General features: G+C 45.0%; 2 protein-coding genes and 1 non-coding gene across 6 annotated transcripts in view; 1 reads left to right on the top strand and 2 right to left on the bottom strand.

Annotated features, from left to right (window-relative positions):
* LOC102401726 (nuclear envelope pore membrane protein POM 121) overlaps nucleotides 1–3,933 on the bottom strand; it is a 12,031-nt gene extending 8,098 nt beyond the window's left edge. The window contains exon 1 of the mRNA XM_006080746.4: nucleotides 2,544–3,933. Within this exon, the coding sequence (XP_006080808.1) occupies nucleotides 2,544–3,754 (1,211 nt within the window). The 5' untranslated portion in view covers nucleotides 3,755–3,933. The remainder of the gene's footprint in view (nucleotides 1–2,543) is intronic.
* Nucleotides 3,934–78,542: 74,609 nt separating this feature from the next.
* LOC112587135 lies at nucleotides 78,543–78,661 on the bottom strand. The gene has a single exon (XR_003111669.2). It is a non-coding gene; the product is annotated as a 5S ribosomal RNA (ribosomal RNA).
* Nucleotides 78,662–95,038: 16,377 nt separating this feature from the next.
* Nucleotides 95,039–136,649, top strand: FLT4 (fms related receptor tyrosine kinase 4). Of its 4 annotated transcripts, none has more exons than XM_025293984.3 (30): nucleotides 95,039–95,171; nucleotides 108,998–109,094; nucleotides 109,781–110,025; nucleotides 110,227–110,339; nucleotides 110,464–110,626; nucleotides 110,819–110,958; nucleotides 111,231–111,399; nucleotides 111,694–111,811; nucleotides 114,462–114,616; nucleotides 114,704–114,866; nucleotides 116,350–116,476; nucleotides 117,635–117,743; nucleotides 118,733–119,095; nucleotides 119,377–119,523; nucleotides 119,622–119,753; nucleotides 119,929–120,035; nucleotides 120,313–120,448; nucleotides 120,922–121,026; nucleotides 121,579–121,692; nucleotides 121,853–121,941; nucleotides 122,062–122,212; nucleotides 122,792–122,886; nucleotides 123,259–123,381; nucleotides 124,620–124,731; nucleotides 125,896–125,995; nucleotides 126,352–126,457; nucleotides 127,058–127,206; nucleotides 128,235–128,355; nucleotides 129,431–129,516; nucleotides 134,739–136,649. In XM_025293984.3, the coding sequence occupies exons 1-30, from the start codon at nucleotides 95,105–95,107 to the stop codon at nucleotides 134,929–134,931; spliced, it is 4,095 nt and encodes a 1,364-aa protein (XP_025149769.2). In that variant the 5' UTR covers nucleotides 95,039–95,104; the 3' UTR covers nucleotides 134,932–136,649. The 4 variants fall into 4 exon arrangements, with proteins under 4 accessions (XP_025149769.2, XP_025149768.2, XP_044804452.1 ...); XM_025293983.3 differs by having other exon boundaries at nucleotides 116,347–116,476; XM_044948517.2 differs by having other exon boundaries at nucleotides 111,231–111,441.
* The last annotated feature ends 7,530 nt before the right edge of the window (nucleotides 136,650–144,179 follow it).

Below are 144,179 nucleotides of genomic sequence, written 5' to 3'. Positions count from 1 at the left end.
GGGGAAAGTGGGGAGGGAGATGCAGGCATTTTAAAAGACTCAGGAGCTAATCTGAAAGAACTCATAATGATCAAATCTGGAACAATTTGAGCAATAAAATTAACAGTGATCATATTAGACATAGCCCAAATAATAAAAAGAAATATTGATGAGACCATACAGATATAAGTGACTGAATATATAAATGCAGAGAACTCTGCCTTGGAGAATAATTCTAATCAAATGTAGAACAAGAAAGATATAAAATCACCATAGAACACCACAATGATAATTGCTACAGGCAAGATCCACTGATGATGGCAAAATTAGTGGTGAAAGTTTAAGGATAAACAGGATTTTTGTGTCACATCAACATAAGACCCTCTTAAATATGTACTAGAGAGAAATAGTAACTATTCAGAGGAGAACCCTGGCCAGACACCACTTTAATTGTGATCAAGATTAACATTTCCCATATGCTGAGGATGACACATCACAAGTGTGTTATTTTTTCTTAAAAATTCAAAATCTCAATGTACTCATGATAAAATAGCATACAAATCCAAATTGAGGAAAATTCTACAAAATACTTAACTGGTACTCTACAAATGTATCAAGGTCACAGAAGACATTAAGATAGAGCAATGGTCAGAGTTTGGAGGAAACTAAGGAGACATGGCAACTAAATGAAATGTGGGATTATACTGGCACAGGAAGAAAATTTTACTGGAAAATGGGAAAATATGTTTAAAGTCTGAAGTTTAGCTAATAGCATTGCAACAATGTTAATTTCCTGGTTTCAATAACTGTTCTGTAAGATATTAACATTAGGAGAAGCTCAGTGAAGACTAGTTTGGGATTCTCTCTACTATTCTTGTAAGTCTAAAATTATATCAAATTCAATTCTTTTTTAAAGACTAAAGTTGTCACAAGTCATTTCTTAACATACAGTAGGCATGATCCAACCCATAGTGAAGTCAAGTGGGCAGATGACAAGCAGAGAGAAAAAAGGCAAGTGCATTTTTTCTAGACTCAACATTTAGAGACGTAAAGTGGTTCCAGCTTTTCTGACTGGGACACAGAAAACCTAGAGTTAAAAGTCTGGCCACTCATACTAGTCACTTCTTTCTTCACTGTGAATTCAAAAAGCAGAGGCAGGAACACTCGATAAATTAGCAAAGGTCATATATATATTCAATACATATTATTATATGTAATGTAGTTCACATTATATATTCTATACATAATGTACTAAACACATACATATATGTTAAAAACACATATGTATTGTACATGGCTATATTAATATATATTACATGTGACTATGTAACATTACATACATTAAATATTGATTACTATGAATATAATCATATACTAATATTATACATACATATATACATATATGGAGAAGGAAATGGCAACCCACTCCAGTGTTCTTGCCTGGAAAATCCCATGGACAGATTGAGCCTGGCAGCCTACCATTTGTGGTGTCGTGAAAGAGTTGGACAGGACAGATTGGCTAAACAATATACATATATATTATACATATCTAATATATGATGTATATGAACTATGTATTCTCATAAGTTATATATAATATATACATATACACATAATGCAGGCTTCCCTTGTGGCTCAGCTGCTAAAGAATCTGCCTGCAATGCAGGAGACCTGGGTTTGATCCCTGGGTTGGGAAGATCCCCTGGAGAAGTGAAAGGCTACCCACTCCAGTGTTCTGGCCTGAGAATTTCACAGACTCTATAGTCCATGGGGTTGCAAAGAGTTGAACATGACTGACTTTCACTTCACATACACATAATATATATTATATGACTATATTAATATATAAATGACATGTATAAATATATGTGACTATATGTATGCAACATATATGACTTTGTTCATCAACTAAGTATTTATGTGGTACCAAATGTTCAGAGAGAGAATATAGAGATTTTAAGAAAGATGAACCAGGTCCCAGTTAAGAAAATGGGGAAGGCAGGAAAAGGCAATGATTGCAGCAGTGGGTGTCCCGCTTGCTCCTGCCTGGAGGGAAACTGGTCCAAAGCTTCCCTCTTCTGCTGCAAGGATGCTGACCACTGGGTCAGGCCAGACTAACAACCTCCAGCTGCCCAAGTTCCAGGTGCACTTCTTACAGGAAGATGATAAGAATGTTATGTTTTCTTTCTGGAGAGAACTGACTTGGTAGGGGAATGGGCTCACAGGAGCAGCACTCTGGGTTCCCTCAAGAGCAAAGCTGGACTCTGATGGTCTTGCACTGCTTCTCCAAGGAACCACTGAGGGGCAAGCAGCAAAGTACTGGGGAACAGGCCCTAGTGGGCCAGGAAAAAGGAACCAATTTTTTAAGCTAAGTGGAGCAAGACAAACAGGGAAAACCAAGACAAAATACCTCACAGAGATGGCTACTCCAACCAACTACAAGAAGGCCACCAGGCCTGGGGAGCTCTACATCTTCCAGAAGCTCCTCCACTGTGAATTAGAGCTAGGAGCTGGCAGAATAGAAGGCTGAGAGGTTCTGCAGACTGAGATGGTTCCAGTCTTACCCTTCCAAGATGTTGTTAATCCACTGGATCGCAGCTCTCTTCTCTAGGTCAAGGTCTTCAGCAGTGACTGGATAACCTATCTGGAGGGGTGGGGGCAGGATCAGTGGACCGTTTCGCCTGGTGGGCAGCAGCAGAGGAATCTTGCGTTTGCGGGGCCTGGAACTGTCAGATGACTGTGAGCAGTTTAAGTTTTGTTTCTTCCTTAAGTGGTCATCTGCAATTTTTTCATCTTCGATCTTCCTCTGCGGTTCCATTGAGACTGAAGGGTTAGGCCGATGGCATTCCTCTCTGGTTTTATCTGAGACCTCATGAAGATGTGATGACTCTGGGCCCAGGAGCCCGGCTGCGCCTGGACCCATCCTCTGGAGCTGTAGGAAACCTCTTGTGGAGCTGTATGAACTGGTGATGGCATTTCGTTTGCTGCATGAACTCAAAAAGTAGGTCTGGGATTTCCTAATCAGGATATCTTCCGAGCTCTTGGAACAGAGAACCAGAGGCCCAGGCCTGGGCACAAAGGAAGAGAGGACCCCATTGATTATGAGGCGTCTAAACGCAGACTGCGCATTTCCTCCTGGATTCGAGCCCCTTCTCTGTTTATCCTGACTCTCCTGGGCTGATTGCCCTTTCTTTTGCTTTGCTAGCCCCTTTCTGCTCTCAGCCAAGGCTGTCAGGTCCTTCTCTTCCTTTCCTCTCAGTTGACCACTCTCTTCTAGGGCCCTCACCAGAATTTCCTTTACACAAAGGTTTGGGAGGTGAACAGAAAATGAAGACCACGTACAGATGACTGTCTGCTTCAGAGGCAAACGGAGCGTCAGTTTGCCCTTTGCGGATGCCATCCTCAGGATTACTGAGGTGTGGAACATCTTGGAACTGCAAGCAGACGGCAATGGCTTCTGACGGCCACTCCGGGGCACAGAGGGAAAAAAACCCCAAAATAAACACCGGGCTTGCTGGATTGAATATTGCCGCCGATGGACTAGGACAAACCCCCGACGGTGCAGACGACGACGGGGTGAAGCCATGAGACCCTCATAGGACAGCCTGCGAGCCAGGTCCAGAGTTGGGGCCCCCGAGTGAACCCGGCAAGCTGGGGGAACACGGCTGGCAGTGTGCGCGGGCCCGAGGCACTCGGTGCTCTCTGGCTGGTCCCCGCCCCGCAGAGCAGGTGACCACGACTGGCGAGGGCGAGGCCGGCTCAGGCAACCGCCCATGAGGCGCAATTCTGCACTGTCGGGACCTTCAAATGGAGTCTAGTGGCTCAGAGAGATTTCCGTTAGCTGCCTAAGGGGTGCCAGGCAAAGCGCTTACTGTTGGGAGGCGCCTGTGACGCGTCGTTGGAACGCGTGAGCGAAGAAAGGGGACGCTAGGCCTGCACGAGGGAGTGTTAAGCGCTCCCCGGTGCTTCCTGCCGGATGCGGCGTAGGTGTCGGCGGGGCGCAGGTGTCGGTGGAACGCAGGTGTCTCGGGGCTCCGGTGTCGGCGGGGCGCAGGTGTCTCCGGGGCGCCGGTGTCGGCGGGGCGCAGGTGTTGGCGCCTGGAGTACCGGCCCCCTGGGCGCAGTCGCACTTCCCGCAACCAGGCTCCAGCTGCGTCACTGGAAGGTGACTGGCAGTGTTCCCCAAACCTAATGGCTCCGGGCTCAGCAGCGCCCACTGTATGCTGCAGCTCCAGGGTCAGCACCGGATACCCCAGGGGAAAGCCGTTCTGACCCCGTGCCACCGAGATCCTGGGGGCATAGCCACCCAGGTGTCCAAGACTGCAGGAGGAAACCAGCTGGATGCGGGAAGCCAGAGTGGATGCTCCCCGTCCTTTTTCCTTTCCGATGAATCTTATTTTTCTGATACCGCACCCCCTTCTCCTTCCCTGGAAAGTAAGGTTTCCAAAACAGTTTACAATGACCAGAAGTAGAGAATTGGTATCTTTTTAGGCAGCTCTATATCCGGGAGCTGGAGAAGGAAATGGCAACCCACTCCAGTATTCTTGCTTGGAGAATTCCATGGACAGAGGAGTCCATGGGGTCGCGAAGAGTCAGACACGACTAGGCGACTAACACACACACAACACACATATCCAGGAGCAGTGTTATCTGGGACTTAAACTTGAATTTTGAAGGTCGTACTTTGCCATTACCCTAATCTTTGCTTTCTGCCCCTCAACAGATCCTGTAGGGCTTTGTGTCATTCCTTTTCAGTAAGTCTGTGTCTATGGATGGGAGAAGGGACCTGGAAATTCAAATTAGAACTCAGAATTTGGCTCTCTATAAGTATTCTGACTGTAGTTAGTATTAGTTGAAAGGTGAATACATTAGAATATTCAGACTATTTAAACATCTTTGATGTTTTCATAGCTACACTCACTTTGATTTGGTTGTTTTTTGTTTTGAAATCATTTTGCCTTATTTTGGATTATCATCATTTAGTGAATGATGCTTGACATTTTACTAGACCAGGTAGTTTTTCAAAGGAGTTATTCTAGTCAGTTCTGTGCTCAGCAAGCAGAGAAGGGAAGTATGATTTTGTGTAAGCAGCATCCAAAGGGCTGTACTTTAACTAAATATTCTAGTGGATTATAAAATTCAGGAGTTTGACTTTCATCTTTATGCAAAAAAAAAAAATTAACAATATTGACAACCTCCCAGTGTTTTTTATCTGTCTGCTATGCTTCAAAGTTCTTTTAGAAATGAAATAAGCCAGGACATGGAAGCAACCTAGATGTCCATCAGCAGATGAATGGATAAGAAAGCTGTGGTACATATACACAATGGAGTATTACTCAGCCATTAAAAAGAATACATTTGAATCAGTTCTAATGAGGTGGATGAAACTGGAGCCTATTATACAGAGTGAAGTAAGCCAGAAAGAAAAACACCAATACAGTATACTAATGCATATATATGGAATTTAGAAAGATGGTAACAATAACCCTGTATACGAGACAGCAAAAGAGACACTGATGTATAGAACAGTCTTTTGGACTCTGTGGGAGAGGGAAAGGGTGGGATGATTTGGGAGCATGGCATTGAAACATGTATAATATATATGAAACGAGTCGCCAGTCCAGGTTCAATGCACAATACTGGATGCTTGGGGCTGGTGCACTGGGATGACCCAGAGGGATGGTACGGGGAGGGATGAGGGAGGAGGGTTCAGGATGGGGAACACGTGTATACCTTTGGCAGATTCATGTTGATATATGGCAAAACCAATACAATATTGTAAAGTTAAAAAATAAAATAAAAATAAATAAATAATTAAATAAGAGAAAAATTCATGATGGATGGATATACTACCACAATATGAATGGAATTATTCCAGGTATTTGAAGGTAATCCATTCCTCAGTTAAGGAAATAAATCTTAATATAGACACATTAAAATTTGTTATCCAATAAAAATTTTCTAAAGGAATTTTTTAACCACTAATTTTTTTTAATTTTGTATTTTGTACTGGGGTGTAGCCGATTAACAAGGTTGTGATCATTTCAGATGAATAGCTAAGGGACTCAGCCATACGTATATATTCTCCCCAAACTCCCCTCCCATCCAGACTGCCACATAACATTGAGCAGAGAGTTCATATGCTATACACTAGGTCCTTGTTGGTTATCCATTTTAAATATAGCAGTGTGTAATGTTCATCCCAGTCTCTCTAATTATCCCTTCCTCCCAGCAACCATAAATTCGTTCTCTAAGTCTGTGAGTCTCTCTCTGTTTTGTAAGCTCATCTGTATCATGTCTTTTTAGATTTTTCATATAAAGGAAGTCATACAATATTTCTCCTTCTTTGACTTACTTCATTCAGTATGATATGCTCCAGGTCCATTCACATTGCTGCAAATGGCATTATTTCATTCTTTATAATGTCTGAGTAATATTCCATTGTGTGTATGTACAATGGAATCTTTATCCATTCCTTTATCCATTCCTCTGTCAATGGACATTTAGGTTGCTTCCATGTCTTGGCTATTGTAAACAGTGCTGCAATAAACATTGGGATGTATGCATCCTTTTGGATCATGTTTTTTCTCTGGATATATGTCCAAGAGTGGGATTTCAGGGTCATATGGTAGCTCTACTTTTAGCTTTATGAGGAACGTCCATACTGTTCTCCATAGTGGCTGTATCAATTTACATTCCCACCAACAGCACAGGAGAGTTACCTTCTCTCCAGCATTTATTCTTTGTGAGTTTTTTGTTGATAACCATTCTGGCTGGTATACGATGATATTTCATTGTAGTCTTGACTTTCGTTTCTCTAATACTTAGAGATGTTGAACATCTTTTCATGTGTCTATTGGCCTTCTGTATGTCTTCTTTGGAGGAAATATCTATTTAGGTCTTCTGCCCATTTTGTGAGTGGGTTGTTTATTTTGATGCCATTAAGCATCATGAGCTGTTTGTAAATTTTGGAGACTAATCCCTTATCAGTCACATCATTTGCAAATATTTTCTCCCAATCTCTAGGTGGTCTCTTCATTTTGTTTATTGTTTCTTTTGCTATGCAACAACTTTTAAATTTAAATAGGTCCCATTTGTTTATTTTTGTTTTAATCTCCAGTATTCTGGGAGACAGATAGAAAAAAAGATGCTGTGATTTATGTTAGAAAGTGTTCTGCCCATATTTTCCTTGACAACATTTATAGTATCTGGTCTCACTTTTTGGTCTTTAATCCATTTTGAGCTTATTTTTGTGTTTGGAGTTAAAGAATGATCTAATTTCATTTTTTTACATGTAGCTGTCCAGTTTTCCCAGCACTATTTGTTGAAGAGACTATCTTTCTAACATTGTGTAGTCTTGCCACCTTTGTCATTGGTGTCATAGATTAATTTGCCATAGGTGCATGGGCTTATTTCAGAGTATTTTATCCTGCAACATTGATCTATATTTCTATTTTTGTGCCAATACCATGCTGTTTTGATTACTGTAGCTTTGTAGTATAGTCTGAAACCAGGACGGCTGATTCCTTGAGCTCTATTTATTGCTTTGGCTATTCAGGGTCTTTTGTGTCTCCATACAAATTTTGAGATTTTTGTTCTAGTTCTGTGAAAAATACCATTATAATTTGACAGGGATTGCATTGAATCTCTAGACTGCCTTAGGTAGTATAGTCATTTTGACAATACTGATTCTTCCAATCCATGAACATGGTATATCTTTCCATTTGTTTATGTCTTCTTTGGTTTCTTTCATCAGCATCTTGTAGTTTTTGGAGTACAGGTCTTTTGTCTCCTGAGGTAGATTTATTACTAGGTATTTTATTCTTTATGATGGAATTTCTTTTTGAATTTCTCTTTCTGATCTTTCATTGTTAGTATATTGAAATGCAACAGATTTCTCTGTATTAATTTTGTAACCTGTGACTTTACCAAATTCACTAATGAGTTTCAGTAGTTTTCTGGTAGCATCTTTCAGATCTTCTATGTGCATGTACATGTTATATGCAAACAGTGACAGTTTAACTTCTTTTCCAATTTGTATTCCCTTTACTTCTTTTCCTTCTCTGATTTCTGTAGTTAGGACTTCCAAAACTACATTGAATAAAAGTATCAAGAGTAGATATCTTTGTCTTGTTCCTGATATTAAAGGGAACACTTTCAGCTTTTCACTGTTGATTATAGGTTTGTCATTGTTGTTGTTCAGTCACACTAAGTTATGTCTGACTATTTGTGACCCCATGGACTCCAGCACACCTGGCTTCCCTGTCCTTCACCATCTCATGGAGTTTGCTCAAACTCATGTCCATTGAGTTGGTGATACCATCTGACCATCTAATCCTCTGCTGCCCCCTTCTTCTCCTGCCCTCATTCTTTCTCAGTATCAGGGTCTTTTCCAATGAGTCAGCTCTTTGCATCAGGTGGCCTGATTAGAACTTCAACTTGGAGCTGAAGTTTCAGCATCAGTCCTTTGAGTGAATATTCAGTGTTGATTTCCTTTAGGATTGAGTAGTTTTATCTTCTTGCAGTCCAAGGGACTCTCAAGAGTTTTCTCCAGCATCGCAATTCAAAAGCATCAATTCTTTGGTGTTCAGCCTTCTTTATGGTCCAGTTCTCATATCCATACATGACCACTGGAAAAACCATAGCTTCGACTATATAGACTTTTGTCAGCAAAGTGATGGCTCTGCTTTTAAATACACTGTCCAAGTCTGTCATAGCTTTTCTTTGAAGGATCAAATGTCATTTAATTTCATGGCTGCAGTCACCATCCACAGTGATTTTGGAGCCCAAGAAAATAAAGTCTGTCACTATTTCCATTGTTTCCCCATCTATTTGCCTTGAAGTGATGGGACCGGATGCCATTATCTTAGTTTTTTGAATGTTGAGTTTTAAGCCACTTTTTCATTCACCTCTTTCACCCACATCAAGAGGCTCTTTAGTTCCTCTTTGCTTTCCACCATTAGGTGGTATCATCTGCATATCTGAGGCTGTTGATATTTCTCCCAATAACCTTAATTCAAGCTTGTACTTCATCCAGCCCAGCATTTTGCATGACATACTCTGTATGTAAGTTAAATAAGCAGGGTGACAATATACAGCCTTGACATACTCCTCTCCCAATTTTGAACCAGTCTGTTGTTCCATGTCCGGTTCTAACTGTTGCTTCTTCACCTGCATACAGATTTCTCAGGAGACAGGTAAGGTGGTCTGATATTCCCATCTCTTTAAGAATTTTCCTTTAAGACAAAGTGATTCTCTTCCTCCCCACAAACTGATAGAAAAATCATCTGAAATGGAACAACTTCTACAAAACAACTTCTGAATGCTAGTAGAAGACCCTGAAAGGTTTGCCAAAAGGCAATCCAATCTGCTTACAATGATGTAGGGCAAAAGATCAAGATTAAAAAAAAAGACATGATTTCAGAATGAGGACTGTGACCCAGGGAGGGAGTCATGAAGGAGGAAAAGTTTCCACACACTTGGAAACCTCCTCACAGGCCTGGCCAGGTGGAGCTTTGGAACCTCAGAGGGGAGTGCAATGATAGGTACTCAGAAGGCAAAACAGAGAACACACTATGGTGTTCTTTGCCAAGAAACACTTCCCAGCCGAGAAGTGGCTAGCATACCTCCATCCACAGCAGATTGTGGGGACTGGGTTTTGAGGCTCAGGTATAGGTTCAGACCACAGAGAGAGGAACAGGGTTGGCTGCTATGAAGATAATATGGGAGAGGTGGGGAGGGGCGGGCAGTGAAACAGCTGAAAGAGTAAAGGGCAGCATCACAGAGTAGCAAGAGGTCTTGTCACCTGGGATATACTAATTCTCCACATTCACAGTGCCTACTGGTAGTCTCCAAAACCCGCAAAACTGGTTGGACTCCCAGCAGGCAGAATTAGCCTCAATTACAGTTTACAATCCCAGAAGAGGAAACAAGCCACAACTATTGCCAAAGCCAGGGAAAGTGCCTGAAACAGTAGACAAAATGCCACAGATGTAGTCAAGACCCCAGAGGTAACAACTACCTCCAGGCTGTGAGCAGACACGGGTTACTGCCCATATCTTGCTTGGAGTCTAACCAGCTTCACTCTTCCTAGGGACCCACAACTGGAGCCAATTCCTCTGGGAGAGCACACACCCTGCCTCAGGCTGTAACAACAGCTAGCAGGTCTTTACTTGGTGCAGGCATTCTCCAGAATGTCCCAACTGTGGCAGTAATACCCCTCACTTTACCCAGCCCAACTGAGAACTAATAAGCCTCTGCCTTCACCAGCTCATGACTTGGCAGAGGACAATCACCAGAGGGTGATCTATAAGCACAGCAGGGCCCAAAACCAAAGCAGAACACCAGGAGCTGTGTGACCTAAGAATAGAAAGGGAATGGGCTCCAGCAGTCACAGGTGCATTGAATTAAATAGCTACATTTAGCCTGAGACTATAGACATAGTGGCAACTGTGGAATTTGGGAGCAAGTACAAGCTGGAGTAAGGCCAAATACAAGGCTGAGTGGAACCTATACTGCCCACTACAGTTATCCAGAGACCTTCCTAGAAATATTGGAGGACTTTGGTGTGTCTCTCTGGGTGTTCTGGACTGTTGAGTATTGCTTTCACTAATAGTCTTAGGGTTTTGTCTTCTGTGCTGCTTGGCTTGTGAAGTCTTGGTGCTACAGTAAGGAGTAAGGCCTGAACATGAAGTGGGAAACCCAAGCCCATGACTTTGAACCACAAGAGAACTCCTGACACCACTGACCATTAATTGATAAGAGCTCTCCCAAAGACCTCCATCTCAACACCAAGATTAAGCGACACACAAAGTTCAGCAGATTCCAGTGCTGGGTACCCCAAACCATACTTCAGCAAAACATAAACTAACCCTATGCATTAGCAGGCAGGCCATACCAAGCCCATAGACATCCCAAAACACACTACTGTGTACAGCACTTCCCTTCAGAGAGATGAGATCCAGCTCCATCCATCAGAACACAGGCATAAATCCCACCAAACAAGAAACTTTCACAAGGTACTGGCCCAACCCCACCTATGGGGGACAGACTCCACAATTAAGAGGAAATATCATCTTCCAGCCTGCAGAAATGAGATCCCAAACACAGTAAATTAAACAAAATAAAAAGACAGAGAAACATGCAGCAGATGAAGAAACATGGTAAAAAAAAAAAAAAAAAAAAAAAACAAATGAAGAGGAAATAGGCAGTCTACAATGAAAAAAATTCAGGATAGTAATAGTAAAGATGATCCAAAAACTTAAAAATAAAATGGAAGCACAGATAAATAGACTGGAGGCACAAATGAAGATACTAGAGATGTTTAACAAGGATCTAGAAGAATTAAAGAATAAACAATCATCAATGGAAAACAAAACATTAAAAATACACTAGAAGGAACCAATATCAGAGTAACTGAGACAGAAGAATGGGCAAGCAAGCAGCAACATAGAATGGTAGAAATAACAGAAGCAGAGCAGAATGTTTAAAAAGAATGAAAAGAAATGAGAACAGTCTCAGAGACCTCTGGGACAACATTAAGCATAACATGAGACTCATAGATGTCCCAGCAGAAAACAAAGGAAAGGGTATGAGGAAATATTTGAGTAGATTATAGTAAAAAACTTTCCTAACATTGGAAAGGAAAAGACACCCAAGTTCAAGAAGCCCAGAAAGTGCCATATAGGATAGACCCAAGGAGAAATACACCAAGACACATATTAAACAAACTAAGAAAGTTAAACATAACTAACAAATATTAAAAGAAAGAGTACAACAAGAAATAACATATAAGGGGATCCCAATAAGGTCAACAGCTGAACTTTCAACAGGAAATCTACAGGCCAGAATGGAGGGATAGAATATACTTAAAGTGATAAAAAGAAATAACCTAGAAATAACCTACATTACTCCATCCAGCAAGGATCCCAAATACATTCAAAAGAGAAATCAAGAGCTTTACAGACAAGAAAAAATTGAGAAAATTCAGCACCACCAAACCAGCTTTACAACAAATGCTAAATAAATTTCTCTAGACAGAAAACACAAGCAAGGAAAAGGCCTACAAAACAATAAATGGTAACAGGATTATACACACCAAAAGACACAGATTGGCTGAATGGACACAAAAACAAGATCCCTATATAAGGATCTTATACAAATTGTGTACAAAAAACCCACCTCAGACCTATGGATACACGCACTGAAAGTGAGGAGCTGGAAAAAGATATTCCATGCAAACAAAAATCAAAAGAAAGAATAATAGCAGTACTTATATCAGATGAAATAGACTTTAAAATTAAGGCAATTACAAGAGACAAGGAAAGACACTACATAATGATCAAGGGATCAATCCAAGAAGAAGATATAACAGATACAAACATTGATATATATCCCTCCAACATAGAAGCACCTTAATAGATAAAACAAATGATAACAACTATTAAAGGGAAAATAAACAGTAACACAAAAATAGTGGAAGCCTTTAATACCACATTCATACCAATCAAAAGACCATCCAGATAGAAAAGTAGTAAAGAAACACAAACTTTAAATGATACCCTGGACTACTTTGACTAATTAATATCTACAGGATATTTCATCCAAAGACTGGAGATTTCACTTTTTTCTCAAGTCCACATGGAACATTGTTGAGGATAGATTATATCTTGGGTCACAAATCAAGCATAGAGAAATTTTAAAAATCCGAAATCATTTCAAGTGTCTTTTCTGACCACAGCACTATACATTAGACATCAACTATCAATTTGTTCATATCTAAGAAATGAACAAATTCTTAGAAAAGTATAATTCAAAAACTGAATCAGAAAGAAATAGAAAGCATGAACAGACCAATCAGAAGCAGAGAAATCAAAACTGTAATTAAAAAATTCTTTCAACAAAGAAAGAAGCCAGGGCCAGATGGCTTCACAGGTGAATTCTACAAAAAGTTTAGAGGAGTTAACATCTATCCTGCCTAAACTCTTCCAGAAAATTGCAGAGTAAGGAAAACTCCTGAACTCATTCTATAAGACCACTATCAACCTGACACCAAAACTAGACAAATAAGCCACACAAAAAAAGGAAAGAAATAAAATTACAGCCCAACATCACTGATAAACATAGATGCAAAGATCCTCAACAGAATTCCAGCAAACAGAATCCAACAACACATTAAACATCAGGATCAAGTAGACTTTATGCCAGGAATGCAAGGATTCTTCAATATACACATAAAAATGTGATAACACCATATTAACAAATTGAAAGATAAAAACCATATGATCATCTCAACTGATGCCAATAAAACTTTTGACAAAATTCAACACCATTTATGATTTTTTTAAAAAAAGTCTCTAAAAAGTAGTCATAGAAGGATCCTACCTCAACATAATAACGGGCATATACAACAAATCCACAGGAAACATTATTCTCATGTAGAAAAACTAAAAGTATTTCCTCTAAGATCAGGAACAAGACAAGGTTGCCCACTCTCAGTATTATAACTCAACATAGTTACAGAAGTCCTAGTCACAGCAATCAGAGAATGAACAGAATTAAAGGAATCCAGATCGAAAAAGAAGAAGTAAGACTCTCACTGTTGCAGATGGCATGGTACTATACATTGAAAACCCTAGAGATGCTGCAAGAAAATTATTAGAGCTAATCAATTAATATAAAATTAATACACAGAAATTACTTGTATTTCTATACACTAACAATGCAAATCAGAAAGAGAAATTGGAGAAACAATTATATTCATCATTGCAACAAGAAGAATAAAATAATTAGGTATACAATTATCTAAAGAGACAAAAGACCTGTATGCAAAAAACTAGAAGTCACTGATGAAAGAAAACAAAATCAACATAAATAGTTGGAGAGATCTACCATGTTCTTGGGTTGGAAGAATCAATATTGTGAAAATGACTATAGTACCCAATGCAATCTACAGATTTAATGGAGTCCTTATCAAACTGCCAATGGTAATTTTGTACAGAACTAGAACAAAAAAATTCACAATTTTTAAGGCAACATAAAAAATCCGAATAATCAGAGCAATCTTGAGAAAGAAAAGAAGATCTGAAGGAATCAACCTTTCTGACAGACTATACTACAAAGCTACAGTCACGATGATAGTATGGTATTGGCACAAAAACAGAAATATAGACCAGTGGAACAAGTTAGAGAGCCCAGAGATAAACCCACACACCTATGGGTACTATACCTTTAACAAAGGAGGCAGGAAAATACAGTGAAACAAAAGATAACCTCTTCAATAAGCGGTACTGGGGAAATCGGACAGCTACATGTAAAAGAATGAAACTAGAACACTTCTTAACACCATACACAAACAAGAAACTCAGAATGGTTTAGAGACCGAAATGTAAGGCCAGAAACTCTACAGCTCTTAGAGGAACACATAGGCAGCATTCTCCTGACATAGATAAGAGCAAGATCCTCTGTGACCCACCTCATAGAGTAATGGAAATAAAAACAAAAATAAGCAAGTGGGATTTAATTAAACTTAAAAGGTTTTGCACAGCAAACTATAAGCAAAGTGAAAAGACAGCCCTTAGAATGGGAGAAAATAATAGCAAAGGAAACAACTGACAAAAGATTAATCTTCAAAATATACAATCAGCTCAGTTGGTGGCTCAGATAGTAAAGAATCTGCCTGCAATGTGGGAGACCTGGATTCAATCCCTGGGTTGGGAAGACCCTGGAGAAAGAAATGGCAACCCACTCCAGTAACCATGCCTGGAGAATCCCATGGACAGAGAAGCCTGGGGGCTACAGTCCATAGGGTCACACAGAGTCAGACACGACACAGCGACTACCACTTCACTTCGCTTCACTTCAGTTGCTTGGTCACGTCTGACTCTTTGTGACCCCATGGACTGCAGCACGCCAGGCTTCCCTATCTATCATCAACTCTCGGAGCTTGCTCAAACTCATGTCCATCAAGTCGGTAATGCCATCCAACCATCTCATCCTCTGTCGTCTGCTTCTCCTCTGGCCTCCAATCAGGGTCTTTTCCAATGAGTCAGTTCTTCACGAAGTATCCGAGTTTCAGCTTCAGCATCAGTCCTTCCAATGAATATTCAGGACTGATTTCCTTTAGGATTGACTGGTTGGGTCTTCTTGCAGTCCAAGGGACTGTCAAAAATCTTCTCCAACACCACAGTTCAAAAGCATCAATTCTTCAGTGCTCAGCTTTCTTCACAGTCCAACTCTCACATCCATACATGACTACTGGAAAAACCATAGCTTTGACTAGATGGACCTTTGTTGACAAAGTAATGTCTCTGCTTTTTAATATGCTGTCTACATTAGTAATAGTTTTTATTCCAAGGAGCAAGCATCTTTTCATTTCATGGCTGCAGTCACCATCTGCAGTGATTTTGGAACCCCCAAAAAATAAAGTCTAACACTGTTTCCACTGTTTCCCCATCTATTTGCCATGAAGTGATGGGGCTGGATACCATGATCTTAGTTTTCTGAATGTTGAGCTTTAAGCCAACTTTTTCACTCTCCTCTTTCACTTTCATCAAGAGGCTCTTTAGTCATCTGCATATCTGAGTTTATTGATATTTCTCCCAGAAATCTAGATTCTGGCTTGTGCTTTATCCAGCCTGGCATTTTGCATGATATACTCTGCGTATAAGTTAAATAAGCAGGATGACAATATACAACCTTGATGTACTCCTTTCTCTATTTGGAACCAGTCTGTTTTTCCATGTCCAGTTGTAACTGTTGTTTCTTGACCTGCATACAGATTTCTCAGGAGGCAGGTAAGGTGGTCTGGTATTCCCATATCTTTTTTTCCAGAGTTTGTTATGATCTATACAGTCAAAGGCTTTGGCATAGTCAATAAAGCAGAAGTAGATATTTTTATGGAAGTCTCTTGCTTTTTTGATGATCCAGCAGATGTTGGCAATTTGATATCTGGTTCCTCTGCTTTTTCTAAATCCAGCCTAAACATCTGGAAGTTCATGGTTCATGAACTGTTGAAGCCTGGCTTGGAGAACTTTGAGCATTACCTTGCTAGCCTGTGAGATGAGTGCAATTGTGTCATCGTTTGAACATTTTTTGGCATTGCATTTCTTTGGGATTAGAATGAAGCTGACCTTTTCCAGTCCTGTGACCACTGCTGAGTTTTCCAAGTTGTCCCAAAATGGTGGCATAGAAGGACATGCACTCATCTTCTCCTGTGAGAACTCCAAAATTACAACTTGCTGCTGAATAACCATCAACAGGAGAATGTTGGATCCCACCAAAAAAAGATACCCCACCATCCAAGGCAAAGGAGAAGCCCCTGGCAAGACAGTAGGAGGGGTGAAATAACGTTTAGAATCAAAACCCATACCTGCCAGAGGTACTCGGATGGCTCAAACAAAACCTGTGCTCACCAGGAGACTCCACAGAGACTGAGCCAGACCGGCCTTTGACTGTTTGAGTGTCTCCTGTGGAGGTACAGGTCAGCAGTGGCCTGCACAGGGGCAGCAGCTCTGGTGCAGTAGTCCTGGGTGTGGCATAAGCCCTCTTGGAGGAGGTCATCATTAACCCCACCACAGAGTCGCTAAGAAGACAAGCCACAAACTACAGAACAATTATACCAAATAAATTACCTCACTATTAAGATAGTTCTAGGACCCACAACAGATGTCCCAACCTGGGGATCTGGCAAAAGAACTGAGAACCCCCAGGGAATTTGACTTTGGAGGGCAGTGGGATTTGATTACAGAACTTAACACAGGACTGGGGAAACAGACTCTTGGAGCACACAAACAAAACATTATGCACACCAGAACCCAGGAAAAAGGAGCAGTGACCCCACAAGAGACTGACCCAGACTTGCCTGTGAGTGTCTAGGAATCTCCAGCATAGGTGTGGGTCAGCGATGGCCTGCTACAGGGTTGGAAGCACTGAGTGTGGTGCTACTTGCATGGGACCTTTTGAAGGAGGTCGCCATTATCTTCATTACCTCCCCCATAGTTTGGTCTCAGGTCAAACAACAGGGAGGGAACACAGCCCCGCCCATCAACAGAAAATTGGATTAAAGATTTACTGAGCATGGCCTGATGGTCCTGCCCATTAGAACAAGATCCAGTTTCCCCCTCAGTCAGTCTCTCCCACCAGGAAGCTTCCATAAGCTTCTTATCCTTACCCATCAGAGGGCAAACAGAATGAAAACCACACTCACAGAAAACTAACCAAACTGATCACATGGATCACAGCCTTGTCTAACTAAATGAAACTATGAGCCATGCCGTGTAGGGCAACCCAAGATGGATGGGTCATGGTAGAGAGTTCTGACAAAACGTGGTCCACTGGAGAAGGCAATAGAAAACCACTTCAGTATTTTTGCCTTGAGAACCCCATGAATGGTATGAAGCAGCTCATACAGCTCAATATAAAAAAAAAAGCAACCCAATCAAAAATTGGCCAGAAGACCTAAGCAAACATACAAAGAACACTTACAGATGGCTGATAAACACATGAAAAGATGCTCAACTTCACTTATTGTTAGAGAAATGTAAATCAAAATACAATAAGGTATCACCTCAGAGCAGCCAGAATGGAAATCATCAAAAAAATCTACAAACAATAAATGCTGGGGAGGGCTTAGAGAAAAGCAAACACTCCTGTATTGTTAGTGGGAATGCAATTGATACACCCACTATAGAGAACAGTATGGAGATTCCTTTAAAACATAGGAATAAAACTACCATTGTTGTTGTAAGATATGTCTGACTTTTTGTGACTCCATGGACTATAGCCCACCAGGCTCCTCTGTCCATGAGATTTCCCAGACAGAAATACTGGAATGGGTTGCCATTCTTTTCTTTAGGGTATCTTCCCAACCCAAGGATAAAACCTGTGTCTCCTGCATTGGTAGGCAAATTCTTTACCACTGAGCCACCTGGGAAGCTCCCAAACTGCCATAGGACCCAACAATCCCACTACTGGGCATATACCTTGAGGAAACCATAGTTGAAAAACACATGTACTCCAATGTTCATTGCAGCCCTATTTACAATAGCCAGGATATGGAAGCAACTTAGATGTCTATCAGCAGATGACTGGATAAAGAAGCTGTGGTACATATATACAATGGAATATTACTCAGCCATAGAAGGGAATGCATTTGAGTCAGTTTCAATGAGGGAGATGAAACTAGAGCCTATTATACAGAGTGACATATGTCAGAACAAAACAAATATTGGATATTACTGCACATATATGTAATCTAGAAAGATGGTATTAATGAACCTATTTGCAGGGCAGCAGTGCAGTTGCAGACAGAGAAGAGACTTGTGGACACAGTTGGGGAAGGAGAGGGTGGAACAAATAGAGAGTAGCATTGAAACATATATATTCAGTTCAGTTCAGTCACTCAGTTTTGTCCAACTCTTTGCGACCCCATGAACCACAGCACACCAGGGCTCTCTGTCCATCACCAGCTCCTGGAGTTTACCCACACTCATGTCCATTGAGTCAGTGATGCCATCCAACTATCTCATCCTCTGTCATCCCCTTCTCCTCCTGCCCTAAATCTTTCCCAGCATCAGGGTCTTTTCAAATGAGTCAGCTCTTTACGTCAGGTGGCTAAAGTATTGGAGTTTCAGCTTCAACATCAGTCCTTCCAATGAACTCCCATATGTAAAATAGATAGCTGGTGGGAATTTGCTGTATGATGCAGGGAGCTCAAACCCAGTGCTCTGTAACTACCTAGACGGGTGGATGGAGTGAGCAGTGGAGGGAGGTTCAAGGTGGAGAGGATATATGTATGGTTTTTGCTGTTCAGTCACTCAGTCATGTCTGACTCTTTATGACCCATGGACTGCAGCACACCAGGCTTCCCTGTCCATCACCAACACTCAGAGCTTGCTCAAACTCATGTCCATCAAGTTGGTAATGCCATCCAACCATCTCATCCTCTATCCTCCCCTTCTCCTCCTGCCTTCAATCTTTCCTAGCATCAGGGTCTTTTCTAATGAGTTGGCTCTTCGCATCAAGTGGCCAAAGTATTGGAGCTTCAGCATCAGTCCTTCCAATGAATATTCAGGATTGATTTCCTCTAGGATTGACTATCTCCTTGCAGTCCAAGGGACTCTCAAGAGTCTTCTCCAATACCACAGTTTGAAAGCATGAATTCTGTGACTCTCAGCCTTCTTTACAGTCTCTCACATCCATACACAACTGGAAAAACCATAGCTTTGACTATACAGACATTTACCAGCAAAGTAATGTCTCTGCTTCTTAATATACTGTCTAGGTATATTAAAGGTTGTGTGTCGTTTTGCTGAAGGATTGGCATAAGGCATACAGCAGTGGAACTTGCTGGCCTTTGGGTAGGTCTTGGTCTTAGTGTTGAAATGCAGACCTCTGGTAGAGCTCTCATCAATTAATATTCCATGTGGTTGGCAGTTTGCTGGTATTCCAAAGTCCTGGACTTATATCTCCCACCTCAGGGGTTTTGGCAGGACCACATACTGTAGCACCAAGACTTCACAGGCCACAGAGCACAAAAGACAAAATCCCAAGATTAATGGTGAAAGCAACACTCAACAGCCCAGAAAACCCAAAGAAGCTCACATATTTATAAATAGAATAGATGAGAAGAAAAAGACAAAAAACATAAATACCAAGTAAAAAAAAAAAAGAGCAATTATGCCAATTAACAAACCCATAAGTGGAAATGATCAGTGGAGAAATAACTCTATAAAGAATGAAGGGATGGAACAAAAGCAAAAACAGTACCCAGTTGTGGATGTGACTGGTGATAGAAGCAAGGTCCAATGCTGTAAAGAGCAATATTGCATAGGAACCTGGAATGTCAGGTCCATGAACCAGGGAAAATTGGAAGTGGTCAAACAGGAGATGGCAAGAGTGAACGTTGACATTCTAGGAATCAGCAAACTAAAATGGACTGGAATGCGTGAATTTAACTCAGATGACCATTATATCTACTACTGTGGGCAGGAATCCCTTAGAGAAATGGAGTAGCCATCATGGTCAACAAAAGAATCTGAAATGCAGTACTTGGATGCAATCTCAAAAACAACAGAATGGTCTCTGTTCATTTCCAAGGCAAACCATTCACTATCACATTAATCCAAGTCTATGCCCCAACCAGTAAAGGTGAAGAAGTTGAAGTTGAAAGGTCCTATGAAGACCTACAAGACCTTTTAGAACTAACACCCAAAAAAGATGTCCTTTTCATTATAGGGGACTGGAATGTAAAAGTAGGAAGTCAAGAAACACCTGGTGTAACAGGCAATTTTGGCCTTGGAGTACAGAATGAAGCAGGCAAAGGCTAATAGAGTTTTGCCAGGAGAACACACTGGTCATAGCAAACATCCTCTTCCAACAATACAAGAGAAGACTCTACACATGGACATCACCAGATGGTCAACACCAAAATCAGATTGATTCTATTTTTTGCAGCCAAAGATGGAGGAGCTCTATACAGTCAGCAAAAACAAGACTGGGAGCTGACTATAGCTCAGATCATGAATTCCTTATTACTAAATTCAGACTTAAACTGAAGAAAGTAGGGAAAACCACTAGACCATTCAGGTATGACCTAAATCAAATCCCTTATGATTATACAGTGGAAGTGAAAAATAGATTTAAGGTACTAGATCTGATAGAGTGCCTGATGAACTATGGATGGAGGTTTGTGACATTGTACAGGAGATCAAGATGGGATCAAGACCATCGCCATGGAAAAGAAATGCAAAAAGGCAAAATAGCTGTCTGAGGAGGCCTTACAAATAGCTGTGAAATGAAGAGAAGTGAAAAGCAAAGGAGAAAAGGAAAGATATACCCATTTGAATGTGGAGTTCCAAAGAATAGCAAGGAGATGAGAAAGCCTTCCTCAGCAATCAATGCAAAGAAAAAGAGGAAAACACAGAATGGGAAAGACTAGAGATCTCTTCAAGAAAATTAGAGATACCAAGGGAATATTTCATGCAAAGATGGGCTCAATAAAGGCCAGAAATGGTATGAGCCTAATAGAAGCAGAAGATATTAAGAAGAGGTGGCAAGAATACATAGGAGAACTGTACAAAAAAGATCTTCATGGCCCAGATAATCACGATGGTGTGATCACTCACCTACAGCCAGACATTCTGGAATGCGAAGTCAAGTGGGCCTTAGAAAGCATCACTACGAACAAAGCTAGTGGAGGTGATGGAATTCCAGTGGAGCTATTTCAAATCCTGAAAGATGATGCTGTGAAAGTGCTGCACTCAATATGCCAGGAAATTTGGAAAACTCATCAGTGGCCACAGGACTGGAAAAGGTCAGTTTTCATTCCAATCCCAAAGAAAGGCAATGCCAAAGAATGCTCAATCTACCACACAATTGCACTCATCTCACATGCTAGTAAAGTAATGCTCAAAATTCTCCAAGCCAGGCTTCAGCAATACATGAACCATGAAATTCCAGATGTTCAAGCTGGTGTTAGAAAAGGCAGAGGAACCAGAGATTAAATTCCCAACATCCACTGGATCATCAAAAAAGCAAGAGAGTTCCAGAAAAACATCTATTTCTGCTTTATTGACTATACCAAAGCCTTTGACTGTGTGGATCACAATACACTGTGGAAAATTCTGAAAGAGATGGGAATACCAGACCACCTGACCTGCCTCTTGAGAAAGCTATGTGCAGGTCAGGAAGCAACAGTTAGAACTGGACATGGAACAACAGACTGGTTCCAAATAGGAAAAGGAGTACGTCAAGGCTGTATCTTGTCACCTTGCTTTTTTAACTTATACGCAGAGTACTTCATGAGAAACACTGGGCTAGAAGAAGCACAAGCTGGAATTAAGATTGCCCAGAGAAATATCAGTAACCTCAGATATGCAGGTGACACCACCCTTATGGTAGAAAGTGAAGAGGAACTAAAAATCCTCTTGATGAGAGTGAAAGAGGAGAGTGAAAAAGTTGGCTTAAAGCTCAACATTCAGAAAACGAAGATCATGGCATCCAGTCCCATCACTTCATGGGAAATAGGTGGGGAAACAGTGGAAACAGTGTCAGACTTTATTTTGGGGGGCTCCAAAATCACGGCAGATGGTGATTGTAGCCATGAAATTAAAAGACACTTACTCCTTGGAAGGAAAGTTATGACCAACCGAGATAGCATATTGAAAAACAGAGACATTATTTTGCCAATAAAGGCCCGTCTAGTGGAGGCCATGGTTTTTCCTGTGGTCATGTATGGATGTGAGAGTTGGACTGTAGAGAAAGCTGAGTGCTGAAGAATTGATGCTTTTGAACTGTGGTGTTGGAGAAGACTCTTGAGAGTCCCTTGGACTGCAAGGAGGTCCAACCTAAAGGAGATCAGTCCTCGGTGTTCTTTGGAAGGACTGATGCTAAAGCTGAAACTCTGGTACTTTGGCCACCTCATGCAAAGAGTTGACTCACTGGAAAAGACTCTGATGCTGGGAGGGATTGGGGGCAGGAGGAGAAAGGGACAACAGAGGATGAGATGGCTGGATGGCATCACCAATTCAATGGACATGAGTTTGAGTGAACTCCGGGAGTTGGTGATGTACAGGGAGGCCTGGTGTGCTGGGATTCATGGGTTTGGAAAGAGTCAGACACGACTGAGTGACTGAAGTGGAAATGAATACTAAAAACTAGACTAGCAAAAATGCAAAATCAAAAGCATGAGGAAAATGCAATATAACTAAAATTTGTAAAAATAGGAAAATAAAATGAAATTAATTTATTTAAATTTAAGATGTTTTAAGAAAGGTAAAGGGGTTATTAAAAATAAAAATTAAAGGAATAATAAAGGAAAACAACAATAGAACAGTATACAAAAGAAAAAAATATGTATTTATAAAGAATGGTAGTAAGGAATGTCCTCACAACTCCTCTGTGTTCACCGCACACAGTATGTTCCAAATAATCTGCCTACTTAGAAAATCCTCCATTATTTCTAGGAAGGTCTTTGGACCTGTTGTGGGCAGTGTGGTGTCAGCTCAGGCTCAGATCTTGCCTTACTCCAGCTAGTACTTGCTCCGAAAGTCCACTGCTGTTGCTAAGTCGGTTCAGTTGTGTCCAACTCTGTGCGACCCCATAGACAGCAGCCCACCAGGCTCCCCCATCCCTGGGATTCTCTAGGCAGGAACACTGGAGTGGGTTGCCATTACCTTCTCCATTGTGTGAAAGTGAAAAGTGAAAGTGAAGTCGCTCAGTCACGGCCAACTCGTAGCCACCCCATGGACTACAGCCTACCAGGCTCCTCCATCTATGGGATTTTCCAGGCAAGAGTACTGGAGTAGGGTGCCATTGCCTTCTCTGCTGAAAGTCCACAGTTGCCCCTAAAGTCTGCAGTCTCAGACCGGTTGTGGGAATTTAATCTGTTGCACCTGTGGCTGCAGATGCGAATTCCCTTCCTCTTCTTCAGTCACATAGTCTCTTGTGCTCTGCTTTGATTTTGGCCCCACTTCTGCTCATAGGTCACCCTCTGCTGTCTGTTCCCTGCCCAGAGAAGAAGGCATGAAGAACGAGGCTTATTAGGACTCAAGTGTTCAGTTGGGCTGAGGATAGGGAGAAGAATAGCAGCCACAATTTGGATGTACTGGGGCCTGCATGGCAACCACCTCCAGTATTCTTGCCCGGAGAACCTCAATGGACAGAGAAGCATGGTGGGCTACAGTCCATGGTGTCACAATGAGCCAGACGTGACTGAGCAACTAAGCACATACCCACAGGGGCCTGCCTAAGCAGACAGAGACCTCCCAGATGTTACTGTCTGAGATGGGTCATGCACCCTCCAAAAGTATTGGCCCTGGATCTTGGGTCTCTAGGAAGAGCCAAGCTGCTTAGGCTGCCCTGAAGGTGAGGACATTAACCTGTGCCTGCTCACAATTTGGGGGCAGCTGACACCTATGGGTCAGCCTGCAGCCACGACATTGTGTCTGCTGCCTCGGGCATTCTCCACAACTTTGGCAATGGCTCACATTCCCTTCTCTGGGATCATCAACTGCAGTTACATCTAGTTCCACAGCTGGCACCCCTGCTGGCCTTTGCAGCAGCCACCAGGTGGCAACAATCTCTTGCCTCTCTCAGAGGCCCAGACTTTTCCCTGCTGCTGCTGCTGCTGCTGCTAAGTCACATCAGTCGTGTCCTACTCTGTGCGACCCCATAGACGGAAGCCCACCAGGCTCCTCTGTCCCTGGGATTCTCCAGGCAAGAACACTGGAGTGGGATGCCATTTCCTTCTCCAATGCATGAAAGTGAAAAGTGAAAGTGAAGTCGCTCAGTCGTGTCTGACTCTTAGCGGCCCCATGGACTGTAGCCTAGCAGGCTTCTCTGTCCATGGGATTTTCCAGGCGAGTACTGGAGTGGGGTGCCATTGCCTTCTCCGAGACTTTTCCCTGGACTCCCTTATCTCTGTCATACCAGCCCCCTCAAAATATCTTCATGGTAGTCAAACCCAGTACTCTCCCTGGGGTCCCACCCCACAAGCTTGAGCCTCAGTACCCAGCCCCCACTCTCTGAGGCAGGCATGGCCATGCAAGCTGTTTCTTGGCTGGGAAGTACTATTGAACAATGATCTCTGTGGTGCCTTCTCTCCGTTTTTCCCTCCAGGCACCTGTTGCTGCATTCCCTTCCGAGGTTCCAAAGCTCCCTCTTGTCCCTGAGTGTGAGTGTGCGGTAACTTTTCCTCCTTCACGACTCCCTTCCTGGGATGCAGGTCCCCATCCTGAAATCCTTTATCTTTTTTCATCTTTATCTTTTGCCCTGAGTTGATTGATTTGCCTTTTTGGAAGCCTGAGGTCTTCTGCCAATGTTCAGAATGTGTTCTGTAGGAGTTGTTCCATATGCAGATGAATTTTTGATGGAGTAATATTTGCTTTTCATTTTGTTCCCTTGAATTTGGTGAGACAGTTACCAGTTTCAGTCTTGAAGGGGTGTTCTTCTGTGGGAGAACCCCTATGCAGACTGTGTGAGACCAGTACCTTTCGTGGGAGGGCTGACTTTGACGTGGATGACTGTCACATCTTTCCGCAGGGTATGCTGACAACTATCTCCATTGTAGTGAGTGATACTGGAGATGGACTGGCTAGAGCTGGTATCCAATATGAGGCAGGACTTTCTCTCTGTTCAGTGACTATTAGCCCAGAGCCCAATTTGGGTCTGAGCCCAAGTTGCTGGAGCCCTAAGTGTCTGTCTTGAGCTGGCTCTTTTAAGTGTGTGTGTTTTTCCCTTTCCTTGCCCTGGAACTTTGGCCCAAGAGGAGGAAAGTGCTAAAGCAAGTTGGGCCTGGATAAGATAGGTTTAATGCACTGCCTATGTAGGTGTCTGCAGCTCTATTCAGACCCAGCCTCAGGTGCAAGTCCCTTTGTCTCTGTAGCTGAACACTGCACCCTGCCCCTTCCACCTTCTGTTCTGTTGTGAAGCCATTCTGCTGGGCTGGTAGGAACCTAAACAGATTCTCAGTGAGTTTCTAGAGTTGAGCTGTGGTAAAGTTGTTGCTGTCAGATTCTGAGCTGCACCTGATTAAACACCAACAAGAGCCACTGCTGTCCCACGCTGGCTCTGCCCCAGGATGAGGCCGCCTCTGTGCCCCATGGCTGAGTCTTTCCCCTGATCATGGCTGCCCCAGATCCACTGCCACATTGTGGCAGGGACTGAAGACCGTCAGCTCAGCTGGGGCCAGAGCACATGGAGAGGCAGCTGTGGGAAACCTGACTGCTGCTAGAGTAGGCCTCTCCTTGCCTTCCCTTGGGGGCCAGCCAGCATGCCTGCATTCTTCATGAGCAGAGTTAGGCTTGCTCAGCCCTTCTGTTTGTTGCAGTGGTCTTTCAACCAGCGAAGGGAACTTGTTTCCTCTATCTGCGGCCTCAGGACTGGGATACCCAGTCTGTGGCTTGATCTGCTCACTCCCCAGGTCAAACGTCCAATCCAATTGCTATTTTTTTTTTCCTTCCAACCCAATTACATGTGTATCTTCCTTACAGTTTGGTTGTGCAGATGTCCTTCTGCCAGTTTCTTGTTAAGTTTTCAGTGAGGACTCTTCCACACATACATGTATTTTTTATGTATTTGAGGCTGGGGTAGGGGAGGTGAGCTCTATGTCCTCTTAACACTGCCATCTTAATCTCCCCTCCAGTCTTTCATCAAAGATGATTTTAGCTGAGGTTTTGTAGATGCCCTTTGTCGTATCAAGGAAGTTCCCTTTTATTCCTAGTTTGTTGCCTGTTTTTGTTGTGAAAATTTCTTAGATTGTGTCAAATGCTTTCCCTTCATCTTGAAATGATCAACTAGTTTTCTTTCATTTTATTAATGTTTCATTACATGATTTTTGGATGCTGAACCACCCTTGCATTCCTAGGATAATTCCCACTTGGTTGTGACGTGTGATCCTTTTATTGTTGTTTAGTTGCTAAGTCATGTCCGATTCTTGTGTGACCTCATGGCTGTAGCCCCCCCAGGCTCCTCTGTCTCTGGAGTTTCCCAAGCAAGTATACTGGAGTGTTTTGCCATTTCCCTTTCCAGGGGATCTTCTCAACCCAGGGATCAAACCCATGTCTCTTGCAAGGCAAGTGAATTCTTTACCACTGAACCACCAGGGAAGCCCATAATCCTTTTATATGCTTCTGGATATGCTTTCTCAAAAGTTTGTAGAAGATTTAATCTATATTAATAAGGCATACTGTTTTATAGTTTTGTCTTGCAGTAGCTTTATCTGCTTATGCTATCAGGGTGATGCTGGCCTCATAGAATGAGTTAGGAAATCTTCTATTTTTTCAAAGAGATTGAGAATAATTAGTGTTAATTATTCTTTAAATGTTGGTCATTTTCATCATTGAAAATATTTGGTCCTGGTATTTATTATTGGGAAGTTTTTGATTACTGACTCAAACTCTTTGCTTTTTTAAATATCTGTTCAGATTTTGTATTTATTTCCTGAATCAAGTTAGGTAGTTTTTCTGTTTCTAGGAATTTCTCCATCTCATATGTGTATCTAAGGTGTTGGCATACAATTGTTCACATAATTGTACTGGAATCCTTTTCATTCATATATGTAAGATCATTTGAAATTTCCAATTTCACTTGTGACTGTAATAATTTGAGTCTTTTCTCTTTTTTCTTAGTCATTGAAATTAAAGATTTGTCAGTTTGTTGATTTTTAAGCAGAACCAACTTAGTTTTGGTGCATCTTTCTATCACTTTCTGTTCTCCTATATTTATGGCTGATCTAATTTTTATTGTTTACTCCCTTATGCTAGTTTTGGATTTAATTTGCTTTTATTTTCTACACCCTTAAGGTGCTGAGTTTGGAAATTCAAATATTTTTTCCGCTCTTTCTCTTTTATCCTTTTTGGACTCTAATTGTGCATATGTAGGTGTGCCAGTACTATCCCATGGATCACCAAAGATCTGTTAATTTTATTCATTTTTTTCTTACTCTTAAGACTAGATAATATCAGTTAACTTATTTTCAAATTTGCTAATTCTTTCTTGCTGCTGCTGCTGCTGCTAAGTCGCTTCAGTTGTGTCCGACTCTGTGCGACCCCATAGACGCCAGCCCACCAGACTCCCCCGTCCCTGGGATTCTCCAGGCAAGAATACTGGAGTGGGTTGCCATTGCCTTCTCCAATGCATGAAAGTGAAGTCTTCTGCCTAATCAAATAAGCTTTTGAACCTCTCTAGTAAAATTTTATTTGTTAATGGACTTTTCAGGTATAGATTCTTATTTGGTTCTTTTTAATAATTTCTATATCTTTAGTGATGTCTATTTGTCCTGACATCATTCTCCTTTTTCTTTTTTTGTTTTAATTCTTTGCCCATGATTTCCTTTGTTTTGGGAGGCACAGTTAAGACAGTCAGTTTTAATGACTCAGCTTCCTCAGGGACAATTTCTTATATGTCTTTTCCCCACCCAAGACCATACTTTCTTGTGTCTTCTTGTCAAACACTAAATGTTTTGCATCTTATAATGTCAACTCTGGAAATTAAATTCTCTTCCCTACTCAGAATTTATTGTTGACACTTGTTCTGTTTTGTTGTTTGATTAGTGACTTTTCTAAACAATTTTCAGAAAGTGTGCATTCTTCATTGTATGTGACCACTCGAGACTGTGTATCGTTAGCTTAGTGCTTAGCTCAGTGTTTGACAGAGATTTCCCTAAATGAATGAAGTAAAAAAATTCTCCTAGAATTTTTTTTTCTCCAGAAAGACTGATTTCATACTGGGGCACTCCTTCTTTGCTTAGCCAGGTCACTTACAACTCTACCTTAACCCTTCTTCCTGTTTGCACTACCCTGAAGGTCAGCCAGAGGTGAAATTTGGGGTCTTCACATGTCTTTACTGAGAATGCACATGGTCTTCTAGATTCTCCAATGCAGGCAGGAGCTTTTCAAAGATTTTAATCTCTTAAATATCTTTTTCCTAGGCTTTTTGCTCTATTGCTTGCCTAGAATGTTATCCCTTGCCCCCAGCAACTGCAGGAAATATATTTGTGGTGAATACATTTGCCTTTAAATGCTTCTGACACAAGTGTCATCAGGGAATCTGCTTCAGATGTGGAAGGCTCTGAAGTAGGTGAAACAAGTGTAATTCTTTCTGGGAGCCAACAGACAGGTCAGAATACACAAACAGAATAGGTCTGTATTGAACCCTCTAATACCAGCCACAAGCAGAAACCTGCTGCTGTCTTTTTGGATGCTTCCAAGCTGGAGATTGGGGGAAAGTAAGTGGGTAAGTTAAAATGCCATAGCACATTTACTAAAATTCGGCAGCTTTATTAAGCTTTCCTTATTATTCATTAAGGCTTCATTGATAAGCACTGTTGTTGTAAGCTTTTAAAAATTGTAAGCCTACCCAGTTGTTGTAAGCTTTTAAATTAGAATCTAGACTTCTTTAAAAAATTAATTCTGATGCTTTTGAAAGTCTGCTGCTTTTGTGGAGGAATGGGATATTAGAATTCCCTACTCTGCTATTTTTTTGTGACATCACAGTTCTCTCTAAAGCCCAGTACTATTCCATTGTGTTGAAGTATTATATCACAGTTTATTTGCCAGTTGACATATGTTTGTATTAGTCCCAGCTTCTGGTGATTATGAATAAAGCTGGTATAAACAAATTTGGTTAACATAAGCTTTCTCTGGGAGTAGAATTGATGAATAATAAGTGGATGTTTTACTTTATAAGAAACTGCAAAATTATATACAGTGTCTATACCATTTTGCATGCTCATGAGCAGTGTATGAGAGTTTTGGTTGTTCTGGAGCTTCACAGCACTTGCTGTTGTCTTTTTTTTTTTTTTTTTTTCAAGTTTTGCAATACTGGTGGGAATGTAGTGATATTTCATCATTTTTATTTGCATTTCCATAGTGCTAATGATGTTGAGTATCTTTTCTTGTGCTTATTTACCATCTTCATGACACTTATGATTCAGTTCAGTTCATTTCAGTTCAGTCGCTCAGTCATGTCTGACTCTTTGTGACCCCATGAATCGCAGCACGCCAGGCCTCCCTGTCCATCACCAACTCCCGGAGTTTACCCAACTCATGTCCATCGAGTCAGTGATGTCATCCAGCCAGCTCATCCTCTGTCGTCCCCTTCTCCTCCTGCCCCCAATCCCTCCCAGCATCAGGGTCTTTTCCAATGAGTCAACTCTTCGCATGAGGTGACCAAAGTACTGGAGTTTCAGCTTTAGCATCAGTTCTTCCAATGAACACCCAGGACTGATCTCCTTTAGGACTGGTTGGATCTCCTTGAAGTCCAAGTGACTCTCAAGAGTTTTCCCCAACACCACAGTTCAAAAGCATAAATGCTTCAGTGCTCAGCTTTCTTCACAGTCCAACTCTCACATCCATACATGAGTACTGGAAAAACCATAGCCTTGACTAGACTGACCTTTGTTGGCAAAGTAATGTCTCTGCTTTTTAATATGCTATCTAGGTTGTCATAACTTTCCTTCCAACCATTCAATATCATGGTAATCCAAGCCTATGCCCAACCAGTAACACTGAAGAAGCTGAAGTTGAATGGTTCTATGAAGACCTACAAGACCTCTCAGAACTAATACCCAAAAAAGATGTCCTTTTTATTATAGAGAACTGGAATGCAAAAGTAGGAAGTCAAGAAACACCTGGAGTAACAGGCAATTTTGGCCTTGGAGTACGGAATGAAGCAGACAAAGGCTAATAGAGTTTTTCCAAGAGAACACACTGGTCATAGCAAACATCCTCTTCCAATAACACAGGAGAAGACTACACATGGGCATCACCAGATGGTCAACACCGAAATCAGATTGATTGTGTTCTTTACAGCCAAAGATGGAGAAGCTCTATATAGTCAGCAAAAACAAGACTGGGAGCTGACTATGGCTCAGATCATGAACTCCTTATTGCCAAATTCAGACTTAAACTGAAGAAAGTAGGGAAAACCACTAGACCATTCAGGTATGACCTAAATCAAATGCCTTATGATAATACAGTGGAAGTAATAAACAGATTTAAGGGACTAGATCTGATAGACAGAGTGCCTGATGAACTATGGATGGAGGTTCATGACATTGTACAGGAGACAGGAATCAAGACCATCCCCATGGAAAAGAAATGCAAAAAAGCAAAATGGCTGTCTGGGGAGGCCTTAAAAATAGCTGTGAAAATAAGAGAAGTGAAAAGCAAAGGAGAAAAGGAAAGATATAAGCATCTGAATGCAGAGTTCCAAAGAATAGCAAGGAGAGATAAGAAAGCTTTCCTCAGCAATCAATGCAAAGAAATAGAGGAAAATAACAGAATGGGAAAGACTAGAGATCTCTTCAAGAAAATTAGAGATACCAAGGGACTATTTCATGCAAAGATGGGCACTTATGATTAAGTATATTCAAATTTTTGCCCATTTAAAAAATTTGGTTAATTTTTTAATTGTTGCATTTTAAGAGTTCTTCATATTCTATATATAATCTTTTATCTGATTTGCATTATTTATTCTCCCCATTTGTTGTTTTTCCTTTCAATCTCTTAACAATGTCTTTTGAAAAGTAAATATCTTAATGTTTGTAATTCCAACATCATTTTTTTTTTCTTTCATGTATTGTGATTTTTCTCTTTTATCTGAAAACTCCTTGTCAAACTTAAGGTCAAACAGATTTTTATGTTGTTATCTAGGTATTTTAAGTTGTACATTTTACATTTAGGTTTATGATCAATTTTGAGCTAATTTTGTATACAGTGTAAGTGTAACTTGAGTTTATTTTATTGCACTTGGATGTTCAATTGTTACAGCATCATTTGTTGAAAATACTCTTTCCTCTGTAATATTTTTACTGGCTTAAAACTGCCATAAAACTAATAAGTGTTTGGCTCCATTTTATATTATTTTTCCCAAGGATATGATTATTTTGTTTTTTTCAATTTCTCACTTGAAATATTTAATCGTGGGCTCATTTTCTATCTAAGTTGTAGATCTAACAATTATTTTTGCTCAATTGTTACACCATTTAGCATAAAATTCCATTCCACTTGATACATACTCCTTTTTAAAAGCTTACTTTACCCCCAACAAAAAGAACAATCACAGAAAAAAAAAAATCCATTATATCAATTCTGCTCTATTCTATTTTGGCACTCTATATTTCTGGGTTTTGTGCTAGTATCAATAATTTTAAGGTGTGTTTTTTGACAATGTGTTCTAGTCTACTCTAATCTGTGTGATCTTTTGGTTTTCATATGTATTAATTTTGTTTCAAAGGAATGTTAATATCATTCTGTTAAAATATCCTTTGATGAATTAGATTTTAACATCATTTGATTTGTTTTCATTAAAAATATATTTGTGTTTAACATGTTTCTCTTTGTACTTGATTTCCATCTATACTCCTAATAAAACCTTGAAGGGTTTTAATGTAAAATAATTGATTTTTTTTAATTGACTATATGTACAAATATGGATCTGTTTCTGGACTTCACAGATCTATTTATATATTTTAGCCCACTGACATTGACTTGAATCCTTTGGCTTTATAAAAAGTTTTGACAGACAGTGCAAGTCTTCCCACTTCATCCTTTTTCAAAGTTGTTTTGGCTATGTTAGGCCCTTTGCATTTCCACTTGAATGTTAGAAATAACACAAAACTTTGATTTGTTGGTATTTTAGCTTAGGTTGCATTGAATCTGTAAATCAGTTTATGAAGAACTGACTTATTAACAATACTGAGTCTTCTCATCCATGAACAGAGAATCTCTCATACAGAGTTGCTTCACGACTGAAGCAACTGAGAATGCATAACTGCTGTGTAGTGGGGAGAACCTGATATCCATAGTTTTTCCATTTGAATGTGAACTGATATTCTGAATATTAAGTTTTTCCCAAAAATATGGTATAGGAAGAGGCATGAAAGAAAGACTCATACTTAGGAAAAATAAGCGGATAGAAGTGGTCCATTATTGGGGGCTTCTCTTCTATTCTCAGCTATGAGTAAGGCCTCCTCAGACAATCTTTTTTGCCTTCTTGCATTTCCTTTTCTTTGGGACTGTTTTGGTCACTGCCTCCTGCTTACTCTTATAAACCTCTGTCCATAGATCTTCAGGCATCCTCTCTGTCAGATCTAAGCCCTTGAATCTATTTGTCATTTCCACTGTATAATCACAAAATGTTTAATCACTGTATAATCACTCAGTCGTGTCTGAGTCTTGGTGGGACTGTAGACCACAAGGCTCCTCTGTCTTTGGAATTCTGCAGGAAAGAATACTGAAGTGGGTTGCCATTCCCTTCTGCAGGGGATCTTCCCAACCCAGGGACAGAACCTGGGTCTCCTGCAGTACAGGCAGATTCTATACCATTTGAGCCACCAGGGACGCCTGTAAAATTATAAGGGATTTTATTTAGGTCATACGTGAATGGCCTAGTGGTTTTTCCCTACTTTCTTCAATTTAGTTCTGAATTTTGCAATAAAGTGCTCATGATATGAGCCACAGTCAGCTACAGTCTTGGTTTTGCTGACTGTTGACAGCTTCTCCATCTTTGGCTGCAAAGAATATAATCAATGTAATTTCAAAATTGACCATCTGGTGATATCCATGTGTAGAGTCATCTCTTGTGTTGTTGGAAGAGTGTGTTTGTTATTACTAGGTGCATGCTCTTGGCAAAACTCTATTAGCCTTGGCTTCAGTTCATGCTCCAAGGCCAAATTTGCCTGTTACTCTAAGTATCTCTTGAATTCCTACTTTTTTATTCCAATCCCTTATGATGAAAAGGACTTTTTTTGGTGTTAGTTCTAGAATGTCTTGTAGGTCTTCATAGAACCATTAGACTTCAGCCAAAACATTAGTGGCTGGGGCATAGACTTGGCTTACGGTGATATTGAATGATTTGCCCTGGAAATGGACAGAGATCATTCTGTTGGTTTTGAGATTCTACCCAAGTACTACATTTTGAACTCTTTTGTTGAATATGAGGACTACTCCATTTCTTGTAAGGTATTCTTGCCAACAATAGTAGCTATAATGGTCAATTTAATTAAATTCACCCATACCTATTCATGTTAGTTCACTGATTCCTAAAATGTCAATGTTCACTTCTGCCATCTCCTGTTAGACAAGATCCAACTTACCTAGGCAGAAAGTGAAGAAGAACTAAAGAGCCTCTTGATGAAAGTGAAAGAGGAAAGTGAAAAACTTGGCTTAAAACTCAACATTCAGAAAACGAAGATCATGGCATCCGGTCCCATCATTTGTGGTAAATAGATGAGGAAACAGTGGAAACAGTGAGAGACTTTATTTTTGGAGGCTCCAAAATCACTGTAGATGGTGACTGCAGCCATGAAATTAAAAGATGATTGCTTCTTGGAAAAAAAGCTATGACCAACCTAGACAGCATATTAAAAAGCAGACACATTACTTTGTCAACAAAGGTCCATCTAGTCAAAGCTATGGTTTTCCAGTAGTCATGTATGGATGTGAGAGTTGGACTATAAAGAAAGCTGAGTACCAAAGAATTGATACTTTTGAACTATTGTGTTGGAGAAGACTCTCGAGAGTCCCTTGGACTGCAAGGAGATCCAACCAGTCAATCCTAAAGGAAACCAGTCCTGAATATTCCTTGGAAGGACTGATGCTGAAGCTGAAACTCCAAAACTTTGGCCACATGATGCAAAGAACTGACTCATTGGAAAAGCCCCTGACGCTGGGAAAGACTGAAGGTGGTAGGAGAAGGGGACAACAGAGGATGTGATGGTTGGATGGCATCACTGACACAATCAACATGAGTTTGAGTAGGCTCTGGGAGTTGGTGATTGACAGGGAAGCCTGGGATGCAGCAGTACATGGGGTCACAAAGAGTTGGGCATGACTGAGCGATTGAACTGAACTGAACTGAATTTACCTTGATTCATAGACCTACCATTCCAGGTTCGTATGCAATATATCTCTTTATAGTGTCAAAATTTACTTTCACCAACAGACACATCCACAACTGGGTGTCCTTTCTGCTTTGGCTCAGCCTCTTCATTCTTCTTCCTCAAGCTATTTTTCCTCTCCTCACCAGTAGCCTTTTGGAAACCTACTGACCTGGGGCCTCATCTTGCAAGGTCATATCTTTTACCTTTTCATACTCTTCATGGGGTTTTCAAGGCAAAAATGCTGAAGTGGTTTCCCGTTCCTTTCTCCAATGGACCACATTTTGTCAGAACTCTCCATCTGTCTTGTATGGCCCTACATGGCATGGCTCATAGTTTCCTTGATTTACACATGATGTGATCCATGTGATTGTTTTCATTAATTTTCTGTAACTGTGGTTTTGATTCTGGAAGCCATGGTATTCCAGTTTTTGCTGCTTCTGTCTGCCCTTCAATGTATGAGAATAAGAAGCTTATGCAAGCTTCCTAAAAAAAAAGCTGGAGTAGCAATCCTCACATCAGACAAAATAGACCTTAAAATTAAGAAGATTACAAGACATTAGAAAGGACACTACATAATGATTAAGGGCTCAATCCAAGAGGAAGACAAAGCAATTGTAAATATCTATGCACCCAACATAGGAGCACCTCAATACATAAGACAAACACTAACAGACATAAAAGGAGAAATTGACAGTAACACAATAATAGTAGGAGACTTCAACACCCCACTCACACCAATGATCATCAAAACAGAAAATTAATAAGGAAACAAAAGTCTTAAATGATACATTAGATAAGATGGATCTCATTTGTATTTTCAGGACATTCCATCCAAAGGCAGAATACTCCTTCTCAAGTGCATATGGAACATTCTCCAGGATAGACCACATCTTGGGTCACAAATCAAACCTCAGTAAATTTTGAAAAATAGAAATTATATCAGTCATCTTCTCTGACCACAATGCTATGAGACTAGATATCAACTACAAGAAAAAAAAAAAAACTGTAAGAAACGCTAACACATGGAGATTAAACAGCATGTTTCTAAAAAACCAACAGGTTACTCAAGAAATCAAAGGGGGAATAAAAACTCTCTAGAAACAAATGACAATGAAAACATGACAACTCAAAACCTATGGGATGAAGCAAAAGCAGTCCTAAGAGGGAAGTTTATAACAACACAATCCTACCTCAAGAAACAAGAAACATCGAAGAGACAACCTAACTTTACACCTAAAACAACTGGAAAAAGAAGAACAAAAAAAATTAATAAAAGTAAAGAAATCATAAAATCCAAGTGGAAATAAATGAAAAAGAAATGAAAGAAACAATCAATTCAGTTCAGTCACTCAGTCGTATCCGACTCTTTGCAACCCCATGAATCGCAGCACTCCGGGCCTCCCTGTCCATCACCAACTCCCGGAGTTCACTCAAACTCACATACATCGAGTCGGTGATGCCATCCAGCCATCTCATCCTCTGTCGTCCCCTTCTCCTCCTGCCCCCAATCCCTCCCAGCATCAGAGTCTTTTCCAATGAATCAACTCTTCCCATCAGGTGGCCAAAGTACTGGAGTTTCAACTTTAACATCATTCCCTCCAAAGAACATCCAGGGCTGATCCTCTTTAGAATGGACTGGTTGGATCTCCTTGCAGTCCAAGGGACTCTCAAGAGTCTTCCCCAACACCACAGTTCAAAAGCATCAATTCTTTGGCACTCAGCTTTCTTCACAGTCCACCCCTCGCATCCATACATGACCACTGGAAAAACCATAGCCTTGACTAGACGGACCTTTGTTGGCAAAGTAATGTCTTTGCTTTTCAATATGCCATCTAGGTTGGTCATAACTTTTCTTCCAAGGAGCAAGCGTCTTTTAATTTCATGGCTGCAGTCACCATCTGCAGTGATTTTGGAGCCCTCAAAAATAAAGTCTGACACTGTTTCCACTGTTTCCCCATCTATTTGCCATGAAGTGATGGGACCAGATGCCATGATCTTCCTTTTCTGAATGTTGAGCTTTAAGCCAACTTTTTCACTCTCCTCTTTCACCTTCATCAAGAGGCTTTTGAGTTCCTCTTCACTTTCTGCCATAAGGGTGGTGGCATCTGCATATGTGAGATTATTGATATTTCTCCCAGCAATCTTGATTCCAGCTTGTGTTTCTTCCAGTCCAGCGTTTCTCATGATGTACTCAGCATATAAGTTAAATAAGTAGGGTGACAATATACAGCCTTGATGTACTCCTTTTCCTATTTGGAACCAGTCTGTTGTTCCATGTCCAGTTCTAACTGTTGCTTCCTGACCTGCATATAGGTTTCTCAAGAGGCAGGTCAGTGGTCTGGTATTCCCATCTCTTGAAGAATTTTCCACAGTGTATTGTGATCCACACAGTCAAAGGCTTTAGCATAGTCAATAAAGCAGAAATAGATGTTTTTCTGGAACTCTCTTGCTTTTTTGATGATCCAGCAGATTTTGGCAATTTGATCTCTGGTTCCTCTGCCTTTTCTAACACCAGCTTGAACATCTGGAAGTTTATGGTTCACATACTGCTGAAGCCTGGCTTGGAGAATTTTGAGCATTACTTTACTAGCATGTGAGATGAGTGCAATTGTGTGGTAGTTTGAGCATTCTTTGGCATTGCCTTTCTTTGGGATTGGAATGAAAACTGACCTTTTCCAGTCCTGTGGCCACTGCTGAGTTTTCCAAATTTGCTGACATATTGAGTGCAGCACTTTCACAGCATCATCTTTCAGGATTTGAAATAGCTTCACTGGAATTCCATCACCTCCACTAGCTTTGTTCGTAGTGATGCTTTTTTTTTTTTAACTTTACAATATTGTATTTGTTTTGCCATATATCAAAATAAATCCACCACAGGTATACATGTGTTCCCCATCCTGAACGCTCCTCCCTCCTCCCTCCCCATACCATCCCTCTGGGTCGTCCCAGTGCACCAGCCCCAAGCATCCAGTATCATGCATCGAACCCGGACTGGCGACTCGTTTTATATATGATGTTTTACGTGTGCTTTCTAAGGCCCACTTGACTTCACATTCCAGGATGTCTGGCTCTAGGTGAGTGATCATACCATCATGATTATCTTGGTCATGAAGATCTTTTTTGTACAATTCTTCTATGTATTCTTGCCACCTCTTCTTAATATCTTCTGCTTCTGTTAGGTAAAGAAACAATAGTAAAAATTAATAAAACTAAAAGCTGGTCCTTTGAGAGGATAAACAAAATTGACAAACCCTTAGCCAGACTCATCAAGAAAAAAAGAGAGAAGAATCAAATCAACAAAATTAGACATGAAAAGGGAGAGGTTACAACAGACAATGCAGAAATACAAAGGATTGTAAGAGACTATTATGAACAACTACATGGTGATAAAATAGATAACCTGGAAGAAATGGACAGATTCTTAGAAAAGTTCAATCTTCCAAGACTTAACCAGGAAGAAAGAAATTATGAACAACCCAAACACAAGCACTGGAATTGAAGCTGTGATCAAAAATCTCCCAAAAAACAAAAGCCCAGGACCAGATGGCTTCACAGGAGAATTTTATCAAACATTTAGAGAAGAGCTAATGCCTATCCATCTAACACTCTTTCTAAAAACTGCAAAGGAAGGAACACATCCAAATTCATTCAACGAGGCCACCATCACCCTGATATCAAAACCATTCAAAGACAACACAAAAAAAGAAAACTACAGGCCAATATGACTAATGAACATAGATGCAAAAATCCTCAACAAAATTTTAGCTAACAGAATTCAGCAACACATCAAAAAGCTCATATACCATGATCAAGTTGGGTTTATTCCCGGGATACAAGGATTCTTCAATATACAGAAATCAACCAATGTGATACACCATATTAACAAATTGAAAGATAGAAACCATATGATCATCTCAATAGATGCAGGAAAAAACCTTTGACAAAATTCAGCACCCATTTATGATTAAAATTCTTAAAATAATGGGTATAGAAGGAACCTACCTGAACATAGTAAAGGCCACATATGATAAGCCTATAGCAAACATTATTCTCAATGGTGAAAAATTGAAAGCATTTCCTCTAAGATCAGGAACAAGACAACAGTGTCCACTTTCCGCATTATTTTTCAACATAGTTCTGGAAGTCCTAGTTACAGCAATCAGAGAAGAAAAAGAAATAAAAGGAATCCAGGTCATAAAAGAAGAAGTACAGCTCTCACTGTTTGCAGATGACATGATACTGTATATTAGAAAACCCTAAAGAGAGTAGCAGAAAATTACTAGAGCTACTCAATGAATTTAGCAAAGTTGCAGGATACAAAATCAATACACAGAAATCACCTGCATTTCTATATACTAAGAATGAAAAATCAGAAATAGAAATCAAGGAATCAATCCCATTATCCATTACAACAAAAAGAACGAAATTTGTTCTAAATTAGTTCTAAACTAAAGAGCCTAAGGAGACAAAGGAATGGTACACAGAAAATTATAAGACACTAATGAAAGAAATCAAAGATGACATAAACACATGGAGAATATTCCATGTTCCTGAGTAGGAAGGATCAATATTGTGACAGTGACTATACTACCAAATGCAATCTACAGATTCAAGGAGATCCCTATCAAATTACCAATGGCATTTTTCACAAAACTAGAACAAAAAATTTCACAATTCATATGGAAACCCAAAAGACCCTGAATAGACAAAGCAGTCTTGAGAAAGAAAAATGGAGCTGGAGGAATCAGCCTTCCTTACTTCGGACTATACTACAAAGCTATAATTATCAAGACAGTATGGTACTGGCACAAAAGCAGAAATATAGACCAATGGAACAAGATAGAAAGCCCATAAATAAACCCATGCACCTCTGGGGACCTTATTCTTTACAAAGGAGGCAAGAATACACAATGGGGCAAAGACAGCCTCTTCAATAAATGGTACTGGGAAAACTGGACAGCTACATGTAAAAGAATGAAATTAGAACACTTCCTAATACTATACACAAAGATAAACTCAAAATGGATTAAAGACCTACAGGTAGGACCAGAAACTATAAAACTCTTAGAGGAAAACATTGGCAGAACACTCAAAGACATAAATCAAAGCAAGATCCTCTAGGCCCACCTCCTAGAGTAATGGAAATAAAAACAGAAGTAAACAATCAGGACCTGATTAAACTTAAAAGCTTTTGCACAGCAAAGGAAACTATAAGCAAGGTGAAAAGACAACCCTCAGAATGGGAGAAAATAATAGCAAATGAAACAACTGACAAAGGATTAATTTCCAAAATATACAAACAGCTCATACAACTCAATACCAGAAAAACAAGCTAGTCAAAAAGTGGGGAAAGACCTAACAGACATTTCTCCAAAGAAGACATACAGATAGATTGCTAACAAACACATGAAAAGATGTTCAACGTAGCTCATTATTAGAGAAATGCAAATCAAAACTGCAATGAGATATCACCTCACACCAGTCAGAATGGCACTCATCAAAAAGTCTACAAAACAATAAATGCTGGAGAGGCTGTGGAGAAAAGGGAATGCTCTTGCACTGTTGCTTGGAATGTAAATTGATACAGCCACTATGGAAGATGGTATGGAGATTCCTTAAAAAAAAAAACTAGGAATGAAATCACAATTTGACCCAGGAATCCCACTCCTAGGCATATACCCTGAGGAAACCAAAACTGAAAGAGACTCATGTATCCCGTTGTTCATTGCAGCACTATTTACAATAGCTAGAACATGGAAGCAACCTAGATGTCCATCGACAATGAATGGACAAAGCAGTTGTGGTACATATATACAATGGAATATTTCTCAGCCATAGAAATGAATGCATTTGAGTCAGTTCTAATGAAGTGGATGAACTTATAACCTACTATAAAGAGTGAAGTGAGTCAGAAAGGGAAAGATAAATACTGTAATCTAACGCATATATACAGAATCTAGAAAAATGTTACTGAAGAATTTATTTACAGGGCAACAATGGAGAAACAGACATAGAGAATAGACATATGGACATGGGGAGAGGGGAGGAGAGGGTGACATGTATGGAAAGAGTAATGTGGAAACTTGCATTACCATATGTAAGAATCTGCTGTATGGCTCAGGAAACTCAAGCAAGGGCTCTGTATCAACCTAGAGGGGTGGGATGGGGAGGGAAATGGGAGGGAGTTTTAAAAGGGAGGGGATATATGTATACCAATGGCCGATTCATGCTGAGGTTTGACAGAAAACACAAAATTCTGTCAAGCAACTATCCTTCAATAAAAAATAAATAAATAAAAATTTTTAAAGAACCTTATGCAAGCTTCCTGACAGGAGGGACTGGCTGTGAAGAAAACTGTGTCTTGCTCCGGTGGGCAGGATCATGCTTAGTAAATCTTTAATCCAATTTTCTGTTGATGGATGGGGCTGTGCTCCTTCCCTCTAGTTTGGCCTTGAGCAGCTCAGTCCTGGGGTCTGCAGTCTCTATGGGGCAGCAAATGGCTACCTCCTCAAAGAGGACTGATGCCAACAAGTCACGTTTCTCATTGACTGCTGCTGCCAGTGACCCTGACTCCGTGGCAGGCCAATATCAACCCAAACCTCCACAGGAGACTTCCAAGCACTCACAGGCATGTCTGGCTCAGTCTCTTTTGGGGTCACTTCTTTCACTGGGGCCCTAGTGCACCCAAGGTTTTATTGATCCCTTCCAAGAGTCTCTGTTTCCCCTAGTCCTGTGGAGGTTCTATGATCAAATCCTGCTGATCTTCAAACCTGGGGATTCCCATTCTCTTTACCAGATCCCCAGATAGGGAAATCTGATGTGGGGGCTAGAACCTTCACAGCAGTGTGAAAACTTCTTTGGTATAATTGTTCTCCAGTTTGTGGGGTCACCCACTCATCACCTCTATGGTCGAGCTCCAGGCTCTATGGTAGGGCTAATGGTGACCTCTTCAAGGAGGACTTATGCCAATATGCTGTGCCTCCCAAGACTGATGCTGCCAGTGCCCCTCTCCCCATGGCAGGCCACTGCTGACCCACCTCTCCACAGGAGACACTCAAACACTCACAGGCAAATCAGACTCAGTCTCTAGTGGGAATTACTCTTACTTTCCCTGGGTCCTGGTGCACACAAGTTGTTTTGTTTTGTTTTTGCCTTCCAAAAGTCTCTGGTGGGTATGGGGTTTGATTTTAACATGATTGCACCCCTATTGCAGCTTCTTCTTTGGACATGGGATATCTTTTTCTTGGTGGGTTCCAGCATCCTCCTGTTGATGGTTGTTCAGCAGCTAGTAGCAATTTTGGTGTCCTTGCAGAAGAAGATGAGTTCATGTCCTTCTAATCTGCCAGTGCAACCTTGTTTAACTCATTCAATTTCTACATAGAAGATCATGTAGTTTGTGAATAAAGAGAGATTTATTTCTTTTCCAACATGGATGACTTTCACTTCTTTATCCTGAGCTATTATGCTGGCAAGAACCATGAATGTAATATTGAATATAAGCTGTGTAATCAGACATTCTTGCCTGGTGATCCTAGGGAACAGCATTTTGTCTTTTACTGTAAACTATGACGAACAGTAACATCAGAGACTGCACATTACAGGGAAAACGGCATTCAAAGGCAAGTCACTTAACAAACAAAAAAAAAGCAAAAACAACAAACTCTGGAGGAATCAAACTTCAGAATTGCTACATATATTATCTAGAATGTCCAATACGCAAAAAAAAAAAAAAACTGTAAGACATACAAAGAAATAGGAAAATATAATCATGCAAAGATGGGCTCAATAAAAGACAGAAATGGTATGGACCTAACAGAAGCAGAAGATATTAAGAAGAGGTGGCAAGAATACACAGAAGAATTGTACAAAAAAGATCTTCACAGCCAAGATAATCACGATGGTATGATCACTCACCTAGAGCCAGACATCCTGGAATGTGAAGTCAAGTGGGCCTTAGAAAGCATCACTATGAACAAAGCTAGTGGAGGTGATGGAATTCCAGTGGAGCTATTTCCAATCCTGAAAGATGATGCTGTGAAAGTGCTGCACTCAATATGCCAGCAAATTTGGAAAACTCAGCAGTGGCCACAGGACTGGAAAAGGTCAGTTTTCATTCCAATTGCAAAGAAAGGCAATGCCAAAGAATGCTCAAACTACTGCACAATTGCACTCATCTCACATGCTAGTAAAGTAATGCTTAAAATTCTCCAAGCCAGGCTTCAGCAGTATGTGAACCATAAACTTCCAAATGTTCAAGCTGGTGTTAGAAAAGGCAGAGGAACCAGAGATCAAATTGCCAACATCTGCTGGATCATCAAAAAAGCAAGAGAGTTCCAGGAAAACATCTATTTCTGCTTTATTGACTATGCTAAAGCCTTTGACTGTGTGGATCACAATACACTGTGGAAAATTCTTCAAGAGATGGGAATACCAGACCACCTAACCTGTCTCTTGAGAAATCTGTATGCAGGTCAGGAAGCAAGAGTTAGAACTGGACATGGAACAACAGACTGGTTCCAAATTGGAAAAGGAGTACGTCAAGGCTGTATATTGTCACCCTGCTTATTTAACTTATATGCAGAGTACATCATGAGAAACGCTGGACTGGAAGAAACACAAGCTGGAATCAAGGTTGCCAGGAGAAATATCAATAACCTCAGATATGCAGATGACACCACCCTTATGGCAGAAAGTGAAGAGGAATTCAAAAGCCTCTTGATGAAAGTGAAAGAGGAGAGAGAAGAAGTTGGCTTAAACCTCAACAATCAGAAAACAAAGATCATGGCATCTGGTCCCATCACTTCATGGGAAATAGATGGGGAAACAGTGGAAACAGTGAGAGACTTTATTTTGGGGGGCTCCAAAATCACTGCAGATGGTGACTGCAGCCATGAAATTAAAAGACACTTGCTCCTTGGAAGAAAAGTTATGACCAACCTAGATGGCATATTGAAAAGCAAAGACATTACTTTGCCAACAAAGGTCCGTCTAGTCAAGGCTATGGTTTTTCCAGTGGTCATGTATGGATGCAAGAGTTGGACTGTGAAGAAAGCTGAGTGCCAAAGAATTGATGCTTTTGAACTGTTGTGTTGGAGAAGACTCCTGAGAGTCCCTTGGACTGCAAAGAGATCCAACCAGTCCATTCTGAAGGAGATCAGCCCTGGATGTTCTTTGGAGGGAATGATGCTAAAGCTGAAGCTCCAGTACTTTGGCCACCTGTTGGGAAGAATTGACTCATTGGAAAAGACCCTGATGCTGGGAGGGATTGGTGGCAAGAGGAAAAGGGGATGACAGAGGAGAGATGGCTGGATGGCATCACCGACTCAATGGACGTGTATTTGAGTGAACTCCGGGAGTTGGTGATGGACAGGGAGGCCTGGCATGCTGCGATTCATGGGGTCGCAAAGAGTCGGACACGACTGAGTGACTGAACTGAACTGAACTGAATCTACACATAGGAAAAAAGATAAGCAATAGAAACTACCTTTGGAAGCCCCAGGTGTTGATTTATCAAATGGACATCAGAAAAAGCTAGTATAAATACCTTGAAAGAACTGAAGAAAACCATGTTTAAACAAAGAAAATTATGATAGCAATGATTTATCTAATGGAGACTAAAGAGATAGAAATGATAAAACATAAAAGGACCAAATGGAAGTCCTGAAGTTGAAAAACAAAAATTTTCTAGAGGGGCTCAACAATAGATTTGAGCAGGCAGGGAAAAGAATTGGTGCATTTGAAGATGAACCAATAGAGATTATCCAATCTAAAAAATATATATATATTTTAATGCATAAAAATGAATAGAGCCTTGGAGTCTTCTGGGACACAGAAAAGCACAATCAACATAGGCATAATGGGAATGCAAGAAGAGGAGCAAAATTGACAGCAAAAGAAAAAAAAATGAAGGGACATTGGCCCCACACTTTCCAAATCTGATGGAAAAGCTGTCCATACATCTAATGACTTCCAAGCTAATGAATTCCAAATTGAATATACTCAATTTGGAATATACAAAGTCACCTACACTTATATCCATTATAGTCAAACTGCTCAATGTTGAAGACAGTGAGAATTTTTACTCACAACGAGATAAAATTGACTTATGTACAGGGTAACAACAGTGAGAACAATAGCTGACTTTTCAGAAAAAGTGGAAGACACATGTATAATAATTTACCCATGTGATAAAAGGAAAAAACCTGGAGAAGTAAATGGCAACCTACTCCAATATTCTTGCCTGGGAAATCCCAGGACAGAGGAGCCTGGCAGGCTACAGTCTAGGGTTGCAAAAGAGTTGGACATGACTTAATGACTAAACAACAAGAAGAGAGTCGATCTTAAAACATCTCATTAAAAAAAAATTTTTTTTAACAGGCTGAGAGACTTAAGAGAACAAACATAAGATTGCCATGGGGAAAGATTAGAAGAACGGACAGTTAGGGAGTTTGGGGTTGACATGTACATGCTGCTATATTTCAAATGGATAACCAAAAAAATAAATAAAAATAAAATGGATAACCAACAATGTCTTACTGTATAGCACAGAGAACTCTGCTCAATGTTATGTAGCAGACTGGATGGGATGGGAGTTTGGGGGAGAATGAATACATGTATATGTATGGCTGAGTCCCTTTGCTGTCCACCTGAAATTATCACAACATCGTCAATTAGCTCTACTCCAATAAAAAATAAAAAGTTGAAAAAGAAAAAAAAGCTCTCAACTAAGAATCCTATATCCAACAAAGCTATCGTTTAAAAACTGAAAGTAAGAGACAAGATGGCAGAGGAGTAGGTGGATGGGGAGTAGGAGTACATCTCTCTCCACAGATGCATCAGGAATATATCTTCAGGTGTAGAAAATCTCACAGAACACCAGGTGAGAGCTGGAAGAAGTCTCTGACAACTGGAAATGAATATATAGATCCATGTAATATTCAGTAAGATAAAGGAAGGAAGGAAGAAAGAGGAAGAGTGAGCAGGACTGGACCTGCAACCAGGGAGTAGGGGAACTGAAATGGGAGTGCAATCCCCAGATCAGGGCAATTGTTTGGGGCAGAGGGGAAGCATTTGAGCCCTTGGAGAGTGCAGCAGCTCATCTGGGACAGTCTGAATGGAGTGACAACCCACACAAACAATCCGTCCCACAGCCCAAATACCCCAGACAGGGACATAAGTACCCTGGAATGTGTGATGGCTGGGAGCTGGAACATAGGGGTTGGAGAGCAGTCCCAGGGAGAGGTCTGCTATTGACTGCAGGGAGACAGTCCAAGGGGATGTGAGGGAAGAGATTGCAGGAGGAAAGCTGGGAAGCCATGCAGATAAGGCAGTATTGCTGAATCATGTGCAGGGGATGGAGCCATCTCTGTAGCTTCTCTCTCAGATGTCAGTGCCAAGAGCTGACCAAAAGAGGAAGATCCCAGAGAGGGTGGCCCTTTGAGTGCCTCACATGCCAAGGAACAGAGGACCCCAACCAGGGAGGCCTTTGAATGCCAGCTGCAAAGGCTAGAAAAAGATTCTAATATCTGTGCTCCTGTGCCTGAGGCTGCTGGCATCCCTGCACACTTGGAGCCCCCAGGTCCCTGTGATCCAAGCAGCTGTGCCACCTCCATGCTTGATCCACACTGCGGCAGAGCCACCAGAGGCTAGGAAAAAAACCCTAACAGTCTCATATCTCCTAAGCCCGTGCTGCCAGCCCCGCTGTGTACTTGGCACTCTTAGGGTCCCTGAGATCCAAGCAGGGACTTTAAAAGTCTTTGGACTGTTTTTGTTTTCTTTGTGTGTGTGTGTGTGTGTTTCCCTTTGTTTTTGTTACTGTTTGTCTGGTTTTGTGTTTACCATCTGTATTTGTCATCTCCACAGCCTGTCCTCAATGCAGACAAACCCAAGTCCTCCAGGAGCAAACTCCTGTGGATAACCCAAATTCTGAGGTGGGGAAAAAAAAAAAACAACTGAACTCCAGGTGCAGTGTGGCTAAGGAAGAAAACTGAAAGCTTTTCCACCAGTTGTACAGGTTGAAAATTAAATCCACACAATCAACTTGTTAGACTCTGTGTCTATGGAATATATAAAAGGGCAATGAGTGTTCCTACAAAAGAAAACACCCTAGCTCTGGCAGGTGTGGACGTGGAGGCCAGATTAGAGTCTGAACTGTCCCCACAAGAGGTCCAGAGATGGGCATAGTATTGGAGGGCATCCAAGGGAGGTGGAGGCGGACTGTGACTCACAGCAAGGAAAAGGACACTGACAGCTGAGATTCTTGTATTTAGACTCATTCTATAGTTGTTTCTGGATTATTTTCTTTTTTTGTTTCTCTGTGGCTGTGGTTGTTTTGTTATTATTATCTCTATTTAAGCTCTTGAGAATTTTTTAAATCACAATTTCTACTTACATTATATATTTCTACCTCTATGTTAGCTTTTTGCAGTTCTGTGGATTTTTTAAAACCTTTTTCCTTTTTAATGTTTTTTGTTGCTGTTGTTGTTGTTTTTCTCATTGTTCTTTTCCTGCTGTAGTTATAGTTAAATATATGTAAATCTTTTTATAGATTTCTATTTAGCTTTGCTTTTCTATTTTTTCTTTTCTTCCTTCTCTTTATTTCATCATGTTTGTTGGTTTGCTTTATTTTCTTCACTTTATTCACCAGTTTGCACTCTGCTTTGATCTTGTATTCTGGTTTGCATTTTAGTTAGTTTTGTTTTTAATCAGTCTATAAAATTTTTGGATTCTTTTGCTTGCCAAGTCACTCTCCTGTAGTTTGTTTTCTTTGGACTGTTTTCATTTTCTGTGTATGTTCCTTTGTTTTTGTTATTGTTTGTCTGGTTTTGTGTTTACCATTTGTATTTACCATTTGGCTACCTGGGTGGCACTAGCAGTAAAGGACCTGCCTGCCAATGCAGGAAACAAGAGACACAGGTTCAATCCCTGGGTCAGGATGATCCCCTGGAGGAGGGCATGGCAAACCACTCCAGTGTTCTTGCCTAGAGAATCCCAAGGACAGAGGAGCCTGGAAGACTACAAGTTCATATAGGGTCGCAAGGAGTCAGACATGACTTAAGTGACTTAGCACGCGTGCATGCATGTGTGTGTCCCTTTGTTTTTATTATTGTTTGTTTGGTTTTGTACTTACCATTTGTCTAGTGTTCCCTTTTTGTTTCTTGTTTATTTTTTGTTTTTGTGTATTTGTTTAAATCACCTTCAAGCCATTACAAAATGGAATCTTGGTTCCCATCAGAGATTGGGCCTGGGACTCTAGAGTGGGAGTGCTAAGTCCAGGACACTAGACTGCCAGAGAACTCACGACCCCAAGGAGTATAAATTAGTGAGAACTCCCACTAAGGCTGCCAGCTGTATCCAAAACCTGGCACCACCCAACTGCTGGCAGCACCAAGTGCGGGAGGCCTCACCCAAAGAACAGGCAAGACAAAAGCTCAAACCAAATCATCAGCAGACAGGCTTCCCACAGACACCTCAAAACATACCACTTTACACATCCCTGTACATTAGAGGGAAAAAACTCAGCTCCTTTCACCAGAATGCAGAGGCCAGTCCCCCCAACACAAACCTACACAACTACACAACCACTGGACCAACCTCACCCACTGGTGGCAGAAACCAAAAGGAAGAAGAAATGTAACCCTAAAGCCTGGGAAAAGGAGATATCAAACACAGTAAGTTGGGAAAAATGAAAAAACAGAGAAATTTGCTGTATGTCTCAAGGAACTCAAACAGGGGCTCTGTGACAATCTAGAAGGGTTCGATGGGCAGGGAAGTTCAGGAGGGAGGGGACATGGTGTACCTATGGCTGATTCTTGTCGATGTTTGACAGAAAAAAACAAAATTTTGTAAGACAATTAACCTTCAATTAAAAAAATAAATAGATTTTAGAAAATAATTGAGTGACCAAAGGAGCCATAACTGATTTAATGAACTATCTTCAGTTTCATTGTACTGGCCATGCACACTTATGCACGACTTAATCTTTGAGACAAATATGTTACTGGCAAAATCAATCAGGTAGAGAGAAAAAGATATATATATTCCAAAAGGCATGTGAAACTGCTGCAATTGCTTCCATAGCCTTCCTGTTAATCTACTTGATAATGAAGCCCTTTCTGCACAGCATCAGAGTACAAAAGTATCTATAAATGACAAAAGACTTAAAAATTATGGTTAAACATCTGATCAATTGACAAAGGGCTTGGATAATGTTTATTCCTTAATCAAAGTAACCAGAGATCTCAAAAGCAAATATAAATCATTTAAAGGCAAAGAAACTCATATAATCTGTTATCAAAAGTGCATTCCAATAAAATTTTCTCTGAACAGAAAAAGAAAAGCCAGATCCAAGTCTTAGGAAATCCTGATCATGCATAACTCTTTTCAGTATTCTTTTTTTCCCTCACATCTTCTTTTACTGAAAACACATGTTAGTTTACTACAGTTTTTTCCACATTGAGATACATTTTGGCTGACAAATTTATAACAGATATAATACCTTATTTATGTCAAACCTAGGCATCGGAGAAGGCAATGGCACCCCACTCCAGTACTCTTGCCTGGAAAATCCCATGGATGGAGGAGCCTGGTAGGCTGCAGTCCATGGGCTCGTGAAGAGTCGGACACGACTGAGCGAATTCACTTTCACTTTTCACTTTCATGCATTGGAGAAGGAAATGGCAACCCACTCCAGTGTTCTTGCCTGGAGAATCCCAGGGATGGGGGAGCCTGGTGGGCTGCCGTCTATGGGGTCACACAGAGTCGAACACGACTAAAGTGACTTAGCAGCAGACATAATGAAAATATTATAATTAATAATATGTGTAATATGTTGATAAAAAGACATGTCTATTTTATTACAATTAGATCAACAAACTTAAACATTAATACCAGGTACTAATTTAATATTAAATATTTCCAAGTTCATGTGAATCTGAAACTCATTTTAACTTGATTTCTCTTGTATTTAGAATTTTTTTGGTTTATAAACCCTTATTACTGTTATTCAAGCCAATTAAATCGAACCCTTTTTACAAATCAAATGCAGCAATGTTATTAAAAAAAAATATATATATATATATATATACATACACACACAAAAAAAAAATGAGGCCTCAGCTCTTCCTTCAAGATTTCAGCTTTGAGTCAGGTACAGCAATGTAAAACCATCAGTTTACAAAAGAGGTTGGATTAAAATTGGGGTTCTCAGATAAAACAAGTCACGCTGTCTTGCTAGATGGCTAAATATTAATATTTATAGAAAAAACAACTTTTAATTACCTTGGACAGGCAACTTCTAAATTATTTAACCCTTTCTAAAATTTGCATTTAAAAAGACAGCAGAGATAAAGACTACTGATGTGACCAGAGAGGATATTTGCACCTCAAAGATTCAGGCAAGTTCTTCTTAGTATGACTTTGTTTTCCCTTTAATATTTACAAGCTTCATGAGATGAACAGGGAAGATACTGAGAACGGTGAAAGGATTTTTGGAACCATTCTTCTGATCCTGTAAAAATCACATTTGTAAACCAAGAACAGTTTTGTTTTTCCCTCCTTTCCCAAAAGAATTGGGTGGCCTCCCCAACAAGGACTGACACATCTATCCGCCCATGTTAGAAAGCTTCACCCCCTCCTACTCTAGCCTAAGAGAGAAGTTCTCTCAGGAAGGCCCAGAGGCAACACCCAGGCCCCTGCAAATCAATCAGGACTGAGGGGGAAAGAGGCAAAGGCAACAGGAAAGACAGGGAATACAGACTGAAGAATCCATCCTGTAATCCCATTGGCTTGGTCCTTAGCATAAGGGAAGAAGGGAAAAGGAGTACCCTCATTCACTTGGGTGGCACAAACTGAGGCTCAGTGACCAAAGAAGCCATAAGTGATTTAATGAAGTATCTTCAGTTTTATTGTACTGGCCATGCACACTTATGCACGACTTAAGTGTGCATAAGTGGGCCTTTGGAACACACCAGAGAGTAATCCCTGGCCAAAGTTCCTCAATTGCTTCCACACCCACTCGCCTGTTCCCAGAGGGTTCAAGGAGAAAGAAATGAGAAAACTGTAGAGGAAGACTTGGATGAAGCAGTTAGAACCAAATGTCTGTGCATTACCAAAGTAACCAGAGTAAACCAAAACCTAGCCAGCTGGAAAGTCACATTAACATGACTTCCCAATCCCATTAGATCAGTGACCTTTCTCCAAAGCACCTTATAAGCAATTTCCCTTCACAGGGAGAACACCCCAAACTGGAGCCAAAGCCCCCCAGATGGGACCTGAAGCTCTCCAGACTGGACAAGGTCAAAAAGGCCCCAGTGGGACCCTGATGTTAAGCTGTTCTGGGGAAAAGATTATTTGAGTGTTTAATTTACAAAGGAGAGTAGTATCTATTAGAAAGCCAATCAACTTGTTCCCCACTGTCGAAGTTATATGGGGTTCTGGGGCTCCTGTAGGGGAAATTAGAACTGGAGGCCTGAAGTCCAAGGGAGCCCCACCCTGACCCCGGGCATGTTCATTATCAGAGAGTTCCTCTCCTTTGTAAAGCACTTCTGACTGCCAGATTGCTTAACTGTGAGCCATTCAGGGGCCATTGTTCTTCTCAACTTAAAATATCTAACATGTACCCCAAAATTCTTTCCTTCAGGATAGATGAAATATGTCCCATTTTTATAAGCTTCATAACACCAAAACACGACAGACACAGACAAATTCTAACAAAAACGGCACAAGCAGATTCCAGCGTTGATGTACAGAGGAACTGATTTCCCGACAGGGTAATAAATTTACCCTACAAAACAAATCAACTAATTCCAACTAGGCTACCCACCCCCACAAGAACTAGCTCCCAAATGAACCAGTTCCAACTGGATCAGTTCCCAAATCAGGTAAATAAATTTACCCTGATGAGCTAAAAAATGAGCTAATTCCAACTAATGTGGGCTTCCCCCATGAGAACTAGTTCCCAATGAACCGGTTCAGGGTAGAGTTCAACAACACCTCCCTTCCGCAAAGGGGTACCCCAACCATACTGTTGCAGGAAGGCGGACCCCTTCCAGGGCCCGAAACTGGGCTCTTGTCTAACGCTCAGAAATGAATTGTCTGAGGAGACACATATGCTGACAAAGCAAGAGATTTTATTGGGAAAGGGCACCCAGGTGGAGAGCAGTAGGGTAAGGGAACCCAGGAGAACTGCTCTGCCGCGTCGCTCGCAATCTCGGGTTTTATGGTGATGGGATTAGTTTCCGGGTGGTCTTTGGCCAATCATTCTAATTCAGAGTCTTTCCTGGTGGCGCACACATCACTCAGCCAAGATGGATGCTAGCAAGAGGGATTCTGGGAAGTGGACGGACACGCAGTGTCTCCTTTAGACCTTTCCCAGACTTTTCTGGTTGGTGGTGGCTTACCACTCCAGTACTCTTGCTTGGAAAATCCCATGGATGGAGGAGCCTGTCAGGCTGCAGTCCATGGGGTCGCTAAGAGTCGGACACGACTGAGCAATTTCACTTTCACTTTTCACTTTCATGCATTGGAGAAGGAAATGGCAACCCACTCCAGTGTTCTTGCCTGGAGAATCCCAGGGATGGGGGAGCCTGGTGGGCTGCCGTCTATGGGGTCGCACAGAGTCGGACACGACTCAAGTGACTTAGCATAGCATAGCATAGCATATTAGTTCCGTATTCCTTATCAGGATCTCCTGTCATAAAACAACTCATGCAAATGGTTACTATGGTACCTGGCCAGGGTGCGCAATTTCAATCAGTGTGCTTCCCCTAACAGTATGTCTTTTCCATAGATAATGGACATATAGCTCTAAGTTCACAGTCCAGCCCAAGATGCAGTCCTGCTTTCAAGATAGAGCCTGTTCTGTTTCCTCCTTCACTTTTATGGATCAGAGATGGCAGTGGCGGGGAGGTTAGGAAATAAAGTAAAAAGACTTCAGTCCTTGCAAATGTCCCCTAAAATTGCAAGCCTCAGGCATGGGAATTTTAGTTTTCCTTACAATCCTTCATAGGTGGGCAGCTTAAGTTGCAGGTCATTATGTATGCTTCAAAAGTCTCAAAGTGAAAGTTGCTCAGTCGTGTGTGACTCTCTGTGACCCCATGGACTACACAGACCATGGGCTTCTCCAGGCCAGAACACTGGAGTGGGTAGCTTTTCCCTTCTCCAGTGGATCTTCCCAACCCAGGAATTGAACTGGGGTTTCCTGCCTTGCAGGCAGATTCTTTACCAACTGAGCTACCAGGGAAGCCCTATTATGTATGCTAACAATAACAAAAAACGGTTAAAGTCACAGGAGCATATCCAGTGTAAATTTAAAATTAACCCTCCCCAATTACAGAAACGCTGGGCTGGAAGAAGCACAAGCTGGAATCAAGATTGCCAGGAGAAATATCAATAACCTCAGATATGCAGATGACACCACCCTTATGGCAGAAAGTGAAGAGGAACTAAAAAGCCTCTTGAGAGTGAAAGAGGAGAGTGAAAAAGTTGGCTTAAAGCTCAACATTCAGAAAACAAAGATCATGGCATCTGGTCCCATCACTTAATGGGAAATAGATGGGGAAACAGTGGAAACAGTGTCAGACTTTATTTTGGGGGGCTCCAAAATCACTGCAGATGGTGACTGCAGCCATGAAATTAAAAGACGCTTGCTCCTTGGAAGGAAAGTTATGGCCAACCTAGATAGCCTATTGAAAAGCAGAGGCATTACTTTGCCAACAAAGGTCCATCTAGTCAAGGCTATGATTTTGCCAGTGGTCATGTATGGATGTGAGAGTTGGACCGTGAAGAAAGCTGAGCCCTGAAGAATTGATGCTCTTGAACTGTGGTGTTGGAGAAGACTCTTGAGAGTCCCCTTGACTGCAAGGAGATCCAACCAGTCCATTCTGAAGGAGATCAGCCCTGGGATTTCTTTGGAAGGAATGACGCTAAAGCTGAAACTCCAGTATTTTGGCCACGTCATGCGAAGAGTTGACTCATTGGAAAAGACTCTGATACTGGGAGGGATTGGGGGCAGGAGGAAAAGGGGACAACAGAGGATGAAATGGCTGGATGGCATCACCGACTCAATGGATGTGAGTCTGAGTGAACTCCGGGAGTTGGTGATGGACAGGGAGACCTGGTGTGCTGCGATTCATGGGGTTGCAAAGAGTTGGACACGACTGAGAGACTGAACTGAACTGAACTGAATTACAGAAATGCATCTCATGGTCTTGGATTGGAAGAATTAATATTGTTAAAATGGTCATACTACCGAAAGCAATCCCTATCAAAATAGCCATTACATTTTTCAAAGAGCACGTATTAATATATGGAAACAGAAAAGACCAGATTTGTAAAAGCAATCCTGAAGAAAAAGGACAAATTTGAAGGTATAACCAACCCTTCCAAACCTCAGATAATGCTCCAAAGCAACAGTAATCAAATAGCATGGTATTGGCAAAAATATACATTAGATAGCTAGGTATTTGTTACAAGATACAGTAAAGAAATTTTAGACACAAAGTTCTTTCAGGGAAGTTGTGACTTTGAAGCTGGGAAAAGCTTAAGTTTCAAACAGGAAAAGGATGTGTCTTCCTTTTTGTTTGCATGTAAAGGCTTGTTCCACTTTAGATATATAGATGTTTTTTGCAAGCTACATGAATGAACTTTTTTGTACTGGAATGTATTTAGTTTACAATGTTGTATTAGTTTCTGGTGTACAGCAAAGTGAACCAGTTATATATTCTTTTCCACTTTCTGTTACATTATGAAATATTAAATATATTGGGTATAGTTACCTGTGCTATACAACAAATCCTTGTTGTTTATCCATTCTATATACAATAGTTTGCATCTGCTAGTCTTAAATTCCAATCCAAGCACACATCCATCTCAAGTTTGTTCTCTATGTCTGCAATTCTGTTGCTGTTTTATAGATAGATTCATTTGTGTCATATTTTAGATGCCATATATAAATGATATGATATAGTATTTGTCTTTCTCATCCTAACTTCACTTAGTATGATAATTTCTAGGTTAATCCATGTAGCTATAAATGGCATTATTTCATTTTTTTTTAGCAGCTGAGCTGTATCCCAAAGTTCAAAGGAACATTTCATCCAAAGATCAGCACAACAAAGGATAAAAATGGTAAAGATCTAATATAAGTGGAAGAGATCAAGAAGAGATGGAAAGAATACACAAAAGAACTGTACAAAAAAGATCTTAATGACCAGATAACCACGATGGTATGGTGACTTATCCAGAGCCAGACATTTTGGAGTATGAAGTCAAGTGGGCCTTAGGAAGCACAGCTGTCAATAATGCTAGTGGAGGCCATGGAATTCCACTAGTTATTTAAAATTCTAAAAGATGATGCTATCAATGTGTTGCATGCAATATATCTGCAAATCTGGAAAACCCAGCAGTGGCCACAGGACTGGAAAAGGTCAATCCTGATCCCAATTCCCAAGAAGGGCAGTACTAAAGAAAGTTCAAACCACAGGACAATTGCACTCATCTCCCATGCTAGTAAGGTTATGCTCAAAATCCTGCATTCTAGGCTTCAGCATGAACCTAGAGCTTCCAGATGTCCAGGATGGGTTTAGAAAAGGCAGAGGAACCAGAGATCAAATTGCCAACAATCACTGGATCATAGACAAAGCAAGGGAATTTCAGAAAAACATCTACATCTGTTTGATTGACTATGCTAAAGCCTTTGTGTGGATCATAACAAACTGTGGGAAATTCTTAAAGAGATGGGAATACTAGACCATTCTACCTATCTCTGAGAAAACAGTATGCTGATCAAGAAGCAACAGTTAGAACCCTGTATGGAACAACTTACTGGTTCAGGACTGAGAAAGGAGTAAAGCAAGGCTGTTTATTGTCACCTTATTTATTTAACTTATACACAGAACATATCATGAGAAATGCCAGACTGGATGAGTTACAAGCTACAATCAAGACTGTTGGGAGAAACATCAACAACCTCATATGCAGATTATATCATTCTAAAGGCAGGAAGCGAAGAGATACTAAGGAATCTCCTGATGAGAAAGGAGAGTGGAAAAAGCTGGCTTAAAACTAAATATTAAAAAAACTAAAATCATGGCATCTGGCCCCATCACTTCATGGTAAAAGAAGGGGGAAAAGGTGGAAGCAGTAACAGATTTCCTCTTCTTGGGCTCTTAAAATCACTGCGGGTGGTGACAGTATGGTGAAAGTCACTCAGTCATGTCTGACTTTTTGCGACCCCATGGACCATACATTCCATGGGATTCTCCAGGCCAGAATACTGGAGTGAGTAGCCTTTCCCTTCTCCAGGGGATCTTCCAAACCCAGGGATTGAACCCAGTCTCCCACATTGCAGAAGGATTCTTTACCAGCTGAGCCACAAGGGAAGCCTGCAGATGGTGTCTGCAGCCTTGAAATTAGAAGACAATTGCTTCTTGGCAGGAAAGCTATGACAAACCTAGACAATGTGTTAAAAAGCAAAGACATCACTTTGCCGACAAAGATCCATAGAGTCCAGGCTATACTCTTTCCAATGGTCGCATACGATTGTGAGAGCTGGATCATAAAAAGGCAGAGTGTCAAAGAATTGATGCTTTCAAACTGTGATGCTGGAGAAGACTCGAGTCCCTTGGACAGCAAGGAGATCAAATCAGTCAATCTTACAGGAAATCAATTCTCACAGGAAGTGAATTCTCATTGGAAGGATGCTGAAGTTGAAGGTCCAGTACTTTGGCCACCTGATGCGAACAGCCAACTCATTGGAAAAGATCCTGTTGCTGGGAAAGATTGAGGGCAGAAGGAGAAGAGGGCGACAGAGGATGAGATGGCTGGATGGCATCACTGATGCAATGGACTTGAACTTGGGCAAACTCTGGGAGATGGTGAGGGGCAGAGAGGCCTAGTGTGCTGCTCCATGGGGTCTTGAAGAGTTGGACATCACAACAGCACAACAACAGCAATATTCCATTGTATGTGTGAAAGGAAGTAATATGCACTGAGCCGTGGAAATAGTGAGTTGTATTATGGATTTCTATCACTGTTGTTTTGAAGGCTATATTGAAGTGGCTAGCAAACTAGCTTTAAAAACAAGAAAACTTTAGCTTCCTTTATATCTTCATCTCTGAAACACTTTTAAATGTTTCTGGCATACTACCTGAAAGAAATTTAAGGCATCCTTTTTTTTTACTGAAGGGAAATAATAGTCATTGAGTCATCATTTTAGTGATTTGTCTTATGGATTTGTATCACCAAGGCTATACTGAAGTTTGAAAACCTTGCCCTTTTGAAGATATATAGATGGCAAATAAACACATGAAAAAATGTTCAACATCACTCATTATTAGAAAAATGTGAATCTAAACTACAGTGAGGTATCACCTCCCTCCAGTCAGAATGGCCATCACCAAAAAATCTATAACAATAAGTGATGAAGAGAGCATGGAGAAAAGGGAACACTTTTTCATTGTTATTAGGAACGTAAATTGGTACAGCCATATGTAGAAGAGTATGGAGATTTCTTTAAAAAAAAAAAAAAAGAGGAATAAAGCTGCCATCAGTTCAGTTCAGTTCAGTTCAGTCGCTCGGTCGTGTCCAACTCTTTGTGACCCCATGAATCACAGCATGCCAGGCCTCCCTGTCCATCACCAACTCCCGGAATTCACTCAGACTCACGTCCATCGAGTCAGTGAAGCCATCCAGCCATCTCATCATCTGTCGTCCCCTTCTCCTCCTGCCCCCAATCCCTCCCAGCATCAGAGCCTTTTCCAATGAGTCAACTCTTCGCATGAGGTGGCCAAAGTACTGGAGTTTCAGCTTTAGCATCATTCCTTCCAAAGAAATCCCAGGGCTGATCTCCTTCAGAATGGACTGGTTGGATCTCCTTGCAGTCCAAGGGACTCTCAAGAGTCTTCTCCAACACCACAGTTCAAAAGCATCCATTCTTCTGCACTCAGCTTTCTTCACAGTCCAACTCTCACATCCATACATGACCACTGGAAAAACCATAGCCTTGACTAGACGAACCTTTGTTGGCAAAGTAATGTCTCTGCTTTTGAATATGCTATCTAGGTTGGTCATAACTTTCCTTCCAAGGAGCAAACGTCTTTTAATTTCATGGCTGGTAGCTGCCATAGGACCCAGCAATTCCACTACTGGGTATATACCATGAGAAAACCATAGTTCAAAAAGATACATGTACCCAAATGTTTATTGCAGCAGTATTTACAAGAGCTAGAACAGGGAGGCAACCTAGACGTCCATCAGCAGATGAATGGATAAAGAAGTGGTGGTACATATACACAATGGAATATTACTCGGCCATAAAAAGAATGAATTTGAGCCATTGAACTGAGGTGGATGAACCTAGAGCCTGTTATACAAAGTGAAGTAAATTAGAAAAACAAATATTGTATATGAATACATATATATGGAATCTAGAAAAGTGGTACTATTGAACCTATTATTTGCAAGGCAGGAGTAGAGACACAGACATAGAGAACAGACTTGTGGACATAGCAGGGGAAAGAGAGGATGGGATAAACTGAGAGGAGCATTGAAACATATATATTACCATATGTAAAATAGACAGCCAGTGGAAAGTGGCTGCATAACATAGGGAGCTCAACCCGGTGCTCTATGATAACCTAGAAGGATGGGATGGGGGTGTCAGGATGGAGGTTCCAGAAGGAGGGGATATAGTGCACTTATGCTGATTCATATTGTTGTATGGATAAAACTAACACAACATTGTAAAACAATTATCCTCCAATTAAAAATTGTTTTAAAGCCTTGCTTATGTTGTCAGTGAAATACATGTTCTTTAGAAAAAATCAAATAGGCTGTGGAAGCTCTAGTGTTACATGGAAAACACTACCTAGTGTCATTATTTAGGGTAAGTTCCATACATTGAAAACAACACTGTGCCTAAGAGTTCCCTAGTCCTCATTGTGAACATACTTTGCAGATAAAAAGGAAGCCTTAGCAAGCACTCCACAAGGATTTTGCCAGTGAATGCAGGGTTTTTCCCAGCTTTTGATGCAACTTCACCAAGAGTTGGTTTGCAGAACTCCAAGCCTCTTCTAAGCTTCTCCAGACTGGGGCTTTGAGTACCGTACTCTGAAGGAACAAGCCATGTAAAACGTTCTTCCTCTAACCTCTATGATAAGGATATTTTCCATTAGTGGGAAATCAGCCTTTTACTAGAGCGGAAAGGCCTTCACAGCTTTTGGTGATTACACACCAAAATGAACACAATCTTAGAGTACCTCTCAAGACAGCAATATTACAGAGCTCATACAGTATTCTTCTAGCAACACAGTTCAAATATATCTTCCACTCAAGGAAAGAATGTGGTGCCTAGAAGTTGTTTCATAGGGTCATAGGGTAAGAAAGAATTGATTATATTCCTTCTGTAAAACTCATGTGTTACTTTGCCATTTTAAAGGCTTTACCATCTCAATGTATGTTCATACATTGCAAAGCTGCAGTCACCATCTGAAGTGATTTTGGAACCCAAGAAAATAAAATCTGTCACTGTTTCTACTTTTTCCCCATCTATTTGCCATTCACTTTTTACTTTCATGCATTGGAGAAAGAAATGGCAACCCACTCCAGTGTTCTTGCCTGGAGAATCCCAGGGATGGAGGAGCCTGATGGGCTGCCATCTATGGGGTCACACAGAGTCGGACACAACTGAAGTGACTTAACAGCAGGAGCATGGGACCAGATGCCATGATCTTAGTTTTTTGAATGTTGAGTTTTAAGCCAGCTTTTTAACTCTCATCTTTCACTCTCATCAAGAGGCTTTTTAGTTCCTCTTCACTTTCTGCTGTTAGAGTGGTATCATCTGCACATCAAAGGTTGTTGGATTTGCTGGATTTCTGTTGGAATTGCTGGATTTCTCCCAGCAATCTTGATTCCAGATTGTGGTTCATCCAGCCTGGCATTTCACATGATATATTCTGCATATAAATTAAATAAACATGGTGACAGTATGCAGCCTTGACATACTCCTTCCCCAATTTTAAACCAGTCCATTGTTTCATGTCTGGTTCTAACTGCTGCTTCTTGACCTGCATACAGGTTTCTCAGGAGGCAGGTGATATGGTCTGGTATCCCCATCTCCTTTTTTACACATTGTTGTGATCCTCACAGTCAAACGCTTTCTCATACATAGTCAATGAAGCAGAAGTAGAATTTTTTTTTACTGGAACTTTTTTGGGAATTCCTTTGCTTTTCCTCTGATCCAATGGATGTTGGCAATTTGATCTCTGGTTCCTCTGTCTTTTCTAAATCCAGCTTGAACATCTGGAAGTTCTCAGTTCATGTACTATTGAAGCCTAGCTTGAAGGATTTTGAGCATTACCTTGCTAGGATGTGAAATGAGCATAATTGTGTGGCAGTCTGAACATTCTTTGACATTGCCTTTCTTTGGTATTGGAATGAAAACTGACCTTTTCCAGTCCTGCGGCCATTGCTGAATTTTCCAAATTTGCTGACATATTGAGTGCAACTCTGTAGCAGCATCCTCTTTTAGGATTTTAAATAGCTCAGCTGATATTCCATCATCTCCACTACCTTTGTTCGTAGAAATGCTGTCTAAAGCCCGCTTGGCTTCACACTCCAGGATGTCTGGCTCTAGGTGAGTGATCACACTATTGTGGTTATCTGGTTCATTGAGATCTTTTTTGTACAGTTCTTCTGTGTATTCTTGCCACCTTTTCTCAATTTCTTCTGCTCCTGTTAGGTCCCTGCCATTTCTGTCCTTTATTGTGCCCATCTTTGCACAAAATATTTCCTTGCTGCTGCTGCTGCTAAGTCACATCAGTCGTGTCCGACTCTGTGCGACCCCATAGACGGCAGCCCACCAGGCTCCCCCATCCCTGGGATTCTCCAGGCAAGAATACTGGAGTGGGTTGCCATTTCCTTCTCCAATGCATGAAAGTGAAAAGTGAAAGCGAAGTCGCTCAGTCATGTCCGACTCTTAGCGACCCCATGGACCTCCTCCGAAAGTATCTCCACTTTTCTTGAAGAGATCTCTAGTCTTTCCCTATTGTTTTCCTGTATTTCTCTGCATTTGTTCACTTAAGAAGCCTTTCTTATCTCTCCTTACTAGTCTCTGGAACTCTTCATTTAGTTGAGTATATCTTTTCCTTTCTCCTTTGCCTTTTACTTCTCTTGTTTTCTCAGCTATTTCATTATGTAACATTTTGAGTTCTTTAATGATTTTCTTGCACTATTTTTTTTTTGTTGTTGTTATTTACTTAGTGATTACTCCGGAGAAGGCAATGGCACCCCACTCCAGTACTCTTGCCTGGAAAATCCCATGGATGGAGGAGCCTGATAGGCTGCAGTCCATGGGGTCGCTAAGAGTTGGACACGACTGAGCGACTTCACTTTCACTTTCCACTTTCATGCATTGGAGAAGGAAATGGCAACCCACTCCAGTGTTCTTGCCTGGAGAATCCCAGAGATGGGGGAGCCTGGTGGACTGCCCTCCATGGAGTCGCACAGAGTCGGACATGACTGAAGCGACTTAGCAGCAGCAGCAGCTAGTGATTACTCTTGGGCTTACATATACATCTTAGTCAATCAGAATCTATTCAGATATACTGTAACTTAATTTCAGTGAGATATAGAAATGTTACTACTATATAGCTCATCTCTATTCCTATTTCCCACTTTTTGTGGTATTACTTTTATACACAATTTCATCTACAACTATTTAAGATACAATATATTGTATAATTATTACTTTAATTTTATGTCCTTTAAAGAAACTGACAAAAGAAAGGAGATCAAAGATACAGTTAATAACTTTTGTCATATTAGCCTTATCACTTCTGGTTCTCTTCATTTGTTCCTGAGGCTTCAAGTTAAAATCTGGAGTCATTTCCTTAGCCCAACACAGTTCCCATACTCCTCCTTTGAGCTATTGTTTTTATATTTTAAAGGCTCAAAACACTAATATATTTACACATCATTTTATACAATTGCATTTTAGGTCTGTTAGGAGTAGAAAGAAAAGGAAATATGCATTTATACTATCTTCAATATAATTACTTTTACTGGTGTTCTTTGTTTTTTCATGTGGAATTAAATTACTACCTGAGATTACTTGCTTCCAGTCTGAGGAGCTTCCTTTGGTATTTCTTGTAAGATGGGTTTTCTGGCAACAAATTCTCTCAGATTTTGTTTGTATGAGAATGTCTTTATTATTTCTTAGTTTTTTTAATATAACTTTCTTGGATATATGATTCTTGGTTGACTTTTTATTTCATTGAACACTTAGATTACATTATCCAAATGTCTTCTAGCATCCATTGTTTTTGCTGAGAAGTAAAGAAATCTTACTGAGGATACCTTGTAAGTATTTATTTATTTTTATTTTCTTGCTTTAAAAATGTTCTCTTTGCCTTTGTCTTTCAGCATTTTTGTGTCTGCTCGTGAATCTCTTTGTGGTTATCTTACTAACAATTCCTTGATCTTCTCAAATGTGTAAAGTTTTCCCTCAAATTTGGAAAATTTTCAGCCATTGTTTCTTCAAATATTTTTTCTGATTCGCTATCTTCTATCCTTCTGGCAGTCAAATTACACATATGTTTATGCACTTAATGTTGTCCCACATTTCTATGAAGTTCCGTTCATTTTTATTTTTTTATATTCATTCTTCTATTGATATAATTTCCATTAATCTGCATTCAAACTCACTAATTCTTTCTTCTGATAGTTTACTGTTGTGCCTACTATGATGAATTTTTCATTTCAGTTATTATACTTTGCTCTAGAATTTCCATTTGATTCTTTTTAATCACTTCTACATCTTGTTTATATCTTCTATTTAATGAGATATTTTCATGATATCTCCTTTACTTTAAGCATGGTTTCCTTTAGTTCTTTGCAGATATTCATAATGACTGCTATGAAGTCTATGTCTGTCAAGTCAGACATCTATTCTTTCTCCAGGCAGTTTCTGTTTCATGCTTTTTTCTCCGGGTAAAGGTCAGATTTTCCTGTTTTATTTCCATGTCTTGTAATTTTTTTTGTTATTGTTGGAAACTAGATATTTTAGGTAATTCAGTTCAGTTCAGTCACTCAGTCGTGTCTGACTCTTTGCAACCCCAGGGACTGCAGCACACCAGGCATCCCTGTCCATCACCAACTCCCAGAGTCCACCCAAACCCATGTATAGCGAGTCGGTGATGCCATCCAACCATCTCACCCTCTGTCATCCCCTTCTCCTCTTACTTTCAATCTTTCCTAGCATCAGGGTTTTTTCCAGTGAGTCAGTTCTTTGCATCAGGTGGCCAAAGTGTTGGAGTTTCAGCTTCAGCATCAGTCCTGCCAATGAATATTCAGGACTGATTTTCTTTAGGATGGACTGGTTGGATCTCCTTACAGTCCAAGAAACTCTCAAGAGTCTTCTCCAACATCACAGTTAAAAAGCATCAATTTTTTGGCACTCAGCCTTCTTTATGGTCCAACTTTCACATCCATACATGACTACTGGAAAAAAACATTGCTTTGACTATAAACTCTGTCACCAAAGTAATGTCTCTGCTTTTTATTATGCTACCTAGGTTGGTCGTTGCTTTTCTTCCATGATCTTAGTTTTCTGAATGTTGAGTTTTAAGTCAGCTTTTTCACTCTCCTCTTTCACTTTCATCAGGAGGCTCCTTGGTCCCTCTTCACTTTCTGCCGTAAAGGTGGTATCATCTGCATACCTGAGATTATTGATATTTCTCACAGCAATCTTGATTCCAGCCCAGCATTTCACATGATGTACTGTGCATATAAGTTAAATAAGCAGGATGACAATATACAACCTTGACGTACTCCTTTCCCAATTTGGCAGCAGTCCATTGTTCCATGTCTGGTTTTAACTGTTGCTTCATGACCTGCATACAGATTTCTCAGTAGGCAGATAAGGTAATCTAGTATTCCCATCTCTTTAAGAATTTTCCACAGTTTGCTGTGATTCACGCAATCAAAGGCTTTGGTGTCATCAATAAAGCAGAAGTAGATGATTTTCTGGAACCCTCTTGAATTTTATCTGATCCAATGGATGTTGGCAATTTGATATATGGTTCCTCTGTCTTTTGTAAATCCAGCTTGAACATCTGGAAGTTCTCGGTTCACACACTATATTTTAGGTAATATATTATAGAAATTCTGAGGACTGGTCTCTGTCCTCCCCCTCCCCATGACTTGTTGTTATTTGTTTACTGACCCATTGAATTATTTTAGTGAAGTCAATTTATCCCCTGCAGTGTGAAGCTTTAGAAGGTGCAGGCTTAAGCATGTGCAGTCACCCCAGGAAGACAGAGTGATTTTTGCCTCTCTGTCTCCCTGTCCACTCCCAGATGTTAAGCTCCACTAATAGCTGAGTGACTGCTCTGTTGTTGTTAATGATGCCCAGGCATTTAAACTGCTACACAGACTGATCAAATTTAATTGAGGTTTCTGTTACAAGGATAGAGTTTAAATTCTGTGTTTGAGATTTGTTCTGATAACAAAGAACCTTAAGAATGCTCTTCTTAGCAGACTCATTTCTTGGTTCTCTCTGGTAAACTAGACACCTTACAGTTTAGCTTACAGTTATAATAAACCTAGAGGCTTCCCTGATAGCTCAGTTGGTAAAGAATCCTTCTGCAATGCAGGAGACCCCAGTTCAATTCCTGGGTTGGGAAGATCCACTGGAGAAGAGATAGGCCACCCACTCCAGTATTTTGGGGCTTCCCTTGTGGCTCAGCTGGTGACGAATCTGCTTGTGATGCAGAAGCCCTGGGTTCTATCCCTGGTTGGGAAGATCCCCTGGAGAAGGGGAAGGCTACCCACTCCAGTATCCTGGCCTGGGTCACAAACATTAGGACACAACTGAGCGACTTTCACTTTCTAATAAATCTAGCAATGTTTCCTTTTATTGTTTTTCACCATAACCTCCATTATTTTTAGCATAATGCTAAACAGTCCTTAGGCTTGAACAATCCTGCTTTCTGTTGCAAATAAGCTCAGTTCCTTTTGGAAGAGCTTCAAAGTATTCTGTTTTACACCTACTCCTCCCTCTGGGAAAAACCTCTGAGCCACAGCTCTAGAGTTGGGGGTGCGGACAGTGGCATGCTTCTCTCTGAGAAAAAACACCTGTTTTAATAATGAGATGTTCCATAAAAGAGAAGGGGAAGCTGCAGCCTCTGGCCTTCTTGGTTTGCCTCTCCTGGTATGGAATCTCCACTTTAAATACTAGCTGGGGTGAGGGCAATCAGGGCCATCGTATTTTCAGTAGACCACACTCAAAGTAGAGCCTCTCTTCTGTGAGTGGAGACTGACAGAATATGGGAGCCCCCACTTCTCGACCACATTCACCAGGAATTAACTTTTACAATGGATATCTAAGGGCCAGATGAGAAATGCTGATCCCCTGCTTGCCCTTCCTGGGTTTCCAATTAGGAGCTGAGGGAAAGGATGCCCTTTTGTGTGGCTGTACCTGTCTGGAGTGGAGTTTTCAACACCCTGAGCTGGGGGATGGGAAGGAAGGAGCAGGTTCTGACTCAGATGCCACAGATGCTCGCTATTTTTTACTAAGCTTTAGATTTTCTTGAATAAACATTTCTTCCTTTTCTGTATGCTTCAAACCATTTTAGAGACTTTAAATGTTTGTTTTAAAATAATTTCCACCAGTGTCCATAGAGCTCCTCATACTGTCATAACAGGAGAATCTGTGTTACAATATTTACTAGGTTCCCATCTTTTGCATGTGTCCCTAATGAAGTTTTTTAATGTTATGCCCCTGTTGCAGGAAGGGGGACACCTTCCAGGGCCTAAGAGTGGGTTCTTGTCTAACACTCAAAAATGAATTGTCTGAGGAGACACATGAGCTGACAAAGAAGAGATTTTACTGGGAAGGTGTGCCCAGGCAGAAACCAGTAGAGTGAGAGAACCCAGGAAAGCTGCTCTGCCACATGTCTTGCAGTCTTGGGCTTTATGGTGATGGGGTTAGTTTCTGGGTTGTCTCTGACCAATCATTCTGACTCAGAGTCCTTCCTGGTGGTGCATGCATTGCTCAGCCAAGATGGATGCCAACAAGAAGGATTCTGGGAGGTGGTCAGACACGTGGTGTTGTCTTCTGACCTTTCCCAAACACTTCGAGTTGGTGGTGGCTTATTAGTTCTGTGCTCCTTACCAGGACCTCCTGTCATAAAACAACTCATGCAAATGGTTACTATGGTGCCTGGCCAGGTTGGGCAGTTTCAGTCAGTGTGCTTCCCCTTATGGGGCCTCCTGTTATAAAATAACTCACACAAATTGTTGCTATCATCCCTGGTCAGGGTAGACAGTTTCAGTCAGTGTGCTTCACCTAACAACTCCCCCCTGAGAGATGTCATACTCAAGATGGTTCTTGGGAATTGGGATGGAGGTCTCATTCTGTAATTTCTTCCTGCTGTGCCTGGGTGTAATCTTGCCTAGCAGAGCAGAAGTCTCTCTCTACCTGATCTAAGTCAAGGTATTCACCCTGAATCCAGCATGCACCCTCCTAGTAATAGCAGTTTAGCCTGAAATTGTTGGACCCTGTCATAGATGAGACAGGGGCCAAACAGGAGACCTAACAGGATGATCATCATCGGGCTTCAGAAACAGAAGGCAAATTTCAGGATGAGGGCTGCAATGTGTGTGGTTTTCTTCAGATTGCTTGGTGGTGAGACAACAGAGTGGTGCTCCAGGAATCTTGTGCTCAGCCTGAAGTTATCATATTCCACCTGGGTGTGGCCCCAGTTCTGCAGAAGAACTCAAAGATATTGTTATGTATATTGCTTAAGTAAGAACCAGGATCTTGCCCCAAGGCTGTACCACCATTTGATTGTCCCTCCTGTTTCTGTATCTCCTCCTTTTCTGATTGGCAACTGTTTGACTCCACCCTTTGGAACTCATGGAAGGTCAAGGAGGCTGAATGAAGCCTATATCCCACGAATAAGAAATGAGGAACACAGAAAGGATCTGTACTCTAGAGCCCCACAGAGTCCTGATCAGTTTTAATTCAGGGAACTGGGCAACTATGAATCTGGTAACTTCCTGTCAAAATGTGGCATAGGGCTGCCTCAGTTTGGAGACTAGACACTCAACTGGAAGCATTTATGAGTTTCAAGTCCTAGATTGGAGACTTGCATGATTTAAATCTCAGCCCCTTGGTCTGCCATTTTGATATAATAGACCAATTAGAAGTAGTTGGAAGAGTAACAACTGGAATTTTAATAGATGAAATAAATCTCATTTATTTTCAGAAAAATAAGCCTGAAACCCAGTCTGGACCTGGGACTTTGGGGAGACTTGTAGCTGGGTAGCCAGTTGCCTAGCTTTACAGAAAGTAAGGTTGGGGTTACTAGCTGCCAGCTGACATTTTGTTTTGAGACTGTGGCATCCAAGTCTGACACAGCTCAGATCAAGTTCTTAGCAATACAAGGACTAATCTGAAATTACACCGATAGGGTCACCTAGTTATTTCCTTGGATATCTGAAACATAGCTACTCTATTTTGACTTTTAATTGTAATATTCTCTGTAATAATCAAAGCAGATGTCACCATTAACGATGTCAGTGTTCCTCTAGGTAGGAGAAGATGCAAGAATTGGGACTCATAAAATATTCCACTGAAAAAAATCTAACCATCTGAAGGCCAGTTCTGCCCATTTTCCCCAGAGTACAGAGTGCTTCATTCCTGATTTCCACCCTGCACTCCTTTCAGAGGTGTTGAAGGTAGAAGCTGTAGTGGCCATGATTTAATATTTATAGAGGTAGATGGCAAGTGTCAGTTTCCAGTTGGGAGGGCCCTTTCTTGGTCATAAACTTGATCATGATTTGGGGTCGGGGGCTGGTTTTCATGACCATTTCATCCCACAGTGCTGAGAATGTTGATTCTCAGGTCTGGCAAAGATTTTGTTGGCAGGCCTCAAAGTGCTGTTACTGGACTAGGCCATGAAACAATATCCAAAATTCTCTGGACCACTTGTCTTACTGGCCTCTTAGTCCAGGAAAACATTCCTTCTTGTTGCTTCTTCCCAAATCTAGAATTACACTGTCATCATCATTGATCTCATATGGAACACTATATTATTTTATCAGAGACTCAGTCACACATTTGGCAGTGTAAGAAACAGCAATTCTGTAAAACAGATGAAATACAAATAACATAGCTAGCAGTATTAGTAAAGTCTTAAGTAAGAATTAAGCCAATAACTTTCATTAGGTGCAGCCCAGTAATATCCCAGGTCATCTGACTTAGTCTATTCTGTTCCAATCCTTATCTTCCAGGGAAATTATACATTGGCACTGTCTATAAGGCACATAGCCCAGTTTCTTAGTGTTACTAGACTGATTATCCTTAGTATGATTTAATTGTTTTTAAAATAGAGGGACTTTAAACTTAAGTTACCATAGCCAGGTATTATCTACATAATTCCATCCTACAGTTATGAGAGTTTTCCTTTTAATAGATGAGAGGTTACAGTTTTTTTATTGAGACTTAGCTTATCACTCTGGTTGAGTTTGAATGACCCTAAAAGAAAGGCCTGGCGTGCTGCGATTCATGAGGTCGCAAAGAGTCAGACATGACTGAGCAACTGAACTGAACTGAAAAGAAAACCTAAATCTATGACCAGGGTCAGAACACACTATTCCGAATTAACCAGGTAAGAGGAATATCAATAGTGACCTGAACATGAACTATAATTTTCTTTTTAAAGTAAATTTCCTCGGGGCCAACCAATTAGAGTTTCAGAGTAAAGAAGTTCACCAAGATAACCTAGAACTAGACACAGGTAATTGGCCACAAACCCAACAACTGGGTTGATCTCTAAAACTAGCATAGTGTCATACCTATGATAGAAAAACATTTGATTCATATGAAAAGGTCCAAGAAGTGAAGAAAACATTATAAATGATCATTCAAGTCATGTCGAGGATCTTGGACCACCTGTCTACTTCTGATGTCATCATTGTATTGTCCTAGTATAATGCAGTTTCTTCTGTTTGAGCATCTTTCTAAGGTGTGATCAGGTCAGCTGTTCACTCTATAAGGAAGTCCAGTGTAGGGGCCTTTGGAAGTGGGAATTAATCTAAGAGTCGATTTCCCTTCAATTTTTCTGTGCATGAATTAGTTAAGAGTACCTGATAAAAAGTTCCTTCCATCCAGGTTGGAGATAGTCCCTTAAACTATGTCTTTTTCCAGTCCTGGTTGCAGGTCATGAGGCATCTGATCATCATCCAAAGACAGATTACTGAAATAAGCTTCAGAAACAAACTTAGGGTGCTCTTTAAGAATTTAATTAAATTTTACATTAATATCCCATAACAGCAAAGAACTATCCAGGAAATGAGTCTTCGCAGATACAGACCTCCACTAACAAATTGGGATTTATCATTCAGTGAAACATATTTTTCTCCCTAAAATCACCCTCATTTTTACCAAATACAACCAAATTAAAACTAGCTTGTTTGCAAAATAGGTCTGGTCTCAATACACTTGGCCTGATGATTTATATAACCATAAATGATCACTTCACTTCACTAACTGATCATAGACTTTTTTGCTTTGCTGAAACTTTTATAGAGTCTCAGACTGAACTTTTAAAATAAAACCTTTCACAGCTAAGAAAGTCATGCCAAAAGCTTATCATAGATTTGTTAGGCTAATCCCTCCCTTCTCAAGTTATCAAAAATTCCTTGAGATTTTTGTACTTGTTAGTGAGATAATCTTTCTAATTTATCTAATAAAGTTATGAGAAATCTAAGAGTTTCCAACCTCCAGGGTCAGATAGAAAAGATAAATGTTTCAATTTTTTTATAAAATTTAATTTTACCAAATAACTGTCATAATTAGTTTGAGGGGAAGGTTTTCCCTACTCCTGAAAAACACAGATTCAAACCTGTAACTTTTCAGATAGAAACCATAAAAGTTATAAGCACACTTGCCAGTTAATTCAGTCATTTTGTTACCCTTTGCGAAGTCATCAGGTTTCCCATTAGAATACCAGAACATATCAGAATTTTAGTAACTCTATATAATTTCTAATATATCTATATTAGTGATATTTACCATATAATATAACCTGAGATAATTTATTACTCTTTTGATAATACTTCCCATGTAATTTAACCAACCAAATAAACACAATTAGTTTAGTATCTCTCTTTGAGATGTTTCAGGGGCTCTTTGAAGCATCCCAAAGTTAGCTGAGGTCAAAAGAACTGCAATATAATTTGACTTAGGAATTTTTATCCAAAAAATCAAAAGGGTTTAGAACATTCAGTCAGATTTAGCCAATGCTAGTGGGTGTGTCACTTAGTTTGCTGATATGTTGTAATGGGGGTATATACTGAGACTCCAGGTCTAGTGAAAGTCAACTCTGCCATCTTGGACCTAGTTGGCTCTGACTAACTTTCCTATGGCTGTGCCATTCCTAGCAAAATCCTTTTACCCAAATAAATGCAATTCAATCTTAGAGAATCCTGATCATGTATAACTCACTCATTTCAGTAACTTTTCATTTCTCACACCTTCTTTTACTGAAAACACTTCCTTGAAAAGTTTTATTCCACATTGAGTTCCTTTCCTTGTTGACAGACTTGTAACAGATAGAATACAGTCATATTTGACCTCTAGTAAGTCTAGGTACAACAGAAGTATTATACTTATTGATGGCTCTAAAGACATGTCTATATTACCAGGTACTAATTTAATACTGAATACTTCCTAGTTCACATGAACATGAAATTCATCTAGCTTAATTTGGAATTGTTTGATTTGTAAGTCCTTATAGACAGCATATTAAAAAGCAGAGACATTACTTTGCCAATAAAGGTCAGTCTAGTCAAGGCTATGGTTTTTCCTGTGGTCATGTATGGATGTTAGAGTTGGACTGTGAAGAAAGCTGAGAGCCGAAGAATTGATGCTTTTGAACTGTGGTGTTGGAGAAGACTTGAGAGTCCCTTGGACTGCAAAGAGATCCAACCAGTCCATTCTGAAGGAGATCAGGCCTGGGTGTTCATTGGAAGGACTAATGCTAAAGCTGAAACTCCAATACTTTGGCCACCTCATGCAAAGAGTTGACTCATTGGAAAAGACCCTAATGTTGGGAGGGATTGGGGGCAGGAGGAGAAAAGGACGACAGAGGATGGGATGGCTGGATGGCATCACTGACTCAATGGACATCACCGACTCAATGGACATGAGTTTGAGTAAACTCTGGGAGTTGGTGATGGACAGGGAGTCCTGGAGTGCTGCAATTCATGGGGTCACAAAGAGTCGGACACAACTGAGAGACTGAACTGAACTGAATGAACTTTACTGTAAGTCAATTAAATAGGACTCATTTATAAATTAACAACAGCAATATTATCCAAAGACACATAGTGAGACATACACATATCCAGACAGACACAACCAGAGATTTAGCTTCATTTTCTAAACTTAGTCGTGAATTAGATATACAATATAAATTTACTAGTTTATAAATAGCAATTAGAATAAATAAAATGTTTACAGGCTTCTTCACATTTTTCCTCAGTCTCAGGAGTTGGAGATAGTCTAGATAAGTATTCCTGAGCCCAGGTCTCAAGTTCTAAAAATAATGGCAGCATGTCTAAGCCAAATGGTGGCCACATAAAGCAAAATGGCCATCACAAATCACAACACAGAATACAAAGCATAAAACACACACATAAACCTGGCAGTCCTAATCAGACACTCCCTTAAATACAAGATTACAGTCTCTCAGAAAACCTCCTATAGATACACAGAACTTCATATCCAAGTACTAACAAAATCAATGAATATATCTCAGGTCTTCAAAGATTTCAAAGGGAGGAAAGGAAGGCAGATTAAAAGAAGAGGGAGAAGAAGGCAGAAGAGGGGGGCAAAAGGGGTGAGCTTATAGACATCTCTTGCCACCTGCAGATAAGCAATATGGAACTTTTAAAACAATTCGTGCAAATGGTTACTATTGTGCCCGGTCAGGGTGAGCAGTTTCAGTCAGTGTGCTTCCCTGAATACGTGGTCCCATTTCCCCGATATACTCTGTGATTTTAATTGCGGAATTTTGTATGGCATGTTGAGTTTTAAGAACCTATATGGCGAATTAAAACAGAATTGATTATGGATTGGAAGGAAAAACATAATAAAAGATAAACGACACAAAAACAAAACAACAACAACAACAACAAAACTGGTGTGGCTATGATAAAGTCAGACAAAGTGTGCTTTAAGTAAGTTGTATTACAAGAGATAAAAGTTACAAATATTACATACAGCTAAAAGGATCAATTCCATAAGAAGATATAAGCAGTCTTAAATTTGCATGCTTCTAACAATATTACTTCAAAATACATAAAATTGATGATAGAAGCTGCCAAGGCACATTGTAAAGGGCATAGATCCAGAGAGAAGTAAAGGATAGTAGCCACCTTTGCAAACTTCACATTAATTGAAGAGAAAAAAAATAAAATACTTGATTAGTCCATTAAAAAGTTAAAAAACCCAATTTCATTAACTCATACAAAGAAGATACATAAACATATAATAATATATATTGAAATTATGTGAAACAAAAATTAACAATTTTAGCATACCTCTTTCAGAACAAGAAAACAAACAAATAGAAGGTTACGGATATAGAAGGCTTGGAGAGCATGATTAAACTGCTTGATTTAGGTACCATGTACAGCACCACGCTACACCAAGCAACCTTTTCAAGACTGGTAAGTTTACCATGATAGGCCACATGCTCGGCCTAAAAGCAAGCTTCAACAAATTTCATTGGATTGAACTCAGTAAGAATACATTCTCTTATAACATAATTTTAAACTATAAATAAAAAATCACCAAGTATTTTTAAATTAAACAACGTATTTCTAAATAACCCATAGTTCAAAGAAGAAATAATACTGTAAATTATAAAACGCTATGATCTGAATTACAATAAAGTAAATCAAAACTATAAAATATTATACATATAAATAAAAGAGAAACTAGATAAATGGATGGACATAAGATATTCCTGAGTGAAACTATTAAGATGATAATTGCTCAGTATAATTTCAATCAAAGTACTAGCATATTTTTCATTTCTGAAAATAGACAATCTGATCCTATAATTAATATGGAAATGAAAAAAGCCAATAAAAAGCAGCACACTTTAGGAAAAGAAGCATAAATTTCATGAACTAACATGACTACATATTAAAAGTTATTATAAAACCACTGTAACTAAAATTGTGTGGCATTGTGCAAAATGGGCAAGTAGAAAAATGAATCATAACAGTCTAGAAACAGACTAATCCATATAAGGCGACATGGATTATAACAAATGTGCATCTGAAATGTAGTGAGAAAAGTTGGTTATTTACATAAATTATGCTAAATCAATGAAATAGCAATCCAAAAAATCTTGATATCAGTCTTATACTATGCACAAATCAATTCTAGGTAGGTAGTCAATCTAAATGTAAAAAGGAAAATTAGTGTACTGTAATGGAAAAAGTGGAGAAAAATATCTTTATGACTTTGGAGTAAGCAGGAAATTTTGAAAAGAGAATACACAAACGTGCACAAAAGGAAAAATTATAAAAGGAACTATGTAAAAAGTAATAGCTTCCATACTCCACTAAAATTCTTTTAAATAACTTATATTTATCAAAGATAGTGTAAAAGTCAATTCTGTAAAGCAGTTATCCTTCAATTAAAAATAAATAAATTTATAAAAAAGATTCAGGGGACTAACTTAAATAAATTTTTTTATGAAAAAAAGCACTAAAGTAATGCAAAAATAAGTCACGGAGTAGATGATATTTGCAATAAATGTCTAGCAAAGGTATCCTACATAAAGAAATTCTACAGATTAAAAACAAAAAGACAATCACATAAAAAATAACTGACAAAAGAACTGAACAGAGTTTAAAACAGACAATATCTAAATAACAAGTATACACATAAAGGTAAGTTCAACCAAAATTGGAAGACTACTTTCACCATGACTAATTTTCCCTCTGACTATAAACAATTAGAAAACCATACAAAATTTGTCAAACAATGTTTTTCAGGTATTGGAAATCAAAGTGAGTTCTACAAATTGTCCAACCATCATACTAAAATTTCAAATTTCTATATCATGGCACAAGGAGAAGAAACCCAAATAAGGCTTAATAGACCTGCTGAGATAAGGAAACATATCTTAGAATTAGGGGGGCCAAGGCAGCTGGAATTTATAGTACAAAGTTCAGGATAAGATTATGTTATACATAAAAAGTACTCCAGAAATTTGTAAATGAGTCACCTCAAGTTTTCTGTTGAGTGTTAAGCTGCATTTACCTTTCATAAGGACTTGGCCAGAATATTGGAGTGGGTAGCCTTTCCCTTCTCCAGGGGATCTTCCCAACTCAGGGATCAAACCCAGGCCTCCTGCATTGCAGGCAGATTCTTTATCAGCTGAGCCACCAGGGAAGCCTAGATATTCATAGATATAACATTTAAAATGTCTAAAATCTAATAAAAATTATTAGATAAGCAAAGAAGCTGGGAAAATGTGACACAAAACCAAGAGAAAAACCAGTCAACAGAAACAAAACCATAATTAAAGAGATGATGGGATTAGTGGACAATGACTTTAAAAGTTATAAATATGTTGAAGAATCTTAAAGGAAAACAAATGAACAAAATGAACATATAGTAAGAAGATATACAAAAATATCAAATGGTATCCTGGAGTTATAATTACAACATCAGAAATAAACAATTCACTGGAAGTGTTAAATAGAAGATTAGCAGAAGAAAAACTTGAAAAAAAAAAAACAAGAAACTTGAAAAACTACAATAGAAACTATCCAACAAAATCACTTTCTTTCACTTTGCTTGATGCAAATCAAAAACAACACCCAGTTGTGGATGTGAATGGTGATGGAGTTAAAGCCAGATGCTGTAAAGAACAATACTACATAGAAACCTGAAATGTTATGTCCATGAATCAAGGCAAATTGGAAGTGGTCAAACAGGAGATGACAAAAGTGAACATTGACATTTTAGGAATCACTGTATTAAAATGGACTGGAATGGGTGAATTTAATTCAAATAACCATTATATTTACTACTGAGGGCAAGAATCCCTTACAAGACATGGAGTAGCCATAATAGTCTACAAAAGAGTAAGAAATGCAGTACTTGGATGCAGTCTCAAAAATGACAGAATGATCTCTATTCATTCCCAAGGCAAACCATTCAATATTACAGTAATCCAAGTCTATGCCCCAGCCACTATGCTGAAGAAGCTAAAGTTGAATGGTACTATGAAGACATACAAAACCTTCTAGAACTAACATCAACCAAAAATGTCCTTTTCATCATAGGGGACTGGATTTCAAAAGTAGGAAGTCAAGAGATACCTGGAGTAACAGGCAAATTTGGCCTTGAAGTACAAAATGAAGCAGAGCAAGGGCTAACAGAGTTTTTCCAAGAGAACATATTGGTCATAGCAAACACCCTCTTCCAACACCACAAGAGATGACTCTATACATGGACATCACCAGGTGGTCAATACTGAAATCAGATTGATTATATTTTTTGCAGCTGAAGATGGAGAAACTCTATACAGTCGGCAAAAACAAGACCTGGAGGTGACTATGGCTCAGATTGTGAACTCCTTATTGCAAAATTCAGACTAAAATTGAACACCGCTAGACCATTCAGGTCAGAGAAGGCAATGGCACCCCACTCCAGTACTCTTGCCTGGAAAATCCCATGGATGGAGGGCTGCAGTCCATGGGTGAAGAGTCGGACACGACTGAGCGACTTCACTTTCACTTTTCACTTTCATGCATTGGAGCAGGAAATGGCAACCCACTCCAGTGTTCTTGCCTGGAGAATCCCAGGGACGGGGGCTCCTGGTGGGCTGCCGTCTATGGGGTCGCACAGAGTCGGACATGACTGAAGCGACTTAGCAGCAGCAGCAGCAGCCCATTCAGGTATGACCTAAGCAAAATCTCTTATGATTATACAGTGGAAGTGACAAATAGATTCAAGGGATTAGATGTGATAGAGTGCCAGAAGAACTATGGACAGAGGTTCATAAATTGTACAGGAGGAAGTGATAAAGACCATCTCCAAGAAAAAGAAATGCAAAAAGGCAAAATGCTTGTCTGAGGAGGCCTTACAAATAGCTGAGAAAAGAAGAGAAGCAAAAGGCGAAGGAGAAAAGGAAAGATATATCCATCTGAATGCAGAATTCCAAAGAATAGCAAGAGGAGATAAGAAAGCCTTCCTAAGTTGTCAATACAAAGAAATAGAGGAAAACAATAGAATGGGAAAGGCTAGAGATCTCTTCAAGAAAATTAGCGATAACAAGGGAACATTTCATGCAAAGATAGGCACAATAAAGGACAGAAGTGGTACGGACCTAACAGAAGCAGAAAATATTAAGAAAAGGTGGCAAAAATACACTGAAGAGCTATACAAAAAAGATCTTAATGTCTCAGATAACCACAATGGTATGATCACTCACCTAGAGCAAGGCATCCTGGAGTGCAAAGTCAAGTGGGCCTTAGGAAGTATCACTACAAACAAAGTTAGTGGAGGTGATGAAATTCCAGCTGAGCAATTTCAAATCCTGAAAGATGATGCTGTTAAAGTGCTGCACTCAGTATGTCAGCAAATTTGGAAAATTCAGCAGTGGCCACAAGGCTGGAAAAGGTCAGTTTTCATTCCAGTACCCATATAAGATGATGCTAAGTTTGTCCAAACTACCGCAGATTGCACTCATCTCACACGCTAGCAAAGTAATGCTCAAAATTCTCCAAGCCAGGCTTAAACAGTACATAAACTGAGAACTTCCAGACATTCAACTTGGATTTAGAAAAGGCAGAGGAGCCAGAGATCAAATTGCCAACATCCGTTGGATCATAGAAAAAAAAAAAAACAAGAGAATTCCAGAAAAAATATCTATTTCTGCTCCATTGACTATGCTAAAGCCTTGGACCATGTGAATCACAGCAAACTGTGGAAAATTCTTCAAGAGATGGGAATACCAGACCACCTTACCTGAGAAACCTGTATGCAGGTCAAGAAGCAACAGTTAGAACCAGACATGGAACAACAGACTGGTTCCAAATTGGGAAAGGAGTAGGTCAAGGCTGTATATTGTTACCTTGATTATTTACCTTATATGCAGAGTACATCTTGTAAAATGCTGGACTGGATGAAGCACAAGCTGGAATCAAGATTTTATGGAGAAATATCAATAACCTCAGACATGTAGATGACACCACACTTATGGCAGAAAAAGAACTAAAGAGCCTCTTGATGAAAGTGAAAGAGGAGACTGAAAATGTTGGCTTAAAACTCAACATTCAGAAAACTAAGATTATGGCATCTGGTCCCATCACTTCATGGCAAATAGATGGGGAAACAGTGTAAAGAGTGACAGATATTATTTTCTCAGGCTCCAAAATCACTGCAGATGGTGACTGCAGTGATTAAAAAATTAAAAGACACTTGCTACTTGGAAGAAAAGCTATGACCAACCTAGACAGCATATTAAAAAGCAGAGACACTACTTTACAGACAAAGGTCCATATAGTCAAAGCTATGGTCTTTCCAATAGTCATGTATGTATGGATGTGAGAGCTGGACAATAAAGAAAGCTGAGCACCAGAGAATTGATGCTTAATTGATACACTTAAAATCTGTGTATTTTATTATATGCAAATGTTACCTCAGTTGTTTGTTTTTGGTTTTGTTTTTTTAAGATACCAATAGCAAATCCACCAAGGAACACTAAGATTTTTGTTAGCTTCCTTAAGGAAAAGTCCTATTATCCAGGCACTACCAACCTAGATAGCATATTAAAAAGCAGAGACATTACTTTGCCAACAAAGGTCCGTCTAATCAAGGCTATGGTTTTTCCAGTGGTCATGTATAGATGTGAGAGTTGGACTGTGAATAAAGCTGAGCACAGAAGAATTGATGCTTTTTGAACTGAGGTGTTGGAGAAGACTCTTGAGAGTCCCTTGGACTGCAAGGAGATCAAACCAGTTAATCCTAAGGAAATCAATTCTGAATATTGATTGGAAGGACTGATGCTGAAGCTGGAAACTCCAACAATTTGGCCGCTGGATGCAAAGAATTGACTCATTGGAAAAGACCCTGATGCTGGGACAGATTGAAGGTAGGAGGAAAAAGGGTCAATAGAGGAAGAGATCTTTGGATGGCATCACCGACTTGATGGACATGAGTTTGAGCAAGCTCTCTGAGGTGGTGATGGACAGGGAAGCCTGGCGTGCTGCAGACTATGGGGTCGCAAAGAGTTGGACATGACTGGGCAAGTTAACTGAACTGAATGGAAATTCACTAGGGGGAATTCCCTATTGGCTCACTGACTAGGACATCATACTCCCAAGTGTAGAAGGGGCCCAGGACTAAGCCCTTGTCAGGAAACTAGATCCCACAAGCCACAACTAAGAGTTCATATGCAGTAACTAAAGATTGCACACGCTGCAACAAAAGACTCCACACATCACAAATAAAAGATCTCACATACACAACTAAAAAAAGGACACACATGCCACAAGGAAGATCGAAGACTCAGTGTGCCACAACTAAGATCCAGTGCAGCCAACTAAATACAAACATACATATTTTCAAAAACAATGTTACTGAGTGCAAGCTCACTCTGCTCACTGCACAAGAGGCCAATAAATCCAAGGGACAAGGTGTTGAGGGAAGGCATATGACTTTATTTGGACCAGCTAACAGAGAAGATGGTAGACTAATGTCTCAAAGTAACCATCTTGTTGGGGTTTGGAAGCCACGTTCTTTTTCAGGGCCAAGGAGAGAGGCTATAAGGAGGAATCAAAGTCAAAAGGCAGAATAGAGAAGGAGAGGCAGTGGGGAAGTAAAGTGAAAGGATCTTCAGTCTTGCAAAACATTTCTAGTCTTTGGAAGTTGAAGTGAAGTCGCTCAGTCATGTCCAACTCTTTGCGACCCCATGGACTCTAGCCTACCAGGCTTCTACATCCATGGGATTCTCCAGGCAAGAATACTGGGGTGGGTTACCATTTCCTTCTCCAAGGGATATTCCCAACCCAGGGATCGAACCCAGGTCTCCCACATTGTAGGCAGACGCTTTAACCTCTGAGCCACTAGGGAAACCCCAAAAGCCTACAGCACCTGGTATTCCCAGGCGGTCTCCCATCCAAGTACTAACCAGTTCCGACCCTGCTTAGCTTCCGAGATCAGACGAGATCGGGTGCGTTCACGCTGGTATGGCCATAGACTTTGGGGTGTGTTAATGTATTCTATTCACAGGTGGGCAAGGTCAGATTATCTCTCTGTGAGCTGAACAAAGGCACTTTAGTTTAAGTTCAGGTAACAGGTCAGGGTCCTCTGAGGCAGGCAATTATGTATGATTATAATAACAAAGGTAATGAAAAGCAATAAAAACGGTTTCCAACATGGAGTCAGAGTTTGTTTCTTCTCTGCCAAAGAAACATATCAGAAAAAAAGGGTAAAAGGGAAGAAGAAAAAAAAACCTCAATTTTTAAAAATGGGCAAAGGACTTAAATAGACATTTCTCCAAATATGTACAAATGGCCATAAGTACAAGAAAAGAGGTTGAACATCACTAACCATGAGTGAAATATCGATCAAAACCACAAAAAGAGATTGATTCAAGATTACAGAGTAGAAGGATGTGCACTCATCTCCTGTGAGGCCACCAAAATCACAACTAGCTGTTGAACAGTCATTGACAGGAGGGTGCTGGAACCTACCAGAAAAAAGATATTCCGTGTCCAAGGAAAAAAAGAAGCTTCAACAAGACTGTAGAAGGGCACAATCATGATACAATCAAATCACACACCCACTGGGAAGGTGGCCCACAAACTGGAGAAAAATAAACCAAAGAGGTTCTCTCACTGTTGTGAAGGTGCACATGTTTCTGTTGTGAAGGTTCAAGTAAGGCTTCCCAGCCTGGGGATCCAGCAAAGAAACTAGAAATTCCCAGAGAGTCTGACTTACCTTCAAGGCCAGTGAGATTTGATTGCATGACTTCCACAGGACTGGGGAAAACAGAGATTCCACTCTTGGAGAGTATAAACAAAACCTTGTCCACAACAGGACTCAGAGGAAAGAAGCAGTGATGCTTCAGGAGACTGAAAAATACCTCCCTGACAGTGTTAGAGGGTCTCCTGTGGAGGCATGGGTCAGCAGTGACTTGCAGGAGGACACTGGCAGCAGCACTCCTGGGAGGTAACCACTGGCATGAGCCAAACAACTAACAGGGAGGGAGTACAGCCCCACCCATCAGCAGATAATCAAATTAAAGTTTTACTGAGTAAAATTGGAGAATAACAGAATGGGAAACACTAGAGATCTCTTCAAGAAAATTAGAGATACCAAGGGAACATTTCATGCAAAGATGGGCTCGATAAAGGACAGAATGGTAGGGACCTAACAGAAGCAGAAGATGTTAAGAAGAGGTGGCGAGAATACACAGAAGAACTGTACAAAAAAGATCTTCACCACCAAGATAATCACGATGGTGTGATCACTGACCTAGAGCCAGAAATCCTGGAATGTGAAGTCAAGTGGGCCTTAGAAAGCATCACTATGAACAAAGCCAGTGGAGGTGATGGAATTCCAGTGGAGCTATTTCAAATCTTGAAAGATGATGCTGTGAAAGTGCTGCACTCAATATGCCAGCAAATTTGGAAAACTCAGCAGTGGCCACAGGACTGGAAAAGGTCAGTTTTCATTCCAATCCCAAAGAAAGGCAATGCCAAAGAATGCTCAATCTACCGCACAATTGCACTCATCTCACATGCTAGTAAAGTAATGCTTAAAATTCTCCAAGCCAGGCTTCAGCAATACGTGAACCATGAACTTCCAGATGTTCAAGCTGGTGTTAGAAAAGGCAGAGGAACCAGAGATCAAATTCCCAACATCCACTGGATCATCAGAAAAGCAAGAGAGTTCCAGAAAAAACATCTATTTCTGCTTTATTGACTATGCCAAAGTCTTTGACTGTGTGCATCACAATATACTGTGGAAAACTCTGAAAGAGATGGGAATACCAGACCACCGGACCTGCCTCTTGAGAAACCTATATGCAGGTCAGGAAGCAGCAGTTAGAACTGGACATGGAACAACAGACTGCTTCCAAATAGGAAAAGGAGTACCTCAAGGCTGTATATTGTCACCCTGCTTATTTAACTTATATGCAGAGTACATCATGAGAAATGCTGGGCTGGAAGAAGCACAAGCTGGAATCAAGATTGCCAGGAGAAATATCAATAACCTCAGATGCAGAGGACACCACCCTTATGGCAGAAAGTGAAGAGGAACTAAAAAGCCTCTGGATGAAAGTGAAAGAGGAGAGTGAAAAAGTTGGCTTAAAGCTCAACATTCAGAAAACGAAGATCATGGCATCTGGTCCCATCACTTCATGGCAAATAGATGGGGAAACAGTGGATACAGTGTCAGACTTTATTTTGGGGGCTCCAAAGTCACTGCGGATGGTGACTGCAGCCATGAAATGAAAAGACGCCTACTCCTTGGAAGGAAAGTTATGACCAACCTAGATAGCATATTCAAAAGCAGAGACATTACTTTGCCAACAAAAGTCCGTCTAGTCAAGGCTATGGTTTTTCCAGCAGTCATGTATGGATGTGAAAGTTGGACTGTGAAGAAAGCTGGGCGCCAAAGAATTGATGCTTTTGAAGTGTGGTGTTGGAGAAGACTCTTGAGAGTCCCTTGGACTGCAAGGAGATGCAACCAGTCCATTCTGAAGATCAGTCCTGGGTGTTCTTTGGAAGGAATGATGCTAAAGCTGAAACTCCAGTACTTTGGCCACCTCATGCGAAGAGTTGACTCATTGGGAAAGACTCTGATTCTGGGAGGGATTGGAGGCAGGAGGAGAAGGGGACGACAGAGGATGAGATGGCTGGATGGCATCACTGACTCAATGGACATGAGTTTGAGTGAACTCCAGGAGTTGGTGATGGACAGGGAGACCTGGTGTGCCGCAATTCATGGGGTCCAAAGAGTCGGACACATCTGAGCAACTGAACTGAACTGAACTGAGGGCAATACCCAGTTTTCTCCACAGCCCGTTCCTCCCATCAGGAAGCTTACATAAGCCTCTTAGCTTCATCCACCAGAGGGCAGACAGAAGAAGCAAGAGCCATCTGTATGTGTTCTTTGGAGAAATGTCTATTTAATTCTTTGGCCCATTTTTTGATTGGGTCATTTATTTTTCTGGAGTTGAGCTGTAGGAGTTGCTTGTATATTTTTGAGATTAGTTGTTTGTCAGTTGCTTCATTTGCTATTATTTTCTCCCATTCTGAAGGCTGTCTTTTCACCTTGCTAATAGTTTCCTTTGATGTGCAGAAGCTTTTAAGGTTAATTAGGTCCCATTTGTTTATTTTTGCTTTTATTTCCAATATTCTGGGAGGTGGGTCGTAGAGGATCCTGCTGTGATGTATGTCAGAGAGTGTTTTGCCTATGTTCTCCTCTAGGAGTTTTATAGTTTCTGGTCTTACGTTTAGATCTTTAATCCATTTTGAGTTTATTTTTGTGTATGGTGTTAGAAAGTGGTCTAGTTTCATTCTTTTACAAGTGGTTGACCAGATTTCCCAGCACCACTTGTTAAAGAGATTGTCTTTAATCCATTGTATATTCTTGCCTCCTTTGTCAAAGATAAGGTGTCCATATGTGTGTGGATTTATCTCTGGGCTTTCTATTTTGTTCCATTGATCTATATTTCTGTCTTTGTGCCAGTACCATACTGTCTTGATAACTGTGGCTTTGTAGTAGAGCCTGAAGTCAGGTAGGTTGATTCCTCCAGTTCCATTCTTCTTTCTCAAGATCGCTTTGGCTATTCGAGGTTTTTTGTATTTCCATACAAATTGTGAAATTATTTGTTCTAGCTCTGTGAAGAATACTGTTGGTAGCTTGATAGGGATTGCATTGAATCTATAAATTGCTTTGGGTAGTATACTCATTTTCACTATATTGATTCTTCCAATCCATGAACATGGTATATTTCTCCATCTATTAGTGTCCTCTTTGATTTCTTTCACCAGTATTTTATAGTTTTCTATATATAGGTCTTTAGTTTCTTTAGTAGATATATTCCTAAGTATTTTATTCTTTCCGTTGCAATGGTGAATGGAATTGTTTCCTTAATTTCTCTTTCTGTTTTCTCATTATTAGTGTATAGGAATGCAAGGGATTTCTGGGTGTTGATTTTATATCCTGCAACTTTACTATAGTCATTGATTAGTTCTAACAAACACATGAAAAGATGCTCAACATCACTCATTATCAGAGAAATGCAAATCAAAACCACTATGAGGTACCATTTCACACCAGTCAGAATGGCTGTGATCCAAAAGTCTACAAGTAATAAATGCTGGAGAGGGTGTGGAGAAAAGGGAACCCTCTTACACTGTTGGTGGGAATGCAAACTAGTACAGCCACTATGGAGAACAGTGTGGAGATTCCTTAAAAAACTGGAAATAGAACCACCTTATGATCCAGCAACCCCACTGCTGGGCATACACACTGAGGAAACCAGAAGGGAAAGAGACACGTGTACCCCAATGTTCATCACAGCACTGTTTATAATAGCCAGGACATGGAAGCAACCTAGATGCCCATCAGCAGATGAATGGATAAGAAAACTGTGGTACATATACACAACGGAGTATTACTCAGCCATTAAAAAGAATACATTTGAATCAGTTCTAATGAGGTGGATGAAACTGGAGCCTATTATACAGAGTGAAGTAAGCCAGAAAGAAAAACGCCAATACAGTATACTAATGCATATATATGGAATTTAGAAAGATGGTAACAATAACCCTGTGTACGAGACAGCAAAAGAGACACTGATGTATAGAACAGTCTTATGGACTCTGTGGGAGAGGGAGAGGGTGGGAAGATTTGGGAGAATGGCATTGAAACATGTAAAATACCATGTATGAAACGAGTCGCCAGTCCAGGTTCGATGCACGATACTGGATGCTTGGGGCTAGTGCACTGGGACGACCCAGAGGGATGGTATGGGGAGGGAGGAGGGAGGAGGGTTCAGGGTGGGGAACACATGTATACCTGTGGCGGATTCATTTTGATATTTGGCAAAACTAATACAATTATGTAAAGTTTAAAAATAAAATAAAATTTTAAAAAAATTTTTTAAATTAAAAAAAAAAAGAAGAAGAAGCAAGAAAAACCAGAATCCCACAGACTTCAGAACAAAACCCACAATCATAGAAAGCTAATCAAAATAAAAAGGATTATGTCCCAGAGGGAGGAACAATGTAAAAATCCACCCCCCACAAAAAAAAAAAAAAAAAAAAAAAAAAAACAGCTAAATAAAATGGAGCTAGGTGGCATTCCAGGAAAAGATCCAGAATAATGATAATGAAAATGATCCAGGATGTTGCAAAAATAATGGAGAAGGTGAAAGAAATGTTTGCCAATAACCTAGAAGAACTACAAAACAGAGATGAACAATACACCAGAAGGAATAAACAGCAGAATAACTGAGACAGAGCAAATAAATGAGTTGGAAGACAGAATGATGAAAATCACTGCCACAAAACAGAATTTTTTAAAAAAGAAAAGAAACGAAGACAGCCTAAGAGACCTCTAAGGCAACATTAAACACAGCAATATTCACATTATAGGGGTCCCAGAAGGAGAAAAGGGAGAGAAAGGACCCAAGAAAATATTTGAAGAGATAATAGCTGAAAACATCTGTAATATGGGAAAGAAATAGTCGACCAAGTCCAGGAAGCACAGAGAGTCTCAGACAGGATAAAACCATAGAGAAACACACCCAGACACATAGTAGTCAAAGTGATTAAAATTAAAGACAAAGATAAAATATTGAAAGCAACAAGGGGAAAACAACAAATAACATACAAGGGAACACCCATAAGGTTATCAACTTATTTCTCAACAGAAACTGTAGAAGTCAGAAGGGAATGGCATGATACATTTGAAGTAATGAAAAGGAAAAACCTATATCCGAGAATATTCTAACTAGCAAGACTCTTGTTCAAATCTGACAGAGAAATCAAAAGTTTTACAAACAAGCAAAAGTTAAGAGAATTCAGCATCACCAAACTAGTTTTGCAACAAATGCTAAAAGAACATCTCTAGGCAGGAAACACAGAGAAGGAAAGATCTACAAAAAATAAATCCAAAACAATTAAGAAAATGGTAATAGGATTACTGTTGTTGCTATTTAGTCACTAAGTCGTGTCTGATTATTTTGCAACCCTGTAGCCCACCAGGCTCCTCTCCCCAAGGGACTTCCCAGGCAAGAATACTGGAGTAGATTGCCATTTCCTTCTCCAGAGACTCTTCCTGACCCAGGGATTGAATCCACATCTCCTGCTTGTCAGGCAACTTTTTTTTTTTTTTTTACCAGGGAGCCACATGTGAAGCCCAATAGGATCATATATATCAATAATTACCTTAAATATAAATGGATTAAGTTCACCAACCAAAAGACATAAACTGGCTGGGTGGATAAAAAAGCATGATTTTATATATAAAATCTTATATATACACACACACACATACATACACTGTCTATAAGAGACTCACCTCAGACCTAGGGACACTTACAGATTGAAAGTAAGGGGATGGGGGAAAGTATTCCATACAAATAGAAATTAAAAGAAAGCTTGAGTAGTGATATTCATATCTGACAAAATAGATTTTAAAACTTAGACTGTTATAAGAGACAAGGACACTACATAATGATCAAGAGTTCAATTCAAGAAGAAGATATAGCAAATATATACACAACCAACATAGGAGTACCTCAATATGTAAGCAAATTCTAATAACCATAAAGGGAGAAGTCAAGAGTAACACAATAATAGTGGGGAACTTTAACACCCAACTTTCATCAATGGACAGATCATCCAGACAGAAAATTAATATGGAAACACAGGCCTTGAATTACACTTTAGATCAGTTTGACATAACTGAGGATTCCATCAAAAAGTAGCACACTATACATTCTCCAGGACCGACCACCTGCTGGGCCACAAGATGAGCGTTGGTAAATTTAAGAAAACTGAAATCATATCAAGCATCTTCTCCAATGACAACATTATTAGTTTAGAAATAAACCACAAGAAGAAAAACTATAAAAAAAAAAAAACATGTAGAGGCTGCACAACTAAACAACCAATGGATCACTGAAAAAGATGAAGAGGAAATCAAAAAATATCTAGAGAAAAATGAAAGCACAATGATCTGAAAACTCTGGGATGCAGCAAAGCAATTCTGAGTGAAGTTTGTAGCAATACTTAATCTTTCCTCAAGAAACAAAAAAAAGTCTCAAGTAAACGGCCTAACCTTACACCTAAATTGTTTTATGTGGTTTTTTGTTTACATCTAATTGTTTTAACAATTAGAGATAGAAAAACAAACAAAACCCAGAGTTAGTAAAAAGGAAAGAAATCATAAATATCAGAGCATAAATAAATGAAATAGGGACAAAGAAAACAGTTGCAAACATCAATGAAACTAAAAGCTGCATCTTTGAAATTTTAAACAAAATTGATAAATCTTAAGCCAGAATCATCAAGGGGAAAAAATGGAGAAGACTCAAATCAATAAAATTAGAAATCAAAAAGGAGAAGTTACTGACTACATGAAAATACCAAGGATCAATTCACTCACTCAGTCATGTCTGACTTTTTGCAACCCCATGGACTACAGCATGCCAGACTTCTCTGTCCATCACCAACTCCCAAAGCTTGCTCTAACTCAAGTCCATCAAGTCGGTGATGCCATCCAACCATCACATCCTCTCTCTCTCCCTTCTCCTCCTGTCTTCAATCTTTCCCAGCATCAGGGTCTTTTCCAATGAGTCAGTTCTTCGCATCAGGTGGCCAAAGTATTACAGTTTCAGCTTCAGCATCAGTCCTTCCAATGAATATTCAGGATTGACTTCCTTCAGGATTGACTGGTTTGATCTCCTTGCAGTCCAAGAAACTCTCAAGAGTCTTCTCCAACATCACAGTTTAAAAGCATCAATCCAAAACCAAGGATCATAAGAGACTACTATTAGCAACTGTATGACAATAAAATTTGGACAACCTGGAAGAAATGGACAAATTATTAGAAAAGTACAGTCTCCCTAGACTGAACCAAGATGAAATAAAGCATATGAACTGACAAATCACAAGCACTGAAATTTTAAATGTAATTAAAAACCTCCCAACAGACAAAATCCAGGACCAGATGGCTTCACAGGTGAATTTTATCAAACATTTAGAGAAGAGTTAATACCTATCCTTGTGAAATTGGAGGGGAAGGAAAACTTCCAAACTCATTTTACAAGGCCACAACCACCCTGATACCATAACCATACAAACATACCACAAACACACACACACGTGTACACACACACACACACACAAATTACAGTGATGAACAAAGATGCAAAAATCCTCAATAAAATACTAACAAACAGAATCCAACAGTATATTAAAAAGATCATGCACCATGATCAAGCGGGATTCATCCCTGTGAGAAAGTGAAAGTTGCTCAGTTGTGTCCGACTCTTTGTGGACCCCATGGATTATACAGTCCATGGAATTCTCCAGGCCAGAAAACTGGAGTGGGTAGCCTTTCCCTTCTCCAGGGGATCTTCCCAACCCAGGGATCAAACCCAGGTCTCCTGCATTGTGGGCAGATTCTTTACCAACTGAACCACAAGGAAAGCCCAGGGATGCAAGCATTTTTCAATATGTGCAAATCTATCAATGTGGTACACCATATCACCAAATTGAAGAATAAAAACCATATGATCATCTCAATAAATACAGAAAAAGCTTTTGACAAAATTCAGCACCCACTTATGGTAAAATCTCTCTAAAAAGTGGGCATAGAGTGTACATACCTCCGCATAATAAAGACCATATATGACAAACCTACAGCTAGCATCATACTCAATAGTGAAAAGCTGAAAGTATTTCCTCTAAGATCAGGAAAAAGACAAGAATGTCAACTCTCACCACTTTAATTCTATTTTTTCTATTATTTTCTGTGGACCAATCATGATACAATGGTATTAAGTGAATAATACTGATATAATCACAATAGTAAAAGATCTTTACCAGTTTTCACAATCAATAGCCAGACAAAATATAAAATATAATTACAATTGCAAACCATAATGGAAACATGCTTAACCTAACAATATAAAATAATTATGTACAATTTGGGGGTTAAGTGAAATGATGTGGTAAGTGGAAAGAAAATTATTATATACATGCAGATGTTTTCATCTGCCCAGCCAGTCTTTGTCTTGTGGTTTGTGAACTTAATTCATTGCCAGTTAAGATAATTATCAATACGTATGATCATATTAACATTTTCTAAATTGTTTTGGGTTTATTTTGTGTAGGTCTTTTCTTATGCTAGCATTTATGCCTAGAGGAGGCCCTTTAGAACTTGTTGTAAAGCTTGTTTGGTGGTGCTGAATTCTTTTTTTTTTTTTTTTTTTTTTTTGAGTTTTAAATTCACATTTTATTTTTTTATTTTTTTTAAACTTTATTTTATTTTTATACTTTACATAATTGTATTAGTTTTGCCAAATATCAAAATCTCTTAACTTTTGCTTATTTGTAAAACTTTTGATTTCTCTGTCAAATTTGAACAAGAGTCTTGCTAGTTAGAATATTCTTGGTTATAGGTTCTTCCTTTTCATTACTTTAAATGTATCATGCCATTCCCTTCTGACTTCTACAGTTTCTGTTGAGAAATCAGGTGATAACCTTATGGATGTTCCCTTATATGTTACTTGTTGTTTTCCTCTTGTTGCTTTTAATATTTTATCTTTGTCTTTAATTTTCATTCATTTGATTACTCCGTGTCTTGGTGTGTTCCTCCTTGGGTTTATCCTGCCTGAGACACTCTATGCTTCCTGGACTTGGTTGACTATTTCCTTTCCCATATTAGGGAAGTTTTCGGCATTATTTCTTCAGTGTTTTCTCAGGTCATTTCTCTCTCTCTTCTTCTGGAACCCCTATCATGCGAATGTTAGTGCATTTAATGTTCCAGAGGTCTCTTAGGCTGTCTTTTTTTTTCCATTCATTTTTCTACATCCTGTTCTGCAGCAGTAATTTCCACCATTCTTCCCTCCAGGTCACTTATCCATTCTTCTGCATCACTTATTCTGCTAATTCATTCCTTCTAGTGTATTGTTCATCTTTGTCTGTTCTTTAGTTCTTCTAGGTCATTGGTAATTATTTCTTGCATCTTCTCAATGTTTGCCTCCATTCTTTTCCCAAAATCTTGGATCATCTTCACTATCATTATTCTGATTTCTATTTCTGGAAGGTTGCCTATCTCCATTTGGTTGGTTTTCTGGAGTTTTATGTTGTCCTTTCATCTGGGACAAAACTCTATGTTTTTTTCATCCTGGTTAACTTTCTGTGGTGTGATTTTGATTCTAGCCACTGTGGAATTGTGGTTCTTCTTTCTTCTACTGCTACCCTCTGATGGATGAGGCTAAGAGGCTTATATAAGCTTCCTGATGGGAGGCATTGGTGGTGGGGAAAACAGGGCATTGATGGGCAGAGCCAATCTCAGTAAAACTTAAATCTAAAAATCTGCTGATGGGTGGTGGTGCTCTCCCTTCCTGTTAGTTGTTTGGCCTATGGGGATGCAGCCCTGGGGTCTATGGAGACTCTATAATAGGGTTAACAGTGACCTCCAAGAGGACTTATGCCATGGGGTTCTTTCCAGGACAGCTGCTGCCAGTGCCCCCATCCCAGGGTGAGCCATTGTCACCCCCACTCCTCCACTGTAGACCCTCCAACACTAGCAGGTAAGTCCAGTTCAGTCTCCTGTGGGATCACTGCTCCTTTCTCTTTGGTCTAAGTGTGCACAAGATTTTGTATGTGCCATCCAAGAATGGAGTCTCTGTTTCCCCCAGTCCTGTGGAAGTCCTAAAATCAAATCCCACTGGCCTTCAAAGTCAGACTCCCTGGGGATTTCCAATTCCTTTGCCAGTTCCCCAGGCTGGGAAGCCTGATATGAGGCTCAGAACCTTCATAACAGTGGGATTCTTTGGGTATTATATGGTTCTCCAGGTTGTGAGTTGCCCACTCAGTGGGTATAGGATTTGATTTTATTGTGTTTTCACCCCTTCTACCACCTCGCTGCAGTTTCTTCTTTGTCTTTGGATGTGCAGTATCTTTTTTGCTGGGTTCCAGTATCCTTCTGTCAATGGCTGTTCAACAATTAGTTGCAATTTTGGTGTTCTCAGGAGGAGAGGAGCACAGGTTCTTCTACTCTGCCAACTTGAACCAGAGTCTCCCTCTGGGGTTTTATCTTGTCCCTTCATCTGGGGAACTAACACTCTGCTTCTTCATTCTGATTAACCTTCTGTGATGTGGTTTTCATTCTAGCCACTGCAGGATTGTAGTTCTTACTTCTTCTATCTGCTTTACCACTTTTATTCAACATAGTTTTGGAAGTCTTAGCTATAGCAATCAAAGAAGAAAAAGAAGTAAATGGAATCCAAATTGGAAGAGAAGAAGTTAAACTGTCACTGATGGCAGATGCCATGATACTATATGTAGAAAATCCTAAAGGTGGTACCAGAAAACTACTGGAGCTCATCAATGAACTTGATAATGTTGCTGGTTACAAAGTTAATACACAGAAACCTGTTGCATTTCTATACACTAACAAGGAAAGATCAGAAAGAGAAATTAAGAAACATTTCTATTTACTATCACATCAAAAAGAATAAAATACCTAGGAATAAACCTACCTAAGGACATAAAAAGCCTGTACTCCAAAAACTATAAGATAGTGATGAAAGAAATCAAAGTTATAAACAGATGGGAAGATATATCAAGCTTGTGGAGTGTAAGAATCAATACCATCAAACTACCCAAGGCAATCTGTAGACTCAGGGTAATTTCTATCAAACTACCAATGACATTTTTCAGAGAACTAGGAAAAGAATCTCAAAATTTGTATAGGGACACAAAAGGCCCCAAATAGCCAAATCAATCTTGAAAAAGAACAATAAGCTGGAGGAATCAGGCTCCCTGGCTTCAGACTATACTACAAAGCCACAGTCATCAAAATAGTATGGTACTGGCACAAAAATAGAACTATAGATCAATGTTACAGTATAGAAAGCCCTGAAACCCATGCACCTATGACAAATTAATCTATGACAAAGAAGGCAAGATTACACAATGTTGGAAAGACAGTCTCTTCAACAAATGGTGCTGGGGAAACTGGATAGCTACATGTAAAAAAAAATGAAATTATATCATTCTTTCTGTAATACCATTCACAAAAGTAATCTCAGAATGGATTAATGACCTAAATGTTAGATCAGATACTCTAAAACTCCTAGAGGAAAACAGGCAGAACACTCTCTAACATAAATCACAGCAATGTCTTCTTCAATCTGTTTCCAAAAATAATGAAAATAATAACAAAAATAAATGCAAAAGCTTCTGCACAGTAAAGGAAAAAATAAACAAAATGAAATGACTACCCACAAATTGGAAGGAAATATTTGCAAATGATATGACCAATAGGGATTAGTCTCCAAATTTTACAAATAGCAAATGATGCCTAATGGCATCAAAACAAACAACCCACTCAAAAAAATGGGCAGAAGACCTAAATAGACATTTCTCCAAAGACATACAGATGGCCACTAAGCACATGAAAAGATGTTCAACATCTCCAATTATTAGAGAAATGAAAGTCCAAACTACAATGAGGTATCACCTCACACCAGCCAGAATGCCTATTACCCAAAACATCCACCAAAAAGATTCCTTTAAAAAGTGGAAATAGAACTGCCATATGAACCAACAATCCCACTGTTGGGCATACATACCACGGAAACCAGAATTTAAAGAAACACATGTACCCCAAAGTTCATTGCACACTGTTTACAATAGCTAGGACATAAAAGCAACCTAGGTGTCCATTGGCAGATAAATGGATAAGGAAGTTGTGATGCATATACACAATAGAATATTACTCAGCTATAAAAAAGAATGCATTTGAGTCTTTTCCAATGAGGTGGATGAAACTGGAGCCTATTATACAGAGTGAAGTAAGTCAGAAAGAGAAACACCAATACAGTATATGAATGCATATACATGGAATTTAGAAAGATGGTAATGACAATCCTATATGCAAGTCTGCAAAAGAGACATAGATGTAAAGAACAGACTTTTGTACTCTGTGGGAGAAGGCAAGGGTGGGATGTTTTGAGAGAATAGCATTGAAACACGTATATTACCATATGTAAAATAGATGACCAGTGCAAGTTTGATGCATGAAGCAGGCACTCAAAGCTGGTGCTCTGGAACAACCCAGAGGGATGGGGTGGGGAGCGAGGGGGGAGGGGGTTCAGGATGGGGGACACATGTGCACCCCTGGTTGATTCATGTCTATGTATGGCAAAAACCACCACAGTACTGTAAAGTAATTATTCTCCAATTAAAACAAATTTTTTAAATCCACAAACAATAAATGCTGGAGAGGATGTGAAGAGAAGGGGAATCCTCCTACACTCTTGGTGGGAATGTAAATTGATACAGCCACGATGGAGAAGAGTAAGGAAGTTCCTTAAAAAACTAAAAATAGAGCTACCATATGTCACTGCAGTCCCACTCCTTGGCATATATCCAGAGAAAAACATGATCCGAAAGGATGCATGCATCCCAATATTCATTGCAGTGCCATTTACAATATTCAAGACATGGAAGAAACCTAAATGTCCATCGACAGAGGAATGGATAAAGATGTGGTACATATATATATATTGGAATATTACTCAGCCATGAATAAGAATGAAATAATGCTATTTGCAGCAACATGGAAGGACATAGAGAGTGTCATACTTAATGAAGTAAGTCAGACATAGAAGGAGAAATATTGTATGACATCCTTTATACGTGGAATCTAAAAAGAAATGATACAAAGAAAATTACTTACAAAACAACAAGAGACTCACAGACTTAGAGAACTTAAGGTTGCCAAGGGGAAGGACAGGGGGAAAGGGTAATTAGGGATTTGGGGGTGGACATGTACACACTGCTATGTTTTAAATGGATAACCAACAAGGACCTAGTGTTATAGCACATGGAACCCTGTTCAATATTATGTAACAGTCTGGATGGGAGGGGAGTTTGGGGGAGTATATATATGTGTGTGTGTATATATATATATATGTATATATGTATATATATACATATATATATACACATATATATAGCTGAGTCCCCTCACTGTTCACCTAAAACTATCACAACATTGCATTGTTTGTTAACTGGCTACACCTCAATACAAAATAAAAAAAATTTTTTAATAGATTAAAACATTTCAGCAGCCAAAAGAAAAAAAAAAAGGCCTACAAATCAATACGAAAAAGACAATAGGCAGTGCTAAGAAGCAAAAGACTTGACATTCAAATGGAAAATTATAAAAATGTACTCAAATTCAACATTAATTAGGGAAAATCTACTGAAAACCATAAAGAGATGCCACTACAAATCAATTAAAATGGCTAAATTCGAAAACTAAAACTGACAATATGTGTCAGTGAAGGTGTGGAACACAGGGAACTAATTACACTGCCATGGAGTGCAAAATGTACAAATAATGGAAGAATAATTGGTACCAACTACAAAGTAGAAGAAATCTAGTAGTATCATTCTTGTACATATAACTTAGAGAATAGGGCACATGTATACCTGCTACTGCTGCTAAGTCACTTCAGTCATGTCAGACTCTGTGCGACCCCATAGACAGCAGCCTACCAGGCTCGCCCATCCCTGGGATTCTCCAGGCAAGAACACTGGAGTGGGTTGCCATTGCCTTCTCCAATGCATGAAATTGAAAAGTGAAAGTGAAGTCGCTCAGTCGTGCCCGACTCTTAGCGACCCCATGGACTGCAGCCTACCAGGCTCCTCCATCCATGGGATTTTCCAGGCAAGAGTACTGGAGTGGGGTGCCATTGCCTTCTCCAACATGTATACCAAGAAACATATAAAAGCATGTTTGTAGCAAAAGTTGAAAACTGGTAACAACTCAAACTTCCATCAACAGTGCACAAATGAACTATGTTGTATCACACAGAAGACTATGCATCAGTAAAAATGAGTGAGGTATTGGTCTTCAGTGAAGTATCGGGGCGTGCCCGGTGGCTCAGTCTGTAAAGGATCTTCCTGCAATGCAGGAGACCTAGGTTCAATCCCGGGTCAGGAAGATCCCCTAGAGAAGGAAATGGCAACTCACTCCAGTATTCTTGCCTGGAGAATTCCATGGACAGAGGAGCCTGGTGGGCTACAGTCCAAGCGGTCATAAAGAATCAGACAAGACTGACTAACACTCACTTTTTCATAGGTCTTCATAGCGATACACATGAATCTCACAAAAGATGCTGAGCAAAAGATTGTGCAATGAATCCATTTAAATAAGGTTAAAAAACAAGCAAAACATATCTGGGAAATAAAATGATAAAGAAAAGCAGGGAAATGATAAAGTCAGGATTTGGGGATTAAGGAGGAGAAAGGGAAAGCTTCTGGAAAGCTCGCGCCATTTTATAGTTTTTAATCTGTGGGACTGAAACAGAAGTATTTGCTTTAAAATTTGCATTTATAATACATTGATTATATATCAATATATTAAAACTACAATGTATTAAAACTAAATTTCAATATATTAAAACTAAAAACAATAGTTGAAAGAAAACATGTGGTTGAGGAAAAGGATCTAACTTCATTTATTTGGTTGCCTACTTTTCACATTATTTATTAAATATTCCATATATGATTACAACTTAAATTCAATTCTTTCTTGCATTAGAGATTAGTAACAATTGTTTTCAACAATGGTTTCTGACAAGGATGAATGGACTTTTGCAGGTGGTAGGGGGAGGGATAGTAAAAGTGTGATTATGAAAACAGGAGAGGGAGACAGTCATGCTCATGGGATTTGTTTTTAAATAGGAAAATTCTAGAGACAGAACTGAAAAGAGAAAGGAAGTCTATGAAAGGGTTGCCAAGTCAGAGAGCAAACTGTCACCTGATGAAAGGACTTATGAATGAGCTCAGAGCAAAACTATTTGGAGGAAATCTAAAGAGGACATGCCTGCAGGATGGAGGTTAGTTATACTGGGTGCCTGGCCCAAGGGTACAGTCTCCATCTTCGCCACGTAGGCGGTAAGATAAAGTTTACTGAATGGTCTCAAAGATTTGATATATTGCTATTTTAAATTATATTGCTTTCTTCTTTTTCCTACTTTAAACATAGTATTTATTAACTGAAGAAAATTACAGAAAAATACGTGCTGCCACGTTTTGTCCAACCTTGACGGCTGGGTTCATGCCCTTTTTAACTCACAATGGGCAGCCTAAAGGGTTGTGGTTGACTCGGAAGTGGGGCAAGGACCAACCTTCCCTCCCACCAGCACCCTCACATCTCTGCGGGCAGTCTCCTAGGCTAGAGGGCGGTCCTAAGAGGTGCGAGGGCTGCTTTTCGATTCCCAGGCCAGCCGCGGGAGCCCCGGCCCGGCCGCAGCCCCGCCCCGGCCCGGCCGCAGCCCCGCCCCGGCCCCGCCTGCGCGGTGCCTCGCGCCCACACTCAAGCGAGAGCTGCTGTCGCACGTTTGATCCGCGCCACCGCGGCCGGAGATGCAGCGGGGTGCCGCGTTGTGCCTGCGCCTGTGGCTCTGCCTCGGACTGCTCGACAACGAGCGTGGTGAGCCCTCCGCCTGCCCCAGTGCGCAGCTGGCCACGAGCGGGGACGCTTTCCCTGGGCAAATGGTGGGACTGCAGGGATGCGAGACCGGTCGGGGGACGGGGCCCGCGGGACCCTTGGGCACGAGGGGAGACAGGGTTGAGAGCCAGGAATTCAGATCCCGGAAGGAGCAGAGTCGGGCCGGGCTTGCCGGGATGAGGAAAGGGAGAGGACGGGCCGCGGGGCAGCCCAGCAGCGTGGAGATGGGTTCTCGACTTCACTCCACGGTCTATGGTTCAGCTCCCTTGAACCCGGGCCCCTTCGCGCTGCATCCTCAGCCTGAATCCTTCGCTTGCTTACACGCTTGTCTGCGGAGTCGGGGCACCGCACTACTCTATCCTGCGATCTGCGGGCACTGAGGTTGTACCCCAGCGCAGAGGTTGCAGTCCCCGCCGGGTCGTAGTCTGGGGTGCGCACTTCCCTGCGATTCTAGTCTGCGTTCAAGATCAGTACTCCTGAGGGAACTCGTTGCTGTTCACTTTCGCCAGGCCAAGGACTGCTGGGGCAAAAACTCGGGATGGAGGGAGACAGGCGTAGTCCGGGAAGACTGGGTGCAGGTGTTGGAATTTGAGGCTAATCTTGAGTCAGCAACTCGTAAGTGATCAGCATGGCAGGAGAGGCAGAAGGCCAGCCCTCGCCGTGTTTGAGGGGTAGCACCCTGGATGGCCAAGCTAAGGATCATAAGGCAGGGGCTGCAAGGAAGGGTCTTCAACACAGGAGAGGCAGTGTGGAAACAGGTGATGGGAACATGACTAAAGGTTGCCTCTGAGGGATTGGAGGGAAGAGAATTTGGGGGGTGAGGGAGGGATGGCTGTTTGAAGATGTCAGGGATAAAGCATCAGGAATGAGAGGCAGATGAGCTGGAAGCCCATGAGAGATCCAGTGACCCTGGAGGTCAGAGGGTGGAGGACCGATCATGGGTCCCAAGTGTTTGAGGGAGTAGTTCTGAGAGATCTGAAGGGAGAAATGGATACCTCTATTTTTAAACACTGTTGGCTTTGAATACTGGCTTTACATGTTTCATTTCTTTTAATCCTCACAAGGAAATGTTAGACCCTTTTTACAAATGGGAACACTTGGACCAAGGACAGGGGTAACTTCCCCCAAAGTCCTCAGGAAGCCAGTAGTAAAGGACATGTTCAACCCAGGTCTTTGGGGTACCGGAACCCCGTTCTCTGTGTCTATATAGGCTGAAGGGCTGGGGAGAGTGGAGTGAAGGGGCGTGTGGGTGAACCTAGGGGGAGGAGGATGGAAGAAGACATCTTCTGGCCTCCAAGTCAGGGCAGGTCTGAGCAGAGGGGCTGCCTCTTGGCCCTTCTTTGCTCCCCTGCACCCTTCCCAGGACCAACCTTTCACAGGTGCCATGGTTGGACTTCAGGGCTGAGGAGTGGGAGATCCCACCTTGAGAAGACATCTGGCGGGCAGTGGGTATAGTGTCCAAGGCTCAGGAGAGAGGTTGAAGAGGAAGCTGTCCCAGGATGGGACCGTCTTCCCCAAGGAGGGGACCAGAGAGCGAGAGGCTTCCAGGGAGATAGAAAACATCCAACGTGCAGGGTGTAAGGAAAACCATGAGAGACTCATGTCCTGGTGCTCCTGAGTAGAGCAGAGTGGAAGTGGCAGACAGAGCGGGGATAAGTCAGTCTTGCAGTGAGTACAGGTGATTCTTACCAAAGTTGGGCAGTGAGGGAGAAGAGAGAGAATGAAGCTAAGGGGCCCGTGGAGGGGGATGGCCTTGGCTGGACCAGGGCATGACTGGTAGGGAGATAACCCGTTGAGAGCAGACCATTGCCACAGTCCCTGAGCCTTACACTTGTGCCACCCGTTTTTGGGCTGAAGAGGACCTGAGAAGCCCCTAGACTTCTCAGTGGGGTGCTGGAGCAGAAGCACAGACATTCCAGTGCTGCCAGCTGTCATGTGGCCACAGTGGGAGGCCACGTGCTGGCAGGTGAGCAGCCTGGCCCTGAAGGTGACCCTCAGAGATGCAGTGCTTGTCCCAGAGCTGGCTCCTTCCTGGCTCTACCCCTAAATTACTTGCTCTGTTGCCTGGACCCCTCCCTTCCTCTCCTTGTACCTCAGTTTGTCCACACATAGCACTGCAACAAGCTGGCAGGCTCTGAGGGGCTGTGCTTGGGGCTGGACTCTTTACCCCAATCATGTCCCTCTAGAGAAGGTAGATGGCAGAGGCCACCTCCCACAGGCTTTATCTCTTGGGGCTTAGACTCTAGAAAGGCTGTTTGTGCCTCTGAACAGTGGGCAGTCAGCTCAGGGACATGTAGGGAAGGAGGCAATTGCCAGGAAACTTGGTTGGCCTGCCATGAGGATACTGGCTCCTGCCACAACTGAGACACATATGACCATCCCAGCTCTTCACTGTCTGTACTCCTCAGCCCTGAGCCAGAGCCAGGTGTAGACAGAGGTGTGGAAGTGGGGTGGGCATGTGAGTCAGTGCGGGTGGAGCACTGGCCTTAGCTCAGTGCTCTGAGGACTCACATACAGGTGTGCTTACATACCCAGCATGCTGGAGGCACTGGATCAGTGTAGCCGAAGGATTCTTTGCCTCCCCACAGCACAGTGTCCACATGACCCCGCGCCAGGCTGGGCATGAGGTGTAACAAGGGGACTGTCTGGCCATCTCCTTGCCATGCCAGCCCCACCCTGACCCCCAGGCAGTGGCAGGCAGCCTAACCAGGGAAGGGGACTGTAGTCCTGTGCAAGGTGAAAGCTACAGTGTCTGCTCAGAGTGGCAAAGGGAAGATTTGGACCAAGTCCACTCTGCAGGAGCTTCTCAAGTGCCAGACTTGCAGGGACACAAACATGACATTGTATCCCAGGGGTGATAGTGCTCAGTGACCCCAGTGAGGTCCAGCTGGTGGTGTGGGGTTCACCAAGTTGCTTCCAGCTTGGAGCTTCCTGGAGGGGTCTGCAGACTCCAGGAAAGGGGTTCCAAGCAGGGCAAAGACTGCCTCAAAGGCCCAGAGACAGAAAAGTCAGATGGTGATCAGATGAGGCTAGCGTCCTGAGGGCAGAGCGATGGGGTGGAAGACACAAGAAATGGAGACGCAGGAGCTAGCAGCACACCTGGAAAGGGAGGGTGTGAGCAGGGAGCCACGTGGTCAGACTCCCCTGAAGGCATCACCAGAGGGGCAAGAGCAGATACAAGGCCACAACAAGGAGGCTGCGGGTGCGCCCAGGAGATATACCAGGGAAGGAGGCCGCAGGGGACGGTGGAGAGAGAGGGACGAGTGCCAGTCTCTGGCTGAAGTGGCAGAATAGATCATGAAATTTTTTACCAGATGGGAACCCTGAGAAGAGGAGGAGATGGGGAAAGATGAGGCGTTCCACTGGGGAGGCAGGGCCTCCAGTCAAAGGAAGGAAGAAAGTTGGGAGTGTGATATGATAGAGGGAAGTCAGGGAATCCAGGGAAATTAAGTGGGGTCTCAGTCACGAGGGGAAGTTTTTCCCCGCGTCTAGCTTACACTCCTCCTGCTGCCATTTTGGTGTTTCCCGCCACCAGGCAGATTTCTCTCCACTAGGACCTAGTCCATGCCCCACAATCCTGAGATAGCCCTTGGCGAAGGGGGATGGGTAGGGAGAGGAGTCCAGAGACTCCCACACTCCTAGCACCGACCTCTGAGCAAGACATGGCCAACGTGTCCAGCTGGAGCCAGGGATTCCTGAGTTTCGATCCTTTTCAGACACTGGCTTCCTCTGGGATCTCCGTTTTCCGGTCACATCGAAGGGAGAAGTCTGGGAGCAGGAAGATGCAGGTTTTGGGACTGGCTGCCACTGAGGCTGGGTGTGGCCCTAAAGAAGCACAGCCCTGCCTGGCTCCAGTGTCCCAGGCCACCCCCATCTCCGAGGCCCGGATGGGGTGCGGATGGCCCTGTGAGCACGCACAAGTCAGGGTGGCAAGTGGGGGAGCCCCGCCACGTGGCCAGTGAGGTCAGCATGGGTTCATGGGAAAGGACTTGCCGGCCACAGGAGAGGACATCCTGCCTGCGTTCCCTCTTCCTGCAGCAGGAGCCCGTGGCCCAGATTTAGCAGCACTGGGGGGCCACCTCTGAGCCAGCTGGGCTGTCTGATAACACTGCCCGTCCTGCCGCCACAGAGCAGAGCCCTGACCCCAGAAAGGCCAGGGCAACTGCCTGGTAAAGCTGGCTGCACCCATGACTGCTGCATGGGGAGCCCTGCACCTACTAGGGTGCTCTTCCCCCATCTCACCCCCTGTGGGTACTTAAGCAGCCTACAGTCTCACTCAGCCTCTCCAACACTCCCTGCTTCCAAAAATTGCTTTAGCAGGACCATTCTGAAACACAGATCTGAGCCTTCCTCAGCACCCCAGTCCCCCTTGGGCTGGTGGTACAGGCCCTCCTGCTACAGGGCCTCCTCCAAGAGGAGCCCGAGCCCCATATCCACCTAGCCTGCACCCACACCATAGCCTCAGTGTGTAAGCTTTCTTTTGCTCAACATACATGCGAGAGGCTGCTAAGAATTTCAGGCAGAAGGTGATGCTGCACCAAGTGGGAGGGATCTACTAGGGCAGGAAGAGAGCCTCATTCCCCAGCCGTTGTGTGCCCCAGGAGCACAGAATCTAAGCTTTAGGGTAGGTTCACGGGAAGCTCTCATCCTTATCCAACCTAAACACCATCCTCAAAGCTCTTCGGAATTCTACCTAATGAAGTTTTGTTTGTGTGAAGCAGCACTCATGCACACACACACATACACACACGCACGCACACACTGCCAGTGAGTCCCACCTCAGTCTGAAATGGCTAATCAAATTTCTCCACACGGGGTGTGTGAAGATTTTAACCTTGTGACGTAGGCTACTGTCCCCATTTTGGAGATTAGTAAAATTAATTAGAAAATTAGAGGAGTGAAATGGCTCATTAGATTGTCAGAGCAGCTCTGAGGGAAGTGACAGGTGTCTGGGGTCTGGTGCCAGATGGCATAAGGGCTGAGGAGCAGGAAGGGGCAGGTATAGCTGGTGTGTCCATATTCCAGCAAGGTGGGCATGTGGGGTCCTAAATTGCTGACCACCTCGTGGACATTTTCGCCTAGATGCCCCAGAGAGCTTTCAAAAACAGCATGCCGCTAGACACGTTGCTTCCCCCTGGACCTGCCCCTGACAGATGTGCCTGCTTCGGTGCAGGACCTCTGCCCCTCCATCCCCACCTCCACCTCTGCCCGCATGCTGTGCACTCTAATTTTGTTCCCTGGATCCTCAAAGCCAGTCAAGAGCAATCCAGGGCCAAGTCCCACGCTGGTGATGCCACCCTGGAAAGGATCTAATTCTTGCATTGAGGAACTGTTGAGTGTAATGAGTCAAGCTGCTGCATGAAGCTGTGGACATGTGCAGAGAGGCTCCCAGGAACCTAAAAATGCAAGCCTAGGGCTGGAGTAGGTACCAGGCAAGTGACAAGTGTGACTAGAGAGTCATATGAGAAGCTCAGATTCCATCTCCAAGCAGCAGAGAGGCAGGAAATGGTTTTAGGTAGAAGAAGGATTTGTGTTCTCGAAGGATCCTCTAACCACTGCGAAAGGCCTGGACCAGTGGGGAGACGAAAGTGTGGTAACCCAAGGATGGGACACTGAGGCTGGCCAGACAGTCAGATGGCGAGGAAAGGGGCTGAAAAGGGCAGTCCCAGAACGTCCAGGGGTCACACTCAGGCTAGAGGACATCTACTGCTCAGTGTTGGAGCTCTGGGAGCGCAAAGCACTTTGCCAGGGTGGTAGGGAGAGGCGAGGAGCAAGCCTGGTGCTTCCAGCCACTCTGCTGTTGGTGCTGATTCTGAGGAGGTATAGAGTAAACAGCAGTCTCCGTAATCCTGTCACCCAAAGGTAATCTCTGACTAGTAAGTTAACCTCTGTGTCTTCATTTTTTCATCTGCAAAATGATCAGGATAGTACCCACCTCAGGGGGCTTCCCTGGTGGTTCAAACGGTAAAGAATCTGCCTGCAATGCAGGAGACCTGGGTTCGAACCCTGGGTTGGGAAGATCCCCTAGAGAAGGGAATGGCTACCCACTTCAGTATTTTTGCTTGGAGAATTCCATGGACCAAGGAACCTGGCAGGCTACAGTCCATGGGGTCGCAAAGAGCCGGACATGACTGAATGACTAACATTTTCACTTTCTTCTTTCAGGGGGGCAATAGAGGGGTGTGGTATGCACAAGTGTGTAGGCTGTGCTGGCATACAGAAAGTGTTTACGCTTGTTGTCTGTTGTCGTAAGAGGATGTATTGGCGTAAGCAGAATTTGAGGGTCATAGTGAATGAGCATAATTTTCATTTCTGTGAGTGCCTGTTTGCCCACAGCCTTGCCAATACTGGGAATCCTCTATCCTTTTAATGCTTGCTTATCTGGACTCAGGGACACTTCTGTGCTGCCCTGTGGCTCCTTGTCCTCCTCAGTGGTGGGGATGGTCTAGGTCTTAGGGCTGGGGGCACTTGGCAGGCAACAGCTGGGAAGCAGAGGCCCCTAGGGCTGGAGCTCAGGAGAGCTGCCAGGGAGGGTGGGGGAGCTCAGAGGTGGGCTTGAAGTCTTGGGACCACCTCTAGGAGGAGGAAGCGCACCTTAAGCAGGGCTTCAGTTAAATGAGCCTGCCAAGAGCCTAAGGCTAGGCCTGTGACCCATGGCCCCACTCTGGGGCCTTATTGCCCCATGCTGTGCGCCCGCTCCCTGACAGCTCTGCCTGCCTGACAGCCCAAGGTCACCAGCACTCTGCCACATGGCCCTCTGCCCTCTGCGCCCTCCTCCTGGACCAGCGATTTCTTATTCATTCTACAAAGTCCTTTTCAACTCATGTGAACACTCCCTTCCACTGGTAAGACTTTCTCTGACCGCCCCGCAACCTTGGCACTGTGGCCATGGCACCAAGTCACAGTAGCTGTTCCCGCTGTGAAAGGCAAAGCTTTTCCAAGGCTGGGAGAGGCTCTCAGTGTGCCTCTCAGTGTGCCTCAGCCCGCAACAGCACATTCTTACCACGGTTCTTCGTGTGATCGTACGTTATTTGTGGTCTGTGGTTCTCAATGATCCTGGGGACAATTCTCATTTCATAAGCGTGGATGGGGGAAGTGACTTGCCCAAGGTCATACAGTCAGAGTGACACTGGAGGGGACACGGCTGGGCTCTCAGGGCTGAGCACTCTCTCTGAACAGCCCCTCCCGGGGTAGCCTTCTCAGCCCTGCAGGGCGGGAGGTGGGAGGACCAATGCCCTCACCCTTGTTCTCTGGAGGCACAGAGACTGCCATCTATGTGGGGCTGGAGGGGAACGCCAAGGCAGAACACACCGTGAGCCTTCCTCCAAGGTCAGTGCACAAGCCCGGCCCCAAGAGTGATGGGAGAGCAGGCTCTCCAACTTGGCTGAGCCCTGGGACTGCTGCACAGAGCCCCCACCTGGCCTCACCTGGCCCCAGTGCTTCCCCCTCAGCTTGCCTCCAGTCTGCAGGGCACAGCTGCTCAGGAGACCATGGATCCGACTAGCAGAACTGCTGTACAGCCCCTCTTACCCACTGGGTGATCATGACAGGGCCTGAAATAGGAAATTGCCAAATGCAAAAACCACTACTGTGACACACTGCCAGAGGTGGAATGGCACCCCGAGCTGGAGCACCGTCCTGACATCATGGGCCTGGGCTGGTAGTGCTGGACCTCAGGACAGAGACGTGGCCCAGTGACATCCTGGCCCTCAGGAGCCACTCAGTGATACAGCCCTTCCCTGTGTGGTGGATGAGTGCCTGGGGAGCTCAGCGGGGGCCGTTGGGTGTGGCTGATATCCTGACTGTGTGGCAGAAGCATTGGAAGGTGACCAGGAAGGGGGCCAGTGGGGCAGGGCAGAGCTCTGGAGGCTGGGCCAAGGGCCTTTACAGATCCGGAGGGCCACAAGGAGCCAGGGAAGGTGTCCTTTGGGCTGAAGGACAAATTGGAGGCCAGGGGGGAGACCACTAGGGAGCAGAGAGGTCAGGAGACTGGCACTAGCGGTGGCAATGGAGAGGAGGAGACGGAGAAGTGTGAGGGCCGGGTCCCAGGCAGGGACGGGCCTGGGCTTGGGCAGACTTGGGCTCCTGCACAGCTGCTGGTTACCGCTGACGTGGAGGCTGAAGCCTCAGTGTCCTCCCTGTTGACTGGACTCCCAATCCATCCCTCCTTCCCAGTAAGTGTAAGGATCAAATGAGGCGCTAAGTGCTGGGCTGTGGTCAGTATCTAGCCCACCGGCCTTCCCACCATCCTGTCTGCCCTCACCCAAGATCCTGGGGTGCTGCCCCCATACCCAGCACCCGCGGCTGGCCCCACGGCCCCCTGCCCAAGGCTGCTGACAGCACAGGGAAGAGAAGGGATGCACTCTGGCCCCCTGACCTCGGCCTGGCGCCTACCCTGACTGCTCTGCTCAGGCCAGGGGGCCAGGGCTGCTGGCCAGGGGAAGGAAGAAGCCAGTTCCTGGGCCAGGAACAGGAAGGCAGGGGGAGTGCAGCAGAGGCCAGGATGACAGTGCTTCCTGCTTCGGGAAGGGAAGGACAGCGGGGACAGACAACAGCCAGGCAGGAAGGATGCGCCTTCTTTGGGGTTGCATGTGGGGGCTGGGCAGTATAGAGCCTCAGGCATGGCAGCACAGGCCTGAATCTTCCCCAGCTTCTGAGCAGTCTGGGCTAGTCATGGTCACCAGGGGACCTGGCCTTTAAAACTGGAATCTTTTACAAAGGCACAACAAGGTTCGACAGAGTTTTAACCCAAAGGTTGACTGCAGAGGTTTGTTTAGCCAACCAGCCATTCATTCAGTCAGCTGCTCATTCATCCTTCTCTCCATCCATCCATTCGTCTTTCCACCCATCCCTCCATCTGACTGCCCATCTGTCCTTCCATCTAGCCACCCTTTCTTTTTTCCACATTTCTATCCTTCCGTCCATCCATCCACTCATTTGTCCTTTTGTCCATCTGTCCGTTTGTTCATTCATTCAACAAGGGTTTATGGAGCCTTGACTCTGTGTCAAGCACAGTGCCCGGCATGGAGTGGGCTGGAAAAGGGACTGTTTGGGTCTTTACCCCAATGAAACTTACTGTCTAGGAGAGGAAATGGAAAAACAAAACTTAAGTACATAACAAAATTACATATTAGGACAAGAAGAATGAAATAACCAACCAGGAGGTTAAGGTGGAGCTTAAAGGACTTAGGTTTGGGGGGTGGGAGTGCAGAGACCATGTCTAAGCTGAGGCCTGAAAGTGAGAAGGGCCTGGCTGTGCAAGGCATGTGAGCAGAGGCTCATCAGGAGGAGAGGTGTGTGTAAAAGCCTGGGGTAGGAAGGAGCGTGGTGTGATATGGAACAGCCTGGGGCCACGGGGGCTGGAAGACAAGAGCAGGAGGTGAGAGTGGTCACACCTCCTGGTCAGGAGGGTGTGGAAAGGGGGTGATGGCCAGACCACAGTCAGAAGTTTGGATGTTCCTTGAAGTATAGTGGAATGTCACTGATGACATTTAAGCATGATTTTGTCCCTTAAAGCTGCAGTTGAGAGAAGGGGCTCTGGGCTGGAGGTAGAGATTTTAAAAGTACTGGGTCGGTCAAAAATATTGTTCAGGTTTTTCCATATGATCGTATGGAATAACCTGAATGGGCTTTTTGGCCAACCTAATACATGACCACTTAACAGCAACAGTATTTGGTGCTGGGCAGAAGGGATGGAAGACAAGGGGAAGGTGAGCTCACAGAAGTTGGCAGAAGAGGGGACAGCTCTGCTCCCTGCCCTGGAGAGCCTCCTGCAGCGGCACAGAGGCCACAGGATATATTGCCAGTGGCTCCATAAAGTAGAGGGAGGCTTCACTCTGTGGGAAGATGAGCAAATGTGAAAGGAAGGAGGCAGCGAACAGAATTTTTGCTATGAATGGGGGTAGAAAAAGGGAAGGGAATATAGGATCAAGGAAGTGGAGAGTTTTTGTTTATTTATTTGTTTGTTTACAAGATGGGAGGTGATTGCATAGAGGAAAGTTGGTAACCAGAAAAGAAAGAAATTATCTGCAGGGGTCGGATCTGGGGGGGTTGGGATCCCCGACATGTTGGAGGGCTTGGCCTTGGGAGCAGGAATATCAGAGATGCGGGTGTGGGAAGGGTGTGGGATTTGAGTATGGGAAGAGGAGGGGTCTCCATCTAATGCCTCTACTTCATTAGTGCTGAGAGGGAAGGAGGAGGGACCACTCTGAACTTCAGCCCGAGGCCGCTCAGGCTCTGCCACCAGGAGAGAGGGGAGGCAGCATGCGTCCCGGGCTTTGCGCTGCATGCTGAGCCTCTCAGGGCCATGGGCACTGCAGGGCTGGGGAAGCAGGCAGGGGCAAGGGAGCATTCAGGATGATGGGCTGTGGGCCATGCAGTGCCAGGAGAGGGGTGGGGCCAGGAGGAGGTGGCAGTGCAGAGGGGCTCCTGGCCTGGATGTTTTGATGAGGATGAAGGACTTAGCACTGGTGAGACTTAGCAGGAGACAGAGGAGGCAAAGCGAGAAGTACAGGAAAATAGGCACTTGGTGGTGACAGCTTCTGGTGCGGACCAAGACCAGAGTATGCCCAGGAAGTGAGGGGCTGAAGGGGGGACAATGGAGATGAGGACTGCGAAGGCGGGGTGCTGGTGACTCAGTCCTGTGGCTGCCGAAGTTCTGAGAAATGGCCTGGATTGAGGTCGGGGAGCCTGAAGAGCCAGGAGCAGAGAATGAGGGGAAATGACCAGGACAGGGCTGATGACAGCTTTAGTGGGGAGTGGGTGGTGCTGCTGGAAAAGGGGAAGTGACCACAAGGAGTTCTCCAACATGTGCAATGGGGAGCAGTAACCACCCCAGGGGCAGCGGTGTCCTCAGAAATGCAGATTTCAGTTAAGGCAGGAAGGAGGGAGGAGGCCAGTGATGTGTTCAGTACAGACTACTGCTCACACAGCGTCCAGTGGAAGAGGCGGGGGAGAAAAGGAGCACCGGGGAAATTCAGGGCATGTGGCAATAAAGGAAAGGCTCTCAGATGGGTGAAAGGGTCAGCAAGCATAGTGGATGAACCTCCCATTTAGCACAGTGATTCAGATGCTTCCTCTGGTGGTATGGTAGCCTCTAGGGAGGAAGCTCCTATAGGCTCCATACCCCATCCAGCCACTCAACCCACCATCCTTCCACATATTCACCCATTCATTCATCTGATCATCCTTCATCCATCGTACCATTCTTAATTTATTGTTGTTCACTCACCAAATCATGTCCAACTCTGCAGCCCCATGGACTGTAGCACATCAGTCCTCCCTGTCGCTCAACAATCTCCCAGTTTGCCCACGGATTCTTGAATACATATCCTCAATTTTGGGTGTGTACCTCTTGTGTACTAAGGTTAGGAAGATGAATAAAATGCAGTCTCTGTTCAGATGTGACCGGAAAACCATGATTTAGTCTAGTAAGTGTTCTAGCAGCATGAGCCTAGGGGCCAGCACCGCCTGAGTATCTTCTGAGTGACTGCCCCTTATAGAGGTACTTGTGAATTAGAACCTAAAGAGGGAGATCCACAGGAGGGAAGGGAGTACAAATGTCCAGGGTGAAAAAATGGACACAGAGACTTCAAGATGAAGTCTGGCACTCTGGGATGATAGTGAGAAGTCTGTGCCTCTCAGATGTCTCGATAAAGCCGGAAAGAAGAGGAGTGGGCAGAGGGAGAGGCCTGGGGTCTCCCCGCTTTATCTTGGGAGCAAAGGAAAGCTGCCAAAGGAAGCTGGGCTGACGACTGCCGTAGCTCCAGTGCCAAGGGCATGCCCTGGAGGAGCGCCTCAGGGAAGGAGGCCCTAGCTTGGCCTTCCTGGGGCCCCAGAGTGACACTGCAGCCCTCACAATGGGGCACAAATGACCCAGGGCAAATAGGTCCTGTCTGCTGCCTGTCTCCTCTGGAGCCCAAATGCCAGCCTCAGGCCTGAGCCCTGAGTGGTCCACTTGGGAGCTGATTCTTTCATCCCTTCACACAAACCCAAGTCCATCCCTGCCCCTCCTCCGCTTCTGTAGCTCAGAAGCCAGTTTGTAGAGTGGCTTTATTCACATTCCACTGCCTGGGAAATCCTACTTCTCTTTCAAAACCCACCTTAGAGGTGTCCTCCTGGCATTCGCTCCCAGCCCCTCACCACCAGAAGGAATCCTCTCCACTGTGGGGCCTCTCCACCTGAGCAGCCCCAGGGCTAGGTGAGGAAGTGTGATGGGGAGCCAGAACCCACCCTGGGAAGGAATGGACCTGCTACTTTCCCACCTGGGGATCCCAGGGTGGGCCCTCTGTCCTGAGTGCTAGGAGGGGGTGCACTGGATTCAAGCTAAGGAGAGACTGCTTAGTGGTCCCAGCAGCTGGCCATGCAGTCCAGATGGAGGGCCTCAGGTTCCCTGGCTGGACTAGATGCTAGTTAGATTAGATGCTCAATGAGGACCTTCTGCCTCTGACCAGTGGTGGTGTGGTACATAGAGAAGTCTGGCCAGCAGGAGGCCAGACCCTGGCAGCTATCTTGTCCATGTGATGCTGAAATGAGATCGTGGTGTGCAGAGTGTGCCATCCTGTGCTGCTTCCTAGGGCAGCTTGGGGTCAGGGTGAGGTAGAACCCACTATAGTGGGGATTCCTCCAAGGTCTGCCTCCCACTGTTTGCTGCCAGGGCAAGACTCTAAGCCTCAGGAAGCTGAACTGGGGAGGGCAGAGGAACTGGACCTGTGGGACTGGGGCCTAGGGCAGGGCAGCAGGCTGTGCCCCCCAGGAGAACAGGGACTCAGGGGAGGGACAGAACACAGCCCCGGGCCTCCAGCCACACAATCCTCACTTCCTGTTGTCTCAGGATGGTCCTGGCAGGATGCATCTGCCAGAGTTCTAGGCCCAGACCTCCCCTGGGGCCTGCTCCCACACTCCTCCAGGATCATACGCACACACACACACACACACACACAAGTTCATGTGCACACTCACACAGACATGTCAGTAACATACATGCACAAAATCACACACACACAGCACTCATCATCAGTCCTATAAACACAGATCTATGCCCACAGACGCCCATGCACACAAAGACAACACACACGTGCACACATGCACACACATGTGTACACACACACGCAACACTCTCCTGCTGGGAGGAAGATGGAGACTAAGAAGCCATGTGGGCAGCAGGGCCAAGGTCCTGGAGGGCTACGGGACAGTGTTTAACCAGGCGAGGCAGTTCTCTGTTTGGGGATTAGACCTGTTGGACTCATGAAGGGGCTGAGGAAGGGGGGAGCAGGGATTGGGGAGCAAGGGCAGCCCGAAGGTCCCTTGGGTGCAAAGAGAAACTGATGGAACCAAGCGCATGTGAGATGGACTCCATGGGATGTAGAAGAGGGCAAGGCCACAGGAAGAATCCCAGGGAGAAACCAAGGCCTCAGTCCGGGGCATGTTTGGGGAGCTGTGCTGTGCAGGACCCCCTCACAAGTAGTGGCTAGTGGGGGTCTTAATGCCAAAGAAAGGTACTGCAGGCTTCGCCTAATGTAGGAGGAAGCCTGTGGTCTCCCCTGTTGACTTCATGATGGCAGCTCCACTCCTGGGGGACCAGAGGCCTGAGTTCAGCCCAGGCCTCAGTCAGGGCTCGCTTGGGGCTGCAGCCAGTGGGCAGGCTGAGCCTGAGGCGGAGGTTCCCAGATGTCTTGGGCCATATCGGTCCTGCTCTGGGCTGAAAGGCTAGGCAGCACCTGCCCTGCAGAGGGGCCCGCCAGCACCAGATCGATATCGTCACGTGAACTTATGACCCAATCCCACGCTAACCCTATCTCCCAACCCAGGCCTGGCCAGTGGCTACTCCATGACCCCACCAACCCTGAACATCACGGAAGAGACATATGTCATCAATTCCAGTGACAGCCTGTCCATCTCCTGCAGGTATTCAGCCCTCACCCAGGGGGGCTTGGGCCTGAGTCCCTCCTACCTAGCAGGCCAAGGAGACTATAGAAGGCAGAGCTGATGGTGGTAGAGGACTCAGAAGGCAGCACCCCAGCCCCAAGCAGAGAGGCCTCAAGGCTTAGGGATGCTCCCAGGTGGCTTCAGTGTAGGTTCCTAGAGGCACAGACCATCCCCTGCCCTGTAGACGCAGGCATCCTGCACCCTACTCCATTTCACCCATACCCACCCCTCACAATCTCCTACGGACCACAGATCTATCACCCTGCATCCATTCTTGAGTCAACCCATAGTGACCCAGGCTGCCCCATGCCCATCCCCAGGTCATCCTACATGGATGCTGCCTGCACCATAGGTTGCCTGCACCCACACTCAGCCACCCTTCACTAGCCCCAGACCCACCCGTACAGACTGCCAAGCTGTGATCTTCCCTTCAGCCCCAGCTGTAATCTGAGGCTCAGGCTTTTCTGAAGGACAGCCTGCCAAATACAGGCTCAGGAGCCAGGTAGAGGCCCCAGGGGGTTCAGGGGTACCCTCCAAGTGCTGGTCTACCCTGACCTCTGAGTGAGATCAGCTATGAGCAAGGCTGGGCCTCTGAGAGGCTCCACAGGGACTTTCCCCCAGGGCTGTGGCCTGGGCCTCTCTTGATGTCCTGTCTCCTTTGCCAGGGGGCAGCACCCCCTGGAGTGGGCCTGGCCCGGGGCTCAGGATGCGCCAGTCCCAGAGGAGAAAGATGGTGAGGACACGGGGACCGTGCGAGACTGTGAAGGCACAGATGCCCGGCCCTACTGCAAGGTTCTGCAGCTGCAGGAGGCCCACGCCAACAACACAGGCAGCTACCGCTGCTACTACAAGTACATCAAGGCTCGCATTGAGGGCACCACTGCGGCCAGCACCTACGTGTTTGTGAGAGGTGAGAGAGCCCAGCACCCACCCCCAAGGGTACTCAGGAGCCATGGGCAGGGTCCTGGGTCCTCAAGAGGTGGCTGGCATCTGTGGCTGCAACCCCAGCCTCGGGACCCTGGGGGAAATGGGGCTGCCCTGCAGCTCCACACCTGGGCAGAGACTCCCTGAGCCCCGGCCCCCCCCCCCACACCCTGTCCCCTCTCTTCAGACTGGGAGCAGCCATTCATCAACAAGCCAGACACACTCCTGGTCAACAGGAAGGACTCCACGTGGGTGCCCTGCCTGGTGTCCATCCCCGGCCTGAACGTCACACTGCGCTCGGTACAGCTCCACCCCAATCTCCACCCTCAATCCGGCCCTCCAGTTCTGTCCCTGGGAAAATGGCCAATCGTCTGGCCAAGGGGCAGGGGGTAGCTGGGCCCTGACAGCCACTGCATCCCTACAGCAAAGCTCAGCACTGCAGCCTGATGGACAGGAGGTGGTGTGGGATGACCGCCGGGGCATGCGGGTGCCCACCCCTCTGCTGCGCGATGCCCTGTACCTGCAATGTGAGACCACCTGGGGCGGCCAGGCCTTCCTGTCCAACCCCTTCGTTGTACACATCACAGGTAGGGGGCTGCCTGGGGCTGTAGGACCCTCCCCAGCGACTACTCCCCATGTCCTGGACAGGAGCCCTCTAACTCCCAGCAGTGGGGCTGTAGGTACCATGGTTTGGCTGGTCTCAGGGGATGCCCTGTGCCCTGTACTCTGCATGCACTGTCCTACAAAGGGCATGGGGGTCCCTGTGCATGTGTCACCAGGCAATGAGCTCTATGACATCCAGCTGTTCCCCAAGAGATCGCTGGAGCTGCTGGTTGGGGAAAAACTAGTCCTGAACTGTACCGTGTGGGCCGAGTTCAACTCAGGTGTCACCTTTGACTGGAACTATCCAGGGAAGCAGGTGAGCTCAGCATCCCTGGCAGGGGCTGTACCTGAATCATCCCCAGGAATCCCTGTCACGGCCCACACTCACCCTGGTCTGGCCCACACGTACTTCCCTCTGTCCCAGGAGCCCCTGTCTGATAGGGAAGTTTTCCTATGCCAAGGAAAAGTCAGAGTCTGAGTCCAAGGCTTCTGGAGCTGCTGCTGGTTGGGCTGGGGGGTATGCCTATGGGGGTCAGTTCTGTCAGAGCCCACCTGCTCTGACCCTGTTCTTCCCCTGGTCCTGGGCAGGCGGAGCGGGGTAAGTGGGTGCCAGAGCGGCGCTCCCAGCAGACTCACACAGAGCTCTCCAGCATCCTCACCATCCACAACGTCAGCCAGCGTGATTTGGGCCCGTACGTGTGCCAGGCCAACAATGGTATCCAGCAGTTCCAGGAGAGCACTGAGGTCATTGTGCATGGTACGGCCTGTCAGGCCACTGGCCCAGTGTGGCCTGGGCTAGGTAGGGTGTCCGTTGTCAAGCCTGGAGCACAAGTGTTCTTGTGCAGTGTGGACCCAGGGTCATAGGTCATGGTGCACCCAAGTAATGTGGAGTCCAGCCAGAGGGAAGGGAGGGTCATGAGTGGATGGACCCCCTAGTTCCCACACCCCAGAGAGCAGGGCATCTGGCCACCAGGGGTGGCTGAAAATCCCTGGGTGGTGGTGGGTCAGCCACACCAGTGCTGGCTTTACCCTGATGTCTCCCGTCTGACAGAGAAGCCCTTCATCAGCGTCGAGTGGCTCAAGGGTCCGGTTCTAGAGGCCACGGCAGGAGATGAGCTGGTGAAGCTGCCCGTGAAGCTGGCGGCTTATCCCCCACCGGAGTTCCAATGGTACCTCCCTTGTTCCTGCCCCTCCCTACCCACCAAGTCCAGTGCAAGAAAGAACCACAGGGAGGGAAGGGCAAAATTCCCCCCATCAGGGCCTACTTCCTGAGACCTAGATGGGGACCTGTGCCTGGAGTGGGGGACCCCCTATGAAGATTCCAAGGAATATACATATAATGTGATATTTTGGCTAGAGGGAAGGTTGGCCTGAATTGCTGCCAAACTGTGAAAGACTGTGAATACTGGCCTCCTGTTATATGTGGGTGTGGTGGGCATAGCACAGGGCTTTATCTAACTCTTTCCTGCACCCACTCAGCCTCCCTAAGGGCCCCCACTGGAGGGGATCATACAGGAATGGCTTCAGGTTTCCTAGGCTCCTCTTCAAACAGGTTGCCACCCCCAGGATACTTCTAACCAGAATTTTGGAGATATGATAAGAGTTTCACAAGGATTTCTGGGCTGGGCCCGAGAGCTGTGTGCCAGTGAGCTAGAGCTTCCGGGAGGCCTACAAGTTCAAGATCCCCACTCCTGGGTGTGACCTGAGAGTGTGACCTGGGTGTGACCCTTGCAGGGTATGCCAAGAGTCAGAGAGAGGTCCTTCAGTGGTGGCTTTACTTTCACCAGATGCTCCCCGAGAACTTGGGAAGGCACAGCACCCCACCATGCACCCTTCAGCCTCCTGAGCAGTCTATATGGCCTGATCCTGGGAGATCACACTCTAGTCTGACTCTCATCATACACAGGAAGGAAATAGGCCAGGAAAGGGTAAAGGCATTCCTGCCCAAGCCCTGAGCCTCCCAGGACTCATCTGCTCTTTCACAACTGGCCAGGGGAGCCTCGCCTTTCTAGCCTGGAGCACCTCCTACCAGGCAGGATGACCTTTTCTAAAAGGCTAGAGCTTGGCAAGAAGAAGCCCAGACATTCTCAGCCAGCATCCCACTTCTCTGGCCATAGTCCGGAAGCAGGCTTCTCCTAGGAAGGCCCTGGAAGCCCTGGGCCTGGGACTTCTGTGACTCTCCCTGTGAGGCACAGGCTTTGGGGTCCGTGTCAGGGCCAGCTGGTGCAGGACCAGGACACTTGACATAGTATCCTGAAGGGCACTGGTGCAGTCTGGACTAAGGCCCTGTCCCCTGCTTTCCAAGGCCAGTAGTACTGACCCTGTCTGGGAGAGTGGCCAGCTCTGTTGCATCAAAGATCTGGTCCAGGCCTGATCCTCAGGCAGCTGACTTCCTCTTGCCATTCCCACCACATCTGGCCCTTTCTTTTTTTTTTCTCACTTGGTCAATATCTGCCTCCAAGAAGTGCTCCGCTGGGCCCACTGTCCACTGAGACACCTGTCCCAGGGCATTAGTGGTGAGCATAGCCCCACCAGGGTCCACTCTTCCAGGTAATCATGTAGTGATTACTAGCAAGTGAACAGACAGAGATCTAGTGGACAGGCTGGTCCTCGCCCCCGAAGCAGCCTTTGTGTGTCCAGCACCATGCTGACCCCAAGGCTATATCTTGGGAGACCTGACCACACCTGCAAGAAGGAACATTTGGTTTCCCTGGTTTTCAGGTGAAGACTCGGGGGCTTGGGGCAGTGAAGGAGTGTGCCTAGGATCACAAACGCAGCAGGTAGCAACCAGGATTCTGCACCAGAGCCCAGCAGGCCTTCCAGCCTGGCCCTACTCTGCCCAGCCCTGCTGTATGACTTCTGGCAAGTCAAACCTCTTCTGAATGGGCTGTGGTGCAGCAGTTGAGAGCCAGGCCCCTGCATGCCCCTCGCTGTCACTTTCCTTCCTGAGGGCTGTGCTTTCCTCGTGTCTCTCTGGCTTAGTAAACCAGAAGACGATGCCTGCCTGGGGGGTACTTCCAGGCAGAGGCCAGAGCTTGGGTTCATTCCCAACTCAGGACTGGAGGAGTCTCCTTTGGGGTATGAGTCATCCATTTATACCCATGTACACTGAGCACCTATGTGTGCTGGGTGCCACTCTTCACATAGGGCATACGGCAGTGGCCGTACATACAGCTCAGTGTGGGAACCGACAAGCAACAGGCGCCTGTGTGAACGCTAGCATGCAGATGAGCAGGGGCAGGGCCAAGGGCCAGCTCCTGATCCACACAGCTGCTCTGATGGCTGGGTGACGGTGGATATAGGAGAGAGGGAGCCCTGCAGGTGTCTAGCATCCAAGCAAACCAGGAAAGTGAGTACAAAGGCCCTGGGACAGGGGGCAGGGCAACAAGAAGCCCACACATCTGGAGAGCTCCAGGAAGGGCAGAGTCAGGGTCAGGGCTCCCAGACCCACACGTGGTCAGGGTCTGAGCTGCGCCCTTGGGGACCACTCCTCCACTCCTTCACAGCACAGCCCCGTGAAGCCTATGGCAGAGACAAGGGCCCCTGGGGACTCTCGTTGGTCCTGAGCCTGGGGGTGTTGTGAGCCCTCGCGGCTCAAGCCCAGGGACCATCTGCGCAGCTGTCTATTCCTCAGTCCAGAGTCGGCTGCCACAGCCCTCACCCCTGCTGCTCATCCCAGAAGCAGGTCTGGGGCCGGGAGGCCTCTCCCACCTCCTGACCGTGTTCTAGTGGTCAGGGCTGGGGCGCTTCAGGGAAGGAGGGACAGGACAGGGCTGGGGTAGAGGTCACACAGCCCCCTGAACTCCTTCCCTGGGCCAGGTACAAGGACAGAAAGGCAGTGTCCGGGCGCCACAGTCCCCATGTTCTGGTGCTCAAGGAGGTGACGGAGGCCAGTGCAGGCATCTACACCCTGGCCCTGTGGAACACCGCGGCTGGCCTGAGGCGTAACATCAGCCTGGAGCTGGTGGTGAATGGTAGGTGTGGGTGGGGCAGGAGAGGGGGAGGGGACGGGGGGTGTCTGGGGGTGCGCTGACTGACTGGCTATCTGCCTGTGTCTCCAGTACCCCCCCACATCCACGAAAAGGAGGCCTCCTCCCCCAGCATCTACTCCCGCCATAGTCGCCAGGCCCTCACCTGCACGGCCTACGGGGTGCCCCCTCCTCTTGGCATCCAGTGGCACTGGCGGCCATGGACGCCCTGCAGGACCTTCAGCCAGCGCAGCCTGTGAGTGCGGCTCCACCCTGCCTCCCCCTACTTCCCAGCCCCATCCCCAACTTCAACCATAACCCCCTCTCACTACCAGCACCCCTCCCCATAGCTCCGCTTTAAACCCAAACCCTATCACAATTCATGCATTATAAGTCAATCCCTGACCTCACCTTGCCTGAGCAAGGCTCAGACCCTCCCTTGTACTGTCAGGCCAGGCTGGACACAGGAATGGTGTGGCCCCCACCATCCTCTCCCTTGAAAGCGATGCTCCCCAGACACACAACTGCATGTCTGGAGGGGACCAAAGGACATGCCTCTGGGCACTAGGGAGGACACCCCTCACCAAGCAGGCAGGACTGGGCTGGTTTTGCGAGACATGTACTGAGTGAACTCCAAGGCACACTAAGCTCATCTGTGTAGTGCTCACCATGACCCCTTAGAGAGAGAAAGTGAGGTTGGAGAAGGGACATGACTTTCCTAATGTCATGGCAGTAAGCAGCAGAGCTTGCCCAACTGCTGGGCCACACTGCCCTACCTGGGTGCCAGTGGGACAGTGAGTCCAGGAGAACGGAAAACTTGAACCAGCAAGGGCCAGGAGTGGGGGGCGCCAAGATGGTTAGTGGTCTGGAAAGCACTAGAGAGATAGCGAATGGTGCTGAGCAGGGGAGGGACTAGTCACATTTGCCATTTAGCAAGAGATCCTAAGGGACAGGGGACAGGGTCACAGGCTGGGGAAGGACAGTAGCTGGGAAACCAAGGGAGACGAGGCAGCCACACTGGCAGAGAGACTGTGGCCCTTGGCATGGTCAGTTAGGGAGGTTCAGTCGGGGTGGCCAGCCCACAACACTCGAGGCTCATAAGAGATTCTTCCGGACCATGAGGCTGCAGATCACTGGCATCTCCAAATGTGCTTCCATCTGATGCTCTACTGTTAGGCCCTGTATGACTACAGAGCCCTAGGGCGAGTTCTGCTTCCCTAGGGGCAGACAAGAGCCTCCCTTGAGCCATGCCTTCCCCCTTAGACCCTCATCCCAGCAGAAGACCAAAGGTGCTGGGATGCACAGCCGTCCCGGGGAGGGGCTGCAGCTGTAGAAGAGGGATGGAAAGAGAGGGCTTCCTGTAGCAGGAGTTAACAGGAGTGACTTTGCTGCCCCAGGAGATCTAGGTGGATTTTTCAGGAAGGGACACATGTGGGTAGGGGCAGGGGGCACAGCAGACCAGAGGACTGGCACAGAGACACAGGCATGTGGTGCTCTGCAGGCACAGATCCTGGTCTACTGGGTAAGGCTGGGTCTGGCAGCCCATGCAGGATGGGTTGCTGAGCCCTGAACACTGTGCCAGAAACAAAGCCCCTGCCCTCCTCACTTACTTTGGGGGACCAACCTTCCCCACCATGAGATGAGATGACCCTGAGTATGAGAAAAGCTTGACCCTACCCTTAGTGTAGTACCCTCTGCCTGGATCCCTAACTGCCCTTGTCCTTCCTTGTCTTCAGCAGCCAGCGGCGGCAGCAGCGAGACCGAATGCCACAGTGCCAGGACTGGAGGGAGGTGACCACACAGGATGCTGTGAACCCCATTGAGAGCCTGGACACCTGGACGGAGTTTGTGGAGGGCAAAAATAAGGTATGGACCAGCCAGGACACTGAGTGGCTGGGGGAGAAGAAGAGAGAGGTGAGGTCCTTTCTTCAGAAGAAGAAAGGTGGGATCAGAAGGAGAGGTGGGGTCCTCTCCTAGCCTTCTTGGTCTCCACTGGACTTGCAGAGTTCTTGCAATAGCATCTGAGTCAGTAACCTTTCTGCAATGTCTCTGGACATCAGCTTCCCTGCCTGCAATAGACTGCAAGGGCCTGACCTGCCGCTGCTTCCCAGAGAGGGAAGCTGAGATTCACGGCTGTGGGCCCAAACTAGCAAGGGCTGGGAGAGTTGGGGCTGGGGACAAGCTCTATCCTCCCCAAAGACGGCTGGCCCAGGCTGGGGGCAATCCCTAGAAGAGGCCAAGCAAGGGAAGGACTGAACAAAGGCACCCACTTCCTACAGTCACTTCCTGTTTTCCTACACACCTCCAGAGCCTCTTCCTGTTCCAGGCTGGCCAGGAAGTGCCCGGCTTGAGGTTGGGGGGTGGGCTCTTGGGCTGGTAGGCAGAGCCTACGGCCCTCTCTCTTCCTCTGCCTCCAAGCTGCCCACTCCCCCAGGCCAGAGTCCTTCTGGAGCCCTGGACCCCGTCTCCTCTCCTTGCCACGACCCAGAGCACTGAGAGGCACTGCAGGCAGCCCCAAAGTGTTTGTAGGCACATCACAGGGGGCAGCCCCGAAGTGTCTGTGGGCACGTCACAGGGGCCTTACACAGCAACTCCTGGGACCACAGGCTGACACTCGATGTGACCAGAGCGCATCAGAACTCTGGCTTGGACCAACCCAGTGCCACCAGGCCCCTGTCGCCTCCTCAGCATGGCAGCAGCCTGAGCCTATCTGCAGCCAGAGGTCTCTCTGGTCCTGCCTAACACTGCCTTCTGACCCCAGCCACAGCTGAGGCCAGCTGTCCATCGTGCTGTCCCTTGAGTTTTCAGGGGAGCCACCGCTTGCTGCTGCCCGAGGACCTCATCACCTTCTCCTTGCCTCACCAGTCCTGGTACTGTCTCTGAGCGTTGGTCATCTCCAGCCCAGAGCCTCAGTTTCCCCCATTATTCTGGTGGGCACAGCAACTTCCATGCAGAAAGAGGAGGTTAGGGTAGGGGAACTTAGGCATGAAATGGATCCTTATGCCTGACATGTATCCTGTCCAGACGGTGAGCAAGCTGGTGATCCAGGAGGCCAATGTGTCCGCCATGTACAAGTGCGTGGTCTTCAACAAAGTGGGCCAGGATGAGCGGCTCATCTACTTCTACGTGGCCAGTGAGTGACTTGGGCAGGCCTGAATGGAGGTCAGGAGCCAGGTGGGCGCAGGAGGAGGCCAGGCCTGGGAGGAGAAAATACACCTGCGTTGGGGCCCCAGTGAGTGTCTTGTGAGGCACCAGGAGAAACCCCAGCCCCCCGGGCCTCCGGGCCTCAGCAGGAGGACAGATTTGGAGGCTATAGGCATATGAACTGGGATGAGGCAGCGCCATCTGCCCCTACACCAGGAGGTGCCTCCCGAGGGGTGCCATCTTGTTCCCCACAGCTCCACCTACCTCCTCTTCCCTCCCACCCCTTCCTGAGCCATGGACCCTGCACAGCAGGTGGTTCTTATGTGCATTTGGCCCTGGGAAGAAGGTCCATGGTTGCCTCAGATTTTTCAAACCTGTTAATGACCTCAGGAACACTAAGAAGACCATGGAAGGACAGTCACTGGGCCCAGAGGTTTAAATGCGGGCACGTGGAAGAGAGGTGGAGCCAAAGAAAACACTCTGCAGGAGAGAGGAGCCCATAGGAGCTCGACAGTGGACAGCTAGAGGGACGAAAGGAAATCGGGAGCCACTGCCAAAGGCTAATGCAACCAGACTATGTCAGGAAGAGGACAGGGGTGGGAGTGTGCTCAGCAGGAGGGAGAATGGGCCCTCGCGCCCCTGCTCAGCTGCTTGCAAGAAACTCATTGGTGGCCTGGGCTCCTGGGAGAGGTAGGGGCAGTACCCAGCTGGGGCTTGTTCGGGAAAAACTAGAGGGAGGTATGGCAGGAGGAGCCCCTGGTGGAATTGACTTGAGAGAGTCGGTCTCTTTGTCAGGGAGAGGGAGAAGAGGTCTCCAGAGTGGTGTCCCTGGCCCAGGTAGGGTGACATACACCCTTATTTGAGAGCTGAGTGAGTTCAAAGGTCAATGAGAAAGAGAGAGAGACAGTCCCTGAGCAGGTGGGTAGGTTTGCCAGCACCTCACAATGTCACAGTGAGTGGTTCCTCCTCCTTCCCCAGCCATCCCCGACGGCTTCAGCATAGAGTCAGAGCCATCAGAAGAGCCCCTAGAGGGCCAGGCCGTGCGCCTGAGCTGCCGGGCTGACAACTATACATATGAGCATTTGCACTGGTACCGCCTCAACCTGTCCACGCTGCATGACGCGCAGGGGAACCCACTGCTGCTTGACTGCAAGAATGTGCACCTGTTTGCCACGCCACTAGCCGCCAGCCTGGAGGAGGTGGCGCCCGGGGAGCCCCACGCCACGCTCACCCTCACCATCCCCAGTGTGGCACCAGAAGACGAAGGCGACTACGTGTGCGAGGTGCAGGACCGGCGCACCCACGACAAGCACTGCCATAAGAAGTACCTGTCCGTGCAGGGTGAGTCAAGACGGGCCGGAGAGGCCAGTCAGGGCAGCGCTCCCCAAGGAGCCTTTACCCCCCGCCCCGCACGTGCCTGGGCAGTCCATTCACAAGTCCGAGCCTGCAAGAGCATCCATCCCCCTCTCCTTCCCCTCCGGGGAGGTGCACAGCCCTACCCACCCCGAGCTCAAACCCTGACCCTTCAGCTTGGAGAGCTCCTAGCACTGGAGGGCCCTTTCCTGGAGTGCCCTCCTGCTTTCTGCAGCTCCACTCAGCTCTCTCTCGACCCCCGAACCCAGCCCTAGAAGCCCCACGGCTCACACAGAACCTAAGCGACCTCCTGGTGAACGTGAGCGATTCCTTGGAGATGCGGTGCCCAGTGGCTGGGACGCACGTACCCAGCATCGTGTGGTACAAAGATGAGAGGCTGCTGGAAGAAGAGTCCGGTAGGGGGATGAATATGGGTGGAGGGCGGGGTCCGGAAGCTCTCGAGGACAAAGCCCCAGACCTACTTGAACTCAAACGTCCACCGCCCTCGCTGCAGGAATCGACCTGGCGGACTCGAACCAGAGGCTGAGCATCCAGCGCGTGCGCGAGGAGGACGCAGGCCACTATCTGTGCAGTGTGTGCAACGCCAAGGGCTGCGTCAACTCCTCTGCCAGCGTGGCTGTGGAAGGTCCCGCCTCCCCCTCGCACCCCCCAGCCCACCTTCTGCCCGCACTCGATGCCGTCTCCTCACGGCCACCTCACTGCCAGTTGTGCCCACCAGAAGGGCTGCCGCCGGAAGGGTGCACCCTCTCCCCCCTCACAATATGTGCACAGTAGCCACCCCCCTCTTTCTGCCCACTCAGGCTCTGAAGATAAAGGCAGCATGGAGATCGTGATCCTTGTTGGCACCGGAGTCATCGCTGTCTTCTTCTGGGTCCTCCTTCTCCTCATCTTCTGTAACATGAGGAGGGTAAGCACTCCTCGTCCCTAGCTGCTCATGGGCTCTCTCCACCCTGCCCAGCCCTTAAGTTAAGGAATATGGATCACCCTGGCTCACCTGGAAGCCTTGTATCCTGGGAGGCCCCCCAGACCCCTCCATGCTGCACTCTTAGAGGACAAGAGGTTGCCCATCTGTCCCCTCCTATATCAGAAGTCCCTAAGGAGAGGCCATCTGTCCTGAGCGCAGTTTTACCAAAGCCAGGATGTTATGGCCGAGCCAGTGAGCTGTCCCCATCCCCACGCCCCAGCCAACCCATGCAGACATCAAGACTGGCTACTTGTCCATCATCATGGACCCCGGGGAGGTGCCTTTGGAGGAGCAGTGTGAATACCTGTCCTACGATGCTAGTCAGTGGGAGTTCCCCCGGGAACGGCTGCACCTCGGTGAGACCCGCTCCCAGCCTGCTTCACCCACCCAGTCCTGCTGGGCAGACACTGCTTCAGCTGCTCTGGGGTCAGGCAGGCTGGAGCCCTGCAATCCCTCTATTCTCAGAACTCATGCCAGAAAGTCCCACCTGGCCCCCACCTGGCCTGACCTGTCCATCTAGGCGCGCATCCCCAGAACTATTATAGGGGCTCTCAATTCCCAGGCCCCCCGAGGTCACTTCCTGCTGCTCTGAGCAGGGTGGGCCTGTCACACCTGCTGGGAGAGGATGCAGGCCTTCCTGTCAGTCTCTCTCCTCCCTCTCTCCCCACCCTGCTCCCCATGCACTTCCTGTTTGGCAGGGGGGCTCCTGACTTTCCTCCCCCTCCTGGGCCTTCCTTCCTGGCCCTCCACAGGGGTTGTCCCTTCTGCCCAGTCCTCTCCACCCACACCCCCATACAGCTCACCTGGAACCGGCTCCCTGCGCCCACAGGCAGAGTCCTCGGCCACGGGGCCTTTGGGAAGGTGGTGGAAGCCTCAGCCTTTGGCATCAACAAGGGCAGCAGCTGTGACACTGTGGCCGTGAAAATGCTGAAAGGTGTGGGGTCATGGGTAGAAGGGGTGGCTGAGCTGGTGAGGATCAGCAACTCTGGGTGGGCTGGTGGGTCTGTGGTGCCGGAGGGTAAACAGGTTCAGAACAGATTCTTACCAGAGGTTATACAGGGAATCCATGGCCTGGAGCTCACCTCTGAGTAATACTTATCAGTCTCACCTAAACCTTTTGCCTCAGAGAGGGAGGTGGTATTTGCTGCACCCCCACCAGCAAGAGTGCTGGCCAGGCCTCAGCTCAGCTGAAAGTGAAAGTGCTAGTCACTCAGTTGTGTCCAACTCTTTGCTACTTCATGGACTGTACCCCGCCAGGCTCCTCTGTCCATGGAATTCTCCAGGCAAGAATACTGGAATGGGTTGCCATTTCCTCCTCCAGGGGATCTTCCAGACCCAGGGATCAAACCTGGGACTCCTGTGTCTCCTGCATTGTAGGGGGATTCTTTACCGTCTGAGCTAGTGGCCAGGACAAAGGGATATTCAGGGCCTGGGTCAGGGGCCAGGTGGAGCCGGGAACCAAGCAAAGCCCCCATGTTGCTTCCAGAGGGCGCCACAGCCAGCGAGCATCGCGCCCTGATGTCGGAGCTCAAAATCCTAATCCACATTGGTAACCACCTGAACGTGGTCAACCTCCTGGGGGCTTGCACCAAGCCCAATGGTAAAGAACTCAGGCGCCCTGCGGGGAGGGCGAAGGTGCCCTTATCTTTGTGGGTGTGAAGGGCCAGCTGGGCCGGGAGTAGGCGGGACACAGGAGGGCTTGGGGGCGGGGCCGTGGATGTGGTGCTTGCCCTCCAGCGCACCCTCCTGCCCTGCCCCAGGCCCTCTCATGGTGATCGTGGAGTTTTGCAAGTATGGCAATCTCTCCAACTTCTTGCGCACCAAGCGAGAGGCCTTCAATCCCTGCGCGGTAGGTGGGCGCCCCACCGAGGGCCAGGCCTCTGCTGGTGAGCCGGGTGGGGAGGGCGGAAAGTGCCTTTCCAGTAGATGGCGAGCCTCCTCCCGTTCCGACCTGCTTTGTGCATCGCAGGAGAAGTCTGCTGAACAGAGAAGGCGCTTCTGCTCCATGGTGGAGGGCGCCAAGGCCGACCAGAGGAGGCCAGGGAACTGCGACATGGCCCTCCTCACAAGGCTCTTAACGGGCAAGGGAGGGGCAGGGCGGGCCGCTCCAGTCCAAGAAGGTAAGAGTCTGGCTTCCCCTTGCCCGAAACGGCTGGCATGCTCCAGGACCCTGGGATAAGCCAAGCTGGGGCCCTCCTGGAGGGACTTAACATGGGAGCGTATGAAATGCACTTCTGCCTTAGGCCACCTCAGGAAGCAAAGCCCCCATGTTCCCGCCAGAGGGCGCCATAGCCAGCGAGCCGTGCGCCCTAATGTCGGAGCTCAAAATCCTAATCCACACGGGTAACCACCTGAACGTGGTCAAACCTCCTGGGGGTGTGAGACTTCTGATGTTTGATTTGGTCGTCTCTAGATAAATAAGAGTTTACCCTGCAAACATGGTGGGGAGCGGTCCAGGCAGAAGTAGCAGAGGCAGAGGTTTAGTGTGGCAACAGTACTCACTGCTCTAGGAGTAGTTAGTGGATACCACGGAGAGAAGGGAAGCTGAGGGGCAGCAGAGGGGACCAGCAGGCTTGTTAAGCCTGGCCAGGAGAGACACAGCCAGGTTCAGTGAACACGTAAGTGCTCCCTTTGGGGCTGGGTGGAAAGTGGGAGTCACGGCTGAGGACTCTCCTAGCCAGCCTCACTTCTTCGTGCAGCCAAGGACCTGTGGCTGAGCCCGCTGACCATGGAAGACCTTGTCTGCTACAGCTTCCAGGTGGCCCGAGGGATGGAGTTCCTGGCCTCTCGAAAGGTGACTGCCCCAGCAGTCTCTTCAGAGGGGAGAAAGGCCAAAACTCACCAGCTTACCCCACAGTGAAGCTGTAGTCAAGGCACCTCTCTCCCACTTTGCAGAGCTGTAGACTGAGTCCAAAGGGTAGAACCAAACTCCCAAGATATTCCACTAGTCAGAGGCAGAGCTAGGTATAGAGCCAGTCTGTCCTACTGCACAGCCTTCTTTGCTGTCTGCACAGTGCCACCAGCTCTCTCCATGGCAAGTCATGGGGCACACAGAAATCTATCCTCAAGAGAGCAGGACTCACGCAGGGTATCCTGGAGCTCTAGGTGGGGGTGTGGCCACAGGGGCCTGCCCTGATCGCCTCACTGCTCCTCTTCACCCCCCTAGTGTATCCACAGGGACCTGGCCGCTCGAAACATCTTGCTGTCAGAAAGTGACGTGGTGAAGATCTGTGACTTTGGCCTGGCCCGGGACATCTACAAGGACCCTGACTATGTGCGCAAGGGCAGTGTGAGTACAGGCCACAGAGGGGGGTGGGGGCTGTGGGCCACGGAGCAGGGTGGGGGACTCACTGCCATCGACCTGGAAGGTCTGCACCCACAGGGATCCTGGAGACCCTGCTGAGGCACCTGGGGCAGGTGAGTGGAGACAGGAGCTGACAAACAAGGGCCCCGGTGCTCCAAATGGAGCTTGTGTCTGGCCTTTTTGGTCCATTAGGTGGGCACTGACTCCACACACCTGCTCAGTAGGGGCTGGCCATGCAGAGGTAGAGCCTACGTGGTGTCTGTCCTCGAGGTGGACATACCTAGTGTAGCACAGTTAGAGAAAAATACCTGGGTGCTAGCGGCAGCTTGTGTCTCCTTGGTGGTGCTCAGAGGTAGCCAAGCAGGCATCTGAGCATCTACATTTGTTTAGGGTTTTGCCCCAGGGGATGAAGGAAGAGGCTAAGAGGGAAGTTGACAGGCAAATTGGGTCCAGGCTATGGAGAAGGGAATGGCAACCCACTCCCATATTCTTGCTTGGGAAATTCCATGGACAGAGGAGCCTGGTGGGCTACAGTCCATGGGGTTGCAAGAGTCGAACACGACTTAGCGACTAAACAACAGACAACAATGAGAGGCCCACCGTGCAGGCTTCTGTCCTTTATTCTAACTCTCAGGTGTGTGGGGACTGTGGAGGTAACAGTCAGCTGTCCAGAAACTCTCTCTACAAGCTATAACAAGAGAGGGGTGGGGTGGGGGGTGCTAGGGTGGAGGCAGAGGCAAGTCAGGAAGGCCCATGGCCCTCAAGGCTCCTCAAGCCATAGGAGGGAAGTCGCATTAGGAGCCACCAGAGGAGGGGTCAGGAGTGATGCCTGAGGTTTCCAGTGTGGGGACCAAGTGAATGGATAGAGGTGGAGCTGGTGAGGGTGTGCAGGGATACAGCATCCCTCAATATACTGGGCCAGAGGGTCTGGAGCTGGAGACAGGCTACACGTTTTCTCTGGGAGAGCACAGGGGAAGAGAGGGACTGGATATCTGCCCAGAATAGTAGCAGGGAAGAAGCCTTCAAAGAAGTCACGAGGCACCTCTGGAATGGAGTCAGGGGAGGCGGCAGGGACAGAGCCAGTTGCAGGAGCCATCTGAATACACGCAGGGTGGTCCTGACCAAAGAGCCTTTCCTGGGGAGAAGGGCAGGGGAGGGATGCCCCTGGGTTTGGCCTCTCTCCATTCTTCCCTTCCCCATTGGGACACACGTCCATCCCGCAGGCCCGGCTGCCCCTGAAGTGGATGGCCCCTGAGAGCATCTTCGACAAGGTGTACACCACACAGAGCGATGTGTGGTCCTTTGGGGTCCTGCTCTGGGAGATTTTCTCCCTGGGTAAGTACAGGCAGGGGGCAGGGCAGGGCAGGCTCAGCAGAGGTGCACACCTGGGCCGAGCAGTCCCACTCATTCTGAGACAGGTGTTTGGAGGGCCCCCTGGGTCCCCCTTCACGTCCAGCCTGTGCCCACGGCAGAACCCCGTGTTCACCCAGCAGCTCCTGGGCTCGTCACCTGTCACAGAGGGAAAGGCCGTAGGAGTTCCCCAGACTCCTCCCTCCCTGGCCGAGCCCCTTCCTCACAAGCCGTGGGGGACACTGCTCCTGCCTTCATGGGGCTGGGGAGCATCTGGAAGGAGACCAGCTGCTCCCTCGATGACCACAGCTGCTACCACCTCACATATTAAACCAGGCCTCGCTGGATCCAAGATGAGGGGCCCCAACCAGGGTGGGGGTGAGGCAGGAAACAAGCAGAAAAGTGAAAATGCTGAATGGCAACCATGACCAATACTGTTAGTAAAGATAAAAGCGCACGGGGAGCACAGGAAGGACAGTGCTGGGTGTGAGCCAGAGGGGCCAGGAGGGGCAGGCTAACGACAGTGGGTGGGCTGGAGGCAAGAGGGCCTGCAAAACAGCAGTCCAGGGTGCAGGGTTGGTCAGGGCCGTGGTCCTTGTGTTGGGAGCTGAGCAAGGTGTAAGCAGTCAGCATTGGGAGATGCTGCAAAAGCTTGTATTGGTGGTCCAGGCAGCCCCTGCAGGCCTTCTGGGGTGAGGGCCTGGAATTTAAGTCTACTGTAGGGAGCCATGCAGGGTTTGAGGGAGGGACTCTTGTCTTAAAAGGGCCTTTCCACTACTGTATGGCTTGCAGGAGCTAGGTCCTTTTTGCTGGTAGAGCCCACAGGACTTAAGGAAGAACTGGAGAAGGCTTCTCTGAAGAGGGGTCACTGTGATAGAGCCACTCAACTGGCTCAGCAAAGCTCTACTGACCCTGACGGTCCCAGATGGGAAGTGTTTCCGCCAATGTGCCTGTGAAAGCCCTGATGCTCACGGCAGTTCTCACAAGCGGGTGTCACCATCCTCTTAACCAAACAAAGAACTCGCCCGAGGGGAGGGGGGCAGCAGGGTGAGCTCCCTGTCACAAGGGGCTGGGGCAGAGGCGGGTCGGACCTGAGCTGAACAGCGGTAGCCTGCTCCCCACCCAGCTCCCATCCTGTTCTACCATCAGGGGCCTCCCCATACCCTGGGGTGCAGATCAATGAGGAGTTCTGCCAGCGGCTGAAAGAGGGCACCCGGATGCGGGCCCCAGAGCTAGCCACTCCTGCCATGTGAGTCTCTCGGGAAGCCGCTGGCACTGAGGGGCCTTAGGGGTGGGTGGGCACCAGGAAAAGATAAGGGGGGTTGTGTGCAGGCTTGGGAAAGGGGCTTGCCGGCAGGGGGGAGGGGGGAGGGGGTTCAGGCACAGGAGCCGGGCTGGAGGCCTGCAGACACTGTCTCTCACTCCACCATGGGTCTGCTGACAGCCCTCCTCCCTGCGGGTAGGAGGGATGGCCTGCCTAAGCCCGGGGGAGGGAGGCAGGCAGAGCAGGTGTGAGGGATCTGCGGGAGGTGGGAGACTTGGGTCTGCTGGGCTCGGGTGCAGGGTGCACTCAGACGGCCGTCCAGCATCCAGCTGTACCCACAGACGCCACATCATGCTGAGCTGCTGGGCAGGAGACCCCAAAGAGAGGCCTGCATTCTCAGATCTGGTGGAGATCCTGGGGAACCTGCTTCAGGGCAGGGCCCAGCAGGTGAGGCCCCGACTCTCCCTGTCCTGCTGCAGCAGCCTCTGGCCCCCAAGCCAGGGACCATCACGTGGATGGTCAGAGCCCAACCTTCCCACGAAGAGCCCCAGGCTGGTCCTCAGGGAGCCGGCAAGGAGCCCCCACCTCCTGGCAGAAGAGTGACATGTTCTTCTACCTCCCCTCTTTGCCCCTCTGCCCCCTGCACCCACCTCTGACTTGTATCTCCCTCCCCCAGCTCAGGGCTGGCTCAGGGCAGCCCTGAGTCCTGGAGGAGGAAGCAGGGAGCTGCCTGCTGCCCCAGCCTCAGGGACTTGAGATGGGCACTTGGGGGCCAGTGCTGCCCCCAGGTGAGGGTGGGAAGTACCAATGTTCAAGGCTGTGGGACAGCCAGGCTCTGGAACAAGGATGCTGTTATTATGCCTGCCTCCTCCTTAGATGGGGCACCTGGAAGGGCTGTGGGGAGAACTTGCCCAGCTCCTTTAGCCCTTGGAGCCCTTGAGAACAGCACTTGAAGGATCAGGAACTCTAGAAGTCCTGACTGCAGGAGTAGGGGCAAAGTGGAGCCGAGGGGCCTCTGACCCTGGCTTTTTGTGCCATTTCTGCCAGGAAGATGACTGCGTGGCTCCTTGTGGTTCTCAGAGCTCAGAGGAAGGCAGCTTCTTGCAGGCATCCACCACGGCCATGCACATCACAGAGACAGATGCTGACACAGAGGACAGCCCGCTGAGCCTGCACCAGCACAGCCTGGCCGCCAGGTCAGCCCCCCTCTTCAGATCCAAGGGTCCCCCAGGCAAGGGGAAAGCAGTTTGGACATGTAAGTTTTATCCTCATCAGTCATCAAGGAAAAGTGAAGGACAAGGACTTAAGAGGTCATTGTTTATCAACTCAAGGAGCTAAGTGACAGCATCGCTGATGCCTTGATGGGTGTGGTCAGTCTCGAGTCCTTCCAAGCCCATGTGGCCTCTGAACTTTGCTTTTCTCCATGCCCCCTCAGTTCTTCCCTCTGGCTTCCTCCACTTGCCCACACTCCTAGGCCCTGAAAGGCCCTCTGCCATCAATTTCAAGGGAGAGCCCCTCTCAGGCACAACAGCCTGGACAGCTCCACCCTGTAAGGAAAGAAAATGGAGCAGGCGGGGAGAGGGGCGAGTTCCCAGGGACCCCAAGAGTGGGGCTGGTCACTCACTAACCTTATTCAGGATTTAGAATGGAGCCTAAGTATCCAGAGTTTGGGGTCAGAGGCTAGTGAATATTTACATTCCAAGAAGGTCAAACATCCACTTTCACATTGGTGTTGCTGAGAGAAGAGCTCGGGACTCTCCACGTCATCTTCCCCAGCAGAGAGCAAGGCCGAGCCTGGGGAACAGGAACACCCAGCTGGTTTTTGCCAGGTTCCTTCCGCCAGCCCTGCCGTAGGCACTTGAATGTGCACACACACGTACACACATGCAGGTCAGGCAGGGGCTTGTGACATCAGTACTGCCTGCCCTGCATAGGGTGGCCCACCCTGGAGGGAAGTCCTCCCCCAGTCTCACTCCAGCTCCACGTCACACCCAGGCCAGGTGCCCTCTGCTGCTCGCTTCCCACATCCTCCCTAGCAGTGGCCTCAGGGAGGTTCGCTCGTCTTGCCTGGGAGCAGAGGCAAGACTCGGGGGCCTGGGGAGCCGTCTAGACCGGCCCCTGGGGTCCTTCCTGAGAGGAGAGAGGTGCAGAAGGAAAGGTGGAGAGAGCATTCAGGAGGGGTGCTGGACTGCACTTCTCAGCACTTGCCGTTTCCTCCCCACAGATATTATAACTGTGTGTCCTTTCCGGGATGCCTTGCCAGAGGGACACAAACCCAGGGTTCCTCCAGGATGAAAACGTTTGAGGAATTTCCCATGACCCCAACTACCTACAAGGCCATAGTGGTAAGTGGGGTGAGTAGGCCTGTGCCCCCGCCCCAGGTCAGGGCCACTGGACTCCTTCCACAGGGAGCTGGACGTCAGGAAGTCCTGAGGCTCGTGGCAGAAGCCAGCTCAGCACAGGGAGCCCAGTGCCACCATGTCTCTGCTCCTTTCACCCAAGCCCTCCTCACTCACCCAGGGCCTCCCCTCCCCAGCACCCAGCCTCTCTCTCCCAGCAAGGTAGAAACCCCAGTAGAACCCCAGTGGAAAGTCAGCTCCTCCTTCTAGACGGTTCTCCTGGGATCGACCCGAGTCAGGGCCCTCCTTGGGTAGCCATCGGGCCCCGTGACCGGAGAGGAGAAGATGGTGTCACTAGACAAGAAGTCTAGGGTAAGAGGTACGGGAAGACCACTCATGTTCTCAGATGTGGTCAAGCAGAGGAGACCTCTTACAGCTCAGTGAGGCTGGAGGCAATCTGACTGTTGTGTAAAAGCACAGCCTTCTAGCCTCCATCCAGATAGGGCTGGAGTGAGTACAGGCCCAGGAGAGGCTGGGTACAGGGGCTGCGATGGGTGTCCTGAACCAGCGCCATGCAGACCCGAGTTCCCATCCCCAGGGTCAGATAAAGGCGTAGGGGGAGGGCCCCCCATCTTTGATGAGAGTGTGGTTCAGTCCCCCTCCAAAGAAATCAAGATGACTCCAAGTCACACTGATTGTGACATAGCCCTGCCAATCCTTGGACTTATCTGAGGATCCTTTTTCTGTACTGTGAGTTGTCAGATTCTTTCTAGACTTCCCTGGTTTCTCCCAGTGCTCCTGCTCTGCTGTGTCCTGAGCAGGTGTATGGCTGCCTTGTGTATCTCCCAAAAGGGGCGTCCCAGTCTTGCCACCCTCTTGAATCATAGGGTGTGGCCCCGCCAGTCACAGTTCCTCCTTCTGCGGCAGGGGTGTGTAACCCTGACTGTGGATGGAATGGAGGCCTGTTGCCCACACGCAGGATGAGTGTCCAGGCAGCAGAGGGGCAGGTCTGAGGGGCAGCTGCCTACAGACGGGCCTTCCTAGGGCCCACCCACAACCTTGGCGTGATCTCTCTGCGCAGGACAGCCAGACGGACAGTGGGATGGTGCTGGCCTCCGAGGAGTTTGAGCAGCTGGAGAGCAGGCACAGAGAAGAGAGCAGGCTCAGGTAGGGCTTCTGGAGGCCCCCTCCTGGCCAGGGCCCAGTGCAGGGAGGCCAGGCCTGCATGTGCCTCTCACTCTCTTACTTGAAACTTTTCATGTCTCCAAATTACCTTTTTGTGTGTTCAAGGCAGACTACACTGGGACTTGAGGATTTTGTCCACCAGCCTTCCCATAAGCCCCACCCCTCATCACTGTCCTGGCCCAGCACCCTGGTGCTGGTTCCCAAACCTCCCTCCCCTTTGACAGATACTAGACAATAACCTCTTTGTGAATCCAAGAAACATCTGCTGTGTCCAATGGATGTAACACCCTTCACCCAGCCAGGGGAGGCCACAGATCATGTGACCTAGAGCTGGCTGTTGTACTTCTTTGATGAGAATACAGTTACAGAGAAATCTTCCAGCGTGCTTGCATAGGGGGTGAGCTCCATAAACAATGGCCTCCATTTTCCAAGAAGATACCTCCACTCTTTAAAAATAGATCTGAATATTTAAACTTTTAAGAGTATACATAAAAATAGTTAAACGTGTGCATATGTTTTTAAACTTTTGATCCATTTTTTCAACTTCATAGAGAAGCACACAATTCTTTTTTCACACAGCATCTCTTAAAATCCAGTGGAAACTGCACATTAAAGATGGGTCTAGGCAATGGCCTAAGATACTCTGTTGCATATAGACCCATAAATGAAGATTAGTGTCTTTTTATTTTGTATTGGGGTATAGCTGGAAAAGACTCTGATGCTGGGAGGGATTGGGGGCAGGAGGAGAAGGGGACGACAGAGGATGAGATGGCTGGATGACATCACTGACTCGATGGACGTGAGTCTGGGTGAACTCCGGGAGTTGGTGATGAACAGAGAGGCCTGGCGTGCTGCGATTCATGGGGTCGCAAAGAGTCGGGCACTACTGAGCGACTGAACTGAACTTAACTGAACTGATAGCTGGTTAACAATGTTGTGGTAGTTTTAGGTGAACAGTGAAGGAACTCAGCCATAAATACACATGTGTCCATTCTCCCCCAAACTCCCCTCCCATCTAGGCTGCCACATAACACTGAGCAGAGCTCCATGTGCTATACAGTACATCCTTGTAGGTTGCCCTTTTAAATATAGCAGTGTATACATGTCCATCCCAGACTCCCTAGCTATCCCCTCTGCCCATCTTTTCCCTCAGTAACTGTAAGTTCGCTCTTTAAGTCTGTGAGTCTCTTTCTGTCTTGTATCATGTCTTTTTGGATTGCACCTACATGTAAGGGATGTCATATGATCTTTGTCCTTCTCTGTCTGACTCCCTTCATTCAGTATGTATGACAGTGTCTAGGCCCATCCATGTTGCTCCAAGTGGCATTATTTCATTATTTTTCATGGCTGAGTCATATTCCAATGTATATATGTACCACATCTTTATCCATTCCTCTGTTAATGGGCCTTTAGGTTGCTTCCATGTTTTGGCTATTGTAAACAGTGCTGCAACGGATACTGAGATGCATGCATCCTTTCGGATCATGTTTTTCTCTGGATATATGCCCAGGAGTTGGTTTTGCAGGGCCATATGGTAGCTCTACTTTTCGTTTTTTAAGGAACCTCCATACTGTTCTCCGTAGTGACTGTATCAATTTATATTCCCAGCAACATTGAAGAAGGGCTCCCTTCTCTCCACACCCTCTCCAGCATTTATTGTTTGTGGGTTTTTTGGTGATGGCCACTTTGACCAGTGTGAAGTGATATCTCACTGTAGTTTTTATTTTCATTTCTCTCATAGTTAGTGATATTGAACATCTTTTCATGTGCCCCATATCCGTATGTACTTCTACTTATTTACTTTAGTAATTGACTTTCTCATAGCTGTTTAAATGATAGAACCTAAAATATTCTATTAATACAAAAACAGTGCTCTTTTTTGCTTTTTCCAGATCCTTGGGTGACACCTGTGTCTTTCAGGGACCCCTTTTGGGGCATCTGGTGTAGTTTCACTTGTCTTCTGCCTAGGCTGTTTTTGAATCAATAGGTGTTATCATTGAATAGTTTACCCTAGACCACAGATGTTAATTTGTATCACAGTAGGATAGTTGAGGTCATTCTTCGCCTTTCTGGCAGGTATCATTAAGATCTCTGCAACTTAGCCAAATATCTGTTACCTTCCCAGCAGCCTGAAAAAGCATGCGTGCAGCACTGTGAACACGCAGGCTTGTGGGCTCGTGTGCCTGCAGATGGCTGCTGCACCTCTAGCATGCATCTTGGCCTCCTTCTTTGTTTTTATTGGTTCTGTCAGGTAACCTCTATGAGTAACCGAGTTTTGAAAAATTAATGCTTTTTATTTATTCAACAAAAATAGTTTCTGCCTAATTTTTCTTTACCAAACAGTTTTTTTTTTTTAATATCCCCAAAAAGTATTTCAGTAAGAGGATGGGATGAGCCAAGGATGTTAACTACTTAAATTCCATTCTCCACACATCTTTCTAAAATCAGCACATGAAACAAGACCTCTCAGAGCCCGTGACTGTGACATAAGCAAGGGAGAGACTCCAGTTGTGTGTGAGTAGAGAACTCAGCAGCAGAACCAGCAGAGCCATGCCCACAGCCTGGCTGGGGAGAGCCATGTGGGAACTGCCCCCTGAGAGGGGACCTTCCAGGTCCTTGGGACCGTGGCCACTCAGACTGAGGAGATTCCAGAGCGTGAGCACTAGGACAGTGGCCTTAGGAAGGCTCTGCTTCTGAAAGGACAGTGAGCAGGAGGGGAGCGTGCCTCTCAGGTGCCTGGTGGGGAAGGAAGAGGAGAGTTGGAGAAGAGTCTTATAGAAACAAGATTATAGTAAGAGTTGAAAAGACAGTTACACACCCAAGGGTCTCTTCATTACAGAAACTACACATCATGATGGGAGCAAGAGAGGACATTATTCTCTTCCCAGGTTCCCTTAGAAACACATCGTGATGAGCCACAAAGAGGTGTAGCTGGTCACTTGGCAAATGGAACATTCCCCAAACAGATGTAGAGGTGGGATGGAACGTGCCTTGAAAGCATCTATCAGGGAGAAGGAAGGAGTTTATCTCCTCAGTTCTTTCCTATCTTCTGTTAACCACTGGTTAGTACTCACCCTGTGGGAAGTTAACTCATCCTCACTTCAAGGTGACTCGCCCAGTCCTTTCAGTGGCACTCAGGATGCCATATCCCATTCCCTGTGACATGGCAGTTCATCCAACTCTAGGTGAAAGGGAGATCTGCAAGCCCTGGGCTTGTGGTTGGTCAGTATGGCTGCACAGCAGCAGCTGGGGAGGTGTCTAGCACTCCCTCTTAAGTGACTGGCAAGTCCCCACTGGTGATACAGCATGGGACGTGAATGGAGCCTTTGGAGAGAGGGATGCAGTTGGATTCAAGGGGTTATGGTGTTACAGTACTCCTGAATGAAGAAAGCTGCGGAGACACCTACATTCCTGGCCCTCCTGCCATAGGGTAGTTCAGTTCAGTTCAGTCACTCAGTCATATCCGAATCTTTGCAACCCCATGGACTGCAGCACGCCAGGCTTCCCTGTCCATCACCAACTCCTGGAGATTGTTCAAACTCATGTCCATCAAGTTGGTGAAGTCATCCAACCATCTCATCTTCTGCCATCCCCTTCTCCTCCTGCCTTCAGTCTTTCCCAGCATCAGGGTCTTTTCCAGTGATTCAGTTCTTTGCATCAGGTGGCCAAAGTATTGGAGTTTCAGCTTCAGCACCAGTCCTTCCAATGAATATTCAGGACTGATTTCCTTTAGATGGACTGGTTTGATCTCCTTGCAGTCAGATCAAACCCATTAAGGTAATCTCAGCCTGATAAGCATGAACAGAAAAAAAATGAGCACTATCCATACAGTTATTATAAGAATAAAAAAGAAAATCAGAATTAAAACTTTTCAGTAGCCATAAACACTCCAAAAACAGCATGGAAAAACTGTGATACAACACAGTGGCATAAATTCATAATGAAATAAGTAGCTCCACTATGAATCATAAATTCAAAAATTCAGAATAAAAATGGACAAAGTGTGACAAGATCAAATGGGAGCTGACTAAATTTATGGAAGGAATTGAAATAAAAGACAAATCCTCTCAAAAATGAAGAGCAGAGTACCCAAGGGACAATTAAATATGATCAGACTTGCAGTGGAGGGCACATTTGATAGATATGAAAAGAGGTCAAGAATAAATCAAGAGGTCTAAAGGGTCAGAAAGAATGTGAAAATTTTAGAAGTTAAATAGAAAACTCCCACAGATGTACAACTGGTGTCTCTGAAGAAGAAAAATGCCAACAGTGAAATAGAACTAATATTTAAATATGTAATTCAAGATAATTCTCTTAAATAAAAGGAGACCAAATCTACATATTAGAAGGGTACTAAACTGGTCCAAAAAGAGTAAACTCTGAGACATATCCCGGTTGAACTATCAAGTTCAGCTAGAGATAAACATCCAGGTAAAACACCAAGTCACCAAAAAAAAAAAGAGAGAGAGAGAGAGAGAGAGAGATTGAAGCATCAGGCTTTTCAATAGCACCATGCAAAGCAAAAACAATGAAACAACCTTGCAGAAATCTCAAAGAAAATGAGTGCTAAGGAGGGGGAATCACTGGGCCATCGGTGAGGCAGAAGGGGACCGGAAGCTGCAGGGCCTTCTGGGCCTGGGGCAGAAGCTTGGACTTTATTCAGAGAGTGAGTTGTAGTGAATGAGTTGTGTTGAAGGGTGTAACTTGAAGGATCTCTGAAGGCTGGCCTATAGGGAGGCATGAGTGGGAGAAAAAAGATGTGCTAGGGCAGTACAGAGCACGCGGTGATGGCGGCTCACTCTAAAGAAGAGGTGGAGCGTACATTTCAGCTCGGAAAGGACAGGACTGCTGTGTGGGCTGGATGTGAGGGGTGAGGGAAGGGGAGGAGGAAAGGATGACACCTGGGTGCTTGAGACATTAAATCAACGTTGGTGCCATTTACAGAGATGAGCAAGACTGGGAGAGAAGCAGGTTTGGGGGGATGGAGTCAGGCTTTCTCCATTGTCCCGCGCCCAGGCATGACAAAGAACGTTCTGGTGTTTGCCAGCAGGCACATTCCTTTGTTTTTCTATTTAAGTCAAATCTGTGTGTGTTTCCATTGGCTTTGCTTGTTGCTCTGGTTGTTTCTAGTGATTCCAGTCAGACCTGAACACAGTTCTGATCGTTATTCTTTTCTGACTGATGTCACCTTCCTCTCTCTGCAGCTGTAAAGGACCAAGCAGGAATGTGAGCGTGACCACGGCACACCTCGACCCCCAAGGGAGGCGGCGGCCCGACCCGGGGCCCCGGGGCCAGGTGTTCTACAACAGCGAGTACGGGGAGCTGGCGGGGCCCCCGGAGGAGAGTGCCAGCACCCCAGCCGCCCAATCGCCCTTCTTCACAGACAGCAGCTACTAAAGCAGCTTCGGACAAGCCACCCTGGACCTTGGGCTCTACAGTGGGTGGGGGTCACGCCTGGCCAGTGAACAGAGGGCTAGAGACCCAGGCTGGAAGCTTATCTCATCTAGTTTGGGCCAGGAGACATTTCTTCCTCCTTAGCTAGGAAGAGTAAAACCCAGGCTCCAGTGTTCCCTTCAATTCCATCACCATGCCTGCCCCGGACACCCTGCAGATCCCTGGGGCCCTCCTCCCCTTCAGATTCAGATTCCACTTAGTTCAACATCCACAAGGGCCAGCTCTGGGCTGAGCACTCTCATAGGAAATAATATCTCTTTGGGTGTCTCTCTCAGCATGGTAGATGGTGTGATCCCTGACTTCTGATGAGAAATATGAGAATAACATAATAGTCCAGATCGAACTGTGGTCTCCCAGCCCTGCCCCAAATACTGCCCCTTCCTGTGGGAATGGCTTTCTTCATTTGCCTCTCCAAGGCTCAGACAAGGTGCCATATTTCCAACTCAAAGCAACAAATGAGAAATTTGAGTGGAGAGGAATGGAAGTCTCCTTTCCTGAGCCTGACCAAGCAGTTCAGAGTAGCCATCTCTGCAGTTCCAAACCAGTTACAGCAGCCTTCTTCTCCTGAGTGCTGAGAACTATTCAACTTTTTTTTTTTTTTTCATTAGAATTTCAGAGGCTATTTGAGCTGCTGTGAAGAATTTACTTTTAAAAACTTCAGTCTGAAGGGAACCCAGGAAAGGTGTTTCTGAATCTGGAAAATTCTTGCCTCTGACACCCAGTCAACTGCTGTCATAAAAGACCCCACTGTGGCTACCACTTCTTTCTGGAGAAGGCCCCCAGCCGTACCTGCCTGATCCAGAATTGGAAGAGTCATCTGATGGTCTAGAGCTGCCCATTGGAAAGCCACCTGGTTCTTCCCTCTGGGGCCTGGATCTGCTACCCAAGGTGCCACCCAAGCTGTGAACATCCTTATGAGAGGCAAATACTATGAGTTCCTTCAAGAAAGGCTTTGGGGCTGGCCCAGAGGACCCACCAGTATTACTGTATGCCAGGAGGCAATCCACAGATGCCCCTACACCCCCATGGAGGCCCCTGTCTCCTGCCCCCTGATCTGTACCTGACATCAGTGGTCTGGCAGGTCAAGCCTCTGCTGCCACAGAACAGTGGAGGGCCCTCTGGAGGCTGGACCATTCCACACTGCCTGGCCACCCACACCCCAGGAGAAAGACCCTCATCCCAGTTAGTATCACGGAGGTTGACACCCCGCTCCCCACCATGAGACGCTTGCAGGACAGGCGGCCGTGCAGCGAGCAGGGGCGTGCCCGGCAGGAACCACCGCCCACCCCACCCCCACAACCACATTGTATATTGTTCCTTTAAGATACATTGAATGTAAGTGTGGCTGTAACCCTAACTGTCCCCAGGTGTCCTTCTCCCCTGATATCACCTTCTTGTAAGACCTGGGTCTCAGGTTTACCTGGTTGAGGTCCAGAGGGTGTTTCAATCAGAGAAGCATCTCAAGGACTTCCGTGCAGTGGCCCAGGCCCAAGACCCCTCCCGACATGTGTCCACCTATGCTCCTGTCACATAACTGCACACACGAAAATGTATTGAGAAGAAAACCTCCCCCTACCCCTTACAGAACATATGCTCCAAAAAGATAAAGTATTTAACAAAAGATAATAATAAATTTGATGCCAGTCTTGAGTTACAGTGAATAGATTCTCAGCTAAATTCCAGATCTCTGTTAAGATTTTATTCTAGCCTTCCTCCCACCTGATCATCAGCCCTACAAGCCCATTGGACAGGCCATGCAAAGGAAACAGCAGTAAAGGCAGCTCATGCCCCCTTTCTCTGCCCAAAAGGCTGCTATTGTTCAGTCACTCAGTTGTGTCTGACTCTTGGCCACCCTGTGAACTACAGCATGCCAGGCTTCCCTGTCCTTCAGTATCTCCAGAGTTTGCTCAAACTCATGTCCATTGAGTCAGTGATGCCATCCAACCATCTCATCCTCCATTACCCACTTCTCCTCTTGCCCTCAGTCTTTCCCAGCATCAAGGTCTTTTCCAATCAGTCACATCAGGTGGCCAAAGTACTGAAACTTCAGCTTCAGCATCAGTCCTTCCAATGAATATTCAGGGTTGGTTTTCTTTAGGATTGACTGGTTTGATCTCCTTGCAGTCCAAGGGACTCTCGAGAGTCTTCTCCAACATCACAGTTCGAAAGCATCAATTCTTCAGCACTCAGCATTCTTTATGGTCCAACTCTCACATCCATACATGACTATGGAAAAAACCATAGCTTTGACTATATGGATCTTCGTCAGCAAAATGATGTCTCTGCTTTTTAATATACTGTCTAGGTTTGTCATAACTATTCTTCCAAGGATCAAGTGTCTTTTAACTTCGTGGCTTCAGTCACTGTCCTCTGATTTTGGAGCCCAAGAAGATGAAATCCGACACTGTTTCCACTTTTTCCCCATCTGTTTGTCATGACGTGATGGGACCAGATGCCATAATCTTCATTTTTTAAATGTTGAATTTTAAACCAGCTTTTTCACTCTGCTCTGTGGCTTCTCTGGTGGCTCAGAGGTTAAAGCATCTGCCTGCAATGTAGGAGACCTGGGTTCAATCCCTGGGTCGGGAAGATCCCCTGGAGAAGGAAATGGCAACCCACTCCAGTATCCTTGCCTGGAGAATCCCATGGATGGAGGAGACTGGGGGGCTACAGTCCACGGGGTCTCAAAGAGTCGGACACTACTGTGCAACTTCACTTTCACTCTGCTGTGGAGTCCCCCAAAAGCCACCAGCAGAGGGCGCAGGAAGCACTGGGACACTGGGACTCAACTCCACTCAGTTAAGTGCCTAACTTGACTTCTTCTGTGGAAAATTCTGAAAGAGATGGGAATACCAGACCACCTGACCTGCCTCTTGAGAAATTTGTATGCAGGTCAGGAAGCAACAGTTAGAACTGGACATGGAACAACAGACTGGTTCCAAATAGGAAAAGGAGTACGTCAAGGCTGTATATTGTCACCCTGCTTATTTAACTTATATGCAGAGTACATCATGAGAAATGCTGGGCTGGAAGAAGCACAAGCTGGAATCAAGATTGCCGGGAGAAATATCAATAACCTCAGATATGCAGATAACGCCACCCTTATGGCAGAAAGTGAAGAGGAACTCAAAAGCCTCTTGATGAAAGTGAAAGAGGAGAGTGAAAAAGTTGGCTTAAAGCTCAACATTCAGAAAACGAAGATCACGGCATCTGGTCCCATCACTTCATGGGAAATAGATGGGGAAACAGTGTCAGACTTTATTTTTTTGGGATCCAAAATTACTGCAGATGGTGACTGCAGCCATGAAATTAAAAGATGCTTACTTCTTGGAAGAAAAGTTATGACCAACCTAGATAGCATATTCCAAAGCAGAGACATTACTTTGCCAACAAAGGTCCATCTATCAAGGCTATGGTTTTTCCTGTGGTCATGTATGGATGTGAGAGTTGGACTGTGGAGAAAGCTGAGCACCGAAGAATTGATGCTTTGGAGCTGTGGTGTTGGAGAAGACTCTTGAGAGTCCCTAGGCTGCAAGGAGATCCAACCAGTCTATTCTGAAGGAGATCAACCCTGGGATTTCCTTGGAGGGAATGATGCTAAAGCTGAAATACCAGTACTTTGGCCACCTCATGCAAAGAATCGACTCATTGGAAAAGACTCTGATGCTGGGAGGGATTGGGGGCAGGAGGAGAAGGGGACAACAGAGGATGAGATGGCTGGATGGCATCACTGACTCAATGGACGTGAGTCTGAGTAACTCCAGGAGTTGGTGATGGACAAGGAGGCCTGGTGTGCTGCAATTCATGGGGTCCAAAGAGTCAGACACATCTGAGCAACTGAACTGAACTGAACTGAACTGAACTTGGCTTCTGAGAGCTAAGAATGGTCACTCCCCAAATATTTACTTTATCAATAAATTGACAGTATTTTGTCCTCACCTACTAAAACTCAATGCTACTTCAGGCCCTGAGCTCTGGTGGCCCATGGACTTGAGAACACAGCCCAAGCTCAGTCCTTGCAGTCACCTCCCCAAGTCTCACCTGCCTCCTCCAGAAAGAGCCTATGAACATCTCCATCACAGAGCACAGATGAGGACAGGATATGAGGGGTGAAGGGTGCATCCAGGATGACCTAGGACATGCCTGAACTTCAAGATCAGGGGATTCTGAGCTAAGACCCCAACTTCAGTTTCCACCCATAGAGATGAACTCGTGTCAGAAGTGTGTGCCAGGGCCCTCCATAGCCCTGCCCTGGGATGTCTGCATGATTTCACAAGTGGCATAGTAGTAACCCTGGCCTTCTGGACACAGCCTCAGAAGGCATACCAGGAAGGGCTAGACCAGTAGCAATGCTAGAGGCTCAGGAAGGAGAGTGGGCCATGTCCCATGGACGCAGCTGTCAGCCCAGTGGACACCTCAGGAGCAGACAGAGGCCCAGCAAAGATCAGGAGCCAGAAGCCACCCTGTGGCCGGGCCCTGGTCATTTACCCCGTTCAGACTTCTCTCATTGCTCAGGGATGTGCCTACACCCCCAGAGGTGATGCCCACTGTCCCAGCCTTGTCTGCCACTCTCATGGACAGAGTGCCTCCCCACAAAGGCAGCTTATGGTGGTACTGGGCTTGCTGTTATTTTTTACCTCTATAATAATCCTTAACGTGGATACAGAAAAGACTTCCACTGAGTTTGGACATTTTAACTTTATAATATCATTGGTTGAATTTAGCCACTTTTCCTTGGTGAATGTCTCAACCAAGGAGTCAGCCATCCAGATGCCTGCCTGGTTACCCAGCCCAAAGTGTGCCCACATGTGGTGAAAGCCAGTGTCCTGACTGTGCCCAACTCCAAGTTGGGCTACCTTTGTGGGCCTCTTTGGTGCCACCTGGGCTGGATGCTTAGGGCTGCACTGCATGTCCCCAGAGCACCAGAGACTCGGTATGAATCAGAGCGCAGCCAGCAGGGCACTGTCAGGGAGCATCTCACCAGGCAACAATGTTCCCACCTCTCGACCCCTCAGCCCCTCCCACTTCCTGGAAGCTTCTCTTCTTCTCTCAGGCCCCAGCCACTTACAGGGTGCCCACTCACTCCCTCGTCCCCCCTCCCCTCCTCCCCAGCATCACACTCCTGCTCATTTCTACCAGAGAGTCATTCACTTCAGTTCAGTTCAGTTCAGTCGCTCAGTCGTGTCCGACTCTTTGTGACCCCATGAATTGCAGCACGCCAGGCCTCCCTGTCCATCACCAACTCTTGGAGTTCACTCAGACTCACATCCATCGAGTCAGTGATGCCATCCAGCCATCTCATCCTCTGTCATCCCCTTCTCTTGCCCCCAATCCCTCCCAGCATCAGAGACTTTTCCAATGAGCCAACTCTTCTCATGAGGTGGCCAAAGTACTGGAATTTCAGCTTTAGCATCATTCCTTCCAAAGAAATCCCAGGGCTGACCTCCTTCAGAATGGACTGGTTCCTTGCAGTCCAAGGGACTCTCAAGAGTCTTCTCCAACACCACAGTTCAAAAGCATCAATTCTTCAGCACTCAGCCTTCTTCACAGTCCAACTCTCACATCCATACATGACTACAGGAAAAACCATAGCCTTGACTAGATGGACCTTTGTTGGCAATGTCTCTGCTTTGGAATATGCTATCTAGGTTGGACATAACTTTCCTTCCAAGAAGTAAGCATCTTTTAATTTCATGGCTGCAGTCACCATCTGCAGTGATTTTGGAGCCCAAAAAAATAAAGTCTGACATTGTTTCCCCATCTATTTCCCATGAAGTGATGGGACCGGCTGCCATGATCTTCGTTTTCGGAATGTTGAGCTTTAAGCCAACTTTTTCACTCTCCACTTTCACTTTCATCATTAGTCACCTCCTTTAGGAGGAATCACTTGAGTGTCCCTTGATTCTGTACTAATGTCACCACTGCTCCTTAGCATTGGTCCCTGTTCTGAGCCACGCATCTTCCTAGGCCCTGGAACATGGCAGAGTCTCTGTCCCCACAGTCCCCATTGTAAGGAGTGACATGTGGGCAGAGCTTTGCAAGGGAAGGATATTGATGTTGAAAGCCTTGAGTCAGAAGGAAAGAGGGGTCTGGAGAGGTGGGTGGAGGTGAGGCGCAGAGGCTGGCAGGAGCTCCTAGGCTCCTATGGGCCTAGGAGCCCAAAATGAAGTTTAGAGAAAGTGGCAACGATCTTCGACTTGCATGTATGCTCTGAGAAGCACACCTCTTAAAGAAGCAAAACAGGACCCCGCAGGAGCTGGGTGACACCTTGGTGGGAAGAGGCTGGTCTGCACCAGAGTGATCTGTGAGGGGCAGGAGAGGAGAGTTTTGGAAGATGCCAGGAGGGCAGAGGAGTTCCACTCTTAGGAGGGTCCTTATCCAGGCTAGATATGCAGAAAAATTCCTTTTCCTAAGTGGACTTCTATAATAGCCAGTCCTGTGGAAAATTCTGAAAGAGATGGGAATACCAGACCACCTGACCTGCCTCTTGAGAAATTTGTATGCAGGTCAGGAAGCAACAGTTAGAACTGGACATGGAACAACAGACTGGTTCCAAATAGGAAAAGGAGTACATCAAGGCTGTATATTGTCACCCTGCTTATTTAACTTGTATGCAGAGTACATCATGAGAAATGCTGGGCTGGAAGAAGCACAAGCTGGAATCAAGATTGCCGGGAGAAATATCAATAACCTCAGATATGCAGATGACACCACCCTTATGGCAGAAAGTGAAGAAGAACTAAAAAGCCTCTTGATGAAGGTGAAAGAGGAGAGTGAAAAAGTTGGCTTAAAGCTCAACATTCAGAAAACAAAGATCATGGCATCCGGTCCCATCACTTCATGGGAAATAGATGGGGAAACAGTGGAAACAGTGTCAGACTTTATTTTTCTGGGCTCCAAAATCACTGCAGATGGTGACTGCAGCCATGAAATGAAAAGACGCTTACTCCTTGGAAGAAAAGTTATGACCAACCTAGATAGCATATTCCAAAGCAGAGACATTATTTTGCCAACAAAGGTCCGTCTAGTCAAGGCTATGGTTTTTCCTGTGGTCATGTATGGATGTGAGAGTTGGACTGTGAAGAAAGCTGAGCACTGAAGAATTGATGCCTTTGAACTGTGGTGTTGGAGAAGACTCTTGAGAGTCCCTTGGACTGCAAGGAGATCCAACCAGTCCATTCTGAAGGAGATCAGCCCTGGGATTTCTTTGGAAGGAATGATGCTAAAGCTGAAACTCCAGTACTTTGGCCAGCTAATGAGAAGAGTTGACTCATTGGAAAAGACTCTGATGCTGGGAGGGATTGGGGGCAGGAGGAGAAGGGCATGACAGAGGATGAGATGGCTGGATGGCATCACTGACTCGATGGACATGAGTCTGAGTGAACTTCAGGAGTTGGTGATGGACAGGGAGGCATGGCGTGCCGCGATTCATGGCGTGCTATGGACACGACTGAGCAACTGAACAGAACTGAACTGAAACCTCCTCTACCCACACTGCCTGAGGCCCAGGGCATTCTCAGTCCAGGAGCTCAAGTGCCAGGGAGAGAGCTCCGAGGATGAGAGAACAATGAGGGCATGGGGCCTGACCCACACCCAGGGAGGGGACTTCCTGACTTCCTCAGGTCTGGGCAGGGGCCAGCATCCAAATGGGAGAAGAAATAGTTGAGAAGAGAGGGGAGAGCAGTACTGGAAGCACCCAGGACTTGCTGGATGGAGTGGCAATGCTGGGCTCCTGGGGAGACAGAGGGACACCCAAGTGGGTCAGCTAGGACGCCCAGCCCTGTCAGCGCCCTCAGACATACAGGATCCATGAACTCAGTGTTCAGTGTCTGCATAAGGAACCCAGAAAGCAGCTTCCAGCACAGACACTGGACTCCCACACCCCCACGTGGATCCCTCAGGCCACTTGTCTTTAGCAGTGCCAGGCCAACTCGAGGCTGGGCACTCAGCCCAGATAATCCGCTGAAGACAGTGTCTGAGGCACTAGCCAGTGCCTATGTCCTGGGGTCCACCCCACCAGATGTCCACATGCAGGTTCATAGTGGGAACTGCAGCACTGCCAGAATGGAGGCCTGCCCCTGAGCGCCCCTGAGTGGGGCCTGGGTGCCTTGAGCCACCGGGCAGAGAGCCTGGGCCAGGCTGCTCTGCAGGCTTCTCACAGCAAAGAGTGGTGACTATGGCACCCTGAGGCTGGGTGGCCCTGGGCCAGGCACTGCCTCTTTGGGCCTTAGTTTCTTATTTGTGACTTGCTATGTTGCCACTTTGACGATGAGGTAACAATTTAAATGCCCCTAGGAGTGACGACACTGAGAAGGAAGCCCTGCCCTCACCAAGTCATGTCCTTCAATGCAACATTAATTCAGCTTGAAAAGACCCTGTCTGAAGTGGTACCCAACACCAACACCTCCCATGCTCATCATCCAGATACCCACTGTGCCATCCATCCACCCATCTGTCCACCCATCCATCTATCCACACCCATGCATGCATCCATCCCTCTATCCATGTATCTATCTATCCATATGTGTGTGTTTGTGTGTGTGTGTGTGTGTGTGTGTGTGTGTGTTAGTCGCTCAGCCGTGTCCAACTCTGCAACCCCATGGACTATAGCCCGCCAGGCTCCTCTGTCCAAGGAATTTTGCAGGTAAGAATACTGGAGTGGGTTGCCCTTTCCTTCTCTGGGGGATCTGCCCAACCCAGAGATCAAACCCAGGGATTAAACCAGGGATTAAACCCAGGTCTCCTGCATGTCATGCGGATTCTTTATCGTCTGAGCCATCAGGGAAGCCCCGTATCCTCATACAAACATACATCCATTTCCACACCCATTCCCCCATGGCAGAATAAATGGGAACTCAGCCACCCACAAATACCCCTCTCAGGAATCACAGAGACTTTGGGGGCTGCAGCCACAGGATGGGGACAGAGTTATTCTCAGCTAGTTGGTTAGGGCTTCAGTAGGAGAAGGTGGAAAAGCCTATTTTTAGGAGGATTAGGGTCAAGATGACGTTAATAGAAGAAAATGTATCGCTGGTATGAGACCAAACGGGCACCTTCTGGAAGTCAGTGAGCCTCCTCTGAGGCTCTGCTAGAGCAGCTGGCTGCAGCCACCACTGCGAGTGAGTCATCCCTGGCCTGGTGCACAACGAATGAGAGCACCTCTGTCTCTTTAGATCCAGGTGGAAACCCCT

Source organism: Bubalus bubalis, chromosome 9 (assembly GCF_019923935.1).
Source record: "Bubalus bubalis isolate 160015118507 breed Murrah chromosome 9, NDDB_SH_1, whole genome shotgun sequence".
Classification (NCBI taxonomy): domain Eukaryota; kingdom Metazoa; phylum Chordata; class Mammalia; order Artiodactyla; family Bovidae; genus Bubalus; species Bubalus bubalis.
This window is presented reverse-complemented; position numbering and strand designations above follow the sequence as displayed.

Bases quoted from the DNA above. Each gene is read 5' to 3' on its own strand.
- FLT4 (XM_044948516.2), top strand. From the start codon at position 95,105: ATGCAGCGGGGTGCCGCGTTGTGCCTGCGCCTGTGGCTCTGCCTCGGA. The intron at 109,095-109,780 runs GTATTCAGCCCT...CTCCTTTGCCAG, and splicing joins AGCCTGTCCATCTCCTGCAG to GGGGCAGCACCCCCTGGAGT. The intron at 119,754-119,928 runs GTCCCGCCTCCC...CTGCCCACTCAG, and splicing joins TGCCAGCGTGGCTGTGGAAG to GCTCTGAAGATAAAGGCAGC.